Below are 144,179 nucleotides of genomic sequence, written 5' to 3' on the forward strand. Positions count from 1 at the left end.
GAAATTGGCAGAGGTCATTGCGGGACCCCTGGCACAGCTTTATGAGCACTCGAGGTGCTCTGGCGAGGTGCCAGAGGACAGGAAAAGGGCCAATGTGGTCTCTATTTTCAAAAAAGAGAGGAAGGAGGACCCAGGAAACTATAGGCCCGTTAGTCTTACCTCGGTCCTGGGAAAGCTTTTTGAGGAAATTATCCAGGGGCACATCTGCAAGGGGCCAGTAGAGGAGATTATGCTTAGGGGCAATCAACATGGGTTCGTCAGAGGCAGGTCCTGTCAGACCAACCTGGTTGCCTTCTATAACCAGGTCACAAAATCCTTGAACGCAGGTGTAGCGGTGGATGTAGTCTTTCTGGACTTTAGGAAAGCCTTCAACACTGTCTCCCAGGAGGGATGTGGGCAGTGGGGTTCCCCGGAGCTCGGTCCTCAGGCCCGCACTGTTCAACATTTTCATCAGTGACTTGGACGAGGGGGTGAAAAAACACCTTGTTCAAATTCACGGATAAGACTAAGATGTGGGGAGAAGTGGGCATGCTAGAAGAGAGGGACAGGCTACAACTAGAACTGGACAGGTTACAGGGGTGGGCGGATGAGAACAGGATGGGTTTCAATACTGACAAGTGCAAGGTGCTGCACCTGGGGAGGAAGAACCAGCAGCATACCTACAAGCTGGGGAGCTCCCTTCTCGAAAGCACAGAGGCAGAAAAGGATCTTGGAGTCATTATTGATTCCAAAATGAACATGGGCTGCCAATGTGAGGACGCGGTCAGGAAAGCTAACCACACCCTTTTCATGCATCCACAGATGCATCACGAGCAGGTCCAAGGAGGTGATCCTCCCCCTCTATGCAACACTGGTCAGGCCGCAGTTGGAGTACTGCATCCAGTTCTGGGTGCCACACTTCAGGAGGGATGTTGGCAGCATCGAGAGGGTCCAGAGGAGGGCCACTCGCATGATCAGGGGGCAGCAGGGCAGGCCCTACCAGGAGAGGGTACGGGACCGGAACCTGTTCAGCCTCCACGAGAAAAGGCTGAGAGGGGATCTGGTGGCCATCTATAAACTTGTCAAGGGGGACCAGCAGGCAATGGGAGAGTCCTTGTTCCCTCAAGCACTACCAGGAATAACAAGGAACAACGGCCACAAGTTGACCGAGAGTAGATTCAGGCTTGACATCAGGAAGCACTCCTTCACAGTCAGGGTGGCTAGGATCTGGAACCAACTTCCAAGGGGAGTGGTGCTCACTCCTACCCTGGAGGTCTTTGAAAGGAGGCTGGATAATCACCTAGCTGGGGTCATTTGACCCCAGCATTCTTTCCTGCCATGGCAGGGGGTCGGCCTCGATGATTTGCTCAAGTTCCTTCCGACCCTACCATCTATGAAACTATGAAATAGGGAAATTCCTCTGTTGCAAAGGACTCAGAAAGACCATAACAGGCCAAAACATTTTGGACACTACATATTCTTTCATTTTTATAAGTCTCTAGGTTAATCTTGTAAATCATGTGTAGGTGTGCACTCCAGGGAACCCTTAAAAGGATCTTACAGCATGCCAGGATGCGATGGCACCCTCCTTGAGAATCACTGGTTTAACAAAACCAGAACCAATTTAAAAACAGAAATTAGAAATTTTGAAAAGTTATTTAATCATCAAAGAATAGCAATTCACCTCAAAATTACTCTGACTCAGGCATAGCCAGCATTTACTACTTATACAAGTCCTAAAACATATTGTGCAGTTATAATTTTTAAGATACCATAATTGCTTTGGAATTGCATTAAAATTGAAGTTTTATGTAATCTGTACTCAAATGTTAAAAACAGATATAATTTTTAGCTTATAAGGCTATTAAAAAGTTATTAATATAACATACAGGGTTTGCTGCTGTAACTTCCTTCTCCAGGGGGAAACATTTTCTTCTTAATTAATATTAAGTTTAGTTTAGGACAATGGGTTTCTCCAGCCTTAACACTATGATTTACTTACTGATGATTTAATAGAACTTCTAGAAAGCTAAACCTGTACTTCAAATACAAATTATACATTTCAGTCACTTGAAGCATTTTAATTCAGACATGTCTTTTTCTGAGAAGCACCTTAGTTTAACATAAAGTCATCACTTGACTCTCTCTCTCTCTCTCTAATATATATATAACACCAAAAAAATCTCTAGTGGTGTACCCTTACAATATATATTGTAGGGGTGCACTGATAGAGATTTTTTGGGCTGATACCAATGGCTGATTTTTAATGAGCCATATCAGCCTATACCAATCTGATTGAAGATATACAGCTGGGCAGCTTGGAGAGCAGCATCTGGCTGGTAAGTCTGTTGTGGGGGAAAGGGCAAGGGGGGAGAGAAGGGGCATGGTGGGGCAGATTGAGGCCTCTACTGTGAGGGAAGGAGTGGGGCTGGGGCAGGGGCTACACAGCCAGGGCAGAGCCGTGAGTGGCTCATCTGGGAGGTGCAGGGGGTGGTTCCTGCCACTACACATACCCCGGGAGGGCATGAGAGGCATGTGCCCCTGGATCTATGTTTGGGGTGAGGGCAGGCTGCCACTACAGGCTGGGGCTGGGGCAGCACCAGGCTCTTCCTGGCAGGGAGCTGGGCCGGGCTGTGCCTGGGGTGGGTGGCAGCAGTGCTGGGAGGGGGAATGGGGGTGGGGGCTGCAGCCACCCCAAAATTTGCCATAGCCCCCCTCCCAGCACTGCCGCTGCCCGCCTCAAGTGCGGCCCAGCCCAACCCCCCCGCTAGGAAGAGCCCAGCGTCACCCCAGCCCAGTGGTAGCCCACCCTCAATCCCTGTGCAGATCCAGGGGTACATGCTTCCCATGCCCGCCTGGGGTGTATGCAGTGGCGAGAGCTGCCAGCCCCTCCCTGTGCCCCCCAGACAAGCCACTTGTAACTCCAGCATGCGCCCTACCCAGGCTGTGCAGCACCTGCCCCTGCCCCATCCCCACTCCCTCCCTCCCTCCCTCACTGCTGGGGCCTTGATCTGTCCCCCCCCACCTCCAACAGACTTACCAGCCAGACCCAGCTGCTCTCTACACTGTTGGGCTGCACTCCTGGCTGCCTGTGTGCTGCACTGTGGCTGTGTGCATGCACGGGGCTGTGCTATGGATTGTTTCTTGAGCTAAAGAGCTCTTTCAATTGATTCCCTCAAGGTGTTTTCAATTTGTATTTTTACATTAAAGTGGTTAATCTGCCTTCCATTAGCGCTAAAGAGAAACCACTTGGTGGAATTGGAGAAAATCATGGCACATGTATAGAAAAATAATTACTCCTCCTAAAATTATCCAAGTGCTAAATAACTTGGAGTCCTGTTTACACAAAACTAGCAGAACCAGTCATACCAAATAGTTATGACAGTGCTGCAAAGATGTTTATAGGCTTCCAGACTTGAATCATAAAGAAAGCCACTAATAAAAACAGGCAACTCCTTAAAGATACCCAGGAATGCAGAAGACAAGAAACAAAGACACAAATGAAATCCTAGTTTGGGAAGTGCTTCCAAGTACTTTTTCCTTGAACTGTTCCCCAGTACAAGACCAGAACTACAGGTGAAAGGAGGAAAGTGGGAAGAACTGCAGGAGGAAGGAGATAGAGAAAAAGCTTGGCAATCATCCATAAAGACCCTGAAGTTAATTTAAGATATATGGAAGCTTTGGCTATAGCACGGACTTCCATTGATCAGTGAACTTCAGATGCTATTTAAAAAAAAGTCAGGATTCCACAATAAATGGAGACAGACAGTCATCTGCTGACAGAACAGGTTCAAGGGAGATTGTGGATCCCTACAGCTAATATCCAGCTTATCACATCTAGAATCCTCTATACCATTATTCATATTTTAATTCCATTTTATTTCTGTTCTCCCATCACATGACTGTATTGAATCTGGGCAGTATTTTGTGAAGTACTAGCTGACCATCTTTATTACTGCATAGTCTCTCTATGCAAGCAGGCAAACAGAAACAAATGTGAGAACAAATGTGAGAACCATAACTCAGGGACTGGAACAGGGAGTTCAGCTTTACTACTGGTTGAGCAGAACCATGCCAAGGCAGACTTGGCACATTGGGTCAAAGGTTGTATCACAAGCTTCAGAAGCAATACCAATCAACATTAGACCAGCACAAATTTGGGGGCTATGTATGTTAGCCAGAGCACAATGCCTGACGCCTTTCTTCAGTTTAATTAAAGCAAACAGTCTCCCAGTTAATTTGAGAAACTTTCCTCAATGCCAACTGCTTACATATGTTCTTTTAATCAGGAAGGTTATCTATTTTAGCAGTAACCACGATGAACAGAAATGAGAGAGCAGAAAAAAAACAGTGGAGATTTAGACGGAAGGGGTGGGAATTGCTCATCATCAAAGAATACTCAGATCAAGGCCAAAAAGAGAAAGACAACAACATGAGCTATCTCAAAAATGTGCAATCTTCTATACGGGGGCAGTGCCATCTCCTTTTAGACCCAACATGTTACATTCCTTAATATGCCTTGTTTGATTAAAAGGTATTTACTCACAGAGTGCCACTCCAATCCCATTCCCCTGTCCAATCTGCTTCTCTTTCTTTTCCTTGCCCTGTGTTCCCTGCCCAATCTGCTGCTCTGCTTTCTGCTTCCCTACCTTATCTGGTGCTCTGGTACCTATTCTCTCCCCAGTCTGCTGTATGCCACACACAGTGGCTGCTTGTACCACTTGTGGCACATGTCGCAGGTTGACCACCCCAATCTAGGAGAGAGCTGTCTCCACTCCTGGGCTGTGATTTCTCATATATAAAAAATAGCTTATGCTTAGATCTGTGTTACTAGGGTTAGATTGCTACCAGTACCTGAACTAGGTAATTTCAGGTTAACTCAAATGTCTCTACACTTTGCTGCAGTCAATTCTGTGCCTACAGTTTACACTTCCCCTTGCTGCACATCGTGAGGAGGATGGTAGTCTGGCCTATAAAGAGATCTATCAAGCAAAAAAAAAACCATGTGGGTCCAGGACCCCAACAAGAGGATATATCTTGAACAATAAAAAATTAGGGAACCACGTCCCTCTCATTTCCATTAGTGCTTTTTGCTTATCAACAAGAATGCAGGAGTTAGGCTAGGGGGAAGGGGAAAAGAGAGTGTTTTCTATATCAGGGAAGGGGCAGGGGGAGGAGGCGCTGCTAAGAGAGGTAAAGAAAAAAGGGGGTTGCCAAATTTATGCTTATCTGGAGGGAAAGACTGCTGATGTACACAAAGAAAGGGACAGAGATATTAATGTTCTAACAAGTCTCTAAAAACAATGAACGCTGGATGAGCTAGAACATGTTAGCTTAATGTTCGTGGTGCTTTTAATGTGTCTGACAATGCAGGAACAATGCCCATCAATCACTTTTGAGGGAGGTCACTCAGGCTTGTCCCAGTTATCTGCATTCTCCATAAATTTGGCAACCCCCTTTTCTCTTTGCGTCTCCTCCCCCTGCCTCTTCCCATATATAGAAAACACTCTTTGCCCCTTCTCCTGCTATAGAAAACCCTCTCTTTGTCGCTTCCCTGGCTACAGAAAACCCTCTTTCTGCGAGGCCTGTCAGAGTGTCTGACTAAGTCACTTGCTGCCTGCAAAAGCAGAGGGGCATGGTGATGCCACCCTTCCCTTCCCTGACTTGTGCCTTTCTGGGGCTGGTGAAATCTGGGGGACGGCTTCTTTCTGGAGCGAAGGAGTTCTTCCCCTCAAGGAAGCGGTGGATATTCCCCATTAAAGTGCCATCTGCCTTCGGCAGGTGCCAAGGCCCTACTGAGCCTATTCAGAGGCGCAGGGAGAGAGGAGCTGAACTCTGTACCAGTCCCTTAATTCAGAACCGGGTTCTGCATTTCTTTTGCCTGCATAGAAAGCTTCTGCAGTAATAAAGATGGTCAGCTAGTACTTCACAAAATACCACAACTTGGCTTCTTTTGCCAGGGATTTCATTTGAGGTCCCTGTCAAGGGCTTCCCTGGCATCCCAGAGGCCCTGCAGGGCTACCTTTCGATTAGAGGGGTGTCTCGTGCCCCCTCCTTGTGCCACACAGCGGGGTGCCGCCTGGCAGAAGGAGGGAAGGCGGCTGGGCGGGCAGGAAGTCCTCCGCGGCCGCGTTTCCTGCGCCCTGCCCCATCCCGCTGTCAGCCTGCCCGGTGACTCGCTTCCTTCTGGAGACAGGAACTGGGAGGAGTGGGGCTGGGGCAGCAGCCGCCCGCCCTGATTCCCCCGCTCCTGCCCCCTCTCTAGTTTCTTGGGTACGGGGTGGGGGGGAGTCGCTGCAGCCGAGCGCATCTCGCCCAGCCGACATGCCCGCCGTCGACAAGCTCCTGCTGGAAGAGGCTTTGCAAGACAGCCCGCAGGTACCGGCCGCCCCCGGGCCTGTCCCCGTCCCAGTGCAGGGGCAGCGCGGGGCGGCCCGGCCCGGCCGAACGTTCGGCTCCGCGCTCCATTGTGACGTACCTGGCAGCCCTCTGCTACCTACTGTGACGTACCTGTGACGCACAGAGGAGCCCCTTCGCTTGGCAGGCCTGAGCGGGGGGGGGTGGGGTGGGGGGAAACCTGGGGCTTGGTCCTTAGTGCCCGCAGAGAGATTGGCACCAAGCAGGGGTTAGGGCCGGGCGCCTGGGGTACCCTCCCCACCCCCCCGAGCTGCGGCCCTGATGGGGGTGCTTTGCTCCCGTGGGAGGTGTCTTAGAAGCAGGTTGCTGCAACTGCCCATTCCAGGCTCAGGTGTCCAGGTTCTTCTGGGTTAATTTTTATTGAATACACCCCAGACTTTTTTTGTGCATAGGGATGCTGTCTTTGAACCCATATGTGAAAACCAAAGGCAAGGGGTGTATTAGGACATGCCCATGGGCATGGGGGTGAGGAGGGAGTCGGCCCCCCTCAAAAGCCAGATGGGAGGACGCAGGGGGCAGGGTGGTGGCTGCTGGGCACTGAGAGCAAGGTGCCCTCTCTCCTTCCCTGTCAAACAGCCTTCTTGTTGTGCCTGGGCTTGGGTGTGTGCTGGCTGCCACAGGAGGAAGGGCTTATGAGACCTGCCAGGTGGTGTGTGCAGAGCTGGATGGTGCTCGAGCTGCAGGGGCACGCTGCCAGCCCACTATTGATATCTCAAACTCATCTGACCAGCATGGTCAGAGACTGCAGCAGGGTTTGCAAATCTGGGGGAGAATACAGCAGGTTGTAAAACTGACACTGGCGGGGCGCTGGCTTATGCTTCTTTCCCAGATCCAAGGTAGGGCATGTTGTGCTTCACGCCCTGTATTGACTCTCTCCCAGCGGTAGAGTTGATCTGAGAAAAATAAGGTTGCCAAACAGCCCTTGACGCTGATCACCCGTCTAGGCCACCTGCAACTGGTGCTGCGTGCCTACTAGGAAAAGTGAACCATGGGCCCTAGAAAGGCTCCTTAATGGAGGGGAGAGGACAGTGGAGAGGGGGAGATCCAAGAGCTGGAAGAAAAAAGGGACAAAGCCAGAGGGCAGGGCAGGGAGAGCCGGGTGAGAAAGGGGAATGGTCTATGGGTGGGGAGGGAGGAATAGGGAAAGCTTTTGAGAGAACAGAGGAGCATGCAGCTGGAGATGAGAGAGCAGGAACTCCATTGAGGGATGGAGGGGAAAAGAAGGGAAAGTGACATTGTGGGGCAGAAAGAAGGGAGCACAGGGGTGAGTGGGAATTAGGAGTGGAGCAAAGGTCCAAACATGTGGTAAGGAAAAGCCTTACTAGGATGTACCTGCTGAGCTGCATTTACCTTCACCCCACCCAGCAACCCTCCAAATCATCTTGTCCTGGAATGAGGTTACACCTGAATTTTCATCCTGGGAGGAGTGAAATTGGCCTTGGAAGGAATCAGTGCCTTCTTCCTATGGGGAGCATCACGCCCTTTTCTGAACTAGTTTAGCATTATTATTGATAATACTTAGCATTTATGGGGTTAACATCTCCAGAACTCAGTGCAAACATTAATTTTGAAAAACTTTATACTCATAATAAACAAACAAACTATTTTGCCTGCTCAATCAGCATCTTATGGCAATGGTTGGAAATACTGGAAAAGTAAAAAAGTTGTATACACACCGACACACGACCAGATTTTTAAAATCATTTATTGCTCTAATTCTATAGGTTTTTGGAAAACATATTTTGCGTAATCATTCTGTGTTCCAGAGATGTTTAATTCATACATTAAATACGGTTTTCATGTAGTAACTTTTGAGACCTTGATTCTCCACTGGAAGTAATTATCATCATCATCATCATTATTTACAACAGTGATAATGATAATGTGGTGTACTAGGAGGCACTGTGATGTATTGGTATTTAATTATTCTAGGTTCTGTACAGCCTTAAAACAAAAAAGACAGCTCCTGTCTGGAAGAGCCTATGTTATCATTTACCCTAGTGCAAAGTGGGCCCCATTTTCTGTTGCGCTGTACTGTGTCAGTCACTATCACCAGTCCAAAAGGAGAATAAAATGAATGTGAAAGCACTTTCTTTTGGATAGCATAAAAGACAGCGGAGAATTAGGCCTAAATTATTTATCAGACTCAAGAAAGCTCACTCTTTCTCTCTTTCTCTCTCTCATGTTTAATAAAAATACAATATTTAGATCTTGATTTGTTGTCCAGCGCAGTATAAAAAGAGTCCAGAATGAATGTGGTCTGTTTAAAGTTGTTAATGGCAAATAAGGAGGTAAATTCAAATAGCCATGCTGAAAAGCAGTGGAATTCCTTACGTGAAGGCAAGATTTGGCTTGACATTTCCAACAGCAAGGGTGGTAGTAGTATGATTGATGATACCTGAAAAAATGTTAAATTCTTATGTTTGGATTACTGGTTCATTTCTCCAGCATAATCTGCTCTTGAAGAAATTATCATAACAGCAATAACTAAAAATATAAACATACATACATATTTAGCAATATTGGTTTCAAACAGTGTTTTAAAAAGAAACATATAATACAAGTTTTCAACTATAACATCCCATACTGCTTGAACCATTTATGGGGTTTATTATTTGTTAATAAAGTAATACCAAAAACAAGATTTTTTTTTTAAATGGTTGCACAAAGATAAGTATCCAAATCCATTTTTGGCATCTCGCTAAGCAAAACTAGTATTTTCCATAGAGCTTATGGGAAATCCAGTAGGGTTTAGGCATCAAACTGTAATTAGTTCCTCTGAAAAAACTATCCTTATGTGCACAAATATACACTTAGGAACCTACCTTAAAGCACCCATCATTTAAAATCTTGGCCTGTAAATTTTCTTGCTTGTTTCTTTCACATGATTCCCTTGCTTCATTCTGTAATCCTCCATTGTTTATTCCATCCCACAGAACCAGTCTTTTGTCATGGTATAGTGTAAGGTTATTAAAAAGTTAGATGAGGGAAAGATGGATTTTGGGTAATGGAAGTGTTAAAATAACCAAACTATTGCTTCTGATTGTGACTGCCAAAATCCAGACTGTTTGCAAATTAACAAGTTTTTAACTAATTAAAATTCAGAATAGGAGCCGAACTCTAGTAACTCAGAACATGGTATTCCCATTGACTGGGAGTTCTGGGCAGGATCAGGCTAAGTTTAGTACCTGTAATAACAGGTGCTACTACACACATCTTTTATGCAACCCTAATGCACAGTAGACTAATTCTATTGCACATTAGCATGGCTTTCTCAGTAGACGCACCCTTCTCTCCCTTTTTGATTTGTAGGTGGTATTTTAAGAAAAGGAGCTCTTTGTAGTAGTAAAGCTCTTTTTGTCCTAGGATGTGCCGAGTCCTTTCCAAAAATGAAGCATCCCCCACAGTGTCTCTAGGATATTATGCCCTTTTAGTACATCAGTAAACTGGAGTGTTTAGAGGCTGATTTACTTAGAAGGGAGCCAGAGCAGCAATGCAAAAATCTAGAGCAGAACGCAAGTCCAGATTCCCACTCATCTGCTTTAACCACTACACAGCATTCCTTTGCACCTTAGATATAAACTTCTCAGCACAGATGAAAAGAACGTTTTGCCTTACTCTGAAGGCTCTTAGGTGAGTGGTTTAAAGCTCTTAGAATGAATATAAACTCTCTGCTGGGAAATCTGCAAAGAAGGCCAGAACAAAGGTACATCTTCCCAAAAGTGACACTTCTGACTATTTCCCTAAGACTAATTTCCTTAATAAACTACTCTGATTAGTACGCAGAGGGCATGTCTACATATTCATTAATGCACAGTAGTTACTGCACATTTACTTTAGTACTTGCTTAATGAAGTACAAACTAAATGCACAGTAACTACATTTACTGTGCAGTAGCACCGGCAAACTTTTTTTGTGACACTTACTGCGCAGTAGTGTACGAGCATGGTTTTTGTGCAGTGTTATTAGGCTATTGTGCATTAAGCATCTCATGTAGATGCACCCAGATTGGATTTCCCAGACTCAAGACTGTTGAGAATAGCAGCATACATGGTGACTTTGTTCAAGGGACACTATTTTAGTGACAGCCTCACACTTCATTGCCCTTTTCTTTTCCTGTCCTGATCCAGGAAATTCATTTGTCTGACCCAGTCTGGGGACTTGTTTTTCCCCAACCCACAAAACAAGGCAGCAGCATTTCTGTTGTCCCTGGCCTGTTTCCGTGAAATTGCCAAGTGGCTGTATTTGTCCAAAATAATACAAATTATTCTTTCCCTCTCTGCTCATTTGGTCACAAGAATGAAGTAGTAGATCAGAGTGAAGGAAGTGCACTGTCTGTGAGGCTCTGGCTTAGCCAAAGCCTCCTGAAATAGAATAATGGAAGATAATGAATGAAAAACACCTCTTTTAATAAGATTGCTTATGATGGTAGAGAGATACAGCTAGTGATAATGTTTGATCAGGAGTCCTTGGCTTGAGTTTGATTACTGTAATCACCAAGTAGATTTTCAGGATTTTTTAAATTTCTGACTGTGTTGGAAGAAGGATATGCTAGTTAGAGCATAGTAGTCAGGGCTCTGCTCTATTAAGTACTTGTCACTTCACTTCTTTGTGCCCTAGTTTACTCATCACATTAGCATGTTCAAGTGAGATATTTTTTTAGATCATTGGACAGAAAGAGCCTTATATATTTAAAAAATGTTACTGTTTGGTTTGTTTTTCTGCAGTTTCTTTAATTAAATGTTTGATTTTTTTGCGGGGGAAGGGGGTTTGGTACTGTATTTCCATTTGGGAGTAATACTTTTGCTTTTTGTTCTTTTATTAAAGACTCGCTCCTTGCTTAGCGTATTTGAAGAAGATGCCGGAACCCTTACAGAATATACAAACCAGTTGCTTCAAGCAATGCAGCGGGTCTATGGGGCCCAGGTAATCTTTCATTTGTGTTGATTTTGTTTGATGAGGGATGTGGGGGGGGTAGAAGGTAAGCTCTTATCACACTTCTAATAGATAGTTTTATTTCTAAGGTGTCTGACTACCTGTACTTCACTTTGACTTGTGTGAGAGTTAGTACTATGCACTTTGGCGAGGCGGGATTGGGGGCGGGGAGAACGGGAATCAGACTTTTTAATGTTGAGCACTCCTTCTTAATTTGCTGTTTTGCTATCTCTTCAGAAAAAGATTCTTTAAAAATAGCCTTTCAAAAAATAAAATAAGAGCCATGGTATCTTCTTACCCTTATATATAGGGCGATACCAACATTTTCACTCTTGGTAGCTTATATGTACATACATATAGTAACATGTTGAATTAATACCTACATCCTTTTGAAAATGGGCCTTGGGCTGGTAAGTCAGTTCAGTGCTTTTGAAAATACTATGCCAAGTCCCATGGACTTAAGACTTAGTGCCTATGAATCAGACTTTCCAAAGTATGTGGAGACCTAAAAAAGTAGATGGGTGCCTAGTGATATAGTCAAAAGCACCTAGGTAGGTTAGGCACCCAATTCCCAATGCTATAAAATAAGAAAGCTCTTTGATTCTTATAATCCAGTGAGGCAGATCATAGAGCGCATGGAGGCCCTCAGATTGGGTGGCCTTTTGCTGGAAAATGGAATGATTGATTCCTGTCAATGCAAATTATCGTAGGCAGTGGATTTACACAGCTGTAAAGCCCAGTTTGGGGAAATGGAGAATCAAGCCCTTAGTGTGTCTCTTTGAAAGGACTGGTCTTTAAGGAGGCTGATTGATTATCACAGCTTGAATGTAGAAGCTGCCCTTTTAGGATCTAGTTGCCTACAACTGGGAAGACCAGTGTTAATGCTGTTGACTGTGTGTGGTCCTGTACAAAATAGGAGCTTGCAGGGCAACTCAGATATTTAAGAAGTAATACGATAGCCAGCTTAGTGGGCAGCTGAAGCAACGTCATCAATTAAACAAAACGGGGTCAGGCGGCTTTGCAAAAGAACTGGGTTTTAAGAAAGACAAGAGCATAGACGGATGAGAAGAGGGAGTTAGTTCCAAACAGAGGGGAATGCTTGTATAGTGCGAGTCTGATCATATAAAGGGAAGAGCTGTTAGGGGCAGGACGGGAGAAGAAGACAAGGGCATAAACATCTTTCGGTTATTTGAACTGAACAAATGCTATGAAGATGCCAAACACACACACACTGGGTGTTCCTCCCATTTCCTGATGCCCAAATTGTTTTTTTAGGAAGCAGTAGTTCTGGCCTGCAACTTGTAAGAATTGCTGTCACTGGCGAGATGCTTTTCTTTGCTTGGCTTTTTTCTTCCTTCCCCATTTCCTGTCTTTTCCACTTCTCCCCACAGCCTTTGATATTTCCCCTTTCTTCTTCCTGCACTCTCCATTCTCCTTTTTATGGTTTGCCATGCTCCTGAATCTCCAGCTCAATTTCCCCCTTTTTTCTGAGCTACTTCCTCCTCAAACACTTCTTGCATTTGCTGTTTATTGCATTTATTGTTCTGGGCTTAAGTGCTCACTGTTGATACTTGGGCACCTGACCTGAACCAAATCAAAGAAAACTTTCTGTTTACAAAAGGTCAGTATATTATTTTATGGGTGGGGGTGTGGTAAAGGAATAACTAAGTTTATAGATGCAAGATTTATATAGACAGATTTGGATGGGGGGGAAAAAAATCTATATGGAAAAATAACATATTGTAGCTGATAATTGGAAAGCTGCGTAGAGCAACTGACATTGTTGAAAGTAATGGGAATCAGGCTTTGAAAATGTCAGCCTAGGCTTTTAAAGAGACACTCTTAAAAAAAAACAACTCACAATATAGTGCCCTTTCTGTCCGACTTGACCTTTCCCTCTTAAGCTACAGACCTCATGTTGCAAAAATTAGTACTGGTCACTTCTCTAGATGTGGAAGGGAAATGCTAAGTTGCAAGAAAATGTACTTTAATTACAAAGAACATGATGTTAAAGAGCAGTTCATGAATTGCTAGCATGTAGTAGCTTCTGTCAGTAATAACTCTGAAAGAATTCATAATAAAAGATGAATGTATAGTTATAAAAAGTCCAAATAATAAGGTGCGTAATCTTTATTGAAACTGTTTTTCACATTCACATGTTAAGACCCTATGTCTTTTTGCTGTTTCATTAGGATGTGCCTCACCAAAGACCTACCAGGAAATGCTAGCAGTCCTGTTACATTTGAAAAATGAATGTGATCTAGTAGAATGAGCAGAAAAGTAGGGAGGTTTATGGTCCTAAGGTCTGATCCTGCTTTTTCCACTCACTTGTCTTAAGCAAGTCACTTCCACACTCTGTTTTAGTTTTCCTGTCTGTATGCTAAGGGCAGAATCTCCTTATCTACTTTCCAGTAATGTTTGCATAGCTATAAATAGGGATGGAGCTCTCAAACTTGGAAATCAAAAGATTAACCTGTACTGGGTGTCTCCAACCCCAGGGAGTAGGTTCTTCAAAATCATGAGACTGCTCTAGCAATCCCGAGAGCTATTTAAAATAAGACATCTAAGTTTCTTTTTACTAGAATTCTGAAATTTGAGTCTTCTGGGTGTACCTGAGGCATAAGATATGCTCCAGAATTGTATGGGGAAATTACATTAAATTATACTGAAAAAAAAAAAAAAAAGGAAAGCTGAGATGTTCATGTGTTGACTTATTTCTAGGAGTTAGAGCTTTAATAAAGCATGAAATGGTAGAAGACTCGTGATTCAGTCACAAGCATTGGCCATGCTGAATGGGCGCAATGCTGAGCCTCATGTAGAGAGATCCACATAAAGACAGGTCTCTAGTCACATTAGTGCACAAAACACTCATTTAAGTGGCAGCTGCCAGTCACAGTCTATCCATAGTTACCAGAGATAGTCTGAATGGCACGCAAGGAGAAGTATTTCCCTGATGTGGATGTTTTTATTTTAGGTAACAGCTTTGTAAAAAGTGGAACAATTTGTCTTCAGTTATTTTAACTACAGAATTTTAACCGGTGGCAGGGTCCCTGATTATCAGAACTATATAAGGCACCAGAAATGCCTGTTATGTCAACCACAAGTCCAAAAATCATACATTTGGCTACTCAACATCAAATGGATTATGAGGACTAAGAACAACAGTGTTGTCTTTATTTGCTTTTCTCCACACATCCTCTATCACATGGATCACATTTTCAAGCTTTCATCTGCAACCATAAGGGCAAATATTTGTTTTTTAAGTTGCTTTTCTCATAGAACCAGTTGGCTACAGAGGAGATGTTCTGTAAACCAGAACTGGTGTAGCCGATTTTATGAAGCAGCACCTACATTTATATTACCATGTTAATTGCAAGTTTGCATCACTTACAGGAGAGGCGCTCTGCCTGACATTCTCCACCTGTTATTAACATGAGTAAACAGTGGATGATGAGTAGCATATTGACTAAGACATGGGACTCCATTTAAATGCAGCTAGGGAGCTTTAGAAATTGTCACTCTCTAAGCTTATAGTCCGCGTACTCAAATTTCCACATTCTGCTAACTACTTAGAACAGTAAATGTACTAGCCATCTTGCGGAGAGGTTTGCAGGAAATTGGAAAGCTTGATTCTCTGCTAAACAAGAATCCTGCTGTAGCTTCTGCCACTGTCTTACAGGAAAACCTCAACTGTTGCTCTTTCTTGACCTATTAGATGATTCTTCGCTGAGGCATTTATCATTTGTGAGGAACTGAATACATCATTCTGCATTAGCTACACAAGGAAAGCTAGCGAATGGCTTGATCCTCCAAGATGCTGAGCAATCCCAATCTACTGGGATCTGAAGTGGCTCAGCACCTCCCTGCACTATTTTTTTTAATTTCTGCAGCATTCTGGCTGTAAGCTTAAACCCTCAGACTCGTCGTATTTTCCAGATTGCTGATTACTTATTAACCGAACTGTGAAAGACATGCACGTTAACTGAGCATGGTAATGAGATTGGATACCTTCATGTTCCCAGAGGGAGGACAGTCCATAAATCTCTTATGGACAACTTCCCCCAGTGACCTATCCTTCCTCTCTTCATTTGTGAGCAGGTTAGCTATCCAAAACATGTACCAATTAAAACCTTATTTCACACCATTGCATACACAGCAGTTTTTGTCTCCACTGACAGATGAAGCCATGGTGCATCTTTTCATGCTTGCTCATGTACAGTGTTAAAAACATTGGCTTTAGCCAGCACAGAAACGTAGCTGAGAGATTTATCATGTGGATTGGATGCAAAGAGAAGATGTATCTTTGCCTTTCACAATAATTGTACAGCTCAGTTTAATCCTTAAAATGACCTCTTACCTGGAACCTGGCAGACAATAATAAATATCCACTATTGAATAATTAAGGGTACCACACTCATTTAAACTATATCTGACATGGATGTTTTGACACTAGGATTTATTTAGAAGGAACAGGCTTTGATAAAATCATAGAAAAACCAGGGCTAGAAGAAGCTTCAAAGACTAAGTACAGTCAGTCAAAAAGCCAGAGGCTGAATCAATTAAATCTTCGCAGGTGAGTCTAAGCTGGGTAGATTGAACCAGTAAGCAAGTGAACAAATAGTCACTTTTGATTTTAGAAATGCAGCCACGTGCCTGCAGTGGCCCAGGCCCAGGCCAAGGGGGTGGGGGTGGAGCAGACAGTTTGGGCCAAACCTAGCCCACCCACCCTGCGAGGGGTGGTTTTCAGGGAAGGTGCAAAGCATCCTGGGATGCTTGGGGATCGGCAGTTAACTTGAATCTGGAGGGGATCTGAGACAGAAGTTCAATAAGCTGATTTAACCTAAATCAGTCAAGTCTCATACTACTGGTTTATTTTAAACTGGTTTCAGCCATTTTGAAAGTGGTTTATATGTACTGAACTTCTGTTTTGTTACAGATCTGAACCGGTGTTTGATCCCTTACACTGGTTTGTGTGTAATTTCTGTCCCTAGCCAAAAGGTCATTTATTACAACCATTGCTCAAGGCATGTTCAGTGATCAACTACTTCAAAAATAGTCAGCATTGTTGGATTTTCATTATGAACTGAAGACAGTAACATCCTACTCTTGCATGATCAGATTAATAGCCACATGCATGAAAGATAATGATAAAGAGCAAGCCTAAGCCAAAGTATATGATATTGATAGTTTGACACTAGATCCAAAGATTTGAGGATGGGAATTTTGCTACTGTCCTGAACAGAAGCAGGATCTGGGCCAGAGCTGACCAAAATGTTGAAACAGATAATTCCTTGTATAACTCATGACATATGTGTTTGATAGACATAGCTGTTAGAGGCAAGTTATTATCTCCTTTAGTACATCCATGTAACCTGATGCTGGTACATCTCTGGCAAGTTTTTGTTACTACTCTGAGCACTTGTCAGATAAGTTTAAAAAAAATAATTGCAACAAGTCATCCTTGCTCATCATTGGTTAATTAGTACTGATTTCTAACCAAGTCTTTCTTCTTCCTAATAAAGTTTTTTTTTTTTGGGGGGGGGGGGGGGGGGGTTGGTGATTTCTTCCTCCCTCCTCCCCCGCTTCAAAAATATGCTAATAAAACTGCATTTTTCATGGTGGTAGTTCTACTGCCACACTGATCAGTTGTTTTCATCACTTAGATTTACCAAGCTGGTCACATTTTGAATAGGTTTTAGTTAACAGTCTTTCATTACTATCTCTCCCACTACAGAAGAGCTTGATTAACTCAGAAATTTCAGAAGGAGCTGTGGGATACTGTATGAGATTAATTTGAACAGCTGGATACATTTTGAATAGCTTTCATTTTGCTTTGCTCCACTGTTTTCCATTTGATTTTTCTCATGTTGTGTTATTATTTGATGTTAAAAAATACATTTATGTACAGATGCTTATAAATATATACACAACATTGTTCTTCAGCTTAATTGGAACATTATTTTCAGCCTAGTAAGAATAATAGAAATGTGTGTTGCCCTATTCTGTGGGATAATGTGTGGAATTACATTAATAACTGGTAGAATGGATTCCCAGGGTTTAACAGATTTGGAAATTTGGGTAACACAAATAATAGCTTTTAAACCCTCCAGCTGATTAATGGTGGTGGCAACAGAGGGAACAAACTAGAATCAAGAAGGAAAGCTGATAGAGAACAAATTAGAGGAGGATTAAGCCAAAATTTCTCAAATAAAGTTTCCTTAAGTAAGTCTTGTTACCACCACATAAGCAAAACACTTAGCCTACTTTGTGTTCCTTATGTAATATGGTTGTATTTAAATTTGTTGGCTTAATTTGAATTGATTGATAGTGTTTTCCATTTTCTATTCTGGAAATGACATAATGAAAACTTCATTCCAGTAATAGGGCTACAGTCTGGCAGGTGTTGAGGAAGAATGTAGCATTAGTAATCCCACAGGGACTTTACATACATGCTGCAAAAATAATGTACGTTGTATCTTGACAGGGTGACAATGACCCTAGTACAGAGAGCCAGCCCTGGGCCAGCGCACCATTAAACATATCACCTATTGGCTTATATGGGATTTCAGTGGTGTGTAGGACATTTTTTGGCCTGAAGCCCAGGGGTAAATTTCATGCCCAGTTCTCTCTCTACTTGTTCTTTCTAGTCCTACTTAGCACCCAAAAATCTGCTTAGAGTCAATATATGGCTGCTACTGCCTGGTTAGAAATTTGATGCAGATTAACAATAGCATTGAACATTTGGTTATACTTTGTAACACCTCTTTGCACTCACAGCCTAGGGCAGGGGTGTCAAACTCATCTCGCCCCATGGGACGGATAAATGTCCCAAAACCAGTCTGCAGGCCAGACTGGGACCAACCTACTGTGGAGCAGCAATGACACTGGGTCCAGCCCTGTACTGCATGTGCCAACCCCTGTGCACTCTGTGCTGGCCTTTTGTGCTGCATGTGCAGCTGGTCTAATCCTGCTGGCTGCATGTAGCTCACACCAGTCCTGCACATAGCCCATGAGGCTGGCAGGGGGTGTGTGCTGCCCACAGCAGCCTGTCATTGCACATTGCATAGGGAGTTTGGGATGGGATTTTCAACATGCAGGCTGCATGTGGTGCCCTAGTGAACTCACTGTGCTGCTTGCCACGGCTGACAAATGGGGTTGGCTCGGTGACCTGTGGGCCGGATCAAATGGCTCCACAGGCTGTATTTTTGATACTTCTGGCCTAGGAAAGACACTTCCAGGATGCTTTAAGAGGGCTAGAATTAGGACAGTAAGCTTCTACCTTATCCCTGCATTGTAGCAATTCATTGTTCAAAATTTGGCTCTTCATCCTTTTATGGCTGAGCACTTGTGGCCCAACCACAGATTTGACCACAAGAGACTACAGAAGAGATAAGGTTAATTGCAGCATGTGAGAATGGTATGGAGGCCCCTGTGAAGACTTATGTCTAAAATCTCTGGCTTAGGTTCTCTCTCAGGCCAAAAATCTGGTTATATAGGCAGGTAATGCCTCTGGCAAGATAGTCTTGGCTCCCCTGTTCTAAGGGTGCATTTGCCTCTGCCTAGGCCATTCACATGAATTAGGGCAATGGCGAGATTCGTCTTGGCTTATGCAGACTACCTATGGTTTTGTGTTTTTTTCAAAAATGAAAAATATAGTCTGAGTGTGCATATTGTGTGTGCGCGCGCGCACGCACACACACACACACACACACACAGAGCTATGGACTTCAGAATCAAATTAAATAGTTCAGAGGACTATTACTTCTTTATACAGGAAGGAAAGGGATACATACAGCCAGGGTGAATGTCTTGGGCACAGTTTTTCAGTGCGACTCCAATCCGACGCTGTTGTAGCCAGTGGAGAAGATTAAAGCCTCTCTCTTTTTACTACTCTAATAAATTAATGCTGAAAACCTTTGACCATTATTTGACAATGTTTGACTGCTTGAATCCCCAACCCTAGATTAAATCTGCTTCTTTAACAGAGAACAGAAGTTACTGCCTCTCCTACTCCTGTCTTAGCCACTCCCATATAGGTATACAACATGCAAAGGAAAACACAGGGCAATGGGAGAGGCTGGAAGTTCTTTCAGGCAGATCTCTCAGACTTACCTATTTGCACCATCACCATATGGATAGAAACATGGGATTGAATAGACAGTATTCACAGTACCATTTGGTATTGAAATCTTCTATTTATGGACAGCTTACACAGCCACACTATGAGGTCAGAGCATCTTTCAGCCAAAACCTTTCTATTATTATTATTGTTAGCCTGTAAATATTTAGATTCGTACTGTGCTGGGTGCTGTGCATAGGCAGAAGAGACAAAATTCATTACCTGGAGGTTTTTAGGCTAAATCCCTATGACTAAAGAGCAGTAACTTAGAGAAGTCCTGGAGAATGTGGTCCAATTTTAAATGCCATGTCTGGAAGTGTCTGCAACATGAGCCAGTCCAGAAACTGATCATGGTGCCAAACTAATGGTGTTTTTACAATGTTGATTATTGTCATCTACTGGTATCTCAGCCAATACCAATAAACACAGTTGCTGCTTCATATTTGCCTTAGTCTAGTGTATATAAAACTGGCGATTCAACGACTTCACCAGTTGTTTAGCTTATATTGATGGATTCACCTGATTCAGGCCTATTTTCCCAGTCCTCCTCATTAATTTACCTATATATTCCATTAGTTGGTTCCTCCTTTCTTTCCTACTAGTTGCAAACCTTCCCTGGTGATATATTGTGACATGTTTAGAGGCAACTGAATTCTGCACATGGGAAGGGTTTCATTGAGAGTAAGTTGTGGCCATTTCCACATGTTTAGTTTTGTTTTATAACTTATGTATTTTATTGTTGGTCACTCAATCTTCTTTCAACAGGGGAGGAAGGGGGAATATAAATCTAATAAATACTTTCCTCCTAGGTACTCCATGTACCAGCAACACAGCTATTCTTCCATATTCTTAAAATTCACGTAAAAGTCAAGTTTATACATAACAGGCTACCAGATTGGGACTTAACTTCATGAATGTAATAGTTCTACTGGCCAATGTGGGGCTACTTTGAGACCTGGTTTATACACAACTGTATTCAGCTCTATTAGTCTGAAAACACTATAGTTATATTGGTACAACTGTCTCCTTGCTTACGGTTGTACTAGTTTACCTATATAAATTAAAACAAACCTATGTAAATTAAAACAAAAAAACTAAATCCCTACAAAATGTGTGCATAGAAAAGGCCTAATTCACACCAGCTGATTATTGTTCCCATGGACTGATGTAATGCTTTGGAACTACTTGCATACACAGATTGGACACATGCTTGACTTACAGCAGAACTGGGGCCAGAGACTATGAGAGCTTTGAGGCAGGGTATGTCTTTAGGCTATGTTCAGGCCCTAACACAGGACAGTCCTAGTTCTGCCTTTGGCCTCTCACTACTACCATAATGCAAATAGTGAAGTAGCTGTAGCAGTAACCCTGGATCCATTTTTTTCTAATCACCTCTACTAAACTCTTGTTTCCTGTCTGTAGAATGAGATGTGTCTAGCCACGCAACAGCTTTCCAAGCAGCTTCTTGCATATGAAAAGCAGGTATGTTGAATAATGTGTCTGCAAGGGTAAGGAATCTCTGCGTTCTGCTGATTAGATTGCACCTGAGAAACAGGCATGGACCTGTTTAAGGAGTGGGATTTCAGAAGTGCTGAGCATTAGCCTAACTTAGCTCCCATTGGAGCCAACTGCACAGCTACCCAACGGTGTAGTGACGTGGCTGGGCGCAGAGGTAGTGGCGACTTCTGGTTCCCAATATACTGCTGGCAGCAGCTGTTATTTTTCACCCTGCCTCCTGCAAGTCAGTGACCAAGGTGGTTACACTGGTCGCACCGCCCTAGTTAATATTACTACAACTACCTATAGATATCAACTGAAGCATGGTTAGGTCCATGCTAGGGATTGTTGAAAATCCCATCCAGAATGGCATGCCTGATGCAGCACAGCCTGTTTTGTTCTGCATTCTTTTGAAATGTGTCTAACATTTTTTTTTTTTGTCTAAATGAACAAAAAAAGAACATATACTAAAGTATGATGTTATTTTTACATATCCAGTAACTTGCACATAGTCTGTATGACCGTGATTTACATTTTTACTTTCAGAATTTTGCTCTGGGTAAAGGAGATGAAGAAGTGATATCCAGCCTTCATTATTTCTCAAAAGTAGTGGATGAGGTAATCTAAATATAGTCTGTAAAACAGTCCCATGCTCTGTCTGTCCTTTTATCTTTTTTGCCTCTGGCTATTGCTTACTAAGGTCCCTTTGTGTAACCATCTGTAGAGTGATCATAGAGTCCTGGTTCTCCACACCCACTAAAGAAGACTAGAGGGTTGTACTAGGGGAATACCAATAAAGGCTGATTAAAATACATAAGATAATAAAGGGACAGGAGTGTGACTTAAAGTCTTAGATACACAGTTAGCCTGTGTCAGATGATATTGATGTACTAAAGAAATAAGATCTAAGAGGGGGACCAGGACTCTAACACCACACGATGTCAGAGAGAGGGGTGAAGGAGTGATGAACACCATGGCATTTTTGTGGCCTGTATGAGTTGGGGAGAGTTGCAGCCCCTGTACTCGGGCGACTAGCACTGCTCCCAACCTGTTACCATCCAGAGGCATGGAGTCCCCAAAGAAAGTGTGGAGTAGTAGGCAGAGCTCTGCTTTTCTATACAGTACGTTGAGTGCAGGTAAAAGAATGCATCAGTCTGTGTTATTACCAGAGGGCCAGGAGCACTGTGCTCCTTTGAAGTCCTTTCCTTCTATGCATCAGTCTCAGTGCAAGGCTGAGCTGATCATGCAGGAGAGACCTACCAACACGGGGCCTTTATCTGCTAGACTGTGATAGTTTATAACCTCATTTTTCTGATAAAAAGGCATAGGAGTTACTACATTTTAGTATTCCACAGGCCATATCCAGAATTCCCAGGGAGAATTAATAAAGTTTCAAATAGTCATTGCCTTGAAATTGCACAGAACTCAGTGGGGTGTCAGCAGGAGGATCAGTTTAAATCAGGCTACGTGCATAGGGTGTTGTGTTCGAAGTCTAGTGTTTCTTCTTTGGGCACGACAAGTCGCTGCTAAGTAATGGGAGTTTTTCTACTTGTGGCCCCACTAGCAATGAAATATTAATGTTTCCAAGGTGATCTGTACCTTTTCTTCCTTCCCACCTCACTCAGTCCTTTCAGGTTCTGCTGGGATAATGCTTGGTCTGTCAGTAATATGTCATATTCCTGTCCAGTTTACTTTACACTTTTGCAATTAAAAGAAAAAGGCAAAGGTTATATTGGGGTGTGCTCATGACAGAACAGTAAAATTGGATGTAAAAGCTAAAATATTAAGGCCAAACTCATTATTTGGATTAACTCTCTTGATTTAATTGGTATTAGCCCAAGAAATGATTTGCTCCTGCTAGGCTGTTTCCTCCGATCGTAATTGAAAGGAGCAACGTTTATTGTCACAAGACTAGCCCTCCCGGAATAAATACAAAGTACTGCTTCTCTCTCTGGAGTGCAGTGTATAAATAAAACCCCTCCTTTTTGTGGTCTGAACAGTGAATTCACTTTGTTCTCTTGTGAGGCCTGTGGCTTTTCCGTCACAAGTGCTACTGTCTTCCATAACCTTGTTTCATGCATGTTAGCTAGACCCCTATAAAATTATTGAATCCTAATATGTCCACTCTATACCCACCTTTAACTCCTCCAGTCTGCTTCCACACTTCTGCAGACCTGATGGGAAGAACAAGGGTGTGGATGTGGGCCTAATCTGGGCCACCCTGCATAGGAACCTCCCAGGAGCACACTTTGACCCTGCAATACTGTGGGAACACAGTGTGTCAAACTTCTGTTCTTAAGCCTGGAAGTTTTTTGCCAGGCTTCAGCACTCTGAAACGTATCCTGGTGAGCACAGGTTGATCTGCTCTTTTTGCTAGAACTGAGATAGATATTTAAGGACATTCTAAGCAGTTTAATCAGGTTGCAAGCACCCAGCACGCTGCTCTACAGTAAAGTAGCTGACCCCTGGTGTAGAGTACTGACAAAGAGCTTAGTTATATAAAAAAATCCCTTCAGAATAAGCCTTAGAATTAATGGTCAACTGTCTTAATACAGTCCGCATGAACTAAAATGCTCTTTTGAATCATCTAAAAAGACCATGCAAGCATTAGGGCAAAATCCTCAGCCACCAACACGTTGAGTAAACCAACTGTGAGGATTTTGCTGCTTGGTACCCTGTACCACGTGGCTGTCCCATGGCCTACAGCTCTGCAACTTGTAGTGATGTGGAATGCTCCTCCATAATCCATCTCTATATCTTCATCAGTGTACTAAAAATGATGATAACTTACTTGTTTTGTAGTAAGGTCGGGGCTTTAGCTGCAGATCAGGTTCCATAACTTAGAACAATTTGCCTAGTTGTGGGATCTCTTTCAAACTGGAGGTTTTCAGAAAGAGGCTGGGTGTTTATCTGTCTGGGCTGGTTTAGGAACAGTGAACCTTGATCTATGCCAGGTTTGGACTAGATGGTTTTCCAGGTCCCTTCCAACTTTATCGTTCTGTGTCACGAGCTCTCTGCTTGACTTGTAAAGGCCAGAAAGTTTTTTTTCCAGTATAGGTTAAGCACCTAAATCTGCTAGGAAAAAAAAAAAAAAAAAAAAAAAAATTTATATATACATATATATATATATATATATATATATATATATATATATACACACATATATATATATATATATATATATATATATATATACACACACACACACACACACACACACACAAATGCCTTATTGTGCATGGATGAAAGGCTGTTTCTCCTGAGAAAACCAAAGTTATACTGTAGATACTCCTTCCCCCCTCAATTTCCAATGTAGAAAAGCATGTAAGCATGAGAAGAGAGATGACAGACAGGTATGACAGATAGATGGGGAGATAAGGGTAACAGTGAAATGATTATGAACCACATGATTAGCAGTGATCAGAGAATACCAGCTGTCTCACATCTCAAGCAAAATTCCCATTCATTAAATAGACAGTGTTGTATGAGCCAAGAACGTAGGACCCATTCAATTCAGTGCGAGATTCTGGATATTCAGCACTTATGAAAATCAGGCAAGAATTGAAATATGACTGAAGAACCAAACTACGCTTTTTTTTTTTTTTTTAAGTCCAAGTCTTATCTAAAGTCTTCCTTTCCCTTCCTTACCCAAAAACAAGTAGTGAAATATGACATTTTTTTTTTAAATTGAATTAAACCACTACCTATCTGAAAAACAGCTCTTGTTCATAGGCATCAAACTAAATGTGAACAATTAAACTGATCTGGTGTTCAAGAAAGTGTTTTATTTGGACAAGGTGGGTGTAGTTTGCCAAGGCAGCTGAACTGTTTGCATAGCAATAGTGAGGAGGTAAATGGTTTGATACAAAGTCTCTCCTTTAGTAAGTTTAAAACAGCACAGTCCAGGGAAAATACTGGGTATTTATCCCTGTGATATATAGTTTGTTAGTGAAACTTTTCAAGCCGTTTAGTCTGGTCTGGTTCAATTTCTATTTAAGTCAGTAGCAGGCTTCTCATGGATATCAGTGACTGATTGGGCATGTCTACACACTCATTAAATGCACCAAGTACTAAATCAGTGCGCAGCAACTCGTGCTACTGCTCAGTAGCACCAGTGCATGGGTTTTTAGTGATACTTATGGTGCAGTAGCATATAAGCATAGCCTGGCACACTACTGTGCATGGTTATTAGGCTACTGTGTAGTTAGTATCTCACGTAGACATGCCATTGTGAATTATACTCTGGAGAGTGGTATATTCAGCTTCTAAAGGGAAGCTGCATGAAATCAGAAATAGCTGTATCTGAATAAACCCAAAAAACCCAAATACTTCATTGAACTACAGTACATCAGGGAAACATGTTTAAAATGCTAATTGATAATGACATTGGATCTCTGAGGTATTTCCACTATCTGGTATCAGAAATACTATGTAACCATCAGACCTGGCATTATTTGGCCTAATAAAATGGTTGGTTGAGAAATGTTTACATCTCAAACCAAGTTTAAAGCATTTCTATTTTATGTTACATGTGAATACTGGCTGCCACATTAGCTCATAGTACTCAAAACAAGCACTGCTATGTACTGACATGTATGGCTCCTAACTTACAACAGCAAGTCCTCAGTGCTCCTTGAATTTGCACTGTAATTTAAGTCACTTCTTTCTCTCTTCTAGCTTAACATTCTTCATACTGAGCTGGCAAAACAGCTCGCAGACACAATGGTTCTCCCAATAATACAGTTTCGAGAAAAAGATCTTACAGGTAAGTTCAACTGAGGCTTCAAATTCCCTTCCATTCTTAACCACTACATGAGTATTACCAGGCTAACATCACCCTTTGCGCTGGAGCATTCTTTTAAAAAAAAAGAAAAAGGTTTTGCTGGAATTAAAAACAGCTGTAGTACAACAGTAGAAGAAAACTGTGGATATGTGCTGATGGTTATATTCCATACATTACAGTTTGGCAGTTAAGATTATTATGGCATCAGTGGGCCTATTGCAAATGCTACATTATTTATATTTCTGGGGCAGGGAGTGGGGCTGGTGTAGGCATTGCACAGCCAGGGAAAGCACAGTACAGAGCCGCGAGTGGCTTGTCCAGGGGATGCAGAGTCGGGGGGGGTGGCTCCTGCCTGTGCACATACCCCGGGAGGGTGTGGGGGGAGGGGTGCCCCTGGATCTATGCGCAGGGTGCGGGCAGGTTGTGCCTGGCGCCAGGCTCTTCCTGGCAGGGGGCTGAGCCAGGCTGCAACCAGGGTGGGCAGTGGTGGCACTGGGAGGGGGAGTTGGGGGGTGTAAAAGGTCGCCCTCCCCAGCGCCATCTTCCCTGGTAATCCATGCCTTATGTGGGGCAGCCTTGGAGTCTTCTTTGAAGTTCTGATGTCCCACCCTCTACTCATCTGCCACATCTTGGTGGAAATTTTGTTGATGCTCTTATGAGTGGGAGTCTGCTTATTGTATTTTGTATGTTGGGGTCTTTTACCTATATGGGCCTGACCCCTGTCTTTCTCTAGCTAGACCTCCCCATCTAAACCCACCAAAAAGGGTTTGACTCCGAGGCTCTAGCCTTTTACAGTGTCTTGAGGCTTGTTGCCCCCTTTCCTACTCCAATCTGAAGCCTGGCCCCGCTGGCCCAGAGGCACGGCCACCAGCCCCACAGCCAGGGGGTTGCAAATTCAAGGCTAGGGGACAGCCTCACACTTTCCTAGTCCAAAGGAAAAAAAAGAAAACATAACAAAAGCTGCACCAGGCCTTTTAAGATCGCGCCTTCAGGCGCCCGGGTCAGTGCCCCCCAAAGTCCTGTGCCCCCACTGATGCTGGGGTCTGTGCCCCCTAAAAGTCACACCCTCACTGGTGCCAGGGTCACCACTCTGAAGTGGGCCCCAAAAATGAGGCCTTCTCCTTCTCCTAATAGCCTCACCCAAACCACTGGTTGTTATTCAGTGATCAAAAAAGAGAAGAAAAAAATAAAATAAAATTAGTCCCGTCCGTGAGTAATAACTGCCACCAGCAAACGTGATCAAGAAAAGCAGCACGTCAGCTTACATTCGCAAGGTTCATGCTTTGGCTCCCCACTGTCGGCTACAGCCCTTGCTGTGCTGCGGCTACCATCTCTCCGGGGTTTCCATAGTTCCACTCTTCCTGCCTTTGGACCACTCACCAAGCCTCTCTAGAGAGCTGCGAGAAATACTCCTTCCCCTTCAGCTACCACTCCCTGACTGCTCTGCCCAGGGTTTTTATAGTCCTGGCCTGCCCCTTCCAGTCAGCTGACTGGCTGGCCAGGCTCAACATTTAACCCCTTCCTTACCAGCACTCTGTGCCCAGAAAGTTTTGGCCTTAAAGGGGCAGACCTAACTTCTGGTGACAGGGCTAGTGTTCCCTGTTACAGGGGGCTGCAGTTCCCCCCCCCCCCCCAATAGACCTGCTCTCGTAGGCCTCTGTAGCGAGGGAGGGAGTGGGGCTGGGGCTGGGGCTGGAGCAGGGGCAGGCACTGCCCAGCTGGCACAGAGCACAGGATGGAGCTGCGAGCAGCTCGTCCACAGGGTGCGGGGGGCGGCAGCTTCTGCTGCTATATGCATCCCAGGAGGGCGTGGGGGGGCGTGCCCCCAGATCTGTGCGTGGGGTGGGGTAGACCGGGGCCAGGGCTTTGCCCACCCCCCGTGCCCCCAGATGAGGTGCTCATGGCAGTGCCTGCCCTTGCTCCAGCCCCAACCCCTGCTGTCTCCCTCTCCATGGGGTCCTACAGGAGCGGGGCTACATGGGGAGGCTGCAGCCACTCCAGAATTCACCATGAGCCATAGTTCATGTGCTTTCTGTATTAACAGTCAGAGAAGTAGGGCTGGAAGGGACCTCCAGAAGTCATCTAGTCCAGCCCCCCTTGTTGACAACTAAAGGCTGGCCAGACACTGTAGAAAAACAGATCTTTATAGCCTTGGTAGATCGTTTGTGAAATACCATTCTTTACATGACTTTACACCTGGTTTATTATTTTTGAGGTGTGCACAACTGTACATCTTCACTAACAGAACTGAAATAATTAAAACAAACGTCCTTCGATTACATATTCGTTTTGTTGGGGTTCTACTTGATAAGCCATATTTATAGGTCTCACTTTGAAATGTTTGCTTTTTTCCAGAAGTAAGCACATTGAAGGATCTTTTTGGTCTTGCTAGCAATGGTACGTTTAATATCTTTGTTTGTTTCTACTGGCGTGTTGTAAAAAATGTCACAGAAATCTTTGGGTGTATACATATGCCATAATGCTAAACGTGTTTTGTCCGCAGAACATGATGTCTCAATGGCAAAGTATAGCAGGTTACCAAAAAGAAAAGAAAATGAAAAGGTAAAAAAACAATCCTATATTTCTGTCCTTAATGTTAGGAATATTTAAATCAGCAGCTCTACCTGTTTCATTTATAACTAAAACACAGGCAAATTTACAAAATTTTGGGTTTATTGGACCATACTGCACTAGCTCACAACTACGAGCGATTAACTTTCTAGTCAGCTTTTAGACCTTAGTTCAGTAGGCACTGTGTGCTTCAGGTTAGGCCCAAATGTTAAATGCCTTGCTGAAACAAATCCATTTAGCATTGAGGGAAACTCCAAGGGTGACTTCTATAGAAGAAGATCCTAAAATGCCACAAACAGAATGTATAAGCCCCCTACTATTCAGCTCTTCTAGTCACCACTTTTGTTAAGTGAGGATGCTACACTACAGGATTGTATTTGAAGCAATACAGCGAGGTGTTATCTGCTGTTCTTAAAGGACTAAGTTCTCTTCTGATGGGTATTTGGATACTTATTTCTACCTTTGGATATTTCCATTTTGTGGGAGGCTCAGTAGTGCCAAGAATGTAGGGGTAGACCTAGTAAGGTGTTTTGCACTTTGAGAGAAACCAAAAAGCCCCTTTAAGGGATTTGCATTGCAGATCACAATGCAATATTTAGTCCTTGCATTGGATATATGCTTTTGGAGATTCAGTATTGTGAACTGTTCTGTGAATTTTGCTCATAGAAGATTTGGTTTGATCTCAGCTGTAGTGTACCTACTTTAGACTTATACTGATATAATGGAGATAAGAATCTGGACTGTATAGTTAATCTATGTAATTTTAATTGCATGTTGTAACAATTGCATAATTTAAACTTTTAATTGAATAATTTTAACGCCACAAGGACAGATTCAGATGCTGAAGTATCTGAATTATTATTGAAGCAGAGACAATAATTGATGTAATAGTTTGTTTCCCTTCTCGTGGTTCCTTTTAATATGAAGATAGTTCTCTTAGATGAAAAAATATTTAAGTTTGGCCTTAGAACAGTCAATAAATGACATACATGTAGGATTCTATATTGAATCAGTCAGCTTTTTATCTTTTGAATTCAATCTTTTTTAGGTTAAGGCAGAAGTAGCAAAAGAGGTGGCAAATGCAAGGAGGAAGCAGCATCTATCTTCATTACAATATTACTGCGCTCTGAATGCTCTTCAGTACAGGAAGAGAATTGCAATGGTAGAACCTATGTTAGGATACACACAAGGACAGGTATGTACAGAAACAAAGGATACTGGAAATGCCATTTGAAGAGACATGTCTTTAAGATATTCAAAACATTTTGCCTTTTTTTTTTTTTTTTTAATCAAATCTCATATGAAAATAGGAAAAGCATTTACTCAAAATGTCTTGTGTTAAAACATTTCATTTTTGTTGCATGGCTGCATGCATCTACATTGAGATGACCTGCATATTGAGCTAATTCTGTAGCCATTACTTAAGGCTTACTTGATTTATGGCCAGGTAGTTGGCTACTTAGCTATTCATAAATACAGTATTTAAAAAAACAAAAACACCACACAACCCACTTAAATTCAAAATCAGTGCAGCCTAGGATGAATTCTAACCACACTGAACAATCAGTATAACAAAAATTACTTGCACAAGCTCTGCTATGTGACAGTTCTGGTATATTTTATCCAACAGGCTGCTGAGAAATCTGTTGGGAATGAGAACTGGAATTATGTCTGAGAATTAGAGTATGTAATGTAGTAGATTGAGTATAAGGATAGAAAGTCCCACATTCTGATTCAGCCCTTTGAGAAGACTTTGGCCAAGTGACTTGACATCTCTCTCAGTGTCCCAGGCCATAAAATATGACAGAACTACAAGTAACTTGCCTTCCAGTTGTGTTGGGAGGAAAGTTTCTATAACAATTTACAGACTGATGTAAATGGGCTGTAATGTAAACAGGAATCAGGCTATAAAATAAATGTATTCTGCTGCCTGAGCACTGTTATCTTGTATGTGGAGAGAAAACAAAAACATTCAGCTTTCTAAAATTCACCTTGCAAGAAGACTATGTAAGTCAAAGGATTCTCTGAAAATTGTTCAAATTGCTTTGATAAGCAAATCTACCCTGAGAACCATAGGAGGGCAGGACTTTGTACAAGATGTCTGATGCTTATTGACTTGGGACTATATTACAGTGGGTCTCATGCTCTACTGCGTAATCATTTGCCCCAGTGCAATGTGGCTTTACAATGCTTTCAAATAAGAACTCTCCACTCATTCACACTAGTGATGGGAGGTCACACCCTCTATGCACGGATAGAAATTACATCGAGGAGAACCACAGCTTAAAGCCAAGAGGAACTCCTTCTCCCTGTCCTAGTGAGCTCTGTACTCTCTCACTTCCCCTTCCGCCACTATTGCAGTGAGAACATAGTCCACTTCAACCATTGGGATAATCACTGCAGAGTGACAACCCCAAGGCATTTCCAGTTGCTGGCATGCAGAAAAGACAAAGCTAGAATCATGATTTTGGATGCTCCATGTGGTAATGCCCTGGGTTACCCAGGGAATGCCATATGCTAGGCCAGCCCCAAACTACTTTTTTTAAAGATTAAAACATACAGTGCTTCAAGGCTCTAGCGACTCTTTTAGCTTTTGTACTATAGGTTTTCAATATTAATCATTTAGCTAAACAGTGTGTGCTCTATGTCTCATGTTCCCATAGAAAGGGTTCAGCATATTGGGGGTTACTTCATAGGAGAAATTACCATTACATCTGCTCCTTTACAATTAAGCAGTACAAGGAAGAGGAAACATGGTATCTAATGTGAATCGATGGTTAAATGTTTGATTGTTCAGTAGTGTATTAAGAATTGATTTTTTATAGCTTTTCATTTAATTCAAGACCGCTCAACTAGAATAGCTTCTTGGAAAAGCTAATTAGTCAGACTGCACTGGATTTCCCCCTTCCCCACCTCCACTCTCCATCCTTGTCCCCACACCAGCCTGTCCCATAACCATGTCCTTCAGAGTAGTCATCTGATTAAACTGATTAGTAATGCATGCCCTGTGTAGGGTTGTCTCAGGTCAGGTCTGCGCAAGTCACTTTGCTAGTACTGGACACAAGCAGAGTCATACCAGAAAAGTACTCCTAAGTCTGGACACACCTTCTCTCAGCAAAGCCATTCTTTTTCCAGTGACCCTTATTCCAGCTTCTTGAGCAAAACAGTGTCTGCACTAGGAACTTTGTCCAGCTCATGTATGTTAGACAGAGACTATACCTTGTCACATCTGATGGACATAACTACTCTGGTGAAAATTCATAGTGCAGACCAGGCCTAATATAGGTAGTGGAGGCTCAGATCTCAGCCCTTGAGACTGCAACAGAGTAAGGCACAGGAGCTGGTACTGCTGGAGAACCCAGTTCTGGTCAGCACTGACAAATGTAGCAGAGGGAAGAGGGCTGACATGGCTCTTCCTCCCCAGAAAACAGAAGGCTTTTTGGAAATTTGACACTCAACAACCACTGCAGATACAGATAAGCATCTGTATGCATGAGAGAGCATATGGGGTGATTGGTAAAAGAAGGTGGGAAAAGCAGATAGACATTGGATTCAAAACTGTCTTAGATTTGAGTATCAGCCTGAGACATCTTACATAACAGAATCATCCTCAGCACACGCCCTGCCATCCATTATATAATTGTCAAAGCTTTCTTAGATAATTTTCAGAATGCCCTTATTGTATTTTTCAGATTAACTTTTTTAAGAAGGGAGCAGAGATGTTTTCCAAAAGAATGGACAGCTTTTTATCATCAGTTTCAAACATGGTTCAAAGGTAACACAACACCTAGGTTTCAGTTTGGTTTTTATTTATTTATACTTCTGTTTTAAAAATTTCAAGCAGGACTACTAATGTCCTTCTGTGCCTGGCTGAGGGCTTGTCTCATCCTGATGTCTTTAACCATGAAAGTAGTTCCACAAAAGGGCTGTAGAGCCGGGCTTGCATTGCTGAAATGGGTGGAATTGTGGATTTCACTTGCACTTCACTCTGTGGAAAGAGTCAGTGGGAAGGGAGGAGCATTTGTGTATGTATAAAGGGGGAAAATATTATCTTGTGCACTGCAGCGAACATGCACACAGCAGAAAAATGGTAGTTGTGGTTCCTCAGGCTAATACAGTGGTATTTGACCTCCAGCCTGTGGGTAGAACGTGGCCCATAAGACCATGTCATCTTCCTGTGGGTCTCCCCATGGCTCTGGAAATTTGAAGCTGTGGCATTCAGATTGCTACTTTGGAAGCCACAGAAATTAACGCTGCAACCACTCCCCTCCTGCCAAATTTCTGGACCCGTGGGGAGCTCTGCAGACTGGATGACATGGCCCCGCATGGCATGTTGTGGCAGTGTAAGAGATCGCTCCATTGCCAGATCCAGTGTGCAGGGTCAACAGATTGCAGCTGTGGACCAACCTCATGTGTCAACCCCACCCTAGATCCAGCCTACAGACCAGACCCTTGCCACTCATCCAGCCCTCTGGTCTAGAAAGTTGAGTACTGCTGGACTAATGCCCAAATAACGTACCTTAACTAAGAATACAAGCCCAATCTCAATCCTGCATACCTGTATGGATATGCTTAGTTCAGCATTTAGGAGCATAAAGGAGATGTTTTAAACATCTTCATGAGCATACAAAGAAGGATCATGGACCCCTTGAACAGTGTTTCCTTATTTACAGAAAAATATATTTCAGTCTTCCAAAAAAATCTTTTAGCAGTATTATTTTTTTTAATCATTATCGTTCAGTTTTGCCGTGAGTTCAGGAGCCAGTAAACCATTTAGTGTTGCTAAATCATAGTAGGATTGGGGCCTCATTGTGCTGGGGCTGTACAAACATGGGAGAGAGAGAATCCTTTCCTTGCAGAATTCACCGTTTCCATTGGAACCAAATGGATGTCTTTCCACTGAGTGCAGTGTGCTTTGGGTAAGGGCCTTATTGAATAATTTCCCCAATGTTGGCCTTATTCATCTGATAATCTTTTTAGTCCCTGCATTTCTACTGGAGTTTGAAATTGTTTTCTTTACAGTTAATGTTCACTGCCAAATTCTAGTCTAATAAATAAATCCAAACTTACCCACAATCCTCTAAGCCTTATCTTATAATTGTAATAGATTAGAGGGCTGACTAAATTTTTATTTAAGCCATGTGGGACACTAGATTGCACAAAGCAAAGGAAACAGGAACCCTTTCTAATTTAAACATGTCCAGAGATCACTCCTTTTTCTGGGCATGGTGGCACTCTGAGTACCAAATACCTATTATTTTAGAACAGTTAGTTTCAAATAACTAGACTGTATAGCAGGAACTAGAAAAAAGTTGCCAGACAAGGACTGACTAAATGATTTTTATATTCTGGTGTCATGACAATGACACTGACTAAAGCCAACTGATTTGGAGGAAGGAATAACCCTGAACTGTGCTGCAGTTGCACAATTGCTCTATATACTATCTTGAATGGAAATTTTCTTTCTTACCACAACTGGCAGTCAAGTCTCATGCTTCAGGGTACAAGATGATAGTCATTATAATTGTTTTCTCAGTAGTCTAATTTCACCTGCTGCTCTTCTTTATGAAGCATCTAATTATTTTGCAGTTTTACTAAGGCATTCTTTTTAACAAAATCCTGCAACAAGGAGTGCTCTTTGTATTTTGCACACAAAGTAATTTCTTGTCTCAGTTTAAAATTGTCTGCCTTGTAATTTCCAACAAGTGTCCTTCTTGTTCTTGGCCTAATGGAAAGAGCATGTAAGAGCACTTGAATAGCTTTCACTAAACCAGTGCTTATTTTACATATCTTTATCATATTTCTGCTTACTTTTCCCCTTTCCACACTGTATCTCGAACAATCCCTCTCTAATCTTCATATAATTTGTTTTGGCTATAGGACAGGTTTTAAACTCCCTAAGCAGAGTGCCCTCTATTTTTAACATCAGAAATATTTTGCCTATGGACAGCAGACTTGTTTGCACAAAGCACTTTTCATACACTACTTATTAAGACTGTGAAATCACATTATAGAATAAGCCCATTTTTTCCAAAGTATAATTTGTGCTTCTCTGAGTTAGGGGTTTGGGTTCTGAGACAAACAGATAAGTCTTTCAGCTGTTCTCCAGAGTTGCAGCTTTCCTATAAAAATCTCTAGCCGTTCTGATTTTGAAGGAACCTTTGAAAACACAACCCTGCTGTAACCAGTGTAGCAGTGTCTGCCTGACCCTGAAAAAAAGAGGTTGGAGAAGTCTGAACCGCACCTTTCATCTCAGGGGTTATCATCTCAAATGTGTATGAAGATATTTTAAATTTCAATCTGGTCAACCATTTCAGTGCTCAAAGAACACCAGGAAATGGATGAGTCCTTATATTACTCTGAGTAACTTATACTTTTCGTGCTCTAACTGCATAGGTTTGGGAGATGCCAATATTTCCTTTTTTCCCACCCTACAAATAAGAAATGAGGCCTCAGGACCAGGAAGTCCATCTGGTCAGTTAGATACTGTTTAGCACTAGCATAAAATGCAACGTTCTCCATTCAGGTTACTTACCACCACAGTAATGACCATTAAAAGATCAGCAGCAGTTATAGAAATGGCCCCAAATATAGTTAAAACTGTTTGCCCTGTGGATCAGGTAGGCAGTTGTCACCTCTGTGGTAGCTAGCTACAGTTTATATCACTATTTCTCAAACTGGGGTACATGGGCAATGTGACAAACTACTAGAGGGTCTAGGAAGAAATGGGACCCTCTAGTAGTTTGTCACATAGCCCACTTAAGGAAGATTGCAGGTTGCTTTTGAGAGGGGGAGAGAGAGATCTCTTCCTTGCTCGCTCGCTCTCTAAAACAACCTGCAGTCTTCCTTAGATGGTTGGAGGGCTTAAGGCATGGTGGCAATGACAGGATTACTGTTTTAGTATAGGGCAACAGCAGCATAACAAACTTAAAAAGAAATTCGCAACCCAAGGTTTCAGAATCGCTGGTCTGTGCGTTTGCTTTGAGCATTTATAACCCCCCTGAGGCATTAAGGTTGATCCCCCTGCCTCAAACATTCACAGATGAAATATGAGGGACTCTCAGATATTAAAAGTCCACGCAGTTTGATGTCCCTAAAATATATGCGCCGGCAGCCTTCTTGAACAAGACGGTGACAATTCTTGGCCACCTCCTTCATGCAGGGATACTCAGGCCATAGTTCCAAGTGATAAATAACTTTTCAAGTGACCTTGATATCAGAGACTTTTATTGTAGGTATCGGTATCTTTCCTACCCTCATAGGATCATAGAAAGTAAGGGCTGGAAAGGACCTTGAAAGATCATTGATTCCAACCCCCAGGGCTGTCTCTGAGGGGGGGCGAATCGGGGCAACTGACCTGGGTCCCGTGCTTTGGGGGGCCTCACAGAGCCGGGTAGAGCGGCGCAGCGACTCTGCGCTGCCTCCAGCTTCACATCGCGCTCCCCCCACCGAATCTGCTGCTGGCTTCCTTGCATCTGGGTCAGGGCCCTGCACAGGCTGATTTGCCCTGGGTCCTGGACCCTGCTTAGATCATCTCTGCCAACCCCCACTGCTCTGGGCAGGAATACTGCTGAAATCAAATGATCCCAGAAAGGTATCTGTCCAGTCTCCTCTTGAAGACTTCCAAGGTTGGGGACTGCACCACCTCCTTGGGAAGTCTATTCCAGATTCTGGTCACCCTTGCCATAAAGAAGTTTTTCCTTACATCCAGCCTGAAACCATCCTCTAACAGTTTATAGCCATTGCTTCTTGGGATCCCTTGTGAACAGTTTTTCTCCCAGGTCCTGATAGTCCTCCTTACGTACTTATAGACTGCCACCAAGTCTTCTCTTCCCAGGCTGAACAGTCCCAGATCCCTTAGTCTTTCCTCATAAGGTTTGTCCTCCAGGCCCTTAATCATTCTTGTGGCCCTCCTCAGGGCCCTTTCAAGATTCTCCACATCTTTTGTGAAGTGCAGCTCCCAGAACTGGACACAGTACCCCAGCTGAAGTCTCACCAACACCAAGTAGAGAGAAAGTATCACTTTCTTAGCCCTGCTCGTGATGTATTGGCTAATGCTTCCCAGTATGCCATTAGCTCTGTTGACTATAGCATCGCACTTGCAGCACATGTTCATCCTGTGATCAACCATAACGCCAAGGTCCTTTTCAGCCATTGTGCTGGCCAGGACATCTCCTCCTAACCTATATTCATGTTGCTGGTTACTTCTCCCCAAATGAAGCACTCTGCATTTATCCTTATTGAACTGCATCTGGTTACATTCTACCCATCTTTCCAGCTTGTCCAGTTCCACTTAGATCTGCATCCTATCCCCTAGCATAACCATTTTTCCCCATTACTTAGTATCCTCCACAAACTTGCCCAGCGTGCTTTCCACATCCTCATCTAAATTGTCGATAAAGATGTTGAACAGCAGAGGGCCAAGAACTGAACCCTGTGGGATGCCACTGACCACCTCCCTCCAAGATGATACAGACACGTTTACTAACACTCTCTGCATTTGACCCCTCAGCCAGTTCCCAACCCACCTGACCGTGGACTCTGCCAGCCCACAATCCCCAAGTTTTTTTTTAATAAGAGCATCATGAGGGACCATATTGAAGGCCTTTTTAAAATCCAAGTATATGACATCAACCACGTCTCCCACATTTAAGAGGTTCATTACTTGATCACAGAAGGAGACGAGGTTGGTCAGATATGACCTGCCTGCAACAAAACCATGTTGCTATCCTTCAGCATCATGCCTTTTGCCAGTCTCTCACAAATGGACTTCTTGATATTTTTTTCCAGAATTTTACTCAGTATCGAGGTCAAACTAACCAGCCTATAGTTTCTCAGATCCTCCCTCCTCCCTTTCTTAAAGATTGGCACCACATTGGCCCTTTTCCAATCATCCAGGACCTCCCCCAAGCACCACGATTCTTCAGATACCTTCGCCAATGGTCCCACAATGACTCCAGCCAATTCCCTCAGCACTCTCAGGTATAGTCCATCCAGTCCTGCCGACCTGAAGACATTCAGCCGCTCTAAGTGCTCCCTCACCAGTTTGACACTGACCAGTAGCTGGAAATTCCCCCTGCCGCATCTGTCCACTATTCAGCCAGGTGGGCGACCACCAGTTAGTAAACACCAAAGAGTCGTGCCAGTTTTCTTACAGTACTTTTTGAGTTGGACTGTGTCCAGGTTGATAATGGACTGTAGCGTTCGCTTCTGATCTGGAGGGTATTTGTGACAATTCCCAAGGGGCCTTGGCTGTTTCATTAACACTGGACGTGTCTACATGAGATGTTATGTTGCTGTAGCAACGCGCTACAGCGACGTAGCATTGGTGTGCACAAACCGTGACACCACAACTCTGTCACCATAGCAATGCATTCCCTCGCTACAGTGCATTGCTATGGTGACGTAGCAGCTAAAAATAACCATGCGCCACCAGCACAGCGCAGTATAGGCTGTTACTGCACCATCATTTAGTACTTCCTTTCAAAAGGAAGTACTAAATAATAGTGCAGTAACAATGGGACTGTAGGGGCACATGTAGACGTACCCACTGACTGCTCATGTGACTCCTGAGCCACTCAGGGCTGAGTGTTAGTGCTCCCATGCATTTCTGCACTAGCTACTGGATACAGGCAGGAACTCCAGAAATTTAGACGAACAGAGTTATAGTGTTTCTGAAAGTTAGGTGAACACTTCTAGCATATGATCCAAGGAGCAAGCTAAGCATCTATCTATGCTCCAAGGCTGAGTATAATACCTTCAGCATAGGTTGTGGAAACAGTTTCCCACAGACTAAAGGAAGGACTTTGCCTTCATTCCAGCTAACCACCGTCTAGCTCCAAGGGGTGTGAAAGAGACACAAGTACCGCATCGTTCTGTTCTTCTGAGCCTGGAGTTTGTTAGTGCGCAAAAATAGGCAAGGCAAATTTGTACCTCTTACAGGCCATATCTGATTTCTACAAATGTCAGTAGCTGTTACAAACAGCTACTGAAAAATCAGAAAGCCTCAGAGGATAAAAGTCCTGTTATTGCAACCAATTGTTTTACAAGAAGGGGCACACTTCATTTATTTTTCTTCCAGGACAGTTTTAAATCTGATTGCTTTAGACGAGTGGTTTTCAATCTTTCTGGACTCAAGGCACACCTTGGGAAAATGCCAGCTCTTAGTTTAGACCATTTTTTTTTGACAACAGAGAAATAATAGAGCAGTTCTTCTGTTGCAAACAACTTGGAAAGACCACAACAGAGCAGAATGGTTTGAAGATTATGAATTCCTATTTGAATTCTCTGAGTTTATCTTGTGGATCACATATGCACACCTAACAGTGCAGTGCTGACAGTGTGTGGCCCCATTGTGACCCCACGGCATCCTAGAAAGGCTCTCAAGGCACCCTGGATGAGACTCACCGCTTTAAACAGAATTTCATAATTATACCTTTACCTTAATACCAGCTGTTTTCCCCTTTCATATTCTGAAAACTCTGACCCTCTTGCTGAGTACATTAGAACACCTGAACGAATAGATCCTCAGCCCTGGCTGAAGGGCACTCCTCAGCAGGCCCAGGTCTGGCATACCCCTACACCATAAACGGGAGGGAAACAAAGCAAGTATAAAGAATAACTTTCTTCCACCCAGGTGGGCTGCATAGTGCTGTGGCACAACCAGGAATTAGTCTCTTTTTGTTTGAATTGTAACCAGTAACTGCTTTTCAAATGGGAAAGAAAATCATTGACCTCACCCAGTTACTTTTAAAAGAAATGGTTTCAAGAAGTCAGACCTCATGTAGGGAAGCTTTCAAACCAACAATCACTTCCTGATAGAGCCCAGAATGTGTCTTGGGAACAGCCAAATAGGACCTTACTGTTTTAATGAAGCTCCTGATAGGAGACTGTGGAAATCTGTCCAAATGAAACATTGCCTTCCGAGTGGGTTTAGGTGTTAGAAATGAAGAGAAGCTACAGGAATATTCTACTGCTATATAACAGCAGTGACATCATAGTTTTCTTATTAGGACTGCCTGCATTAATTAATGGGAATCTAATTCTTGGCCCAGCCTGGCCCAGCCCAGCCCAACAGGAGAAGGGGATGCAGCCTGGTCCCAGCCTGGACATGTGGGGCTTGGGGTTTGGGAATTTGACAGGGGGAGGGTAGCCATATTAAGGGCCACCGCTCTCTACCATCAAATTTGCTGACCTATGGGAAACCCCACTGGCCAGATGTGATGGCTCCATAGGCCACATTTGGCCCACGAGCTCAAGGTTGAGCGCCCCGGTTCTAGACAAACAGGAGCTCACACCAGATTTGGGTTGTGTCTCACTAATCCTAACTAGGCTTGCTTTCCTAAATTTGTCCCGACTTTTGTTATCTGATGCTCCTTATGGAAATAAACCTGCAAAAATTTGACCTTGACTTATTTGTTCTGCTGAAGCACCTTATTGCATTAGTTCACTGAGTATAGAGGAACATTCTCAGGATGAACATTGAAATAAACCCCCACACCCAGAATATTAAAATGGAAATAATCTTTACACTCAAATATACTTTTCAAGATTGGTGCTGCTAATGCTTTCTGCAATTCTGTAATTTTAGACAATGAAACTAAAATGGTCACGTTCATTTCTTTTTAACAGTCTGTTATCTTTTTCTGGTTCTCATTGACTAGTCAACATTGCTGGGCTTGGGTCAGTAACACAAGGGAAAGTTTGAATGCAGTCTTTTGTCTGTTTACAGTGATATAAAAAACCTCACAAAACTATTCATAAATATTGTGAGCTCCTACTAAGAGGCACCCTAAATTTTGGAATACAAGCATGCGTGCCTTTTTTTTTTTTTTTTTACATAGGAGTTTTTTCAGCTGTTCTCTTCACCGCAAGAACAGAGCAGCATTGGGGGAGGGGGGCATTGGATATCCAGGGGTCAAAAAACCCATGCAAAAAAAAGTGGTGCTGCGCACTCAGGGGCAGTGTGCATTGCTCAAAACCAGAGCCTAGCTAGCCAGAGCCATGCTTTGGCTGCTGGCCAGGCTCCGGGCAGCTGAATTGCCCCTGCTGCAGCCCGAGGAGGCTCCCAGGGGGCCAACCCAGTGCCGGTTCCTACCCCACCCAGGATAACCCACTGCATGCCAGAGACTGTGTGGCATAGATGTTCCCCAGGGACAACTCATGGCAACATAAGTTGTCCTGGTGCTAGTTGTCCCCGGGGAACCAAACATCCACGCTTGTGGCCATATAGTCCAAACCAGTATAAGTGACTAAGGATTTTGCTGCTCTTTGAAACACTTCAGTACCACCAGCCCTTTTTGGAGATGGAAAGCACGTTTCTGAAAAGCTGTACTCAGCTCATCAGTAGTCCAAGGATAGAAACTCCAGTTTATCATGTGGTCTGCAAGAAAGAACAAAACAATTCTAGCACCATTTCTGGAAAGCCCAGGAGGATCATTACCAGAAAGATACTAACCCAATGTACACCTGCCTCTGCTTGGTCTGCTTCAGTCTGAATTCCTGCATGCATTGCCATTTGATTGCCTGGCTGCAGCTTTGTTTGTCTCGCTAAAAAATACAGCTCAAACCTGGCTGTTAATATTTAACCTTTCTTATCTGCAGTCATTCCATACTTCTTGGTCATCTTCATATCTTTTTTTAAAATGTTTTGCAAAAGAAAATAACCATCCTTGATATAAGCAGTATAGGTTTTAAAAATATACATATTTTCTATTTGTTGCAAGTGTGCGTTTTTTTGTTTGTTTGTTTTCTGTGATATCATCTATTGAACTATAGCTGGAAGAGAGCTTTGTGGCCCAAAGAGCCCTTCCTCCAGATTGGCACATTTATAGTAATGTTCTTAAATGTTACCATTTCAGAACCACCAGCACACACAGAATTTTGCAGTCCTTCCTCTTCCAAACTGCAAACAGTCAGACTCAAGTTACACAAGTTTTGAATGTCTCCATGGCAGCCGTCTCTTGTTTCTTTGACCCTAACTTAAATCTACAAGGAGTGCTTGCTTAATTTCTACCTCTTTCTTCCATTCATTCTTGCCTGTACTAATTTATCATGTGCTCAGAGAAATCCTTTGGCATGTAGTCTTGTAACTTTTTTTTTCCTTTTAACAGATTTACGAACACCTGTCTTCACATTACTCCAAACAAGCAGGGAACCATAAGCAAACACCTTGCATATGTTTGGCCCATCTGTGTTATAGCATATTTAACACACACATTTTTCATTCTTGCAGCATTGTTAGATACGTCTCTATGTATATTTACTGACAGCAAGGCGGCTTTGATTTTTTTCAGCATACAGAGAGACTTGGATGCTGAAGCTGAAGCCATGAGGGTGTCCCAGCAGGACTTGCTTTCTGTTAGTGAGTCTGTTTATACTCCAGATTCTGATGTAACTTCACCAGCTATCAACAGAAACCTCATCCAGAAAGCTGGCTACCTTAATCTTAGAAAGTAAGGAGGACAGTGTTTTTTGTTTGTTTTTTTTTGCTTGTTTGACTGCTGGCTAATTTCCACGTTGCTTTTACCTTACCAACTCTTTGGGAATATTTTCAAAAAGCACTTAAGGGATTTAGGAGCCTAATTCTCACTAAGAATCAAAAGGTTTGAGGCTTCTGTATCACTTGGGCAATTCTGTCTTTAGGCTCTTAAATGCCCAAGTCACATTTGAAAATGGGATTTAAGAGTCTAAGCCATTTAGGCCAGCATTTCTCAACTGTGGGTTGCACTCAAAATGGGGTTGCAAGAATACATGAAAGGTCTGTGAACAAGCTTTAAAAATAAATCCACAAACTTTAAAGGGAGAATCCTTTTTTAAAGGAGAAAAACATGGGAAACCGTGGCTTTTCTCTTGCAGGCTGTCAGAGTTCCAGCCTGCGAGGGGCTGCTTGGAGCACCCCCCTAACCCTAACCTTCACCTCCCACCCGCACCCGCCCCATACACCCACCCCCTGCCCCACACACAGAGGGGCTGGGGCCTGACGGCAGTGGGTTGGGAGTGAGGGGCACTAGGTCAAGAATGGCCATTAATGTTTACAAATGGGTTCGGCTACAAAAAAGGTTAACCACTGATTTAGGCTGTTTTTTGAAAATGTTGCCTTGTGTCACTAAGTGAGTTTTCCTCTCCCCGGATTTCCCTAATAGGTGGAATTCATGCATTTGATGGGGATAAAAATAAAATGTAATGTTTAAGCTTTTTAGTTCATTCATGTCTCTTAGGGAACACCCTGACCCCAGCCTATCTTCAGGGACGAGACATCTCCTTACAAAGAGGAACTGGGTTTTGTATTTGATATTGATTTTAGGGCTTTGCCAGTAAGCTTCCCTATTACACTGACAGTTTTATAGACAATCCGAGTACATACCATTGAATATATATATAATATGAAAACTTACTTCACAGACTTCTCATTGACTTCAGCAGTAGCTATGCATACAGAACAGAAGGAAAGTTGCTTGTGATCCAACTATGTTTTGTTTCACCCTACTTAACTGGCAGTTCATTTCTATTTAATTCAAACACTGATATTTTACCTAGCTTTAAAGGTGTATTATGGACTTTTGTTGAGGTGTAACAGCAATGTAAATGGTGGGTTACAGTGTCACAAGAATGACTCCATAGCCATGTAGATATCTTCAATGAACTGCTCCGCTTGTAAAACTATTTTTATAAGAACATATATCCCATTTATGCTGAAAGTTCTGCTGCTGCTGCCCATCCCTGAATTAAAGTACTATAAAATCTTGTGGTGCCCATCTGTGTTATTTGGGCATCAGCACATTCACTTAGGGAATACTGCAGATGATGATACCGTTTAGAGACTTGGGACACTCATCACTTGCTTCTGCTTAAGCCTCCAGGTTGTCAGGGAGTAGTCTTCTGAGGGCAGTGCCTTTGACATCTGTTGAAATTTGGATTAGAAGTTATAGAATCCTTTGCTTAAAGTAGCACTGCTCATCAGAACATACTCAAAATGTCAGGAGAGAAATGGGGGTCAAATCCATGTATTTAATCGGGGCTTGTATCTAAACAGAGTTCATTCAAAGCGCATAGCCTCAGGACTGAAAAAAGGCCATGCATTTACCCCAGATTAGTGGGAACAGTGCTCTTTCAACACACAATGCTGTCAGTGCTGTGGATTCCCAGACTGACTCACCCCTGCCATTTTCAAGGCTTCTAATAGTTTTGAAATGACTGTTAGAAGCTTTGAAAGTGAGGGGAGCTAGTCAGTTTTAGGACCTCTACTAACATAGCATTGACAGTGCTGTCCCTAAGGAACATTGCTTACAGCAGGGTCACTGCTAGTTTCAAAAGCAAGGAGCTCATGCCATTTTCAGGACTTCCCATAGGTTCTAGGCAGCTAGTACAAGACTTGACAAGGAGGGGAGAGAACAGCTGTGAAACTAACTAGCTCCAGACTTTGTTAAGGCTAATAGCAGCCCTTCAACAGCTGCTTCCCTTTCCCATTTCTGGCATAGTTAAACAGAGTAAAATTAGTTACAAAGGAGAGTTACGGTTAGTGGGAAGTTAAACTTAATTTTACACAGTTAAATAGCATAAAGCAGAGATTAAAGATGCTGTGCTTTTATTTAAGCAGTTGATGCACTTGTTGCACTGTACACAGCAGGCAGCAAACTGGGACAGGCATTGTGTTATGCACTTGAGCAAATTCCACACTAATCCTATGGGCATATGAGTGGAGAGTACATTGTATTCACTCCATGCTAACAAGTCTTACTCCCATGTGTTCTCTATAGTAAAACAGGCCTGGTGACTACAACCTGGGACAGACTGTATTTCTTCACCCAAGGTGGTAACCTGATGTGCCAGCCCAGGGGAGCAGTAGCTGGAGGACTGATTCAGGACTTGGATAACTGCTCCGTAATGGCAGTAGACTGCGAGGACAGACGATATTGCTTTCAGATCACTACTCCCACAGGAAAATCGTATGGGTCACAAGTTTTCCACTAGAGAATAAGCCATAGCAACTCAATCAGATAGGGTTCCAGAATGCATGATTGATATGCTAACAGTTTGGTAGGGAGAGCCATGCTAACTGAGCTGGGTTGCCAGCTTCCATCATAATTTTAAGAAAAGGCTTTTACTTTTACATTTAAAGCTGGTGCCCGTGCTGCATATATGATAAATGCTGTCACTTAGGTGCAGTTTATTCATGTGGTTTCTCTCATCTAGCAGATAGAAAGGCACCATTTGGTGGCATGTACCTTGGGTTTAGAGTTAGATGGGCCTGAGTGCTAATGCAAGCTCTAACACAAAACATTTGTATTTTAGGGGTATCACCCTTCAAGCAGAAAGCAAGAAAGAATATGAGGAGGTAAAATATTCCCCTGCTTCACCTTTTTCCTCTTCTACATCAGGCAGTTTGGAGAGCTCAGTTTCTTTTCTCTCTCTTACAGTGGATCTCTGCAATCAACAACATCTCCAGGCAGATCTATCTCTCAGACAATCCAGAGGTGGGTACTTGCTTGTTTTAAACTGCTCTTTCAAATTTGCTGTTCTGGTGGAGCACAGAGCCCACAGCATTTCTGCAAGGGGGAAATTGTATTTTATTTTCTTAGGCTGTTGCAATCAAGTTAAATCAGACAGCGCTGCAGGCAGTGACCCCCATCACCAGCTTTGGGAAAAAACAGGAAATGCAGTGTTCCAGGTAACATTTTTGCTTTTAGTGTTGCACATTGAGTCAGACTCCACTTAGAGGCCAATAGACACAATGGGGAGCAACTACTACCCCAGGTGCTGTAAGGTAGTCCATGAGAGTCTCAGCACAGTCAATGGGACTCAGTAATGTTTCATATTCTGTTTGTCTAGCGCAGCTTGTGAGGTCAAGGCTCTGCTCAGTTCCTGCAAGGGGGGAGGGGGGGGGGTGTCTTTCCCTGGTTATTTGTTCTCAAAGTTACAGTTTTGTAAAGAGAAAGTAAAGTTGAAGGAACTCCATGACACTCATGAGTAAAGCCCTCCCAAATTCACAGTGGAAGTGGGCTGCACTGCAGCTCCTTTAATCTTGCAGATTCCCCTGCACACCTCCACCACCACTGATTGGTGGAGGAGCCCCTCTTGCAGCTCACTCCCAGTCAGCAGGGAAGTGAAAACCATGGTTTTAAACATTGCACCATTTTTGCCTCCCCACTGCCAATTGGCCAAAGGGCCCAGGAGCCCTTCTGCTTGCTGTTGACTGGCAGGGAGGCCAAAACAGTGCTATGTTTAAAATTGCATTTTTTTGCTTCCCTGCCAACCAGGGATGAGCTGCAAGTGGGGCCCCTCCGCCAGTCAGCAGCAGTGGGGCACATGGGGGAACCTGCAAGATTAAAGGATTAAAGCAGTTTACTTCTGCTGTGAATTCGGTAAGGCCCGACTCATGAGGTTCCCTGCCACTCACTCAAGAGAGGGGCAAATGCACCGATCATGGGAGATGTAACTCAACCAGGGGTGTTAGCCTGTTGGAAAAAATAGGGGGCATTCACACACCAAACTACAATTCTCATGAGGCACTGCACCACAGGAGGGCAGCACCATTGGTAAGGTTATTCCTTAAGCCAATGCAAGTATGCAGTAGCCATGCCTCATCATCTTTGTGTGTGTGTTGTTTCCATACCGCACGTTCCTCTGCCATGAAAATCACTAAAAATTTCCATGCAAAATCATAACCTTGTTTATGAAACAGATGCAGTCCTTGATCTGCCAGGTCTCTGGGTCACAGACTGCTTTGTTTATGCATTTATGTCTAGCACAGCAGGATTCTGGTATCTGGTTGAGGGTTCTTTGGTGCTACCCAACACTCATAAAAACATTTTTAGTTTCTATACAGTATCTGAAATCAATGCTAGTCCATGGAGTCTGAAACAAGCAGAAGTTCTCTTGCCAGATAATTATTTGGTATGATTCTGTCTTGGTTGTTAAACCATCACTCTCCTTAGAGGCTGTAAAGCATTGAGTAATATAATGCTCAAACTAAAACAAAACTTTTTTTTTTTTTTTTTTTTTTTTTTACAAACCCCTATTTTCCCTTTCTTTTTTTGCTGCCAGCTTCCTCCCCACCAATTCTTCAGTCTTTGTGACTGGGAACCAGAGACTCTGAGTTTATGCTCTGTTCCTAAAAGGCAGTGGACAAAATAAAACAAGGCAAAATCAAGTAGCTGTCAGTTTTTAATGCATGGAAAAATGCTCTGTGAACTCTGTAAACTTTCATTAGGACATTTGAAAGCCTGGGTTGTTCCAACCTAAACCTTTAAATCTTTCACTTTTTTCTTACTTAATATTCCCCTCCCATTAAACACCAATTCCTTCCAGTTTTCTATCATTCCTGCAAGGCACTGGGACTGTCAATTAAATACAATACCCCTCTCATTTTGTTCTGAATGTGGGAATTTTACTTTGACTACAGTTTACAGGGAAGCAAAAAGGTTACACTAAAAAGGTTGATTTATCTGAAGGAAATTATCTGTATCTAATCTAGTTATAGTGGAAAAAGTGAGTTTTGTTACATTGCATTAGTCAACTCTGCATAAGTTACTACATAGTCTATAAAGAGAAGGCATTATAGAAATGAAAGTTATCAAGCATTCTGCCACCAAAATGAACAGTAAAAGCATCAGACACGAAAGTGGTAGTTGGTTTCTGCTTCTAGTATTTCCTGCAATTGCAGATTCCACTCTCTTACGAATTCTTTGAGTCAAAGAAGAAAAGTTGCTTAATGCACATCATTTGTTCCTGGATAGTGTACTGTAACAAGCCAGCAGCTAAGAGCTTAGTGGTTTTCATTATTACATACCGTTATGTTTTAATGTTTTAGGGTTTTTATCCTGTTTTTTACTGTAAACCACTTTGAGCTTTTTTCTGGGGAGATTGGCCTATAAATCTCACACACACCCACCCACCCCTGGAACTTCAGACAGGCAGCTCCACTTCTTCTGGGTCTCTTATTTGAGCAGATACAGTTCTGACTGTAGCCAGTAGAGGGTAGTAGTCCATGCACAGAGCACCCAATTAATTGCAATAACTTCACCAAGAGCAAACATGACAGCTCATGTAGAATTTTTACTCATAATATAGCAACATTTACTTTTTTCTCTCAGGGATATTGATTATGAGGGATGAGAGAGATTCAGTTATGAGCTTCAGGAACTTGTTAATATTATAGCACACTTACTAGGGATTGTGAATATAGATTAAATTACCATGTCAGATTTGGAGTTATCCTGGTTCCCTTTCGAAGTCAGCTCACATTTTCATTTGAAATTTTGGTCCATTTCAATTTTAGACAAAATGTGAAGAATATCGAAAATGATAAGATCATTCCCAATGAACCAAGTAACATGCAAGATTGCACACAGTTAATTGCTCCTGGAACACCCATCCAATTTGACATCGTCCTTCCTGCAACTGAATTCCTGGACCAAAACAGAGGTGGCAAGTAAGCTCGGACAACTTTCATCACTTTGATAAAATGACTGGAGAAGAAATAGCTACTCCCTTTACAAGCATTAATGTTCAGTCATCAAACCAGTCATTAGAACTGCCATAAAATCTCATGCTGATGTGCTGCTGCTCTAAGCACTTATTTAATTGGCTAATTTTAATTTTTTAACATATGTTACAGGCGCACAAACCCGTTTGGAGAATCTGAAGATGGCAAGAAAGATGAGGAGGAAGGCAAGTACTTCATTGGCACTTTAGTTTTTATCACGGCCATAGGTTTAATTCACCTGACAGCCTTCTTTGCACCCCTCAATAAAAGCCCCTTGCATTCTGGAATGGCAGCAACAGTCCTATAATTAAAGCTAAAACTAGCTTCCTCTAGCAAGCCTGTCCTCTCAACGTCCTCACCCTATATATACACATGTGCTGCTCCTTGACAATGTTCTCTCTCATCTAAGAGTAATTTTATTTCCTTGAAGGTTTTTTGGGGAGGAGGGGATACAGGTGAGCAGAGAGTATTAAAATAATTCCTGTTGACTTCTAAAATAATTGTTTTGGTGCATTTGAATGGGATGGGAGACAGAAACTCCATCGTAAGTGCAGTAGAACAGCCCTTTTTCAATGTGCATTTCAGCTCCCACAAGCTAACCCATGTGTTTTGAAGTGCTGTGCCTTGGGGGGGGGATCTAAGATAGGATTGATGGTGCAAAACAGGTTGTTCAAGCAATAGGGATGGCTCCTTACCAAAAGGGTGACGTGACATCAACAGCTTTATAGTTCTAGACTTGTTTTGAACAAACCTGGGATTCTAACTATGATCTTGTTTCCCCTCAAATTGGTACTGGCCACTGAAGGCTAACTACAGGTGTACACACACCAAAAAGGAAAGTAAAAATCAGATATAATATATGGCTTCAACAAAGCTAAGGGGAAGTCAGCAGTGCATGTACCATTTTGTTGTAAGGCAGAATACTTGCAGGAAATCTGTCATCCAAAAGACCAAATAGCTTGATAAGACATGTCATGGGCCCTGGAACCAGAACAGCAGCTGTGGACTGCAAGTACAAGTCTGCCTTTGGCAGCTTTCTACAAGTCTGTGTTGTGCATGCTAGCTTCTCACACTCAGCAGGGGCTCTTTCTAAAAGTTTTGCTCTGGGACCAACTACTGGTTTAAGAGCTAATATTTCAAAGTACTTTTAAAACCACAGACCGACAGATCTTTAGAAGCATCGTCAAAGAAAACAGCAATACATAAATACATGGAAGATGAAAGACATTGGCAGCACTAAGGGAACATAATCATGCTGCATGCACTTACCAAAGATATAGACTGACAGCTTCTCCTACTGTAGCCCCGTGGTGTGTGCCTGGAGCGCTCCACATCGTTCAGAAGATTGAGTCTATTAATGTCTGCCAGAGATGGGGCAGGTCATCACGGAAAGGCAGAGCTAAGGTTGCTTGTTCGTGCCTTCACTCTGCCTCCTGGCTTTCGAAGGTTTGAGTAGTAGCATACTTTGCAGTCTGGCAGATTATGAGGCACTGCTAGCCAAGCGCAATTTTGCATCACAATTTTGGGACAGAAAATACTAGCATTGTAGGCTGTGAGTTAACCTTGCAATAGCAGTCTTTTAACTTCAGAAGGTTTGCATTGAACAGTAGTAGGCAGGAGGAGTGAGACAGTAACATGTTAAAAATAGGAAGGGAGACCAGAAGCTGCTACTGGCATTAGCAACTGCATCCTGTATTAGGCCCCTTAACTGCACCCACCCAAAAGTACTTCCTTTATACATGCCTCCCTGGAATCCTACCAGGAGCAGGAGACTTTCCAGGTGAGTTGTGGGGACCTTAGTTTGTCAGCTGTGTAGGACACAGACTGTCCCTGCTGTATTTACTTGTACACCAGTTTGCAGAAGGGATCCTAAACCAATTAAGGCTTACAGGGGCTACTGTATAGTATGTCAGAAAGAAGAACAGATAGAGATGGGTACTTCTAAACACTTTTGTATCTTTATAAGTGGAGTGTGTGATAAGGCAGGGGTTTTCAACCTTTTTGGGTCAGCGTAACCCCTGCGGCTGGATACCAAGGGGGGGGGGGAGGGTGGCGCTGAGTGGAGTGGGGGGGTGGCCGGACACCAAGTTGGGGGAGTGGCACACAGCCGAACGCGTGAGACCTTCTCCTGCCCTCTGCGTCCAACTGGGCAGGTGGCACTTGTGCAGGATGGTGCATGGCAGCACTCAGTTCCCACCCACGTGTACCCCCTAGGGCCTTCTCAAGTACCTCTGGGGGTACGCATACCCCTGGCTGACAACCCTGTCTTTCTTTTTTCCTAAGATGCTGAGAGGAGAGAGCGCGAGCCAACAAAGAAAAGACCGTCTTGAAATGAAAACATTGGAAAATGGATTTCACAAAGATTTAGAATCAAGTATTAGCTTGATTCAGTTTCTGAAATGCAATTCTTTTATCACATTTTTTCTTTTCAAGATTAGTCCAATTAATGACCAAACACAGCAGAGTTGGGGCAAAGTGGGACAGAGGAGTGTATTATTACAGAAGGTCAAAACTGGACAAAAAGTTAGGCAAACATTTCTAAGGATTTCAAACAGCTCTAATTATTGTTGGCCTTGCACGCAATCCAAGCATTCTTAGCAAATGAGGTCAGCCTAAAACCTGGGTATCAGGGAGTACATTTGAAGAGAAAGTGATGTGGAAGGCACCCCCCTCCTCCCCCCGTTATGAATGAAATGTTTATTGTAGATTTTCAAAAAAAACCCAACAATTTATGGTTAGAAAGGAAAAAAAAAAAAATCAACAATCAGACATCCAATAATGATGAACATATGCATAAAGCCATGTAGTTAAAACAACCATTCCTTGTCTTGCAGATTCACCGTTGAAACAGATGTTTGTAGTTCGGTTTTTAGGGTCTATGGCTGTTAAATCAGACAGCACAAATGAGGTGATTTATGAAGCTACGAGACAAGTGTTGGCTGCTCGTGCCATTCATAACATCTTCCGTACAACTGAATCCCACCTCATGGTCACAAGCAAGAATCTAAGGTAAAGTAAAATACTTACCATATTTTGAATCTTTAGGGCTACAATGGGAAGGAAAGTGCCTATCTGCTGGTATCAGATAGGGTGTTTTTAGAAAACAGCCTCCATTTCCCAACAAGAGGGCATTTGTAACAGCAGAATTCAGTAGCTGAAAGCCCCACTGTTACAGGCAAGCATCATTTCAGGTTTTCATTAAAAACTAGTTGTGCCATAACAACACAAGAGTTTATGGCAAGTGCACAGTTGCATATTCCCTTTCAAGACAGAGCAATGGGGGCCTGAGCACTTTGCTCCTTCTTCAGTGATTACAGAAGGTTTTGCAATAGAGGAATGATTGAAAATGGCTCCACAGAAGTTTGAGACAAATGATTTCTCCTTACAGAGGCAGGTCCCATCTCCTGGAGCTCACTGTTTTAGAGAGCCCCAGCTCATATTCAAGTGGTTCATTTCTTGCCACACCATAGTTAGAAACTACGCTCCAGGTTGATACATGTCCCACCCAGGCTTTGAGGACACAGCAGCGCTGTGCATTTTTTTAAACATGGTAGCAAAGTGATGTAGAAAGAATGGCTTCCACATAAATCCTCTTACCTCATTTTTATCACACACGCATAGGACATATGCTAAGAGACAGCACCTGTCCTGTTCTTAAAATGCTATGTTGACTCTACTGTGTTAAAGTAGAATGGTCAAATGAGTCACTCCATTAAAGCTTTTAGTCAGGAAAGACAATATGCATGTCAAGTCTCCCACATGTAGAAAGTCTTTATTTTGGGTGCCCCATATCAATTTGATATTGAGTATTTTCAAGAACAAGCTTGTATAAAATACACTTGAGCTGCTTACAAGTTACACCTACCTTTATATACAAGCAGCCCAGGCACAAGGATAGGGCACTGAACCAGGACTTGGTGGAACTGAACTCCATTCCTGGCTTTACCGCTCATCCACTGTGAGACCTTAAGCAGGGCACCTCAATTCTGTACATCCCCATCTGTGAAGTGTACAGCAGCCTGGGGCCTACTGCTAGAAGATACTGGAGAAACACTTCACATTTCTTATTTACATTTTCTTATCATTGCAGGTTAATAGATCCTCAAACTCAGGTGACACGAACCAGCGTAAGTTATTCGTCCTTTGTTTTGATAGAGAAATTGCAGTCATTTATGTTTCTCTTTGATTTTCGCTTCCCTCTGTAACATTAAGTTGAGCATTTTTTAGTTCTGAAAATATTTTAATATGCTTTTTTCCAGTTTGAACTTGCCAGCGTGACACAGTTTGCTGCTCACCAGGAGAACAAGAGACTGATTGGTTTTGTGGTCCGCATTGCAGAAGCCCTGGGGGAAGAATCCATGAGTGCATATATTTTTGAAAGCAACACAGAAGGTGAAAAGGTATCTAGCATTTCATATTGTATTTTATAAAAATAATTAGTCCTCGCAGAAAGCCATCTTCTGGAAGCCTGTCAGGGGTAACTCAATTTCTTGGTGAGTGAGAAAGGATGATGTAACTCTAGGAAACGAGCTTATAGACAGCGTATCAGCAAGTACAGCAGGAAGGAGCATCTGAGCCTGCTGAATCTTTCCTCAAGCGATTTAGGAAAGAATCAGTCAGGCTGCTTGCAGACATTAAAAAAAAAAAAATGTGCTTTACCAGAAACAGCAGCACATTACAGATCCTGCAGAGCTGGGTCAAAGGATAGATCTGGTACTTCAGCAGGGCTTTTTGGCGCTTTTATCTAAAGCCGAGTCAACTGGCTATTAGATAAAAGCGCCAAAAAAGCCCCACTAAAGCGCGCAATCTGTACAGAGGTTGGGCAAGCCAGGTCCAACTAACACGCTGCCTCTTCTGGGCATATGCTGGGCTTGGCGTGGGAACGTGGCGAGTTTAAAGTAAAGCATTGGGGGGTTTTTTGGTTTTGGGGGCTTTTTTTAAGCATCTGCAAGCAGCCTCAGCGCCCAACCCCACCCCTAACAGAAACAAATGTGTCAGCTGGATTGAAACAAGTACTTCTAAAGAGAGGCTGAATTTTTCAATAAGTCAAAGCAGATAATGAAAGGGGAGAGCTGATGAGTTCCCTTATCTCTCAGACCATAAGGCTTCTCAGAGAAACAGAATAAATGCAGACTGTTCCTGTAGCTTGCTACTGAGGGAGTTCACGTGCACCTGTGTGCTGTATGCAAGCACTAAAACAGAAGAGGAAGATAAGGATGAAAAGGAAATACCTGGTGCAGTTTTCTGTGTGTGTAAAAGTTAAGCTGACTTAGGACTTCTTTCATTAGAAACTAAAAATAGTTTTGAGGCTTTACCACAAATGGGCCAGATCTTTTTCAAACCTGCTTGAGTCACTGAAAAAGCATTAAGACACCTCCTTTTGTAACACAGCCTCATCTTAGTCTTATGACTAAGCCCCTAAAGGTACCAAAGATGAAGAGAATTTATCCACATTTTGCACTAACAGTTTTACCAGAATAGGATGGAATAGGAGCTCATAAGCACCTAATAGGTAAAATGAGATCTGGCCCTAAGGGTCTGAACAATCTTAAATGGTGAATTTTTATTGATATGTCATAAAAAGTAAGACAGATTCTACAAAAAAGCCTTTTACAAAAAACTAATTCCACTTATTTCTTCTACAGATCTGTTATGCAATAAGCTTGGGAAAGGAAATCATTGAGGCTCAAAAGGTAGGAGTATACTTTTATTTGATTTCCATTGCAACCTTCATTTTAATGCTCATTCTTGAACTGCAGAGTTTTGGCTGCACTGTTTGGGCACATGATACAAGGTTACACTGCATCTTCCACAGGTGGAGACATTGCTGTTGCACTTAAACTCAGTCACTGGAAATGCATGAAAATTACTGTAACTCTAATAGCCCAGTTTGTGAAAAACCACGAATAATTCACCAGAGATATAAAAATGCAGCTAATTCAGCATAAGAAGATAATTCTTGAAAAGTTAAAAAGCCCCTTCAGTTGATGTTAAAGATGTACCTAAAAATTAGAAAATTTGAGTTTTCCAGACCTGTTCTTTTCTGAAACCATCCACAGCCCTTCATCTCTGGATGAAGGAATAAGCTTGAAGTTCCTGACAGGAACAAGAATATTTCCTAGCGGTGACTGTAGACTAAAAGCACCAAGTTGAAATGATGAGTTTTTAAAAACACCGCTTCAATTTAGAGCCCTTTAAACCCCTGTGTCATGCACACACCCGAACTTGGCTGCCTTTCTGGTGGCAGGGAGGAGAAAGCGAGCTGCCAGCGGGCAGAGGAGTCCCTGGGCTGCAGAGGGGGCTGGTGCTTCCCTTTGCGGCAGCAGTGCCCCCACCAGCACCCACCTGCAGGCACCCAACTCGGGTAGTCCTGGGGGGCACCGCAGCCACGGAGGGAAGCACCGGGCCCTCGCACAGCTCAGGCAGGTAGGCAGGCTCCAGGGGGGGAAAAATAATTTAAAAAGATCAGGCCTGCCACTTTTTTTTTTTCCTTAGGTGGAACCTGCCTTCCCAGGCTGCTGCCAGGCTGCCTGCACAGCCCCTGAACTGGACACAGCCCACTACTTTGCTCTGTGGTTGTAGGGCAGCAAGCTAAAACTCCTCGGAGGAGTTTTAGTTTGCTGCGCCCCAAGTCATTTAAGACAAGTTATGCAGCCGAGTTTACTACAGCAGCTGGCATTATTGCACAATACACTGCCGATGCGTGCAAACACCAACACCATTAAAGCGGTGCAAAAGCATTAACCTGCTTTAAAGTGTCATGTGCACATGCCCCTCATTTTGTCTACGCACAGACTAGAATGTTAACATTTTAAAACTTAAACCATAAAAGAAAAAAAATTCACAACACGCCTGGATTTACTGCACATTTCTGGCATTGCTGGAGTGATAAAACAAGTTGGAAATGAAACTGATTGAGTTTTCCCTGGCAGAAATATTGATTCAGTAGATAAAGTACCATTCTGTCAGAAAAAGAGAGATTAATGTTTCTACAGAAGTCGAGTTTTTCAAATGTTTTACTGCATTTTGAGTTTTATTGTAGTAATTATGGGAAAGAAAAGCAAATAAAAGGACATATTCTCAGGTATTTGTGAAAATGACTCATTTTAGTGCATGATTACTGAGTCCTGACCTTAAAGGGTCCTTCTTCTGACCTGCTTGCAAATTTGAAGTGAAAAATCTCATTAGGCATAAATCATCTTTTTCTTTTTATTACAAAGGCAGGCCCCTCTATGTTGGATAAAGAGTAGCAAGAAAAAAATAATTCTGGAAGAAGCAAATTCATAGAAAATGATATACTAAACTGAAAAATACTGCAGCCTGCTGAACTTTCTTCATTATTTCATTTTAGGATCCAGAAGCATTAGCTCAGTTAATGAGGTCCATGCCACTAACAAATGATGGAAAATTCATGCTATTGAATGACCAAGCAGAAGAAGATGGAACTGTATGTGAAGAGAGGGGGGAGGAGTCAGAAGCATAAACCCTTCACTCCTCATATGCTGGCTAAAAAGTGCAGGGGGCAGCAGAAGGAGTTGGGTTGGGTTTTTTTGCAAGAACCTCTTCTTTTACAATGTTTGTACATGTGTGGCTGTTTCTCCAGCCCAGGAGAGAGTGTATGGTGTTATTTCAGCGGAGAGAGAGAGAGAGAGAGAGAGAGAGAATGTGTCAGTATTAGCTCCCTGATGCTGGAGGTTAGGTGGGAAATCCTGACTATCAGTAGCCAAGGGTTAATGTCACATTACTTCAGATTTTTGGTCAAATGTTGAGGTACTGAGAATCCTGTCTTTACAGATTTTAGTAGCAGTTGTGAACACAGCCTTTGGGGGAGGGGATGGTGAAAAATGTCAGGTTTCTTAGAAGTGTCCTGTCTTGATCATCAGTAATTTCCATAGTTTGCATGATGTGCATCTGAACTGAAGGTTAAAGAAATGCACTATTACTATATTTTCAAATGAAGTTATTTTTTAGTTTCTAGTGTACTTAAGTGTAACAAGAATGATCTTTTCTGCTAGTCTATTTACAAAACAAATTTCATAAACACTAAATTTTTCCTATTAATATAATCTATTTTTGTATTGCACCTAGAGCAAGCTTACAAAAATCTAAGTGCCTATTCACCTTTGTGGGGACCCATCTTATACATACTGTAATTAAGTAATGAATATAATGGTACTCGTGGATTTATTAGTTTAAGTATCATAAATATACAAAACATCATCCAGATAGATATAGTAACAGAATTTACTTGTTTGTTTGTGGTTTTTTTGTGTGTCTGTGTGTCTTTCTAAAGAAGTCACCAAAATTAACGGTCATATAGAGTCATGTAAGTTTGTATGCTTAACTTTATTAGAGCATTTTAAGTCCGACAGATTACAGTCATCTTTAATTAAAAAAAACCCGCAGTAATAAAATGCTAGATTGCAAATTTCTGACATAGTGATTTTTTTTTAAACTGTTTGGTGCTTGAAATCAGACCCTTTTTATTTTGATTAAGTCCAGTATCTTTCTCTGCTTTAATCTGAAACAATTTTGTTGCATAAAACTTGCTGGCATGGTTTGGCCATTTTGTGTTGCAGTCAAGCAGCTAAATGACCTGTTATATTGCTGCAGAAGGTAGATAGGGAAAATATTTTAGTGACAAATCTCCTATATCTGTCCTAGCAAAAAACACTCATTCTTCATTGGTTCATCTGTTCTCTGTATCCAAGACAGTGGTTCTCTGCCTTTTTAGGCTCAAGGCACCCCTTGAAAAATGCCAGCTCTAGGTCTTCACTTATGCTTTTGACTAATGGGAAACGATAGAGAAAATGTTCTGCTGCAAAGAGCTCAGACCACGTACGGTTCCAGAATGTTTTTGGAACTTACAGATTTCTGTTTGAAATCTCTGGGTTTAGTTTGTGAATCATGTAGGTGTTTGCACACCTAACAGTGCTAATACTGAGCAGCACCCCATGACACCCTTAGAAGCTCTCATCACACCGCAGGGTGCCACAGCACCCTAGCTGACAATTTCTGATCTAAAAGCAATTTTAAGAACTTGTCCTCTGTTCCAACAAACTGAATTCAAACTGGACCTCTCCCCAAATACTTACTAGTAAGCTAGTTTTTTTGTTACTAGAACATTTACAGTAGACTAGAATACGAGAAGAAGGCTGATCCCATGTAGTATTTTTGCAAGTGACCAGTTTGCATGCATTCTGTTCCCTTCAAATCTCTGGCTGAATTACTTGTGAGCACTGAAAATTAGAAATATTTGTCCACTTTACTACTGACACACACAAGTACTGCTTCGTCAAGAAAACACAATGATATCATTTATATTAAAAGAAACTGATACGACAAAGGACACCTGTCAAAGACAGAACAAAGAATGAGATTCTCAAAATTACATTTATTAACATTGTTTTATGTACAGAGCATACTCTACTCACAGAACCAAAAAGAGAGACTGAGGTAACAAAATACCCTTTTTGAGTTAGATAACATACATGTTACATTTGGTCCTTCATACCTGAGAATTTGAAAACAGCTGTCATTGATGGATATTAGGTGGAAAGGTCAAATTTACCTCTAAATTACAGAATGCAGTAGGACCGTAGGAATCTGCACTCCAGCAAAGCATCGGCTCACATGTACACAAGAAGTGCATTAGTGGCTTTGCTCTCACTGAAGCATAGACCAGTCAACTACTGTCAGGTCCACTGCAGCTGGGACTCTCACCACAGGCCAATGGAGAGTTACCATGTAACCAGGATCCTTGCATTCATTAAGGTCTTGATACCAGACAAGGCAGCTACTGTGCTCAGCATCTTCCCTAGTGCTGTTGCTATGGGAGGGGGGAAAAGGGCCTGAACATCTGGGTTCTTATGGCTACTGGCCTGAAAGTGCAATCAGTAAGAAGGGGGCCATGGGCTGCAAAAGTGCTACTGCTACCAATTCTGCTTCCTGTCACATTCAGCACAGCCACAGCAGCAAACAAAAGATGGCAGCAGCTGCTGCTTTCTCACAGAGACAGGCCTACCTGTGTGACACGGCCTCCAGTCCATGGCTAGAAGGAAGCTAGGAGCTAACAACCTGGTCTATGGCTCCTCAGCAAATGGAAGCCTGCTTCACCTTTCCTCACTGCCTAGAGTTTGAATCAAGTAACAGCAGTTGTTACTTTTCTAAAACTTCCCTCTCCAGACCAGCAGATGAGATTTTGTTCTCTCACACTCACAGCAAGGCTTCAGGAAGCTAGTGCCAGCAGCACAGCAGGGAGCTTCATCTGGTTCAAGGCCTTATGGAAATGCAAGGATTGAAATAGTACGAGCAGATGAGGGAGTGACACCAGCCATGCTGGTACTGGAGGTAGCCTCATGACTCTGTACGATGGCTCCTCCATTAGTAAATTTCTATAGTATAGTAAAATGTTCCAGATTAACTGCAATCATATATTAGAAAGAAGAGCTATATTATCATTATACATATGTATATATTCACACATACAGTACACATCCATGTACTCTAAACCTAAACAGGGTTCTACAAGTAGCCTCCTTTTCTTTCTGTAGAATTTCTGTCATCAGAACCATGTTAATTGGTTAGTACTGAACAGATCAGGAAGATGGATACATTACCTAAGGTAAGCTGTAAAGTATTAAGGACAACATTCTTCCAAAAATAAAAAAAAAATAAAAAAAAATAATAATACAAAAAAAAATCACAGGTCAAGAGAGCGAATGCAATTGCTGTTTAGAATAGGTTATGACCTAATAGTACATTTCTGTAAAGTCAGATCTATGGGGAAAGTGATTGATGCCCTAGCCAGAGATTAGGGAGGAAGAAATGAAGATAGACCAGGCCAGGAACATACCAACTATATGACTGAAAATGGATTCTGAAAAGGGGCGTATGCCTATGAAAACATACAAGCAGGAAAGTTAGCAGCAATAGGAGCACTGCTAAAAATGATGTTTCCCTCTGGCCTAATTAGCTCAAAAGAATTAAAATTTACAAAGTAAATACTCATATCAGAATAAAAACAAATTAAAAAAAAATTCAAAAACATAAATTAGGTTATGCAGCATTCCTTAGGGCCAACTCTGCAGTTACACCGAATTGCAAATAAAAGGCTTAATGAGTCCAGCTGATTAAACAGTTCATGATGCTTCTAGGTCAGGTTTTCAGATTTCATGAAAGAATTCTGTGCCAGTCTGGTCCCTTCACTTGCGGCAAGGCATTAGTCCTAGACTTCTGTATATGGTGATGACAGTGGCAGAGAAGGGCAAATCAGAGGACTGTCACACATGACATTACTACCTTATATAATTTGTGACCAGGTTTTGGAGCAATTGGAATCGCTTCTAAAAACAGTACCTTGCTCTATAATGAAGAGATGTGGAGGCTCACAAAAATGGTCCAAAAATATTGTGCAAGACAAACAATTTGCAGATTGGTTACACTGACTGCACTGTTTGTTTTAGTGAGCAAGGCATTGTTCTCATGTTCCAAGTGATTAAAACAACCATGCTTTTCCAGTTTTTGTTTGTTTTGAGTTAAATCCAGCTATCTACTTAAGTCAGGAATCTGGATATTTGCTGTCTAACCCTTGCACAATCTAAAAACTTGTAGTAAGTACATGTTTAAGTTATACAGAGCTCTCACAGTGTTCAGCAGCTTTTAAAGCCTGCAGTGCAATTATCATTAATTAGAAAGCATTTAAGATAATGTTTGAACAACATGAAGGGTTTAACATATATATATACATACACACACACACACACACACACACATACACACACACACACACACACACACACATACACACACACACACACACACACACATACATACACACACACACACACACACACACATATATACAGGCAAGAAGATACAGGCTTGAGGCTGAAAACTGTGCTTAGGCACTACAGCATTTGTGAAATGTAAGATCACTTTAATAGTCAGACACCTGTCACACAGTGCCTGGTCATAAAAGGAAGCACTGACTCTGGTTCTCTCTTTAGTCTGAATTTCCTTACTCATGTGGCCATAAGTCAAGCCTTCAGTATAAATCTAAAACCAGTTTTATTATTATAGTTTTACTTTAACTTTCTTTGATATGAAAGAAGAAAAAAGAGGGACAAGTGAGCCACTGAAGGGACCTAATTTCCCTTAGCCAATTGATCAATATATTATTTAAGAGTAAAGATTTAGTGGCACACATTAATATTAATAAGGATTTCTGTATTGTGTATTAGCCTTAATATACATTCACAATGCCCACTGTTGCACAGTATTACAGTGTAGTCTGTAATCGTGTACTGGCTACAATATGGCTGGGCAGGACACCTTCCCAAATTATTTTTCAGACAACACATACTCTTTATACATAATATCTGCCTTTAAATTTTTTTCCTGGTTAAAGAGAAAAAGATGCTTTAATGCAAGCTATGGATCAATGGCCTACAATTTGTTTAAAATATGTTGTAAGTTAGAGATGCAAAAAAGCATCTGAAATTAGTAAACTAAGTTTGATCTGTACTTCTGTTTTAAGAAAACAATTGATCCTAAGTCAAGGTGTTACATGCTAAGTTTCAATTCAGAGCAAAATGTTGTACATAAAATAAACCCCTGAAAATAGGGGTCTTCAAAAGAATATTAATATAAAATTCAGCTCTAGCAGCACTACACACTGCTGTAGCACTGTTCCATTTTCTACAGAATTTAGCACAGCAAGTCAATCAAATCAAGAGATTTTACCCCATAAAAAAAAATTATTGGCAAAAACAAGATAACAAATAATTCTGATACATCAGACAAGTCATCCATACCAGAGATTTCATTTCACAATAGGATCTGCAGGTGTAGAACTAGACAGGTCTCCATCACTTGTTTTACTTGGTTCTTCTACAAAAAAAATCAATATAAACAACGAAACTAATGGCTGCATGCATATTAATTTTTATCTAGACATAGTGTAACAAGCTTGCACTATACTATAAGTGTAAAGATTATGTTCTCAGGTTACAGATCCAGATGGAGCTTGCAGTAAGCATCCCGACCTCGCACAGACAGCTTCACTCATATCATCAATTCAAGTTAAGGGAATTATTTAAACAACCAAAACTATATGTGCTCAAGTATCTTAAAGAGTTGGGGCCTAAGATTTGAGGGAAACAGCAGTGGTATCATTTGACTTGTAACATTTCAGTCCAGCATCAGCTTTCAAGTCTTGATCACTGCAGAACTCCTGTGGCATGCGACTGCCAAGTGTACCATGACCATGCATATTTACCTTGAAATGCCTTTCAAGAGAACAGTCTACATAAACAGAACTGTTTAACTCTGAAGTTCCCATGTTGTTTGCTCTTTCTCTATTCATTAGTTCTGCTGGGTTTTCTCTGCAGTCAAGAGTTGTATCTTTTGGCATCTCTTAACTAGTGATGGTGGATGCCACGAACAGTAATGGACAGGGGTTTGATAGATCACTAGATATAACTGGTTCAGTTCTCTCCATCTAAAGCACTCCTACCACTGAAAGGATATTGGGCTAAAGGAACCACTGGTATGACCCAGTATGACACTCAACAGGTGCTTGTTTTATTTACTTATGATAAAATCTGATTTGAGCAACTCCACATCATAGGCCACGTCCACATGAGCATGAAGGTTTGTTTCCCCAGGGACAAGAAGCAGTGGCATATCCTGTGCCACTGCTACTTGTCCCTGGGGAAGACCTGTGCCACGCGCCCTCTGGCACATGGCAAGTTACCCCGGCAGAGGAGGGGAGGTTGGGGCTAACACTGTGCTGGCCCCAGCAGCCTTACTTGGGATCCCGGGGGCCTCCTAGAGCTGCAGCAGCGGCAATCCTGCCACTTGGAACCTGGCTGGCAGCCAGAGTGTGGCTCCAGCCAGCCAAGCTCTGGTTCTGGGTGGCGCACACTGCACACACGTGCACCTTTTTTTTTTGTGCAGGGTTTTTTTACCCCAGGATCTCCCAGGGTCATCCCTCCAACCCCCCAAGCTGCAAGGTAACAGTGTGGAGAACAGCTGAACACATGGTATGTGGCCACAGATGTGTCTGTGATGCCATATACCACATGGCTGCGCTCATCTGGTTGCAGCCATAAAGTTCAAACATGAGTTTAACCTGAAAAGATTAATTCCTTTTCTTACTAAAAATCTGCCTTAGTAGCCTATTTAGTTTCCTCTGGAAAAAATGGTAATTGATCAATTTGAGTCTGTCCCTGTAAATTTCTAGCCTTCCTTGGATGCTTGAGAAGATTTTACTAGCTATTTTAATTCCACTGTATTCCTCCATGCAAGATTAGCCATAATGATTTTCCTAATCCTTTGAACACAGCTATATGTTTACCTCAGCCTCCTTGTGTGCATTTTCTGTGGTGTCATAAAATTTATCTGCCTCCAGCTGTCCCTGGTGCTCCCCCAAACCTGAACCCACTGATCAGACAGAGGACAGCTGTGTCATGGACCCAGGGGCTGTCCCATGTTGGATCCCTATGCTCAGCTGAGCACTGGGATCCGTCATGGGTCAACCCTGACAAGCCACACATTCAAATAAATGTGACAAAATGAACGAATGACAGAGATGTTACACATCATACAAAGAATAGCCCTATGGCTTGCTTGCTTGCTATATTACAACCCCACAAATTGGATTTAACATGTGACAGGGTTACTCTTTATGGCATGATTGGCACCTTAATTGCATCCTAAATGCAATGTGCGCCAGAGCCCCAAGAGTCACTATACACTGCAAGCATATGAATGTTACTAGTATAACAGATTCACGCATTTTTGCCTACGTGTTGCCAATTTATTTGGAGTTAAAAATAATTCTTCAACCAGACAGAGAACAGCAGTCAATAGCATTAAGGCATTAATTCAGACTGAATACCTATTTGCCATTGCCTTCTATTTGGTAATGGCAAGAATGATACAACCTTTATTCTATTAAGGAACACTGGCTTTTTGCCTAACAAATTAGTCTTGAAATTAACCTACTCCATATGTCACCGTTATTTGTTCCTAAATCACCATTATGGTTCTGACAACATTATCTGGAGTGCTAAATCAGGAGACAATAGGAAAAATGTAGTTAAACAAGGATAGGAAAGATGGCTCCCCATGTTAAGGGCTTTTAGCAATCCTTACACAGCATGACAAGAATGTCAAGATCTTAAGAGACTCAAAATATTCACTAACCTTCTTTCTCTTTCTTTTCCTGGTTTTCTTCTGCTGCAGTTTTGTCTGCTCTGAAAAATATTCTTGCACTGCTTAGTGAGAAATGAAGCAGTTCAAACTCCTGAGTAGAAACATTTAGACAAGAAAGAGATTGTTAGTAAGGGTTACTGTTTCACCAAATTAATATCTATAATATATGTGGGTGAGATTTTCAGAAGCACCTAGGGCAGGGGTGTCAAACTCACTGGGCCTCTATGAGCCGGACCCAGACTGTGGGGCTTGTCATGGGTTAGATCAGGGGTTGGCAACCCCCAGCACATGTGCCAAACATGGCACACAGGGCCATTTTGCTCAGCAGGCCACCACCAGTCTGAGCTTTAGGCAGCTGCTGCCAGCCATAGAGCCAAGGCTGCTCCCAGCAGACAGCTGGGAGGCTGCAAGCCCTGCTGCAAGCCTGGGCTCCCAGATGCCAGCAGCTACCCAGAGCTTGCGCTGGCTGCAGCCGGGAGGCTGCAAACAGCTGCTCCGGGCTCTGGAGCCCCGGCATCAGCTCCATACTGCCGGCAGGTGCACACACGCCTCGGAGTGGATGGTGGGAATAGGGCCTGAGGCTGTGCAGCCCTCCCCCACTGTCCACTCCGAGGTGCGTGTGCGGTCGCCACCACCATGGAGCTGATACCGAGGCTCTGGAGCCCAGCGCAGCTGTTTGCAGCCTGCCCACTGCCTGCTGCAGCTGCCCAGAGCCCGGGCTGGCTACAAACAGCTGGGACGGGCTCTGGACCCCTGTCATCAGCTCTGTGCTGGCAGCAACTGCACATGCGCCTCAGAGTAGACAGCAGGGGAGACGCCATGGTTGTGCTGCCTCAGGCCACTGTCCCGCCGTCCACTCTGAGGTGTGCACACACCAGCCGGTATGAAGCAGATGCCAGGGCTCCAGAGCAAGGGTGGCACCAGCTGCCTCCCAGTGGTGGGGCTGGGCCAGGAGGCTCCACTCCTCCCAGAGCTGCCACTGCCGCCCGCCTGCCCCACACAGCTGAGTCCACCTGACTCCCACAAGCCCAGCCCCAGCACCTCCACCGGGATGAGGCTGACACTGCCCCTGCCAGGAGCACCGCACCTTTGCAGGCTTAGCTTATGCTTAACAAAAAAGGAATACACAACAACAAAGGTAGCATATGAAGTTTGATTTATTGTCACCAGATTTAAATTTTTAGAAAATCTGGTATTTACTGTAAAAAATAAAAAGGCAACTTTTATGATTATTAACTATGTGAATATGCAGCACATCCTGCCATGTACCCCCTACCCTGGTTTTGTTTGTCTGGCATGCTGACACTGGCACCTTACTAGGTAGACGTTGTGGCTTTTTTGGCACTCTGGCCCAAAAACATTGCCTACCCCTGGGTTAGATGATCTGTTGGCAGCAGCGTTAATCCCCATGGCTTTTCAAGTCACTGTTTCAACCCCCTTTCCCCTTTTAATTTCAAGGTGCGGACTAAAAACAGATTTTGGCAGTGGTGAGTAAGGGGGAATTTCAAGGGGAAGTAGCAAGCAGCATTAACTTCCTGGCTTGTTGAGCTGTGCTGAAACAGCAGAGGTGATTCAAGTCACTGCCACAGGGGCTCTGGCAGGCATGTAAACAAGCCCCACTGGCCAAATCTGGCCCACAGAGTCGCCTTCCAATAGAATGAGTGAGGACAAGAAATAGAACTGGTTTAAACATGACCTTGATAACCTTATAAGCAGGACTGTTATGACATGGCTGCTTACAACAGCAGGGGACTGGACTTGATGATCCAGGAGGATTCCCCACAGTCTTAAGTCTCAACAGCCATCTACTAAATACATAATACCATACCTTTGATCTCTAAGATCACAGAGAAAGTCATGTGACTATCTAAGCACACCTATTTATCCATGTAGTAAGGCAGAAAATAGAAACTGATGTGCCTTGAAGTTAAAGCTACTAGTCTAGGTTTTAGAAGGTACTCAGTAAGGGTCCTCTTTTTTCCATTTGATAGCTGAAAGGTTATTCAGGAATTGACAGAAACATTATCCAATGGCAAATGTTGAGCTCCCATGTGTTTTCTAATCAAAAGGCACCATGCTGTTTGTGGCTACCTGTCCTTCATTTCCCTGAAGAGGTGCTCTCCCACAACTTAACCACTTATAAGACAGCCAATTTAGATTAGGCTCTGAAGGCCAAAGACTTTTTCAATACATCCTTAAGTACAATGCATGCTAATAGCATTTATATGAAAAATACCAACTGTGACAAAAATTTCTCCAGCCTGTGGTTCTACTCCCTCACTTAAGTTTTTTTTCCTTCTTTCTTTCTTTGTCTTTTCACATGTCTGTCAACCTGGTTGCCCAGGCAGCCAACTTGCTGCCTACTTGACCTGGCTCAGGTAGGAGGCGATGGATCTAGCTGCTCCACTGCTTTAAATTTTGACCACTCGACCTAAGAGCTGGGCTTAAGCCAATATCACTCCAGTAGGTAATGCTGATGTTTTTCAAATTGATTGGTCAGCATCAAATAACACCTCTCCCTGACTAGGTCCAGGTGATGAGATCAGGAGCACTATTTAAAAGGGTCCCTCCAGGTCACTGAATCAGGCTATATAATACCTCCAGAATCCTTTGGACGTTGCTGTGAGTAACTCATCTGAATTTTAACCAATAACTTAGATCCAAGCGCTCCAGATGTGTACTAAAAGGGCCACTGAGCCCCTTATACTGTTTTGCTCAAAGCTGTTTCCTTTCACTATTCTACTGTATTGTATTCCTTCCTCATGCTCTCCCTCTGTAATCAATAAAGCTATCCACTATAGCAAGCCTTGCTGTACATGCTTGAGAGGGATGAGGCAAGCCTTTTCAGCTCCCTTTTGCTCAACTGGCTAAGGGAGGCTATTTGTGAATGCTTCAGGCTAAGAGAAACACCCTAAAGTACCACAGTGGGTTAAACAACCCCAAGATCTACAGGGTTTGTGTACCCCAGGTGGCACAGAGTCCTAATACAGACCCAGGCAGCGGTGACAATTGCCCCAGGCTTGTGGGTGTGCTCCAGAAAGGCGGTCGGCCACATGTAGACACCCCAGGGGAGACACTCAAAGCGGGGTTATGTTCAGGCACAGAGAGGTGGGTGGCTCAGCGCTGTAGCGCCCCCTACTGTCCCGCCACACCAGCTAGCTCATCTCCCCTACCAAGACCTTTATTTCACTCGAGGCAGCAACAAATTCTCTCTACAGACTATTGAGGGTGCTTCTATAGAAGCACCAAGCCAGGTAAATGTAGAATTCAACAGTAGTCACATTAACTAGAACTATACTGTACCTGTAAATAAACATCTAGTCGCTTGTGAGTAAGGTTCATGGTCTGTAGTAGCTTCTCATCTTGATTCGTCGATTGCACATTCTGTTGCTTAGCTACTGCTCTTATCTCCTTCACATATTTCTCTCTGACTGACTGGAACCAGTGAAGCGAGTCAAACTCCTGGTACTGATTCAACAGCTTTAGAATGTAAGCCACACCTGCAATCATTAATGAGCCATTTACCACCATCAAAGTCCAGATACAGGTACATATGCTACATAAATCTTTAAATAACCATTAAGACATTCTTGGAAATTTTAAAGTTGAAGTAGGCCATACAACAAGGTTAACAGTCAAATTATGATTAAGAACAAGCTTTGCTTTACAAAAACATCACAACCACATGTGCCCTATTATGCACAGGTGGTGTGCAGAGACGCAAATCCCCACCCCCATCCCAAAGCTGGAAGGGTGAAACAGACATCACCTTTGTGCTCCTATAAAATTTATGGTGGCATAAAGGCCAAGCAAAGAAACATCCATACCCCTTGTTCCACCACAAATGCCCCAAATTTGTGGCCGTGACACAGGTGGCATGTATTTGTGCCACTATTGTGGCAAGAATCTGTTAGGTTTATGGCAAGAGAGAATGGTAGGCCTGGCACAGCCCATACTCTCCAGGTTCCCTAGGCAGGCAGCTGTTCAGGAGCTTCAGGGGCATTCCTGGGGCACACAGGATCATGCCTGCTGGGTTACGCATCTGGATTTCCAGGCAGCTGTTGGCAACTCTGATGCAGTCCCAGGACTGAAACAGCCAATCAGCTGATTGATCCCAGCCCCAGGACTGCACTGGAGTATCAAACGCTCTGCAGTGTGGACCCAAGGCTGGGACTCCCAATCAGTTGATTTGTGGTCTCAGCCCTGGGGTGGGCAAAATACAGGTCATGGGCCAGATCCAGCCCACCAGTCCATTCTATCTATTCTATTAGAGAAGTAATATTTATCTGCCTCTGGCTGCCTGTCAAAGATCACAGGAGGCAGGGGCAGTGGGACCCAGGGAGAGGCATCACCAGGATTAAGCAGCCAGAGCAGTAAATCCGGCCCAGCCCCGCCTCTCCCACCTCGAGCCCCAGCCAGAAAGCCTCTGCCTAACAGGGGCTTCTGGTTTGGGGCTGTTCCTGCCTCCCTGTGCCAAGAGAGATGCAGATAAGAAAGGCAGGGGGAAGGGAGGCAGGGGAGAACCATGGGCGATCACCCCAGTCCTCGTGGCCGGGCAGGCGGCTGGTTCCTGCGGTGTGGGTCCCAGTGCACTGGCGCAGGGCCCGCAGTCCCACCTGACTGTCGCTGTGTTCTGCACACTGGCTAGCTGTCCCTTGCCCCTTCCTGCCGCCACCATTTCCCCACTCCCCACTCCACCAACCACTCAGCACCATGTGGTTCCCAGCTGCAGTGCCAGGACTGCAGGAGCAGCTGGGATGTGGTGCAGGTGTGGGGACGGGGAAGCAGCAGTAGAAGGGCAGCAGTGGCAGACAGGGGACAAGTGGTAGCAAGTGGCAGCATGGGTCAGACACCGGTGCCCCAGAGCCAGGAGTGCAGAGCTGGAGTGCTGTGGGGGCTCTGCTTGCCACAGGAGGGAGAGGAGCAGGCTGTGGGCAAACATTCCCCCTCCACAAGCCACAACCCTCCCCCCCACACACTCATAGCTCTCCACAAAACACATACCTATTTACCCCCCCAAAATCTCCCTTCCCACACACACACCCCTATATCCACCCTCCCAGCCACAATATACAAGAGTAAGACATCATTTTAAGCTATTATACTATCACTGCTACATACACTATACAAACACACGTGAATCAGGACAAAAATATTTTTTGAAATTAAATTAATGTTATGGTACATTTGATTTTTAGAATGTAAGTTGGTATTTTTCTGGTTCAGAGATGGCAAAACCCCTTGCTGGGGGCAAGGAAAAGGACTTCTGGTGGGAAAGGTCAGGGGTTAGGGGGTGAGACTTCTGGTTCCAAGATGGTGACCAGGAGGCAGGGCACCTGTCAGAGGCCGGGGCTACCCATGCGGCCCTTGGTGGCTTGCCAAAACTTGGTAAGCAGCCCTCCACCCGAAATACTTGCCCGCCCCGGTCTCAGCCCCAGGACTGCACTGCAGCCAGCTTTCCCCGCTTCCAGAGACATGCTTCAGCGATCCCCAGGGTTAAATTCTGCAAGCAGGAAATGCGGGAAAAACCTGGCTTTTCCCTTTTTTACAGGGATGCGCCCTGGAGAAGCTCTGTAAGCAGAGCAAGTGCAGCACTGTAAGCAGGGACCACGTCACACATCATTCCACAGGACTGGCCCCCTGTCCTAGGCAGGACAACGGGCAATATGTATTTCACCCAATAAAGTAGATTAGCTGTGGCAGGACACATCCTACCTCAGCTGATCTGCCTGATTTGTCAATGTTTGTTTATACCCCAAGAGTTACTGAAACATGCAACAAACAACAATATACTTATGAAGAGTCCATTCTGTTGTGCTTAAGCATTGTATGCACAGTAGCAGGACAGCCAAGAAAGAACTAAGTATACAGTGTTGAAACCAAAAAGCAACAATCTACACAGACGAGATGTGTTAAAACAAGGACAACTCAGATTGCGAAGACTGGGCAAAGTTAAAATAAAATCTCAACTGTGTTAACTGACTGGAAGGTTAGACAGTGTGTTCAGACTCACCCATGGCAAACCCATCATCAGTGAAAGCTGCTCCACTTTTGTTCTTCTTATTCAGTTTCTCCTTGCAGCTGATTGAATGCTCTACAAAATTGAGAGTCTGAAACGAGAGATGAGCACCTGAAACAAACCATCACTGCAGAGTAAGATGGGCTAAATTAAAGGGTGGCTACATGCAATTTTGTCAATTATATTTTACCACTACACCCAAAAAAATATTCCAAGTTTCTACTTTTCATGGAAATTCCATCCCTTTCCTAAGCTTTTAAGGAAGTGGGGTTTGGTCTGTAAAATACAAATTAAAAATGAAAGACACAATTTACATTAAGTCTGCTCATGTCAGGCCCTTTCTATACTTTGTATACCGTTTTAAAGTAATAATATTATATTATATTATATTATATTATATTATATTATATTATATTATATTATAAGCCTGAGTGCTTAATGAAGCTTTAAACAAACAAAAACAAACAAGAGGGACCTTTGTAAAAGTTAGCACTTAAAATAAATAAATAAATAAAATCAAGATGTCAAGAATTTTTTAGGAAGTTCAGTAAAGAAAATATGACTGAGTTATTCGGGTTCACTTGGATGTCCTAAGTCATCTCATGTGCTTTTTTTACTGTGTTTAAGAGAAGTCACTGTTTCATATCACTGCAGTAAAACCACACTGGGGGGGCAGGCAACTGGTGCACTTGCTGCAATATGTGAGACCAAAGGCCAATTCTCTTCAGCCACACAGAGACTGTTCCAATACTAACCCCATACTGCGTGGTGTGTGTTAATCTATTAAAGAAAACATACTTTAAGTGTACAGAAATATTTAATGGAACTTCCTGGAATAAGAAAGAGAAAACAGAAAAAAAGTGCAGAGGATGAAACAAATTCCTTCTACTCATTTGTCTTAATGTCAGTCTTTTCCTAGCCATTTCTGAGGTTCTTCTCATTTCTACCCCCATAATGCTATCTCTGTTTTCACAAATTTCAATTTGTGGTTCAGTCACCTTCAATTAACATTCCATTTTAAAAGCTTATTAAAAATACTGGATGGTTATCAGGAATACTCTGGCCAGATTACAGAGTATGATCTGGCCTCTATCCTGAACTGCATCCAAGTACTTTCACATGGAGCCCTGCTGAAGTCAATGAGGCTGGCTGGTGCAGGAATATAGCAAAGCAACTCCAAATAAAAGATCCAAACAGAGGAGGGTCTTAGTTTTTACATAATCTGAACTAGAATTAGAAGAGGTTGAATATTTCCAAACTGCTGCTGTAAGGGCACTTTCAGAAAAGGGACACTAATAAGTTCTCTTTGATTCTCATCTCTCCATCTCTATCTTGGATGTCTCTTTTCTTTCTTACCTTTTAAGATATCTCCAATTTAAATGAATAAAGAGATATTTAAAGTTATTTTTTCAGTTGACCAAGTCCCCTCTGTGCAGTGTTGGGAACTGGTGCCTAAGTTGATATCAAAAAGCAGAGTCAATTAGAACACTTTTTGACAACCAAACTAGATACAGGGTCCAATTAGTTCTTCAGTTCATAGCTAAGAAAGAAATTAATAGAATCTGGAAACAAATAATCTATTTCACCTACATTACATTTCTAGTACGGAATATTACATCACAATTTAATATAATAACATTTTAAAAAATAGGCATCACTATAGGTGCTGGAACTACTAACCAGTGGGGGAACAATAATATAGAAGTTGCGCAAGTGCATGTTCTTTGGACTGCGGAATTCAGGAGCGAACACATCCACAAGCATTTTGAAGTACTCTGTGCCTTCTGCAAAATTACGTGTGAGATCACCAAGAACGGAATCTAACTGCCTGTAAAGAATGAGAAATGTGTTACCTGATCATTTCCTGTTAGCAACTTTCCTCTTCATTCATTAACAGTGAGAGAAGGCTTTTGACAAGAGACCAATATATTTGCGCACAATGGATTTTCCTTACATTTTTTACCATTTTCCAATTGAAGCACAGCTCATTTCCTTTCATTCCATACACAAACAAGCCAAGATGGCCAAAAATTTACTTCCTCACTAGTATCAGAATGGTGTCAGGGAATAGGATTTACCTGAGATGTCTGCACATGAATGCAGAGAGCCTGGGAAACAAACAAGCAGGAAGAATTGGAAGTCCTTGCACAGGCATGGAATTATGACATGATTGGAATAATATAGACTTGGAGGGAGCTTGCATGACTGGAGCACTGTCATGGATGGGTACAAATTGTTCAAGGACAGGCAGAGGAGAAGAGGAGTTGCGCTTTATGTAAAAGTGCTGCATGATTGCTCAGAGCTCCACTATGAAACTGGATATAGGTCTGTTGAAAGTCTCCAGGTTAGGGTCAGAGGGGAGAGCAACAAGGGTTGATGTCATAGTAAGTATGGGCTATAGACTACCAGACTAGGAGGATGAGACTCTTCAGACAGGGAACACAAGATTCCAGATCACAGACTGTGGTTCTCACGGGGGATTTCAATCACCCGGATATCTGCTGGGAGAGCAATACAGCACTGCACAGGCAATCCAGGAAGTTTTTATGGAGTGTTGGGGATAACTTCCTGATACAATTGTTGGGAAGACCAACTAGGGGCTGTGCTCTTCTTGATTTGCTGCTCACAAATGGGAACAAATTGGTGGGGAATGTATAAGTGGGTAGCAACTTAGGCAGCAGCAATCAATCACAAAATGATTGTGTTCCAGATCCTGAGGAAAGGAAGGAAAGAGAACAGCAGAGTAAATACCCTGGACTTTAGAAAAGCAGACTTTCATTCAAAGAACTGAGGCCAATCTGACGGGAAAAGGAGTCCAGGAGAGCTAGTTGTACTTTAAAGAAACATTACTAAGGGTGCTGGAATGAACCATCCTGATGCACAGTAAAACTAGCAAGTATGGCAGAAGACCAGTCTAGCTTAACAGGGAACTCCTCAGTGAGCTAACACACAAAAAGGAAGCCTATAAGAAGTGGAAAGTGGGGCAAACAACAAGGGAGGACTATAAGAGTACTGCTTGAGCATGCAGGGATGAAATCAGGAAGGCCAAAACAGAACTGGAGTTGCAGCTAGCAAAGGACCTGAAGGGTAACAAGAAGGGTTTCTACAAGTTTGTTAGCAACAAGAGAAAGATCAGAGAAAGTGTGGGTCCCTTACTGAATGGGGGGCAACATAGTGACAGATGATGCAGAAAAGGCTGAAGTACTCAATGCCTTTTTTTACCAGTCTTCACAGGCAAGGTAAACTCCCAGATTACTGTACCTGGCAGCACAATTTGGGGAGGAGGTGAGCAGACAGTGGCAAAGGAACAGGTTAGGGACAAATTAGAAAAGTTGTATATGTACAAGCCCATGGAACAAGCTAAGGAAGTACAGGTTGGATGAACGGACTATAAAATAGAGAGAAAACTGGCTGGATTGTCGGGCTCAAAGGGTAGTAAGGAATGTCTAGATATCTAGTTGGCAGCCAGTATTAAGCAGAGTGCCCCAGAAGTCAGTCCTGGAGCCAGTTTTGTTTAATGTTGCCATCAACAATCTGGAAGATGGGATGGAGTGCATCTTCAGCAAATTTGCAGATTACACCAAACTGGAGGAAGTAGTAGATATGGTGGAGGGTAGGGCTAGGAATCAAAGAGACCTAGACAAATTGGAAGACTGAACCAAAGGAAATCTCATGAAGTTCAGTAAGGACAAGTGCAAAGTCCTGCATTTAGGACAGAATAATCCCATGCACTAGTACAGGCTGGGAACTGACTGGCTAAGTAGCAGCTCTGCAGAAAAGGACCTGAGGGTTACAGTAGACGATAAGCTGAATATGAGCCAACAGTGTGCCCTTGTTGCCAAAAAAAGCTAACAGCATACTGGGCTGCATTAGTAGGGGTGGTGCCAGCGGACAAAGGAAAGTAAACATTACCCTCTATTTGGCACTGGTGAGGCCACATCTGAAGTACTGGGTCCAGTTTTGGGGCCCCCACTACAGAAAGTGATGATGTGGAAGAGTTGGAAAGTCTAGCATAGGGCAACGAACAGGTAGGGGGCTGGGGCACATGATTTCTGAGGAGAAACTGATGGAACTGGGATTATTTAGTTTGGAGAAGATGAGACTGAGGGGAGATTTAATTGCAGCCTTCAAGTATCTGAAGGGTGGTTGCAAAGGAGGATGGAGCTGGACTGTTCTCAGTGGTGGCAGATGACAGAACAAGGACCAATGGTCTCAAGTTGCAGCAAGGGAAGTTTAGGTTAGATATTAGAAAAAAACTCCCCCACAAGGAGGGTATTAAGGCACAGGAACAGGTTACCCAGAGAGGTTGTGGAATCTCCACCCGTGAAGGTTTTTAAGACCCAAGTAAATAAACCCTTGACTGGGATGATATAGTTGGGGATAGTCCTGCTTTGAGAAAGGTGTTCGACTAGTCGCCTTCTTGAGGTCCCTTCCAACCCTAATTTTCCATAATTCTGTGATTTGTGATTATTTTTTAAAGTCTGTCTCTAGCCAGGAAATGGATGCCCAGAATGTAAGATACTCATAAGCAAGGAATTTTCCTGAGGCAAATTTTAATTAGCAAGTGAACTCTATGGCTGCGTCTACATGAGCGCAGATGTTTGCTTCCCCAGAGACAAGAAGCAGTGGCAACTGTGCTGGCCCCAGCAGCCTTACCTGGGGTCCTGGGAAGCTGCAACCACGGCACTCCTGGAGCTAGAAGTCTGCCTCCCATTTTGGGTGGCGTGTGCCGCTGCCTCATGCACCCCCTTTTTTCCCCCCACATAAGTTATTTTGCCCCGATATCTGCTGGGGTCAAAAAACCCTCCCATGCTGCAAGGTAGCAGCAGCAGCACGGAGAACACCTGAATGTGCAGTGTGTGGCTAGGGTTTTTGAAACAATACTATTGTATCTGCTGAAATAATATTTCAGTTTATTTTTGTATTTGTAAAGCATCTAAAAATTTTTTAAAAGCATGAGAAGATTTTTTTCCAAGCCCCACATCACAAAATGCATTAGGTTACCTTGCTGCTTTCTGTGTTTCTTCTGAGAGCCCTTCTTCTTTCACCAGTTCCTCAAAATTCACGATATCTTCAAGATCAGGAACAAACCTACATTGTTATTGTATATTAGGTTTATAATTCAGTTCTGATTACACTCGGTCACTTAATCACCACCATCATTTGTCTTAAAGGTTTTACAGTGCTTTGCTCTTGCTTATACCAAATCTCCAATCATTTTCTTATGCAAGCTGTCATCTCCATAACCAAACTCACTCCCACTTTATCATCCTTTCACAAAACGTTTTGCCTTTTCCCCACCACCCTGCCCCACTCTTCCAGCACCTTCTCCCATACTTCTTAATACACATGCCTCCCTGTTTCATCAGAAAAATGTCTTTTAAACAGTGATACACTATTTCCACACCACTCAAATGCATGGTACAGGAGGAACCTTACTGTCTTCCCTTCCTGCAGGTCTTTTCTGGTTTTTTTGCAGCAGTGACTATTTTTTTTTTTTTTTTTTTTTTTTAATAATGCAGTAAGACTGCCTGAATTTAACATAAGTTCTCCTACTGTGAACAGCCAGAGGAGCTGCCACAATGGCAGAACTAAGCAGCCCAGTGCTTCAAGTATGAAAGCATGAATAACAACATGAAATAATGGTATTAAAATGTGTGTGGGTACCTAATTGCACTACTACAGCAGTGAAGTCCACCAGATCTTATCATTCGCACGTAGCCCATAGCATTGCCTTTCAAAAAAAGAAAGAAAATGAGAGTTAGATATTTACATATGCACATTTCAAAGTTCTTATTAATTCTGAAAGACAGATTCAGATATCCTTTGTAATACAGATATGCTCTAAAGCTGACTGCAAAGAGAAAAATTATGTTGATGTTTCACAGTTTAATGGTGCACAGTGAAACTAGAAAAATAAAACGTAACTTGCTCATCTCATGAGCCTGTGTTCATGCAATGTGTATTTTCACACTTAACTAAAGGCCAACATTCTATAAACATTTACTCCCTAATATAAAAATAATATAAAAATTACATACTCCATATTTGGGAGTAAATGCCTGCAAACTCAGACCTTAAATGCCTATTTCATTAACAGCCAAAGGTGTTTCATCCACATATTTTGAAATATCCGTATTCAAGAGTACTTTTCCCTATACTGGAAAGATACTAAATCTGGACAAAAAATGGGTTATTTTTTGCATAGTTGAAGGAAGAAAGTATCAAGAACATTCACAGGAGGCATAGATGGATTTTGTTATGGCCATCAGGGCCCATTTTTGTATAAGCAGGTGAAAGTCCATTTCCTTAACACAGTGCGCCCATTTGTGCTAGGATTAGACATAGTCCTCAACCTTAGCACTTTAGTTACTGGATTATGAAGACATATTGACCCCATATTTTTAGATAGTGTTGCGTACCTATTTGGCTTATGAGCTGCCTGAATTGGTCGAGGTAACTTTGTCCATCAGGTGTTATTCCAAGTTTTCTGATGCCCCGGTTGAACTTTTCTGCCCTCTCAAAAGGGTACTAGAGAAACAATATCAGCATAAATAAAAAATACATATCTTAGTTTTTAAAGACTATAACCGACTTTTCATGGAAAAGCTATTTCACAGTCTCTTTCCACCCCTGTCATCTACATTGCCTAATCTTTTGCAAACATGACAGTGTTCAGACTACAGCTAAAACTTAATTCCAAGATAGACCATTTATAAAAATGTTATTAACTTTAGTTTTAAACTTTGGGTCTAAATTAAATTAGACAAAAATGGTACTAATCATCAACAGCTTAACAGAAGGAAAAACATATCCAATCCTATGTAAGGTTAAGGAATGATGCATCATGTCTGCTGATGAGTATCATCTTAGTTAGCGTTTAGTAAGCAGTAAAAATAAATGAAATCAGATAGAACAGTATAAACGCAGGAATGTGAATTTTTGCCTGTGCTGCATTTTGACAGGATTGAATGTGTCACCTTCCATTAATACATTTAATTAAAACAAAAGGAAAAAAGCTGTGACTTTTGTAGTGTGGCGCATGCCAGTTTAGTGTCTCAGAGCACAAAGGCAGCATTGTTTTAAATCAAATTCCCTTTTACCTGATGCATTTACCTTATGATCATTTTGATCCTTCACTTCCCTGAAGAACCGTATATCTTTAATTAGTCGGGATTTGATATGCTCATCATACATGAACTGGCTAAAGATGTAAAACTTTTTCCTCAGAAACTGGTATGTGAAATTCACCTAGATTGTAACAAAAAACCACAGACTCAAAATTAGAAACTCCCTTTCCAATAAACATGTACCTCTAGTGACTACTGTTCAGTAACTTCTTGAATCATTTTAATTCTGTATAACAATGTAAATTCTGCTGCTGGAAAGAGGCTCCACCTTTGCAGGTCTCAGACAAGCTCAGCAATACCTCTCTCACTAAAAAAGAAAAAAGTCAACCTTCTCTTCTTGAAGGTTCAGTTCCCTTTAAAGCAGGTAGGTGACAGAGCAAAGGGAACCTGCCATTTAAAAGATCAGTGTGTGCCACGAGAAGTACAGCACCTACAGTTTAGTTTTGGATTATGTAGTTGCTGATTTTATTTATCCTGCTGAAATGATAAACATGTTCCAAATTGAAGAGGAACAGATTTAAGCTCAATTACTGTCTTCCTTTATTGTACTACCAACTACAGAATTTACTAATGTTTACAGTTTCATTATAACCTACCCTGTTCTTTAAAACCTGTTCAAAGCTTTCTAGAACTATTTACCTATGGGACTAAATCCCACCTTTTTCCAGTAGGAAACCTTGGAGGTTTTCAAAACCCAGCTAGACAAAGCCTTCATGGGATAATATAGAGGGAGATGGTTCTGTGTTGAGCAGGGGGTTGGACTAGATGACCTCCTGAGGTCCTTCCAACTCTAACTTTTTATGAATCTAAGTAACAATTTCCTTGTCTATTTAGACAATTCAGCCCAGACTCAGAGGTAAATAAGAAAGGTGCTCACTTAGCCAGGAAGTGATGGGTGCAGGAGAACAACTTCTGTCACAATAACCAACAGCCAAGATGAGCTATACCAATATTAAAAGCCATTTATGCATTTCCCTCCCCACCCCCCATGTCAAATAACAAGAACTCATTTATAATAACTATCATTCCACGTGATACCCTAAGAGAGCACTTTTCTTTCTGTATACATGGCTCCTCAAGTTCCTATATTGCCAATGGCATAGTGGAAAGATGAATGAGATGAAGAAAGGGATACACAGATCCTAAGATACTGAACAGCTGTCTAAGATTGGATTTGGTTGGTTGAACTTTCTAATCAAGCTTTGGCACCATACCAAATGTTCACATTATTTCAATTACTCCAAACATGTGATTTACAACTGATAAAAATGAGAAGATTAGGTTCCTGTTGAAATGAACATCTGCAAAGGCTTTCCAGACTCAGCACCCTTATTTAGGAGTCACTACACGTGCAGTTAATGTGACTGAATAAACTCCAGTGCAATTTGAGCCAGAGTAAACTAATCCCAATGCCACCATCTACCTGTGCATTTAAGCGCAGTAATTTACTCTGCCATCAAATAGTGCCCGTGTCTGACAGGACTATCCTACACCAAAGTAAATTAATCTTCTGAGCCTTAACTGCAACGCACATGTATACGGTAACACTTTACTGCACAGTAAATTAGTCTACTGCACAGTAAAGGCCATGTGTAGACATGCCCACTTATTCTCAGACCACATAGCCCTACAAGGCTACCAACCTTACTTGAAAAATCACTGAACACTCTACACTGCTGAATAGCATCCACATTTAAAACAGGGAAGTAATAAAACTTGGAGGTCATCATTGACCACAAGATGAACATGAGCCTTCAATGTGATGCTGCAGCTAATAAAAGCAAGCAAAATGCTGGCTTGCATGCATCGATGCCTCTCAAGCAAATCCCGGGACATCATTCTCCCTTTGTACTCGGCCTTGGTGAGGCCACAGCTGGAGTACTACGTCCAGGTTTGGGCCCCACAATTCAAAAAGGATGTGGAGAAGCTTGAGAGAGTGCAGAGAAGAGCCTCGTGCATAATCAGAGGTCAGGAAAACAGACCTTACGACGAAAGGCTGAGATCTATGAGGCTCTTTAGCCTGGAAAAGCGCAGGCTCAGGGGTGATCTGATGGCCACCTATAAGTTTATCAGGGGTAACCATAAATATCTGGCGGAACGTTTGTTCACCAGAGCGCCCCAAGGGATGATGAGTTCGAATAGTTATAAACTACTGCAAGACCATTTCAGGCTGGACATAAGGAAGAATTTCTTTACTGTCCAAGCCCCCAAGGTCTGGAATAGCCTGCCATCGGAGATGGTTCAAGCACCTACATTGAACACCTTCAAGAGTAAATCGGATGCTTATCTTGCTGGGATCTTATGACCACAGCTGACTTCCTGCCCTTCGGATGGGGGGCTCAACTCGATCTTCTGAGGTTCCCTTCCAGCCCTAATGTCTATGAAATCTATGAAAACCACTTATCAATCTCAGCCCAGAAAACAGTGAAAATATTAAGTGACTTTGGCCAAATATGTAAAAACCCAGTGACCTTACTTTATTTTAGAATTTGGGAAATGTAAGTGGTAGTTTGACTATTTAAGTTGAACTATGACAAACTGAAACCACATTTTTTTTTTAAGACTAATGTGCTTGAAATGCAATATAAAATGGCATCCTAACAAATGTTAACAAAACAGCAATATATAGCACTCAAACTGATTCAGACTTTTAAAAACTAAACCTTATAAACACTTATTTTCATCACTACTACAATTTGGAATCTTACCAGAATATCGCTACAATAACTTTACGTAAGAAATACTAGCAGTATAACAATTCAAAACCCACTGACTGCTTAGTGTTTGCAGACTGCCTTGTTAAATCAAATGCAAAACTAAAATTGTACTAAATATTCAAAGGTCAAGAAATGCTAGAAGTGCATGTGCTTTTTATGTTTATTAAACAAAAGCAACAGTGCAAGAGATGCTTACTGTTGTGTTCATGATTCCTGTGCCATGTGTTCTAATTGAATTAGCAATGTGCCGGATATTGATAGTGTTCAAGTGCTTATTATTGCTGGTTCTTTCAATGAAGATCTGCAAAGAAAAGGTCATCATTATTCACTCAGTATCAAAACCAGCAAGTGATATACGTAATACAGGTCTAGACTGCATCTCACCTGATTATTGAGATTATAGAGGTAGCGCGATACAAAAACATGAATATTTCTCATGATTTCCAAAACATCCAGACCCTGAAACAACATGATCAATTAACAATTTTCATAGTAACAGCTTCCTTGGGAGTTTCAAATGCATTCACAGTAACAATTATCAGTGCAAGTTATTTGAAAGCATTTTTGGAAGCACAATCCAGTTGCATATCAAAATTGAAACAACTTTTCCTGTTAAATCTATGATGTCACTTCGCAGTTTATTCTGGCCCTCTTCAATATCTAGGAATTAGCATTTTAAGTTTTCATATAATAGTTTTAGATTCCAAGCCAAATGTATACCTATGTCTTTTAATCCATTTGAAAAAAGGGTTCTTTAATCCTATCTAGTGTATGGAAATAAAAATGGAAAAAAGTGGACTGGTATCTATTTATAAATACAAATGCCAAGATTCACAAATACCTATTTAATTTTTTCTTTCTTATTTACTATTTAATTAGTTTCAAGACTCGAAAGGAAGGACTACAAGTCTCAAAAACAGGAATTTTTGTGTTTAATCTCTATCAGGCATTAGCCTTTGGTAAATTTGATTAGACCAAGTTTTGAGAAACTGGCATATAATTCTGTATTCCTGTTTTCAGAGATCTGTTTTTTAAGGGTTTCTGAGGATCCAAAACTCCAATTTCAAGTGAACATTTGTTATGGGTGTGGAATTCCCTTCAAAGAAAGATAGGCCGCTCTACTTCCAAAGACAACTAGAAAACAATGATTAACATTCCCAACTGATTTCCAACATGGGTGCTTCAGTTTCTGATTCATTCGTATCTTGAATAATAATCTAATACAACAAAAATATGCCATATATAAACAGAAAGCACCCTCCAAGAACTGTACCTGTTCTAAAGTCTGACTAGGAAGATGTGCTTCTGTCATGATCAAACCATAACGCTGAGTTGCTAAGTTTCTCATTTCACTGTATGTAGCCCAGTCATGAAGAGCTACAGTTGTTAGGTTGTAAAACGTCTTGTCTAGGTAGTGTGTCACATAAACTGCAAAAAATCAATAATATAATACGGACTGAATCTCCAGCTGCTAAATAGCAAACAAAACAAAATCTGTTAGTTTAAACAGACATGGCATTAAATATGGCATTCTCTTGGAGAAGACTGTAAAACAAAATAGATAATGGCACATGTAGTATAATACACACACACGCTCCAGGTGCAAAAAGCCACATGGTCAGCAGTAGGGCTGTGCGAAACTTTGGGTGCTGATTCAATTTGGAGGAGATACGGCCCCATTCACACCCCTGCTGCCCCCCCACTACCCTAGGACACATGGGGGCTCTGCCATGAGCACCCCCAGCACCCCCTGCTCCTCCGGGCCTCACCATGACTGTTCTGCCTGCCCCAGCTCCATCCCTTTAAGAAAAACAAAAATACTTCTCACTCACCAGCTCCTGCAGTGGCCTTAGGGAGCTTGTGCAGAGGCCCCCACCTGTAATGGGGCAGTGGGGATCACCCCCCTGCTGAACAGGAACCAGCAAGTCTGGGCGAGGGTTTTTGGAGGTTTTTTCTTTTTTATCTTGAAGGGCCGGAGCTGGGGCAGGCAGGGCAGCCATGGGGAGGCAGGGAGAGCATGGAGCAGTGGGGGGCAGGAGGAATTTCCACCCCCCAGTAGCAGAGTTGGAGCAGTCATTGCTGGGGCTGGGAGAGTGGGCAGGGGATGGGCCTGTGTGATTTGGCAGCAGCTGAATCGATTCAGGGCAGTGATTCAAAAAAAAAATCACTGAATTGAATCACTGTCCCCCGAATCAGCCAAATCCAAAGCGAATACTAGCCACTTCGCATAGGTCTAGTTAGCAGCAACTACACTGGTAATTTCCTCTTTGCATCATTAGGCCATGGAGGCATGGAAAGAAATAAAAGGAAATAGGGAAGCATAAAAGAAAAAGAAGGAAAATGTTCAACGGGTTAGCTGGGAAGCAAAACGGTAGAGAAAATTAACAGGCAAAAAAAATCTGTTTATTCCAACCCACCTTTGATATCAATGAAACGATTGAAAAATCGTATTGGGTTCAGACAGAAAAAGTGAGCCAGATCTTTCATCCCAACTCTGAAAGGATTTCTGTCTTCTAGCTGTAGATGTGTGTGCACAGAAAGACGTAGGTCCTTTTCTATTTCTTTACATAATTTGTCCAGTAAATGCTATTGGAAAAGTGAAGAAAAAAAATAATGCTCACTTTCCTTTTACAATGGTGGTTTAATAGAATTAAAAACAAAGCAATGCATGTATGTGGAAGGGCTTTAAACTCCTATATGTAAAACCACACACTCAGGTGCAAAAAGTCTGTAGATTATCGTAGCTCAGAAGATGAAATACAGCAATTTTAGGCCACTTTGCACACAAAGCACAGGCTTCACATGGCTGGGGGGGGGGGGGAAATCGCACCTTTCCTTGATCCAGTTTAACTTCCCCAAGTGCCTTAACGTAGAACCTTAGAAAATCCAGTGTCAAAAATATTTCTAACTTGTTGTGGTCTTTCTTAACTCTATGCAACAGAAAAGGCTACCCTACTATTTTTCTGAAGTACAAAAAACCTGAGAAAGCTAAGAGCTGGCATCTTCTGAAGGGTGGCTTGATTCTAACAAGGTTAAGAACCACAGCAGTAAGGGCATGTTTACATGACAGAACCTCTGCAGTACAGCTGAGTACATGCCAGCAGAGTCCCTTGGTGGAAATATGTATATGCCAATATGAGGGAGGCGGTTTTGCCACCTCCCTGAATGAGATAAACTAAGCCAGTCAGGAATTTTGCAGAAATAGTTATTTGGCTGGGGGAGAAGGGGATTATTTTTCTAGCCCAAATAGCTATGCATGCAGAACTTTCTACCAAGGGTAAATTTCTGTCTCAGCATCTGTAAACCAGAGAACACTTCTCGACCTCAAAAGACTATTGTACATTAATGATAGAGTTCCTTGCATACTATGATAAAGGGAGCTATATACATGCCTGTGATTCTCTAAAATGAACAATGTTTTTGCTTTTAACTATGCCTCAAAGCAGTCTAACAAGATTTCCACTACAGCTTTATGGAAAATCCTAAATTTCAGGCAGTAAAACTGTAATAGACACTCCAATTAAGCCACTGACTTCAGTTCCCATTCACAGTAATTCCAGTACTTGAGCAATTACCTCATTTAGAACGTCCATGATTTCTTTGTCGTAGCACTCCAGAAGTACCTCGTAGGATTCTAAGTGCCTTGCATTCATCATCGCAGGTACACAGTCTCGTAATGCACTAAACATATACTGAAGAAAAAGATTAGAAAGACACTAACTTACAAACTACAGAACACATACAAATCAGCATCTTAAAATAGTGTACAACACCTAACCAGCCTGAGCTAGAGGTCAAAACCTCAAATCTCAAGAATGAAGCTCAACTCCTTTACTTTATTTCAAACAATCCCTCCATCCCCTGCAAAAAAATTAAGGCCAAGTAAAGACATTACACTTTTGCCAGTATAAGTGATTGGAAACCAGTCTGTACCTGTAACAGAACAGATTTCAGCATATAAAAGTGGTCTATACCCATAACAGAAGTTCAGCACACAGACTGATTTAAAATGCCAGAACCCCTGTCGCCCCACCAAAGGACAAATATGTGTTCTGTTCACTACTGATATAAACTATGCTGCTTATAGAAAATTGCACAACTTAGATTCTGCCTTGGGCTTTTTGAATGCAGCGTCCTTAGCCTGACGAAGGGTTTTTGAACCCGAAAGCTTGCTTAATAACTATTCTCCAACCATTTGGGTTGGTCTAATAAAAGATATCAAATTCACCCAAGGAACCTTGTCTGCCTGTACCTAGCCTAAGAGTTCATATTTAGCTTTAAGTTTAAAAAAAAAAAAAAGAGGATCGAAAGCCATCAGCTTCAATTTTTCTAAAAAGCAAGACAGAGATGAGTTAGCTATTTTAAATAGTTTCTCCGCTATTACTCCCCAAACACCACGCCCTCTTCCCACAAGTTGACTTGCTAGCAAAGACCCAGTTTTAAACTTTTGTCATTTAGAACAGTGAATTAATAGTATGTGGCAAACGGACGAGTTTAGCGTCTTGGGCCAAGCAGTTCATTACTGGCAGCAGCTAAACTCTGATGCTTCAGAGTTAGCAAAAAAAAGGTGTATGTATATAATAGGTGTATGTATATAAATAATACACACACACACACACACACACTTTTTTCTTGCAAGCCACATCCCCTAAATAAGACAGGTGCCTTGTTTTTGGAAGGCAGGATGAAGAAAAGAGATTTCCATAGCTGTGGTTGCATGAAGCAGGGACAGAACCTAATCTTCTCTCTCTTTCCACCTCAGGTCAAAATTGGCTAATTCTGCTGTGAAAGGGTTAGAACTGTAGCTTTTCCCTGAGCAGGAAAGGGAGGGTGAGCAAGCTGAAGCTCTGACCCTGCTGCAATTCCACTTTTAAGAGCTTCCTCCTCTCAGTTTTCTTGGCATGCTAAACTGAACCATTAATGTTTCTTTGGGTATTTTTGTTTTTGATTAAACTTACGTGCAATCTAGCTGCATCAACTGCATTTTCATACACATCATCTAAATAAATTGGGAAGACTGCTCGATGCCAGTACAAGAAGCAACAGTCACACTGCACTTTCACTCTAAAATACAAGATACTTATTAATCACATAACACAGCTCAAGAGAGCACATCAACAAGCCTGTACTTTGGCAGTTGTAACCTCCATGAGATTTTTAATATTTACTTCCCTAGTTCTAACTTTTCAGGATAACGCTAAAACTCCAAATATGCAAGAACACAGTATTTACCATCCCTCCACTGGCATTTCAAAGGAACTAAATCCTGGATAAATGGATGTCCTTTTTTTGTCACTGTATCTGTAAGCAACCTGTAATTGCTACTGAAATGCTGTTTCAATCATATACCAAAGGAATTTATTTTCTCTGATCATACCAGCCATAAAATATGGTGCCACTTATGGACTAATGAGGTTATCACCAATACCAACAGCAGGTTTTGCACTTGAAAATTAGAACATAAAAAAGCATTAAGATATGATGCCATAGCTAATTCTGTGCTATAGTCATGCAAATGGCAGGAAGACCATGATGTAAATTCTCCACACACCAGAAGTATCCGCTTGGATATACAAATCAAAGATCCACAGAAAACATTTACAAAGAGTAACATTACACCAAGTTACTGCTGAATATTTCACAACCAATTGCAGTCTGAACAGTCGGGAGGAAGAAGTTTAAATAAAATAGAAAATAAAATGTTGCGGCTAGCTTTACTTTTAACTTGGAGGTGCAAACCAAGAAGGCTCCAGCTCCCAGTAAGTGATGTTTACTGTCAAACTCACTAGAAAACACAGTGGATCATGCAACAGGAACTGAATTTTCCATGAGTTGCATTAACTTATGAAAGAGGAATTCCACAGGCCACATTCTGACCACCCATCATTACAAAGAACCAGCCAACTGCATGCAGCTAGATGGAGAATAAAGAACTTCCTGCAAGATTTTGTATGTTGGATCGTGATATTTTATTTTTAATGCCACTAGTCTCCTAAACCTAATATGCTACTACTTACCGTTCTGAAAGTTCACTGATTAAGTCCAGTTTTTTCAGAACTACCTGAAGAGGAAGCAACTCTTCATCTTTAAATGTTTTCTGAAAAAAGGCACCAGAAAAAAATGGAGAAAGTCACTTATTGTGTTTAAATGCAAAACAAGAACTATTTATAAAATGTTCTGGCAAGATGGCTGATCAATTCAGTAATGAACACTGTTTGTTACCATTGATGGTGTGTACAGTAATCTGCACAATGGTGGTACATACCATCTGTGTGCCCACACTCAGTGCAAGGGAAACAATTAGCCGTCTCTGTTTTGTACTTGGCCCATTGAGGATATTCTCAGCCAGCACCAGGGCAGAAAGCACATCCAGGCGCTGCTCACTGTACTTTTTGTCAGAAATGACCCTTTTCTTGAAAAAGGGGGAGGGAGAGAGAGGAGGAGAAAAAAACACCAAAGTAAGTTCAGTGTTCATGGAAAAGTTACCAAAGCCCCCAAACAGCAATTTCCCCTCTCCTTCTTTTGACAGTTCAACTTTTTTTTCAGTCTTAAGACTAGGCACTGAAACAGAATACACAGTATATACAGGTTTTGCAGAAACTTCATGGTTTCAAACAGATTTTGTGACTCTATGCCACTTTTGAATTGTGTTATTCCCATTTATGAATTAAAAAAAAGTCTACTATACAAAACATGGAGGTGTTTGGTTCTCTAGAGATGTTCTGGGCTCTTAAATGTATTTAGCAAACCTATGCATATGTATTGTTTACGAACATAATTTATTTAATCCTCACAGGATAAGAAAATGCAGAGTCAGACACAATAAAATGGTTCAAAAAGCATCTTGACGCCTATCTTGCTGGGGTCATCTGATCCCAGAAGTCTTTTCTGCCCAAGTGCAGGGGGGCTGGACCTGATGATCTGTAGGGGCTGGAAGGGAGCTTAACATCTATGAAACTATGAAAATAAATAACAGCATGTAACTCCTTTGGAGGTTAGCTGCAAAAGCAAAACATATATGCTAGCACTTCTCATCAGGACGGCTATGTTGAAATCTTGGTTCATAATGCAATTCATAAAACCAAGATTGGATCAGTAAAGGCTGCAAGCAAAGTGAACTGTCATGCTTCTGGAGAAGCATACACTGCACCTGTGCAACTAGCACCTCCACAAAGCAAGATTAATACCATACCTATTCCTTTTACAGAATTTTGTAACAGCATTACACAAAGATAAAAACAGCAATATTATATATACAAAACACCAAAGCTATTATACAGCCTGACTGTGCATATAAATGTGCTTACTTACACACATACACAGTAACAACTCACTTTACTTACCTTGGCTACAGAAATAGAGTTAAGAGCCTGATACTGCAAATACTGAGCAATGTGTGTCACAGAATCAGCCACAACCATACTTCTTCTGTAAAATGTATGTTCTATTGCCTGCATTCAAATTTCAAAAAACAGAGATTAATATTAGTTCTAAGGCAACCATCTCACTGATTTATTTATGCTAACTGCTCTTGTCCACTTGGAAAATGGAGCATTCCTTTTCTGTACCTTTGTAATTTATATTAACTGCAGCTACTGAACATGCAGCTCTTTTGAAAAGACAGAAAGACTCCCCCCACCCCCCAAAAAACCCCAAAACAATATTTTTAGATGTTAAGAGTGTTAATAATATTGTTCAGTGTTCATAAAGCATTAAAAGCCTAAATTAAGCATCCATTTCTTTTTCTTGCTTAAAGGAGAACAGGGTGAGGAGAGAAAAGAAACTGTAAAAGGTGTTTAGAAATTGCATACAACTTTTCTTCTCCGATCTCTTCCTTCCCACTTCAATCTAATCTTTATGTAGAAGTTACACCTGTAACATTTTCATTCTTCAGAATGTGATGCTTCATTCTCATACTGCATAAAAGCTTAAGCTCAATAAGGAATCAGGACTTGTGGCAGAGGTGATATCTTTTATTAGACCAACTAGATATTTGCAATAAATAAATAAATAAATAAAATCTTTATTTGCAAGCTTTTGGGCATACCCACCCTTCCTTAGGCACAGGAGAATGCAAAGATTGTAAACTTTCTCCTAAGTTCAATAAGTAATTTCAGTGCTGAAGCCTACCTTGAGAAGTTCCACAAGTCTGCATAGTGCTTTCACTGAGGTCTTGGTCATCGGCTTTTGCATTGACATGTAAAGATTCATTGTGGTTTTAATGATAGTGCTGAGGCTGTAAGCATAAAGAAAACCCTAAAAACAAATGGGTAAAAAATGAAAAAAGTTCAACACTAGATGTCATACAGGTAAATATACCATGTCTTTTTTATTGTAGTTCAGAGACAGGACTTCATACCCTGTATAAGCCCTGCTAGAGCTATCACAGCTCATCCACATACAATTCAGACTTACTCATTCCTATAGAACTAAAATGTCAAAGCTATTTAGTTTAAGTCGTCTAAAATCGAAAGTCATGGAAGCAACTGATTATAGATCTAGAAATGAACAGATACAATTTAACCATAAGCAAATATATCAAATGTTCACGAACCTAACCGTACTAATATCTCAGAATCAAGGTAACCAACGTAACTGAGACAATCTTAAGAAATTAGATTAAAACTAAGAAAAATGGAACAACCCCCAGGAATTAAGTGATATGCAGAAACAGTAAATCACTGTCAATCACGAAAACATGTAATTTTCAAAATAATAAATGGTGGAAAAATAAAGTGTCACAGACACCAAGATTTGCAAAATGTATCAGATCAATTTAGGCTACATCTAGAAAGACATTTCTCAAGTACTCAAAACACTGTTTTCAAAGGAAAAGCAAGAAAAAAAAACTGAGTAATCATAGCAATTTGTCCATGAAAATGTTGATATACAGAGACCTATGTTGCAAGCAAGTGGGTACATCTACACAAGATGTTTACTGCAGAGCTGACTAATTAGCTCTGCAGTAAAATATCAGCATCTACATGTGCAGTGCTATTAGGACACAGTAAACTAATTAACTCCATTGCAGGATAGTACTGCCAGATATAAGTACCATCCTACAGCAGAGTTATTTACTCTGCTGCAACACTCATGTTAGACTGACAGGCCTGCCCACTAGCCCCACACTGAAGCACTCATGCCCCAGCCAGCTCCTCCACAGCACACTGAGCCAGGTCAGAGTTGCCCCAGGCTGACCCGCTGATCCCTGGGGCCCCCTACCACCAACGGCTTATCCACCCCAGCTCAACATGCTGTGGTCCCGGGCACATGTGCAAACGGCGTGCCTGGGAGCAATAAACTCTGCTGTGAACTGTGCTGGAGTTTATTCATTTCTATTAATAGACACTCCCAAGTAAGAACAGAATCTGCTACTGGGATAGCTCTAGATCTCTTTATACGTTCATTCAGCTGCTTTTCCCTACTTAAGAAACAAGTCTTGTTGTAACAAGATTTTAAATGTCAAAACAAAATAAAAAAGTCCATTTTTTCCATAGCCTGAGGATAGCAGGACAAATTTTATTTTATCTTGAGTTCTTGAGCTAGCAGAATCCATTAACAAAGGCAGGAGTAAGAAGAGCCATGCCAAGACACGACACATTGGCCATGGACAGATGTTAAATTTGTACCAAGAGAAAAGTGTTTTTCCCAGCACAAGTGAATGCACAGGCGTTCAGAGGATTCTTGTGGAAGAAAACTGGCTCTCTGGCAAAAAAGTTTGCTCACTTCTAACCAGGAAGATCTCCTCTTCCCCTGTTCTCCAGTGCTCAGTTGGACATGCAGTATTCTTCCTCCCACCTCTCCTGGAAATACCCATTTCTACAAAAACTTTTAACTAGACAACCTATTTAATAATATCATAGGGAAAAATCCTGCAGTGACATCCAACTATAAAGGACAATGTAGCTTCTAAGGGTAAAAATAGACATCCCAGGTTTATCCCAGGTCTGGTTGTCCCAGTCTGACTTGCATCAAAACAGGCACAGGACAATCATTTACACACTCAGCTTTAATGGTAATTAACTTGAATTAGCCACAACTTTCCCAGGAAAAAGTGTTATCTTGGATACTTTCAAGGTAAAGGCTTTGTCCTGAGAGCGCTCCAATGTCGTTTTTACTCTTAGATTAATTTTTACACATGCTAGTTAACTCCCAGTCAACTATCCCACATTCAGTAAGAATCATATCATAGATTATTCAAATTGTGTCCTATTAAGAAATTAACCACCTGTATAAAGACACTGCATCTACTGGAGAGGTCTTCAGCAAACTTATCCATTCGCTGCTCCCTAGACAATATGGACTCCATTTTTGTCATCCATGAGCTCACAAAGACATAATATGACTGCATCTCTCTGGAGAAAAAAAAAAAACGAAGAGAAGAGATGTATATTAATTTTCCACTTTTTTCTGAGCCTAAAGGGCTAACACTTCTAAAGGAAAAGATGTGAGAATATTCACTTTCCAAATGCAATAGTTTTGTCCCCTTTGCAAGTATCGGGCTTCCTCAGACAAAAGTAAGCCTTTATGATCCAGGGGTTAGTGTTAGTCCCTTGTTTTACTTGTACAAACTCAGTGAATTAAACCAATGTCAGGCTTAGAATGTAGGTCTTTAATTCTTCCACGTCCCCAGTGCTCCTATGCAGAAGGCCATGTTGATATATATCATTTCATCACTAACAAATTCAAAACTACATCTATTACAATGTTTAGGTTAAACAGTAAAAGCTGCCAAAATGAAGATTTAAAACTAGATTTCAGAAAATCTTTAATTGAATTCAAGTTAATAAAAGCTTTATCAGCTTTGATTCTTCCAAAAGGATAGTTTGCTACTATATTACTGCTTGACTCTACACAGTTTATTTTAGATAATGTACTTCCAGAAGATATGAATGATATTTACCCTTTTAACCCTAATCAAAGATGACTTTGAATATAGGACAATCCCCTCCAGTAATTCTATGCATGGAAAATTATGAATTTGTTATAATATTCCATTAATCAAATCTACTTCATGGCAGGTCATCTTAAATTCATCCCCCTCCACTGCTGTGGTTCAAAAAGCAGCAAGGGGCCAGACCCCTGCTCCCTCACCCCTTGTGCTCCTCTGCCCATCTCTGCCAAGCTCCCTGCTGCCTGTCCCTCCCCATGAGCCCCCCCTGCCACCTGCCCCTCCTACACCCTCCATCCCCCCCACCCCCATTCCTCCATGCAGCCTGCCCCCCATGCCATCTGGATTTGATTACAATTATTCTAAGAATACCTAGGAGAACCTAAGCATTTTAGTCCTGCTCACTTTTCGTGGAAGTCACAGAACACAACTAACAAGGTTGTCCAGGAACAACATAGCTATGAATCACCCTAGAAGTAAACCTAGACAAGGTCTGTCATTTACTCAAAGATCCTGTTTTCCTCCTTACTCACTCAGAGCATGGGTATGTGCATGGAGCAGCAGTGTTAATCAGAACGTGAGAGTAATTTAACAGAGACCTATACAAGCAAAAAAGCTAATTTCCCTCTTCATGTCTGCCAAGTTCTACTAACTAGCACACTGGGCAGGGAGGAGGCAGTGGCAAAGGAAAACGAGAGTATCAAACAGAAACATTGGCTCCACAGAGCCTGTTTTCTTCCTATGTTCTAACCACTCACACAAGTAATATAGGGATACGTTATGCCCACTGATTCACCACAGCATAAAATAAATCTTCTCCATAATGTTTATTATGCACAGAGAACCTTGGAAATATTCATGAATATATATTTTCAAAAGAAGTTTTAGAAAAAAAATGTAATACATATATTTTCCTCCCAAAAGAAAGTAAAGTTTTTTGAGTTACAGCAAACTTGAAGCAGCAGACAGAGGAAAGAAAAATATTTTCAAACAGAGGTCAAGCTGCCAATAGTGTTTGAAGAAAACTGTCACACAGACAGGGAAAAAGAAAAAAGGACAAGAAGCAAAAATTTCTAAGGAGAAGTGGCAACACTAAGTTATTCAACCTGCTACAAACATTTTTCCATAGAAACCAATTAAACCAGAGGAGGCTAATGGAAAAAAGCAGCAGCCCAGGGGAAAAAAGTAGATGCTAGTAAAAAGCTGAAATTGAAAGCGTGCTAGAACCAGCTGGAAATTAAAAGGCAAATAGATAGAACTGCCAGTGAGAACTGCAAGCTTAAATGAAGAATCAAAATAAGCTTCACAAAAGAAAGTACTGTATTAAAACGTTTAATTTTAAAGTGATATCTTTTCACAATCACCGTAATACAGCTATTTCTGGAGTAAATGCAGCAACTATTTAACAGCATAGAGTGACACTACGCAGCATTTCAGTTTAGCAAATCATCACCATTATATCCAAACAGAATTTTTTTTGCTAAATACCGTAATGAGCAATGTTTCAAAGAGACAAGATGCTTTATAAAACCTACTTGGTAAGTAACTGAGCCTTCTGCTGTAGAAAACTCTCCCTCTGTGTTTTAATGGCATGAATGCTTTTCTTGTCCAGCAGTTTGGCAGCAGCTGGCATTTTCTGAATCAGAAAGTTATCAGCAAACCAAATAATATTAGCAGTTAATGTGACAGCTGGCACCTAAAGCATCAAAAAAGAAAAATGTGGAAAAAAAGCAACATTAGAGTGGATGTGATAGTCTGCAAAATCAAAATTTTGCTATTTAAAGCTGAAATGCTATAACCCTAGGGCTTAGAAACTTTTTTTTTTTTACTTGTGTATCATATCAAGATGTTCATTCTGATTAACAACAAAAAATTATTCAAGCAATTGTTGATCATCTGTGTGACAGAAGTGCTAAGCTTACGTAAAAATCAGTTCCTGCCCTGAAAAGCTTATAATGTACATCACTATGAAGAGCTATTACTGTTAAGTGTTCCTCAACTATGCTAGACCTAGCATCCAATAATATGATCCTGTATTTTGAATGAACAAGGAACCAAGCCTATAGCAGTTAGGTCCTTTCATTTTCCATTAAAAACATTTTAAAAAAAAAATAAATAAATAAATAAATAAAATCAGATGGCTAATTGATATCAATCCCTTAATCAGTTGGGAGGCAGGAAAAGGATACATATAAAAAAGAATGCACGAGGGGACAGGTGCCATTTTCTGTCCTTGACGTTAACTTGCTTTAATAATGACGAGAGATTTCACTGGCAAACTTAGCCAAGCCCCTTGAAAGCATAACTCAAAAAACCAGACAGTTTAAATGTGTCCAAGTATAGCATCAAGGTAAATACCCTTAACAAACAGAAATAAGGCCAAGATAGAATCCTTTTGTACTTCTGTTGGCAGGCTCTACCCATACCATATTTCAATAAAAACTAAGAATTTACTTCAATATGCTTTGAAGACACTTTTTAAAATTAAGGAAACAGCAAATTTTTCACCTTTTTGCATACATCCAGTAATGATTTGTAAAATTTCTTGTCTACAGTCCGAAAAATCTGAAAGTGCAATACAAAGAGCCCACAAATTCCTATGTATTTATCTCTCTGGTCGATTTCTGAGGGTTCACCTTGTACAAAAGACAAACAAAAGAAATATTTTTGAAGACTACTTCCATACAAACAACAAATGTTTTTTATATAAATAATATAGTCAACATGAAAAAATGCATCTAGCATTACCAAGTTTGGCTTCAACATTCGCAAAAATTGTGTGAATACTATGTGCAAATTCTTCAGCAAAAGTGCTATTCTTTGACACAGACACTCCTCCATTGAGAGAATCAAACTGTTGTTCTATGCAGGCCTGAACAAAGACAAGAAAAGAAGACCCATTCTCAATACTAGTCCCACGAAGTCTGGGCTTCCAGTAAATACTGTTACTGTTAACAGATTTTCTGTAAATTCTAAATTTAAAAAAGCAGAAAGTTAATATAATTTGTTTCTGATTTATGACACAGGTTGAATTTTAGAGCTAGGAAAGGCTTTAATCAATAATTTGTTTTTTTACATTTTTAATTTACCTTTTTGCTTATGTACAGCACAGATGCCTCAGTGATGACAAAATTATATACATTTCTTAAATACACTTTAGTAAACATCTCTTTACTGATTAAGGATGCTACCTTTTTTTTTTTGAGGAAGTGAAATCATCAAACAGGTATTCAGGAACAAGACAGGTATTGTACATCTTCAGATAGGTGAACAATAAAGTTTGTTGATAAATGCTGGAAAATGACAGACTTCTATTTTCTTTACATTTTCTTTGTTTTGAGTAAGGAGGAAAAAAAGGGTGCTTTGGATGCATCTCAGACAAATTCCCATTGAGCCCCCAAAATTAAACATAAAACAAAGTCTTTGTGCAAGCGGGACACTGGAGACATTTGAAATGGAAAATTCATTGTGAATAGCTGGCAATAAAACAAGAAGTACTTCTTATAATGAATAAACTGAAATTACTTGAAAACCTTGCTTAATTACAATTTGTATTTCGGAGGCTATACCAGGTGGGGAATGATCTTACCGATGTCATTTAAAACATACTGCTAAGGTAAGACCTAAGAAAAAACCAACAGACTTGTCCATCTTACTTAAGTGGAACAAGAAAAGGTATACAATTTCAAATTCAGATATTAAAATATTACCACATGCTCTCTCAGCTGGCATAAGTTGCACAGATCCAGAATCAATGGAGCTATGATAATTCCCATGAGTTGAACTTAAACTTTCATGTTCATGAGTTTATGACCGAAAACAACAAGATTTCTGAAGCGCTTTAATTCATGCAATTTAATTCAACAATCTGGAAGATGACATGGAGCACATCCTCAGCAAGTTTGTGGATAACACCAACCTGGATGTGGGGAGTAGATATGCTGGAGGGTAGGACTAGGATTCAGAGAGACCTCATCAAATTGAAGGACTGAACCAAAAGAAATTGCATGAAGTTCAATAAGAAGTGCAAAGTCCTGAACTTAGGACAGAAAAATCCCATGCACTGGTACATACTGGGGATCAACTAGCTATGCAGCAGCTCTGCAGAAAAAGACCTGGGGGTTACAGTGGACAATAAGCTGAATATGAAACAACAGTGCGCCCTTGTTGCCAAAAAAGTTAACAGCATCCTGGGCTGCATTAGTAGTATTGTTGCCAGGAGATCAAAGGAAGTGATTATTCTCCTCTATTTGGCACTGGTGAGGCTACATCAGAATAGTGCATCCACTTTTGGGCCCCCCACTACAGAAAGGCTATGGTCAAATTGGAGGGAGTCCAGCAGAGGGCAACACAAAAGGTTAGGAGTGTGGGGCACATGACTTCTTAGTAGAGGCTGAGGGAACTGGGCTTATTTAGGAGAAGAGAAGACTGAGGCAGTACTTAGTAACAGTTTTCAACTACCTTAAGGGTGCTTCCAAAGATAATGGAGCTAGATTGTTCTCAGTGGTGACAGATGACAGAACAAGTAGCAATGATCTCAAGTTGCAGCAAGGGAAGACTTAAGACTAAGTTAAATATTAGGAAAAGCTCTCTCACTAGGAGGGTAGTAAAGCACTGGAACAGGCTACCCAGAGAGGTTGTGGAATCTCCATCTTTGGAGGTTTTTAAAAACATAAGGAGACAAAGCTTTAGCTGGGACAATATAGTTGGGGATGGCCCTGTTTTGAGCAGGGGGTTGGACTAGATGATGTCCTGAGGTCCCTTCCAACTCTCATTTTCTAAGATTCTACACTGCTCATGACTCAAATTAAAATAGAAAAACATGCAATTCGTAGCTTGAGACTACTCAGACATCTCAAATCTAATCTGTTTCCTACATGATCTGCTACAGTGAGATGGCAGCATTACTGCAGAAGCTGAGAAACTGAATGAGATTGTTGCAAAATAAGATGGCAATTCTTATACCAGCATAACTTTCACCAAATTTATTTTGCAAGCAAAGAGCTTTGTTTAATAATTTGCTGTTCAGTACCAATTAGTTTGATCAACAGTTTATCCTAAATATCTGTTGATATTAATCATCACAACTGCAAATACATGCATGGTGGGGAGTTGCCTTGTAGAGGCTTACAAGCTTGTATTTAAACTGTATTTTGAAAAATAAGTATTACACAAAAACTACTTGTATATAGATATCAAGCTGAAAAGGACAGGGGGCAATTTTCTTTTACCTACATTTTGTCATGTGTACAAAGTTTATGACTTAAGGTGTACAATAAGAGGCTGCTGCCGAAAATACATAAGCAGGGATTTTAATAGTCAAAAATAGTATTTCTGCAAGAAGAAAATAAATAAAGGAAGCCATATTCAGCAAAGCAGCCTTAGCTTGGATCTATATGGCATATGTCTCAGCCCTTTTCTGTTGAAAACAGTGTTTCAGACCTCAAATATGCAGTCTGCTATGCCAATTGTTGCATGGTGTTTTCATTATTTTGCATATCAATATACATTCTTCCTATTAACCAGTGAGACAGATCGTTAATTAAGCCATTCAAAGCCTGGTACAGTTCAGATGCATGAGGATGCCAAAGAAAGAATTCACAAATAGAGTATTTTGTGTGTGTAATTAAATACTCTGTTACAATCAGTCAGATTAGGAGAAAGTCAAATTCATATATGAAAATACCACCACTTAAGGAAAAAAATGAAGCATTTACAAGTACAAAGCATTTTAGAAACTGTGTTCCATTTTAACAGCTTCTCCACTGCACTGTTCATCTTGTACTAATTTAAACCTCACTGCTTTACCTGGAATATCATTCCATCAAGTAACTGGCCTTCCAGTTTTAATAACAACTTCTCAAATGGCTTCAGTTTATCTTCCTGAATCCCAAACTTAGATGGGTTGTGATGAACCGATTTTAATAACCTTCAGAAAGGACAAACATTACAATTAAAAGCATTGCTCATCACATGTTTGGTTTTGATGAACCCTCAATGCAAAGAGAGATTGCAAACAGACCTTATGTAAGAGTCTTTGCCCACCTAATGCCAAGTAAATCAAAGGTCCACATAAGCATAGCAGCCCACTATGCTAGTGAGTTCAAGCATATCTGTTTTTGTAGCCATCACACCAGCCACTTTTGAACTCCCCTCCCATTTACAGTTAAATGAATACAGACAACTTTTGGAGGATTAGATCTCATTCTTCTGGAACAGTATTAAGATGCCTTGACCACTCCACTACCATGCCCCAATATCAACCAATGATACTGCAAGTTAACAATGCACTGTGTTAGCGTAACTAATTTGAAGGACTGAGTTTAAGTGAAAGCACAATTCACCTTTTGACGATTTCAGTGAAACTGAATTGATTTTCCAATATTATTATTTCCTACATTGCACCTGATTCTGTAAACTTGCCTGCAGCAAGTATTCCCATTGAAGTCCATACAACTTCTCCCTCAATTCAAGTATTACAGGACAGGCTTTTAATTCTAGTGGGTGCATCTGCACATGCGCTTTACTGAAAAGTTGACTAAGTAGCTCCACAGTAAAGCATCACTGTCTACACATGTGCTGGCATTAGGGCACAGTAAATTAACTCCATAGTAAGATAGTACTGTTGGAAATAATACTATCTTACGGCAGAGTTATTTACTGTGCAGAAATGCATATGTAAAGGGTGACAGGAGCTGGCTGGGACACAAGGGTGCTAAAGTGTGGGGGCTGCCTGAAACATGGGTCCACACTTTAGCACCCTTGTGCCCCACCCAGCCCTTCTGCCACACAACACTGTCATTGAGCCCAGGGCTGGCCCCCCACTCCCTCGAGCCTGCTGCCAGCCTGGAGCTGCTCCACCATGGCTCAAACTAATGCAGTCCCTCATGCACATGTAGATACTGCACCAAGGAGCAGCTGACGCCAGCTCAAAGTGCTCCACAGTTTACTGAGTCGCATTAATTTCACATGTAGATGCACCCAGCGTATACTTTTCCTTTGAGGTTACGCATTATTTTTAAATATGCCATGTCTCTCAGCAGACAATTCTTCCAATTAATACCTTGAAAGCATTCAAGCTGAGTGGTACTATTCATACAAATTTTGATTTAGCATTGTAAAATATTTACTAGGGACATTAAAAAAGTACAGGGAAGGCCCAACCAGCAGCTCACAATGGTGTCTGTGACAAAACTCAGCAATACGTGATCAAGTTTGGGAAGGCCAGTAAATATCAGGGCTGGCAACTTCAGGTTTTTCAGTCAAAAAAAAAAATCATCCAACAAATATTCTTACAACATAAATATTGCAAGTACATTTTGCTGAGGCTTCAAAGACTCACCTTTTGTACATGGTCCAGTGGTCCTTCAGGGTGGCATGATTGTCAATTATTTCATCCAGCGTGATTAAGACTGTCAGCAGCTCTCCTAAATGCTCGTACAGAGTCTGTTCAAGAAAAGCCAAAAGTTATTTACAGGTTTATTATGATACCAGATATTGTAAAATATCTGCACTAGCTTGCAAGATATGGGATTTTAAACTTCAGGTGCTATTGATTACAACAGGTTCCTTGCTACACAGTTCAGCAGGGCACTGTGTTTTAGGCGCCATGACTTGATATCTGTTTTTCTTCGATGTTATTCTAATAAAGATCTGACAGCCTATTTTTGTGGCTGCACGAGAATGTTATAGTTATAAGATCACTAATCTGATTTGACACTGAAGGTAAGATTTTTCAAAAATGTACACAACATAAAAGTACAAGTTGCAAACACTTTTTGAGACAAGAAATTCAGTATTTGTCAGACTTTGATATACTGGTTTTCATTTAAAGACCACAAAACACAATCAGATAAGTCACTCTTTAAAGCAACATTCAAACACATTGCAAATGATATTTGAATTTGCTTTCCTATTCTCTTTCAAACAGCTCCAAATTAATGCTTAAAATGAAAAGCTTCTAAATCATCCTCACCTGAAAGTGAACTCCAGATGTTTCTATAATTTTAGGTGCATTCCTGCAATAGTTAAGCAAACAAAATAACACCTTATTTTTCCATCATTAAAGCAGACCATACTTTGCAAATCTCAATTCCACTTCAAGAAGTACCTGTCCCTTAAATATTTTTGGAAAATGTGTCTTCAGTAAAGTAGCAATTGTCATCAGTAACAGAAAATATAAAAGGACAAATTATATGTTGATTTTGACAACCAGTACACCACTTGAACAAATCATAATGCATAACTGGTTTGCTAAAAACTTTAGGTCTCATTTATTGTGCACATGTATAGGAATTTTCCAGTTACGCCAATAATAACTAGTATTTATGTAGCCTTTCATCCCCAGGATCCCAAAACACTTTACAAATTTAAATTCTACATGAATGGACACCCAGGTTCATTTCATTCATCACTGAAAAGAACAGCTATGTAAAGCTGCAGTCTAGAACTGAAAAGAAGGAATACCATGACTAGCTAAAACAAATGGTACAACTTAGATAGCAAGAATAATTAACCTATTTGGAATATGGTCAGAACACCTGGAGTCACATTTTTATATCTACAAGGACTTTTGGTAACCTTAACTGTAGTCCACAGTTGTCTAGTTCATACCCTATTTGAAGGATGGCAGCAAGAAAATTGAGAAAATTGAGCAAGTCTGAAAATTGAGAAAATTCAGCAAGTCAGATAACTAAAATTCCTAATATCACAATGAGCAGGATTTATTAGCAACAATAGCATCCCACATGAAAACTATGGTCAGTTGTGAACAGACCATAGTCAGAAAAAAGGAATGAACAATAAAATATCTGAGACCCTTTGGTGAAAACACTGGCCTCTAGCCTATACCAAGATATGAGTACTACCAGCTCGTGTATGAAGCCATAAATTCCTGTTACTGAAGACAACACCTGTAACATAACATGTTTCACTAAGTCCATCCATTTTATTCAAGCAGATTTTAAGTTCACACATTCATATTATAACTATGTATATGATGCTATTTTTTAAGCTTTTGAAGCTGATCAGTTATACTGCCATCTTCATGGCACCTCAGCCAATACAAGACATGCATTTTTCTCAACCAGTAGAAATTCAATAATTCAAGGTAAAGGACATCAAAGCCAGCCCACATTACCATCACTCTTTACTTTAACATGACAAAAAAAAAAAAAAAAGAACATTATTATGTCCCATAACAAAACAGAAGATTTAGAACAGATTAAAATTCTTTTAATATACAAAATGCTCTCTAAAAGTAATGCGAGTGCACAAAAGCCTGCATTAAACCACTTGCCATACTTCCACACCAAAGTGTTCCAGTACTCACTGGGCATGTCTACACATTAATTAATGTGCCGTAATTATAGCACATTAAGTTTAGTACCTGTAACAATAGGTACTAACTTAATTTGCCATAATTAGTGCTACTGCACAGTAACACTAGCGCACGTCTTAGGTTATGCTAATGCACAGTAGACTAATTTGACTTTATACAGTACGGCTTTTGCTGTGATGCACTAATGCATAGGAGCATTAGTCTACTGCACATCTAGTGTCTCATGTAGATGTGCCCGCTATGCCTTCAGCAGATCAATATTCCACATATGACTGTTTTAATAAAAAAGGATATAGCATTTCAGACAATAATTACTTGTTGCTGGTATACAGAACAGCCAACTGATGAACTACATTCATCACCACTTCATAGCATCGTGTAACAAAACAAGACAGCTCCTGAAACAACAAGTTTTAGACATATTTTCATTATTTCCAAGTAACTGAATAGTCATGCAACCAACATCCCACATTCAAAGATAATCCTATTTTCAGTTTGTGAAAGTGTCTAAAGCTGGGCAAGTTGGTTGATATGCATCTCCGTACTGCTGCAGGTGACTCTAAGCTACCGCAGGTGACTCTACATTGCATTACAGTTCATAGGCCGTACAGTCCAGAACAGAAGTCCCAGTACCCAGGGAGCTGTACCCAGAACCTTCCCTCCAACTATGCAGACAATTGGCAGGTCTATGGCTATGGTCTTCTTCAGACCGAACTCTTTGCCTCTTGAGGGGAGAGGGAAGGCAAAAGGTACACTACAAGCAGGTAGCCAGACATCCTTTAAATGGCTATCATAATTTACACCCAACCCCTAAACAGAGAACCCTGGGAAGCAGTACACTTTGAAAGAGGCCTTCAAGAGCTCTTCTCCACAGTGTCTCAGCACTACCCCATACTACTTACTGGGTGCATCTACACATGTGCTTTACTGCAGAGTAGACTAATTAGCTCTGCAGTAAAGCATCATGGCCTACACATGCACCAGTATTAAGGTACAATAAATTAATTAACTCCACTGTAAGATAGCAGTCAGGGACAGTACTCTCTTATGGTGGAATAAGTAACTGTTCTGAAATGCATGTGTAGACAGCGACAGGGGCTGGCTAGGGCATAAGCATGCTAAAGTGTTGGGGCTGCCTGCCAGCTAGCCACACAGCTCCACAGGTTCTGCACCCTCATGCCCCAGCCAGTCCCTCCACTGCCTGATACCTGGGGCTGACCTCCAATGCCTCCTGCCAGCCCAGGGCTACTCCAGCCTGGCTCAAAGTGCTGCTGTACTGGTCACATGTGTAGGCACTGTGCCCAGAAGCAGTTGACTCCAGCTCAAAGTGCTCCACAGTTTATCAAACCACATTAATTGAACATGTAGATGCACCCACTGGTTCAATGCCAAAGGCACAACTTGGCCCTTAATAAGTAATATGAAAATTCTCTTTGAAGCCATGCCAAGACAATTCAGTGCTATACTTCAACAGAAGCTTTTTTCTCTTACCAACATAATGCATTATTAAAAAGGTAGAGAGGGCAATGAATTTGACAAAGAACACAAGAACAACAGGAGAGCATCCTGTCACCCTGAACCAAAATTATAAGATAAAACCACAGGATTGGATAGACTGATAAATTATTCTGGGAAATGTCCAGTGGTAATATATATTGGAACTGATGACTCAGTATCACATGGAACTACACAAATTATAGACTTCAGGGATCTTTGGAAGGCAGGTGAAGAGCAAAATCCAAGTGACCTTTTCAGAGAGCCTTCTGAACCAAAAGCAAAGGGAAGGAGAAGGCAGAAAATGATGGACTGCAGGTTGTGTGACCAGTACAAAGCTCCAGATTTTGTAATCAAACCAAATTCTAGTGGAAGGAAGAGCTTTGAAATGGAATAGCCTGCATCTCACACACAGAGGGTGAATCGCCTCAGCTGGAATTACCAAAGCAGTATTACACAAGGGGAAGATGCAAACTCAAGCTCAGTACATTGGGAAGAAAAACACTAAACACTTGGATAATAAGACAAAGGAATAAAAAATTCTCCCTTGTGAAGAGAAATTTGATAACTGACATTACTAAAACCTGGTGGAACCATTCACATATCTGGAAAGTTAAAGACACGGGTTATAACCTATTCCAGGAAAAAAGGCTGGATAAAGGGTACTAAATATTAGCAATGCCTGATTTGGTAACTTGGAAACATAAGCCCTTGAAAGCATTTAGGTCGCTGCACTAATTTAAACCCACACGTGTGTATTGAACAGAGTACTGGTAAATCAGGGGTTAAAGCACTCTGTAAGCATCTCCCTATTACAAATAAAGAGTTATGCTGGAAGTCTCATCCAACCAGCAGTAAAAATAAGTTTCCAGAAGTCAGAGGTCAATAAAACAAAAAGAATTGTACCCAACACGAGGCAACAATTTTGAACCTTATTAGGATGAATAAGATCAAGCTCACTGAAATGGTATGGTCTGGGATATCCAGAAAGTCTGACTAGATGATTAAATGTCCCCTTTAATTTCTATTAAAATACTTTAAGAAGCTAAATTTAGTTATAATTTACATAGTTTAGTTATATTTCAGCAGCCAGCAGCTTTACCTGCTGGGAACTTCTAAACAGTGCTGACTGAGCTGCTGCCTCTTCAGGTTCTCTGTCCACCCTGGCTTTGATGCTCTTAAAGCAACAGCTGGGTACTGTCACAGTTCCTGACATAGCAAAGCTGCCAGGGCATAAACACCACCCCTCCTAACTCGGCACCCAGGGCAGATGCCTCTCTCAGCCCCCCCTAATTATGCTACTACACACTAGTTAATTTTACTCCATGTTTTTCCATTCATTTTAACACACTGCTCAGGTTCTAATTTCAGTGAATAAGTTTTCAGCTAAATAAGCTTTCAATATTTTATTATAATGCATCTCTTTTTAAACTTAATTTCAGCATTAGAACCAGGTTATATTGCTCATTTAAAGATTCAGGTCAAAACATCCAATATTATGGGACGTGCAATATTCTATAGCATAGTCAATTGCTGACAACTGACAAATTTCCAGAATTTCCTAAATATTTTGGATATTGTATGGAGTTAATCCTGCAAAGGGTAGCAAAATGCTAGCAGGTGCCCCTAAGTTCTCCCGATGATTTGCCTTTTTAATGTCATTAACTATATGTGACAGGTAAATATTTACCAAGCAATCAGGTTGAGGAGGGTTTCTTTGTACAAAAGGGTGTCAGATTCAGATACTCAACAACCAGCAACTGTGTTTCCAGATCTCTCTGCTGGTACTGTACCAGTTAATCATGCTACTGCTAGGGAGAAATTCATATAATTGACAACACCAGTGTTTTTCAATTTGTGGATACTACACTATCAGCCTATTCTCAGTGGGACTTGGTAAAAAGCATAGAACTGATAAAAGGAGACATTGGTAAGGAGAGCTTCTCCCCACAGCCTCTTTTCAAAGCAGAACCCAGCTATTTAAAAAGTATTTAATCTTTCCTCTATGGTGTGAAAGCAAGAGTTCACAAAGAAGTTTAAGATAACACCTGTTCAGTCACAACCCACTTTTAACTCCCACCACACACAACTAAATGATGAAGCCACCCACAGACCTTTCTGAACCAATATGGAGAAACAAGAAACAGGCAGAACTAGTGGCTAGAACAACACTAGAGAAGTGAGAAGACAGAAAGTAGACAAGAAAGGAGCGATACTAGCAACTGGACATGAGCACAGCAAAGGCGCTCGGGAATTAATTTCCTCTAGTATAGAGTCCATTAGGCGATCAAGTGAAGCGGACAGGGTGGTCCTCCAATACGCACGCACGCACGCACAAAAGAAAGTAGAACAGCTTAATGAAGCTTAAATTGAATTTTTCTAGATGGATCAAATTCTAAAAGGCGTTTGCTTATAAAGCATCTCTTTCTATTTAGCTTAATACAAATACCTTTTTCATGTAAACAGGTTCCTATCTGTAATAGGACAATCGCTTGTTAAGGCAATCATGCCAGAAAAAGCGTGACAACTTCTAGCATAGAATGAATACTAAGAATAAAGGAAATCCTCAGAAACACAGATCCTATTTTCTTTCAAGTGCCCTTGATAATGAGCACAATTGTTTCTAAAAGGCATGTTTTCTTCCCAGGACGTTTTGTGGAGCATCAGTAATGTTTTAATGACATCTCAATCTATGAGCTGGAAGAAAATGAATGAACAGACTGTTTAGTCCATGCCAACACTACCACTTTTCATGGTGTTCAACAGAAAACTAAAATTTACCATTAAAAATGCAACAGAATCCTGGAATGTTAACAGGTCTGTTGTGTCTTTTCCTACTGAAAGCTGCTTAGAAGAAATCTGATTTATTTGGGTACTGAATATGAAAATGCTTAGGTCTCACGTGGGATTTCCAGTGCTTAAAATAGCTGCTAGTGCAGAATCACAGCAAGTGAACAAGCCATACATAACAGCTCTCTGTCTGAAAGGATGAGTGAAGCAAGTTGGTTGTGACAGCTGTGCAGCTAAGAAGCAGATATCTTCAGAATATATCAGCAGAAGCAGATACATACAAAAATGACTACCAATACCTTTTAGCAGGACATAAACAGAATATTTTAATTGATTAATCCACTTGATAAGTGCAACCTTAATTTTCTTTTCAACCTCTGCCAAGAACAAAATGTACTCTTTACCTGTAAGAAGGAAACAAATCTTCCCATCTGTATTTGGGACTCTCCTTCCACCATGCTGGATTCTGTGGCTGGAAAGGCAAAGAGAAGTTTTATCATCTTTACAAACGGCAAAGAAACACATTCACATTACATTTGCTCTACAAGACAATTTTTGTTTGCCCCTTAATTTAAAAAAATACCGCTTTCCTTCCCCATTAGATATAAAGAAGAGAAGAGAAGATAAACCAATTCTAATATTCACTGTATGAAATGAAAATGAAGGCAGATTTTTTGGACTGGATTTCTTAAACTATTCTTCTGTTTTCCTATCGCAAGAGCTTAGAAAAATATTCTTGATATCTTCAGGCATGCTTGGATGTTCCATGATATAATTTTAAATCCTCGTAGACTCCTGAACATTTTTAACTACAAAAAAATCTGAGTAGTTTGTAAACTTTTAGGCAAGGACCATCTTTCTTCTGTGTTTGTACAATGCCTATTCACAATGGGGTTTTACCATATGTACTCAAATATAAAACAAGCCTGAATAGAAGACAACCCCCCAATAATTAGATTATATATATGGAAAATGTATAAATCTGTTATAATTTCCCAATTATTTAATTGAATTATTGAAGGTTTGCCTTGACTTTGTCCCCCTCCCACTGCTACAGCATGGAGAAAAAAAATATGGGGAGTCAGCTAGGCCTGGAGTTCTCAAATTTGTCATGCCATGACCCCTGCCGGTGGGGTTGTCCCCAGAAGCCAGTCAATGATCAGGGGGAGAGGGGCCCCCTGGTGGCAGGCCGGCTGGACTTCAAGTGGCACACTGTGGTCGGTGGAAGTGATAGCGGTGCATGGCAGCAGAAGCAGCGAGTGGCAGCAAAAGTGTTGCAACCCCCTTTTAAGTTGCTCGTGGCCCCTTGTGGGGGTCGTGGCCCACAGCTTGAGAACCCCTGAGATAGGCCCTTTACCCTCTGCTCTACACCCTTAACTTTTTCCCCCTGCAGTCCCTTCCCCCACTCCTTACTGTCAGACCTTGCTCTCCCTGAGCACATGGAAGTGAGGGACAAATCTGAAAACACTGACCTTGACTTAAACATACCTGTCATAACTTGTACATAGGACAATTATTACAAGTGCCCATTGACTTAGTTCATCCAGAACTGAGGCAGTTTACCTCTTTTGAAATTGTTGCAAGTTTTAGCACACATACTCCATAAATACACTTTTAAGCAGCACTTTTGTACCTACTTTTGTGTAGTAAAAACAATGCATGATATTACTCCAAAGCCAAAAGGCTTGTGATTTACCATACAGTTCACTGGGAAGAGGCCCAGAAGAGGCAACAGGATTTCAAGTCATGGTTAACCCACAGTTCAGCACTGCTCAGTATGTGTGTGTACTCCAGACACCCCTCCTCAAAGGATCCATGTGCTAATTAGACCTCACCCCACACGTAACCGGAACCAGGTGTTCTTGTCACAAGTCCTGGGATCCTCTAAAAATGTACATGCAGACGAGACATAGGGCAAACAGGTCCAGCTCTACCTCATGGAAGGCGGGGCCACACTAATCATATGTGACAGGCTGAGATGGGGTGACAGAGGGATTCTGGGTAAACTGTTTGGGACACTATTTGGTGATGTTTTCCAGACATTTAAGGCTGGTTGAAAACCAGGCCTCACGGGAAATGGGAAAGAAAAGTGAAGCTCAGCTATAGGAGTAAAGAGAAATAAAAATGTATTCAATGCAGCAGCTCATCATGACTTAAAAGACAGTCAGTGCTGCAGGAAACTAAGCATAATCAGCACTAACATGTTTTTTTCAGATAAGGCTAGGTTAGTGCAGCCTGTGGTAGAACAGATTTCTTAAGGTGGTTTTAAAAAGAAAAGGTGTGATGGAAGTCTATAATAGAGGATAGATATAGATATATTTTAATTTTTAAAAAATTGTGGTAGGTTCCCACCCGTATATTTGCCTCATATAGACAATGTGTTTTATAGTCATGCTCAGCATTGACTATATTTAATCAACTTTCTAGTTGCTTTTGCCAGCAGTTTAATGACAGACAATGTATTTAGTGAAGTTTCTTTGTATGTGAATGCAAGACAAGGGGCTTCCTTGTCTTGTATTAGAGTAAATACAGCAAGTCCATGTTTGCAGCTTCAAGGCACTGCTACAACACAAATACCGGTAATATTAGAAAGTACCAAGTTTGCTGCAGCACCAATTTAACAGTGCTTTTTTCAGGCAATAATTCACCATAATCTTATGTGACAAAAAAATGCCCCTTTCAACATGGGCTTTATTTAATATTAAAAGGCTTCTACACTAGGCTGCTTGCATGGTTTTAAAGAATTAAACTACATAAGAAATTAATCCACAACAGGGATTAAACTTCTCTAGTATTATGGACTTGATTTGAAAGATTAGTATTGAATGCACAATGATTGCTTTCCCAACAACAATCTAAGGAGCGTTAAGCAGAGTGGACTGCTGGCTCCAGTATGAGAAACTCAGGTTTTTTAAATATTTATAGTTCTTAAAAAAAAATAGATTGAAAAATAAATAAATAAATGTCAAGTCTGTCCATCTGAACTAGCTTTGCGAATGAAAGGAATGGGCGACTGTGCTCTGTTTCTTTCTGTAACAAGAGGCTCCAGCATGACTAAAGATCAGGGGTGCTCAATCTATGGCCTGCTGCCCACAAAACCAGAAGGAACAGCTCATCACTGGCAAATCAGAGCAGATTAATGCTCCCTTTTGCTCCTCCACTCCTTTCCCTTGCAGCTGAATTGAGCAACAGGGAAAGGAGGGCAAGAGCAGCAGTTGTGCCCACCACACTGACATGCCAGTCAGATCAGAACTTCTGTGAAGTTCTGAAGCCCAAGGGCTGAGCGCTGTCGCTCACTGCATAGCATGAAAGCTATGGCTCCAGCTGGAGCCTACACTAGCATGTCAGTGAGCTCGGCGTTTTCACAGAGCTCCAGAGCCCAGGGGATGAGCTCTACCACTGCTGTTTGTCCCCTCTTTTCCCTGTCACTGAACTCAGTGGAAAAAAAGGGGAGGGGGAAGCAAACAGTAGTGACATTCAGCTCCTGTACAACAGAGTCCTGTGAAAATTTTGCAGTCTGAAAAGGAAAGGCAATGGAGACCTGCCTTTGGTGAACACATGCACACAAGCACAGGGCTGGCTACAGCTGAAAAAAGTAAGCCCCAGTGCTGTGGGGCAGAAAATGGTCCCACTCTCACCATGCCACTGATAGGACCTTGGGAAGCTCAGGGAGCTGAAGTAAGTTATAGTGCTGCCAGCTAGGCCATCTCCAGCTCTTTTCTCCCCCAGGCGTGATTCCTTCAGCCCCTACCTACAAAAAGAACCTGGAAGCTAGTTCCTTACAGGTTCATGCAACCTGGGGGTTCATCAACCTCAATCCCTGCTACTGAACAGGGCACTGAGCTGAGCACCTCCCCACCTGGCCTCTGTCCAGCCTTTTCCAGACAGTTTCAGTTAGTCTTCTGCCATGTACAGCAAAGCCTTAGCAATTATAAGTATTTTTTTAAATAAAATAATACTACAGAATACTGAACTTTTTATTTTGTATTAATAAGCCCAAAATTACTAAAATTATATGTTTTCCTTTCTAATATCACTTAAAATATGTGATATTACACTATGCCAAAGTATTAAACAAACTTTTCTACGTGGCCCTTGGCCCATTTTTGATTTTAAGATTTGGACCACCTGTAAAAAAGGGGTGAGCACCACTGCTAAAGATCCTATCTTTCTGCTAGGTATTCTCTATGTAAATTGGTACATCAGTCTTGGCAGGTATCCCAAACAACTATCTTGCAGGCCCTGTGCCAAGCCCCCATAGCTTTGGCAGGATATGATTATGTTTTTCAAAAGGATGTTAATCCATGCATTTTGGGAGCTGAGAATCTGTTTTAAAAAAAGGTCTGCTCCTAATGTGGAGTCATTATCTGAACCACAATAGAGCACCCAGGGCATGCTAACCCAAGTCAGTGTGCTTCTACAGCCTTATCTTGCAAGGCTCCAGAAAGACTTTACAAAGCACCAGGGAACTGAGTTTCACAATATTACTGTGAAAGGAACATTAGCTCCCGCATCTTTCTGATGTTGAAAATGCTAGCTAAGTGACTTGCTATATGATCGCACAGGAAGCTAGTAGCACAGCCAAAAAGAGAACTGGGATGTTTTGAGTTTAAATCGTGCTCATTAACCCAGAAAACCATCCTCTTAAGAAAGATGTCTCTAGCAACCCCACTCACAGATAGGCTGCCAACATCATTCTGTTTAAAAAGGGTTTTCACCCAAATTTAGATCCTGTAGTGAACAGGGGGAAATGCAGACCCTTTTTATATAAAAAGTCATTAACTTATGCTTGTGTGTAAACAGAGACAGGAGAAATTGTACCTGCCACTTTAAGCACAAACATCTTATGTTACAAATGTTTCAACCTGACCTAAATTATCCAAAATGCAGAAATTGAGATTAAATATTGGACTTCACCCTTCAGTCTACCAAAGTCTTACATCCAGTACTAGTTGCAGGTTTTGTGCAAGAAAATGACTCAAGTCATTACCAACATTAATATGCCTATGTTTTGCCAGTATAATAGTAAAATCCTGGTCACTTTAATCAAAGAATAGACTTAGTGAAACTACTTTGACCCTTTGAGTGAGGCTTGCAAAATTTTATCAATGGTACATAGCTGGTCACTTTTAAGACGTCTTCGAATAACACCCCACAGCACAGCAAGAAAGGTGCATTAGTTATGTATATCCCTATATGGATGCTCATGCTACACCCAGAAAATTCAGTGAAGCAGTGCATGGGCTTACCAAGTATTTTCTGAAAATACACAATAGTGTACACCTACAGTAAGCTTTAAAAAAAGGAAGTTAAAGATTCTTCTTCTGCTTTGGTTTGAAGAAGTGATTTTTAAAAAGAAAACCTTGGAGGAAAAGCATTAGACATCTAGTCTCTTGTCAGCCCCCATTTTCTCTCTCTCATATAAGCAAAGCAGACACAAACCAGGAAAGACATTAGAATAACAGGAACAGTACTTCACTGAAAATAATGCCTCTTTCTAGTTAAAAATCTTAATGGTACTTGAAGTTAATTCAGGTTAGTTCCAAAACAGTATTATATAATTCTTCTTTATAAACACTATAACCTGAAACCCCGGACCTTGGTTTTCATTAATACTCAAGATCTACTGAAAATGCGTCACTAGTGTCCATGATGTAAGACTACAATTACTCTCAATATCACCATGTTTTAATATCATGTGAAGCAAACTGCTGTAAATAAAGGAAACTGCTTACCTCCTTCCCCATAAAATAGGAGGCCATTATAGAATTTAGTTTCTGCCTAGCAACAAAAGCAAGAAAATAAATAATGAAGCTACAAAAAATATATAAATACATTTTCTTGATTAGAAATAACATATGAAATGTATGCATCAACTTGTAATCTGTAAATATTTTTAGAAACAACAGACTGCTAAAGTTACCTCATATTTTAACTTCTTGATTTCACAGCAAAGAGCAGCATACACCGTTATTACTTTATTTAGAACCTAGATTCATCAAAGAAAAAAAATACACAGAATATTACACAGAGTATTAAAGTGCAAAAACACCTAACATTTTTTGTGTTCAGAGAGTTCTGAAGAAAGACTTACATATATTACAACAATTCTTGTGATTAAAGTATGACAATTTTAAAGAATTTTACCTTGTTTTCTGTTTTTATGAGTTCCAGAAGGGAAGACTGTTCATACGGCAAAAGCTAAAAAATTAATAAAAACAGAAACATCAAAAAATATCCTTTCAAAACTGTCTCTCCAATTAAATGGCTCCAATCTTTCACTCCAAGCCAGTGGCTATCAATCTTTTTAGACTCAAAACACCCCTCAAAGTGCCAACTCATTTCTTGACTCTGGGAAGTAAGGGAGCAATTCTGCTGCTGCAAAAAAAAATCAGAAAGGCCACAATAAGTCAGAACTTTTTTTATACTATTTGAAATCTCTGGATTTATCTTAAGAATTGCACGCAAGTGTTTGCACCATACCCCAATGCACCCTTAAAAGGATCTCATGGCACCCTACTTGAGAATCCTTGCTCTAGCCTAAATGCAGGGTGAGAAGATAAAAAACACTAATTACAGATTACCCTACAACCTACATCCAATTCTCCTATTACATGGAATCACCTTTCTGTATCATTGAAGGGTAACAGATGGCAGAACTACATAATTAAGTTGTGATAAATTTTGGAGAAACGCTGAAGCAAGAGTCATGACTGTTCTTAAATTACGTTTGTAAACTCAGTGTTTAAAAAAAAAGAAGAACTATGATTTTGTACTTCATGAAAGACAGGAAGTGTGTGCCCAAGGAAATAACTGACTGGGAGGAGGGGACAAGGGAGTGTTTTTTATTCTCACTGTAAAATGTAAACAAGGCTAATAAGTCAAAAAAATATATTAAGTTTTATCTACAAGCATATATACACATAATTATCCTCACCCAAATCTGTCCTAATGGTCTATGCTTCTATTAACAGAGAAGTTTACAAGAATCTATTTTTCTGGTACTTACATTTATCTCAAGTTCTCCTAAGCTTCAAAAACAGAGAAAAAGAATGATGTGAAAACATATTCACATGCTATCAACAATGATCTACCAGGTTATGATTGAAAAAGGTTATAAGTTATTAAAAAAAATTAAAAAGGTACCAACCTATACTTTATCCTTGAAAGATAGAGAGGGAAAAAACACATCTGATTTTGGCTCAAGATTATCCTTAAATGTTCTTGTCTTGGTTTTCAAAACAAGAACTTGTTTGTACTGTTAATATGCCCTTACATATTTTATCTGTACCTAGCTTTACTAAAACAAGTTTCTTAAACTAGTAACAAAATTAACTAGCTCATATTTCTTTCTGAGTCAACAAGAGAAGCATCATTTCAAATAATTCTCAATTAAAAAGGGCTTCAGCCCCAATATAGCTAAAAGGCACATCAGGAACTGCTGGTTCACAGAAGCTAAAGTGCACTTTATTTCATTCCAGAGCCAAGGATTACTCCATAGGCCAAGGCTTGAACAGGATACAGGAAAGCAGTGGCAAGCAGTTGAAAGAGGCCAGACTAAGTACCCTGCAGTCACTCTGTACCCAAGTGTCTGTAGCTCACCAGTGTAATAACTGTCCAAAACATGTTGACAAGAGAGGCTGCGTGTAGCAACCAGGGTCCTAATTCTGAAAAAAAACTGGTCACATGGAGAAGAATATTCTGAAGCAAAGTATCCAAACAGAACCTGTCTGACAGCTTCATTCCAGGGGTCAAACAAGAAAAAAAAAGCCACTGGGCCTAGACTACATCCTTAGGGCACACACTATTCAACTCATTCTCACACGATAGGTTTTTTGGCTTCCATCTGATGTACTCTAGATGCACAACTTCAGCCCTACAGTTCACAAGACAGTAAATATTTTATTTCACACTGAGAATTTAATTTATTCAGACACTAGATTATCATTCTACTATCAACTGTCTAAAATGCCAGGGACCATTGGGTTCTTCACTGCAGTTTAGTTTTGTACTTCCTGTTGATTGAAATAATAGAACATACTGCCTAACAAATCTGACCCTTCCAGGGACATTTACTGAATCATCTCTGAACTTCATTGAAAGTACATTTATAACTCTCATTTGCAAAGGAAGATGCACACAACTCCAGTATACAGACCCTTAATGCAATAGGATCAAGATTGAAATCCCAAACATCTCCAACCGAGTCATCCAATGCATCTTCAATTCTTCTCAGCTGGGATGTGTACTCTTCAAGAAATTTCCCATAATTCTTCAACTGTACTTCAGCATGGATTTCTGCGAATAAAGTAATATTTGTTTAGTACCACGTACTCAGTATACTCGGTACCTTCACAATTCTTTATAAAGAGAAAATTTAATTGAATATGGTGCTTGCCATATCAGATTTTCTCAGCAAATCATTTTCAGTTAATAAGGTTGACATCACAAAATAGCAAACATTACCTGAATTATAATAAGGTTTAAAATATTACTTTCGAGTTTGAAAACAAAGTTACTTTCTAGGAGTAGAAAAATAGCTAACACATACTATAATGTGATACATGAACTAAATGATAAATTTCTGGATTTTTCAAAACCAGCTAAATTACCAGGGATTCTCAACTAGAGATAAAGGTACTAAAAGCAGAGGACATACAGAGAACACAAATTCTAACATCTGTCAGTTGATATTGCACATTAGCTCTAAGACAGATCCTCGACCAGGCACTTATGGCTATATTATGGCCTCAAGGCAATGAGTCTCTAATTACTTCTCAGCATTCAGTAGCAACTGCATTAAAAGTAGCTGTACTCCACTGTTTCCTGATAATTTATCAGAAATTTACAGTGTAGGATTGAACTGCCTTAAGTCACCCCCTCAACTCTATGTTTCCATTTTTAAGATGACTGTCCCTTGGATAGATAGGTTGCCACTCAGCATTTAGATAGTCATATTTATTGCAATATGCATCACCACTTTTAGCTGCAAATAGGGTATTATATTATATTAAGTAATGTTTGGCTTGTCAAGGATCAAGAATATTTGCATTAGCTAGCAAATGAAGTGTGCAAGGCAACTTTTTTTTTTCTTTTTATCTATTACAATAACCAAAAGCCATCTTTAGTTACTTGGATACATCAAAATATGCAAGAAATGCACATACAACACATACCACTATTATGAAAGTATTTGTCACGGCTCCAAAGTAAACGCTGACTTAACTTTAATACTTAAAGCCAGGACTAAACCTCTATCTTGTGCAAAGTCTACTGCATACCTACAGCTGAAATAAAGCAAAACCACTTGAAATAATTTTGAAGTATTTTGATATTTCTTGAAACTAGAATTACCTCGTCCTAGTTTCACAGTAAAACCAACAATGGAACCTCACTTTAACACAATATCAAGCACTCTGAAAAGTCCCTCACTGTTTATACACTGTTATAGGTGTTTGCTGCACTTTACAATAGGCAGAATGCCACAAAGAAAAGAATCTCTGTCTTGGAGAGCTTATAACCTAGATAAGCAAGTGGTTATTATATAGAACAAATCGTACAAGTGAGTCAAATCAGTAACAAAGTAGCACTGTACTTGGAATGTACAGATACAGTTACTTTCTAAAAACTTTTTGGAGAAGGGAAGAGAAGGTACTTGATGAATATTAATTAGGACACTTTTACAGGCATAAGGACATGACTGAATGCATGAGTGGTCAAAGACAATGAGTAGAGCACAGAGGTAAGACTCAAGTGAAGGAAAAGATATTAACAGGGAAGAAGGATGTTTCAAAAGTGGACAAGAGAAGCCTAAAATTTATACAGAAGGGCAGAAAGATTGCAGAGAAGAAACTTTACAAATACTTTATTCCAACAACCTCCTCCTACCCTCTAGTGTACAATCCCATTTGGCAAAGAATTAAGTTGTCAAACTATTCTGCTGGACAAGTATATAAACTTTGATCACACACATACACATACACACTTAACATGCAGCACACAGTTTTACTGCTTTCAAAAGTACTATCAGGATGCTTTCAACCATCCACATGACAATGAATGTTGTTCCATGTTCCCAGTCCATTAACAGAACACCTCCAGTACTTTCCCAAGCACCAGCAAGAAACAGATAATACTGATCACTTCTATAGATGCTATTCAGAACGCTGCAGGCAGCAGTAAAATGAATCAGCGCACCAGTATTTCCAAGCAGCAGTGGAATAAAGCACCAAATAGCAAGTAACACTGGATTTGTTTGCATAAGAGAGTACATCACCTACACAAACCAAGCACAGAGAGCCTGGAAGAGCCAATATTCCCCTACTTGTTTGACTTCTTGGGGAGAAGAGAATGGCTCTTCCCCCTTTCAGAGTGGGAATCAAGAGTAGCTGGTGATGTTTTAGACACCTACAAAGCAAAGACTAACAAAAAGGAGGGAACCTCTCAAGCAACAGGGATACAGGAGATACCCCAAACCTCTCCCCACTTCAGCAGCTCAGTGATGGGTTTCAAGCAGAGTGCTGCTGCTAGACCTAACTGATGCCTTTCATGTACCATGAACTCTCTAGAGGGCAGGTAGGAAGCCGACTGTGGTAAGCAGTACACTTATTCCGAGCCAGAAAAATTTGCAAGGACTATAACTCTGCAAAACACCAGTGTCGCCCTTGTGCAAAGTTGTTTGAAATTTTTAGTAAAGACTAGTGGACCACACCTTTCTTTTATCCATCACCTGAAAGGTTAGGCAGAAATGCCAAGAATATAGTCTTAGCTACAAAAGCAACCACTGAGTTGCATTAGTATCTATTGATGGATACGTTAGAGACCTGAAGTTGGCACTTACTGATGGATAAGCAATGAAAAATTTAAAAATACGTACTACAGACATTAACTGATAACGTTAATCGGTCAGGAAAATGCAGTTTAAAGCAATAATGAGCATCTGGCTGTGACAAGCTCTCTTGATCATGCAGAGACGATGCATATTTTTTTTCCAGTTGTACTATTTCATAGCTACGAACAAACATCCAACTTCACAAGACACTGCTATCTATTCAAAAGACTGAGTCAATTTTCTCTCCGTTCTTAAAAACCGCAAACATTCAGGAAAAGTACGGAATTCAAAGATTCTTCAAATTCCTTTATAGCCTTTATTAAAAACTGGTGGTTGTACTGTTTGGCCTGTGGATCAGTCCACAAAGACTCATGAATGATAAGTGCAGAAATATACATGACACCGACGCAACATGCTCTCCCCTCTTCCTTCCTCCCCAACTGAAGCCACTAAAACGGAGAGCAACTAAGGTTAAACAAGCCTCAAAGGCACGTCTTTCATCCAGCTGGCCTGGCTTGGGAAACCATCAGCTTCTCCCTCAGCGTTGCTCACAGACAAGCTACCGGCTTGCACATGCACGCACCAGGGGCAGCCTGACGGCTATCACATCAACCAGAGTTTCTCTCTGCTCCACACAGCAGCAGCCAACATCCGAGGAGCATTTCCGGAGAAAAGATACTTCCAAACGTTTTTGGGTTTTGTGGGGTGGGGGGGGTGTTGTTTGTTTGTTTCTCTTCTTTTGGTGCCTCGGAGGGCTGCAAAACAGGAAACCAACTCCCGAAAGAAAAAAGAACCCTTCCCCCCCTCCCCACCATGGCAGGAAGCTCACTGACACCAGGCCAAGGACAGACATGTGCCAGGGGGACAGCAGGCATCACGCATGTCCCTCAACCCCAGGCCAGGGACAGACGCATTCACCAGGGGGGCAACCACCATCACGCATGCCCTGTGACCACCCCCTCATCCGGGCAGACAGGTGCCAATGCAGGAGGTGGGCGAGGCGCCTGACCCCAAGCGAAGCCACCAGCCGTACTGGCGGGGGGCAGCGGTGGCGAGGGCGCGGCGGGGGGACGCGAGGGTCCCCGGGGGGGGGGGCAGCGTCTCCTTCTTGCAGCAGGTGAAATTGCCCAGCGGCCCCCGCCGCAAACCTCCTCTGCTCCCAGCCCTGCCGGGCACGAGGCAGGCCTCCGTGCCTGTGCCAGCGGGCAGCGGCTCCTGCGCGGGCACCGGCGCTGCCCCAGGGCAGCATCGCCCGCGCGGGCCCCAGCCCGTGCCCGCGGGCCCGCCGGCAGCCCCGGCCCTTGCAACGCGGCCCCGCTCACTCTGGGCGCCGTCGTCGAGGCGGTCGAAGTCCCAGTCCGGCGAGAGGGAGCCGAGCGCCATGGCAGCCCCGGGCGGCGGCGGCGGCGGCGGCGGCCCGACTCACCGCCACGGGACTTCCTGCCCCGGCCGCGGGGCACGCTGGGAAATGCAGTCCGGCTGCTGGGCACGGGCGCCCCGAGCCCGAGGGCGGCGCTGCAGCGCCCCCGCCCGCCCGCCGCGGGAACTGCTCCTCTGCCCGACTCACCCGCACAGCGTGGTGTCTCCCCGGCACCTGGGTGTTGCTAGGTGTACCGCCATCATCACATCTGTTGGATAATGTCAACCCTCGAGTGTCCGGTCAATCACAGTACAAGTGTTAACATGCACAGCAAAGACAAGGTCTCCGATTTGCCCCCAAAACTTTGCCCCTGTCCTTAGACCAACACGGCTACAACCTGTACCCCTAAAATGTATGATGACTTTTGAAACGCAAAATTCTAGAGCTCTTGGTTCAGAGACGATGCCTTTTTATTAGACAGTAAAGACGTTTTTCCTTATATCCAGCCTAAAATGGTCTTTCTGGAGTTTGTGACCATTGGACCCAGTCTTCCCATGGGGTGGTCTCAGACCAACACAGCTACCAAATGTCCCTGATCATTTTTGAGGCAGTTAATTGATGCAGTACATGCAAAACCCAAGTCACTCTCAGAGAGCCTTAATTGGCTTTTGGGTTTGCTGTCAGCACTCTCTTATGATGGTTTGCCTCGAAATAAAGAAATGCTTCAACTTTGATGACCCAGTTCTCTCTCACTCACTCACTGGTGACTTACAGAGAGCAATATCAGTAAAAAGAAGAAGACGTATTTGCATACTTATTGGCATCATTTTTCAGTGTATGCTAGTTTTTCAGAAAATACAATCATTTTGAGCTTCCAATACCATAATTTCATATTTAAGATCTGGCAACACTGGTTTCAGCCTGGTTAGATTTGCTGCCCTCAGTGTAGACTCGCAGCACCCTGGGAAGATGCCAGTGCTGAGCTGTCCCTGATCTATTTTTTGGCAACAGAAAAATAAGCAAATATGGTCTTTGCCTCAGGAAGGCCACCACAGCATGGTCTGAAGGCTGTTGAGTCCTTTTTATCTTGTGAATCCTGTTGGTAGACCGTGCACCGCTAACATTGGTGGCACCCTGTGGTTCCTTTAAAAGGATCTCAAGGCACCCCCTGGCCTCACTAGCCTCATCAGAGCAATGCTCATGCTGCTTCCCCCTACACACCCCCCCAGTGCGGCAACACCATGTGCATCATGTCAGCATCCCCTGGGGCCAGAAGTGGCTTTAAACATGACCAGTTCACAGACACACATGCACATACATGCACACACAGCAGGGTTGCCAAGAATTATTTTTTTAACTGACAACCTACAAGTTTTTTACTCATGGCCAGATTTTTTTACTGACACATGTTAAAAGGATGGGGTTCAAATTCAGAGTTCTAATGTCAACCGTAAGAAAAAGATTAATGAGTTTGGTGATCAGTATAAGGTTCACAAAAACAAAATTCTTGGGTTGGTAACCCTGCTTGACTGCAGTAATGGTCTTAAACCATGCTTCTACCCGTGCTAGCGGCATTTTAGTCACCCCCACATCCTGATGGTCCTGACTGCACCCTGCACTTATCCCCACTGGCTGTGCTTCCCCCATTCTGTCCCAGACCCTCAAAGAAGCTTACCTGTGACAGAATTACAGGCAGCCTGGGATTACAGGCAGCCAGCAGCAGCACATGCCTGAGAGAACGCTCCTTACAGAGGCCTGTGATCCTGTTCATTCCCCAGGTGGCACCGCTATGCTGTGTCAGAGCTTCAGTCAAGCTGTGGCTGCTTAGTGTTTTTACTGATAGCTGAAGTTATTTTTACAGACTTTACTGACAGTCATTTTTAGCCAGATTGTTTTTACTGAGAATCAGGAAATTTACTGTCAGTTGGCAACCCTGACATGTGTGAACACACACACGTGGGTCAAGGGGCACTCAATTAGGCTCAGCTTGTTCTCTAGGAGTTCAAAGCCCACTCTGCAAGGGGCAGCAATGATTTTACTAGCAACAGCTCTGAGTGGCAGCAGCCACAACACTTTAGACAGCAGCAGGTACAGAAATAGCCTCAGGACACTTTGCCCCTATTACATTTTGGGTGAGGAGAATGCCCTTTGGAACTGTTCCGTTTTAGTCATGTCTGGGGAAGAGAGATTTTGCCCTGCATTTCATTCAAAATCTCACTGATCAGCTTTTTCCTCATTCAAAAGGATTTGAACACAGACAGACTGGGGAGAAATAGGTCACAGCTATTTTAATGTCCAATTATAGGAACACTTAGAAGGCTTTAAAAATGGGGAGAAAACTAAAACTAGTTTAGTGTCAGATCATCGCAGAGTAACAGTGTGTCCCCTCTGAACCCTTCTGGCTCCTGGACAAATGCCTGCTTTAGTTCATATCATCTCTTAAAGTTCAAAAAATCTTTAAAGCTTGATTGAGCAATACACTGAATATCTCCTAGCTCCTGATTTCTAGCAGGCACCTGTTTAAAGGAAAGGCAGCTGTGGATGTAGGGTACTTCTCAGGAGATACTGAGCATTATTCAGAATTGAGCCCTAATTTATGCTAGATCAGTGGTTCTCAACCTTTTTAGCCTCAAGTCACCCTTACATAACTTTTCTGAATTTAGTGGCACCCCAGGGTGCAGTTCAGATTTCTTGAGCTATAATCTAAATTCAAAAAAGTCACAAAGGGCTGCCTTGAGGTTAAAAAGGTTGAGAAACACTGATCTAGCTGGTGCCAGGGGAGGATGGTGGGCGCAGGACTTCATTTTACTATGCCCTGCTCTTTCTACCGCCTGCCCCCTTCCCATCCCTAATCCATACCTGAGGGAGTAAGGATGGTCCCTGCATCCAAGGCTACTTCCCTGAGGTCATGCATACCAGGAGTAGAGACATCTGCCTCCACAGCCCCTCCTGCTGGCTTTGGGAGCACAAAAGACATGGAGGTGAGCTAGGCTAAAAGGTATGTCTGTGTCCACAAGTCCACCCACCCATGCTGCTCGGAGTGTGAGGAAGCCCACACAGGCATGCCAAAGGGCAGGGGAGGGTAGCAGCAGCCAGCTATGCTGCTGGTCTGTGAGATGCTGTAGCAGGTGTGGGGAAAAATAGTACTTTACTCCTCACCCACTGCCTGGGTGCCATGGCACTCCTCAAGGGATCAACCCGGATGAGAATCTCTGTGCTAGGTATTAATGGTTGGGTTCTAAGAATAGATGTGTACATGTAAGCTTCCCTTGAACACTCACACATGTATTCAAATGGGCCGAAAATTATTCACGGCAACCTTTGAAACAAAATATAAATCTATTGCATTGTTTCCTTCAACCCTGGAAAGGAGTACATTATCAGAGACAGTTAAAATGCTTTCAAAAGTAATCAGATGTTTAGTTACCCCTCTATTTCTCTCTCTCTGCAATAATAACAACACAGAAAATTCCCTTATCTCTGCAAAACGTGGGTGCAGGTAATGCACTTACAAAAGTGGGTGCTGATGTAGGAATCTATTCACATGAACTGATCAGGTAAGGTATATTATGCACCTGAATGTGCAATTTTTTGGTGAGATCTACAAAAACTGCATGCAAAGTGAGCCACAGCCACTACAAACAATAGCCACATTCTGTTTTGTAATTTCCATGAAATAAAAGGCTTGATGCAAGCAGTAAAGGAAACACAGAAAAGGGAATTTTAATTCTTTTTTATAATGAAAGAATATATTGGAAGAAAAGATTTTAAGTGATTATCCTAACATAAGAATTAACAAGCTTAAAAAAAACAAACCCGTGAAGCTGCTGTATGTTGCCATTTATGATGCAGTTTTTAAAACAAATTATTTATTCCTTTTTAATTTCTTCACTAGGTGGCGCTGTTTGTTCAATTCCATTAGGTTTGCATTTCAATTTTAAATGCTGCTTGATTTTTGTTGTTCTCTAACGCTTGAGATTCAGAATTTTCTGTGAAGGTGACTTTGTTTCCAGTGACAAATAGTCAAAACTAACCTTGAATGATTAGTGCCCTGCATCAGCTAATGCGCTCACCTGAACTTGCTTAGAGATGTGAAGCATTATCTTTGAAAGTTAATTGGAACTATATGTTTTTTTGTTTGTACCACAAAATTTTTATTTGCTGCAAATTTAAGGGGAAGTTGCAGAACTTGCTGAAAGAGTGATTAATAATTTCAGAACAAATTATAATAAAAATAGAAATGCTGAGATTTTCAAAAGATTCTTGGCAATTTGTATATTATTAAAGAAAGTTTCCTTGGGGAAAGTAGATATTTTTCTATCATTTCCATTTTCTTAAGATTTCTAAGAATGTGTGATTTTATGTTGGACTTTTATATGAGCCATGTTAGCATAACTGTGTTCTGCTTTAAATTCCTTGTAATAGTAGTGTCACAGGCCAGCTGGTCACTGTGATTATATCAATTTAGTTGCAGGCTGACTGGGTGATGCAACTGTATCAGCCACTGGGCTGTTTGGTTCCGGATCGAGGAGGCAGAGTTGGGAGTGAAGCAAAGGCAAATTTATTATAGCTTACACACACTACAATTAACAGAAAGATAAATGCAACAAGCAGATAATGCAGTATTACAGAGCTAATAGTAAATAATAACAACATATAATAACAACAGATAAATGGATCAATCTGTTGCAGGCCAACTGGGCACTGTGAAGGTATCAGCTACTGGGCTGTTTAAAACAACAGATAGACCGACATGGGTTGGCAACTTGTCAATAGTCCCTCAATGCCAGGTGCGCACCAAGTGATTTCAGCGAAGTCAGGTGTCCCCAATTGACACTGTTGGAGGGGTTACTGGGGAAAATCCCTTGATCAGGATCAAATCGTCACTCACGCTGGGAGTCCGGAGTCCAGGCTTGGAATAGCAATGACCATTCTGTTCCCTCCTTCCTGCTGGTCACCTGACATGTGCTTTTATACCTAGTCTTATGCTAATCTGTTGGCTTTAGAGCCACTCACAATCTTGCCCTATAGCTGTTACCCTATGCGATTGAAAGGTGTTAAAAATTACCATAAAAGGTTACTACCTAGACTTGGGTTTATCCAATAAGCAAATTATAATGCAGCACCTTTAGGTTTTAAATTGACATTACTCCACCTAAGCCCAACCCCTTTTAGGTTTCTCTGAATATGCTTTATTGGAATGTGCTTTCCTGGAATGTGTTGGGTGTGCCAGGTGGTTGAATCCAGTTTTTATCGTCAAGGCTGAACTCTGAGCAAAAACCGTTAGGTCAGCCAATCTTGCAGCTACAGCTTCACCTTTGGGGCCTAGTCAGTTCCACAAACAGTTAGTTTTATCATTTTGGTTAAACTTATGACAGAAAAGTTACATTTGCTGGTTACGAACTTACAAGCTTGATATTAGCTAATATTGCCTATTAGGCAAAATACTAAATGCCTCCAAGAAGCACATATTTATTGCTTATTAATCCCTCTGGTTCTAGCCGTCACAATCCACCCCTTGCTTCTTTGGAGCATTTGATAAGGCCTACAGATATGATTTCTGCCAGGTGGCATATACATGGTTGGCAGGAGCAACAACATTTACTTTGGCATGGGTACCTGCAGGCAGAATGTAACAGCACAAGGGCCATTGGAAGTAACCACAACAATCCCTTTTTGTTCCACACTCGTTTTTCCCTGCCCTGGCATACGGGAGAAAACTAAGTAACCACCCCGTCCCACAGTAACATTGACAGATTTCTCCCTGCCAGTCCACAATTCACCATCAGTGGCTCCAGGGCCAGCTTCACACTTCTTCAATTGTGGCTGGGTATTCCCAGTATCCCAGCACGTCTGAGGCTTTGGCAGTGGGTGCAATCCGGGGCGCGGGAGCACGTGAATGCCCCACATTAGTCAACCAGTAGCAAATGACTAGCAGTCCCGTCATGATGGCGTTCCACCCCTTCATTGCTGGATGAGGGTGGCGACGTTGCTCTGGAGCAGAATGATGACTCCAGAGCCCCCCAAGGCCACTACGGCTGTGCCTGCGGGTGGACCCAATCTGCAGAAACAAGGAAAAATGGAGTCCGGCTCCCGTTAGACGGATTTGACCTTGACACCCACCATGAGTTATATGTGTCCCGTGCCATTAGCACCCCTTCCCATATGTCCCCCTGCAGATGCCTAACTACTACCTGGTCTCCTGCCTGCAGTTTCCCTCAGCCACCCCTTGGCCATTCCACTGCCAGCTCGCAGGGTCTGCTTTGACCAAAGGCTTGTTGCATGGGGCTTCCTCCAGCACAGAGCCGATTGTTGGTCCAGTTGACTGAGCAATCCAGGTGCAGGACCCAGTCCTTGAGGGCTAAACCAGCGGCCATTCGCAGGTTGCACTTTAAGATACCATTGGCTCATTCTACCAGTCCATTAGATTGCAGGTGATAGGGAATGTGATAGGTCCACAGCACATGATGTTTCGTGGCCCACTCATAGACAAGATGGGTGCGAAAATGTGAACCATTGTCACTTTGCAGCTCTATGGGAGGTGGGTAGATGGCTAACAGGTTTTCCAGTGCTGCACAGGTGTCCTGTACAGTCGCTTTGGCGGAGGCCCAGCTGAATATCATTCCAGTGACTGCTTCCACTGCTACAAACACATACTGTCGCTTTCTGGGAGTGCGGGGAAGTGGGCCTATAAAGTCACATTACTAAATTTGCCATATTACCTTTCCATTGCGCAGCGACAAAGGGGTAGTTGAGGCAGGGGTTAGTCAAGCTTTGACCTCCTGGCAGGTGATGGAGGAGTTGACTAATTCCTGCGCTTCCCTTTTAGTTAGGTGAATGCCTCAGGTGGCTGCTAGGCAGGCAGTACCATTGTGGCCAGGGTGCCCATGCTGCCAATGCAGCCATTCTGCGGCTAGCACTTCAGGGGCCAGGATGGGGCTGTGCACCCAGCCCTGGGGTAGGACTGTGTAGGTGTACTGCTGTCCCAGCCATGTGAAGGCAAACAAAGGCCAGTGATTTTCATGGATGGGGATAGCAAGGAACATGTCCTTAATGTCTATAGATCCCATCCACTGGGGGCCATAGCACCTAATGCTTTTTGTCAGTGCAGGCATGGATGGGACCATGGCTGTCAGATGGTCGGTGTTGGCATTCAAAGCCCTAAAATCAACAGTCAATCGCCAATTCCCATTTGGTTTACATACTGGCCACACCGGGTTTTGTACAGGGAATGAGTTCGAATGATGATTCCATCCTCCAGCTGCCAGTTGATAATGTCTTGAATGGGTTGTGTTGCTTCAGGAGGTGTGCCGTATTAAGGTCGGTGTACCTCTGTCATGGCTGGCAGGGTGAGCAGGGTCATAGAAAATCGGGCTACTGCCGTCATCACATTTCCCTGCTTGCTCTCCTGAGCCATGGCGCAGACAAACTGCCAGGTTTCCTGCTTAAGGACAAACCACTGCCCCTGCAACACGTTCAGACCCAGTAAATTCAGCCCTCCCCAGAGCATTACAGCAGCTGCTGTTACTATGGAACCATTAGGCAAGGTGAACATGGGTCAGACCAGATGTCCTGGTCATTTGGCGCCTCCCACTCCTACTACCTGGTAGGGGGTTCCCCATGCCCCTTTCTATTCTGCATAGTTTAAAACACATAGCTGGGCACCAGTGTCTAGTAGCATGTTAATTGACTTTTTCCTTCCATTTAAACACATTTTTATAGGCACTTGGATTAAGGGGTCAATATTATTCTGTGTTACCGGTTCCCGATCCTCTACTGCTCCCACGATGGCCCCTTGCTTGAGGGCCTGGGTCAGTTAGGTCTCCTACTGCTGGAGGTCAGGGGGTGCCAAGGGCTTTATCTTCTTCCCTTTCCTGTCCTCGCAGTGTTTGGCCCATAACCCTTGCAGGACCAGGGTAGGCAGCCCGTCAATCTGCTCTTTATTGAACCCTGCTGCCAGTAACTCTCTCCACATTTGTACCCTGAGGGTTTTAGATCTTTCATTTCCCACTTTCCCGGACTTGGGGGGCCCTGCTGGGTTGTTTCTCGGGGGCCACTGCCATGGCCTTGGCAGTTTTTAATAGTTTGGGAAGCCCCGGCTTCTGCAAGATGGGCAGAAGCTGTACCAACCGCTGGATCACATTTCTTACCAGTTGAGTTACTAACTCTTGTTGTAAGGCCAGCAGGGCTGAGGTGCATTCCATCGGTGCTCGCTGGCAGAACTTCCTCCACATGGCTTCTGTCACTAGTTCTTCATCTAGAGTGTGCCTCCAGTTTCCTGCTTGAATGATTTCAGTTAAGGAGAGCTGATACAGACAGCAGATAGCTTCCTCTAAGTTAGCCCATGCCTATGGGGAAAGGTTAAGCTCTTCTTTCATGTTACCGTAACTCGCGGCAGCCACCTGTATTGCAGCAGAAAAAAGAGTAATGTTGTGGTCCTGCCCAACCCACTGACCCAACTGGATTTCGGGGCAGAGAACTAATTGTGCTGCCTCTGTGAGACTCACAGATACTGCCGAGGCTCCTTCACCATACATTCAAACTAACCAGTCTATTATTGGCTCCCCCGGTTTGGCCTTAAGTTGTTCTTGTAATTCTCTGATTTCTGTGTGAGTAAAGGAACGTGTCTCCATCCAGAGATTTCCCCTTGTGGCCCTGCATGGGTCATCATTACTGGGACGGTTTGGGCTAACTCTCCTCCTAAATTCTCTTGGGCCGGTGGGGCGTAAGAAGGTGGGATCTTGCAGGCTTCTTCTGCAAGCCTCACATACTCATCATCTCCTGGCTTAGTTTCTGCAATTTCACCATACAGACCCTTGCTCTCTGGGTCATCCCACAGCTCACAGGCCAGCTGGGCACTGTGAGTATATAAATTTAGTTGCAGGCTGACTGGGTGCTGCAACTGTATCAGCCACTGGGCTGTTTGGTTCGGGATTGAGGATGCAGAGTTGTAAGTGCCTCCAAGAAGCACATATTTATTGCTTGTTAATCCCTCTGGTTCTGGCCATCACATAGTAGAATGGTAGAAAGTGAGTTGGCATGAATGAGATGAGAAGAGCAAGTCCCATATGCAGTATATTTAGCATGACACTATTGTCATCAATTTTCTTAATGGGATTTTTAAGTCACTAGAAGCCTTTGAAGTTATTAGGGTTGAAAACACCAAATATCCTGCAGCATTGTGCCCTAAATTTGTTCAGTACTTGTAAGCAGTAGCTGTGACGTTTGAAAAAGTATAGGCAAAACTGGCATGTAACAGTGTGTGCCTGAAGCCATTTTTATAAAGGGCAAGTGAAGAGCTTTCTGGGTAAAATTTCCTCAGTGAAGCAGTACCCATTTACATCAGTAAAAAATATGGTCCAGTATATCTGCATCAAAACAGGTTATGCAATACCTTCCCTGCAGAACATTTACTGCTTGCCACTTTTGACATTTTGAATAAAATACAGTAGAAGGCCTGTCTGATGTTTCTGTGGATTCAGAAAGAGGACTCAAGGAGACTGCTTTTGGTTATTCTGTGAAAATGAGTGCATCTTTTTTAACCAAAAAGCCTTGCCAGCATTGTACTGCAAAGAAAAGGTATTTAGCCTGAAATGAAATTCGACCAAGGTTAGATAAAAGAAAGAATAAAATAAAATAAAATGAGACCCTTTCCAGAACAAGCACTGCAGAGATAAAACAAGTGATACAAGATTCTGGTGAAAACTTGCTTCATAAGCAGAAAAACATGTAAAGCTGCTAGAGTACAACATGTCTGAGGTAAAGGTTGCCAAGCAATTAATACAGATCAAGAAGAAAGAGAACAAAGACTTATCTCTAATTAAAAAACAAAACAAAACAGGTATCTGTCAGTCTTTAAAACCAGAGAAGGGTTTGGTGAACTAGTAATATGCAGAGAGATCTGAGTCTGACATACGACCCCAATTTTCTTCGTAAGTATTTATGAAAAGTCTTATCGAGCTTGGCTTCCAGCCACGAGAAGTCTTCACAGAGTTGATTTAGTTTATCAATAAATCCAGGACAAAATTTTAAAAAGGGACTGTCGCAGGGCACCTCAGTGCCCCTGCTCCTACAGAGGAGAAACTGCCAGGGAGCGAGTGAGCGCACCCTGGCCTGACATAACGAGCCCAGCTGAGGCTTGCTTAGGTAATGAGCGCAGCTGCGGGTTGCCGGAGCAACCAAGCAGAGCCAGCTGCCTGTAGGGGGCAGGGTCTGGCCCTTATAAAGCTCAGGGCTGAGGCCAGGCTGGCAGTTCCCTGCCAGCAGTTGAAGAGGCAGGAGCTCCCTCGGCCGAGATAGGAGAAGGAGCCTAAGTTGCAAGTACAGCTCAGGATAGCCCTGGAGGCTTGAGCTATGATGAGGAGTTATGGCCAGGCGGCTTGCATTTGTGTTACAGCCTAGGGGCTTGTGGTTTTGCTTTGTGTTTGTGTTATTACACCCGGAGGCTTGGGCGAGGCTGTAGGGGTTGGAGGAGGCCTCAATTACTCGCACGCCAGTGCGTGAGCAACTGGCGGCGAGGAGCACGGCCAGTAGGTCGCGGGCGCAACCCGTAGGTTGCAGACGGGGACCTAGACCCCGGATTGTGTGTGGGGGAACATAGACCCCGAAGGCACAGCTCGCACGCCACTGCGCGAGCAGCTGGCAGCGAGGAGCGTGGCCAGTGGGTCGCGAGCGCAACCCGTAGGTTGCGGACGGGGACCGAGACCCCAGATTGCGTGTGGGGGGAACATAGCCCCCGGCCCCAGGAAAGGGGCGGTATTACTGAGTAGCCCAGTGTGGGCACGGCGAGCCCCAGAGAAGGGGGGAGCGCCATACTGAGCAGCCCTAGAGAGCGGGGCCATACTGAGTAGCCCAGTGTGGGCGCGGCGAGCCCCACCAGAGAGGGGGAACGCCCTTGTACGTTATTGAGTAGCCCAGTGTGGGCGCGGCGAGCCCCCAGAGAGGGGGAACGCCCTTGTACGTTATTGAGTAGCCCAGTGTGGGCGCGGCGAGCCCCAGAAAGGGGGAACGCCATTGTGCTTTGTTGAGTAGCCCAGTGTGGGTGCACGGGCATAGCGAGCCCGGCCGCAGGCTAGTGCGGTAATACCCCTCAGACCAAGGCAGGGCGCTGCGGTTGCCCCTGAGAAGACAGGGAGTAGCAGCGCAGGGAGCCAGAGTCAGGGAGGGTGTCCGTGCGGTTGGCCCATAGGACCGGAGGCCCGCTGGAGAGTCCCGGAGCAGAACCACACCGGGAGGGGAGGCCCAGAGTGGGCTAGACGGGAGTCCCAGCAAGAGGCTGGGCACGAGAGAGGGAGCCCAGAGTGGGCCACATGAGAGAGGAGGCCCGGGAAGCGGGCGTATAGACCAAACAACGTCCATTACATCTGCGAGGCTTGGGGCGTGGTATCAGGGGAGGTAGGAGCCACGCATAGCCCATAAGGCTAGGGCGCTTGGGTAGCGCCCGTTATACGGGGAGACCCACGAGGGGTCCAGGAGCTGACAGGCCCGAGGAAACACAAGGCAGCCTCCCTATTACATATATTCCATCAAGACGTGGCGGGCGAGAATGGAGGGTGCCCTCGGGCCGGAGTAGCGCGGTGAGAGGGCCTCAGGGAGATCACGGCCCTCCGCGAGGACCCCGGCGTGACAGGGACCAAATCCTGAAACATGCTGATGCCTGGAAAGTTACACTGACCTTCAGAGTGATGTGATCCCATTTCTCAGGATATGGCCTTCCTGCATGACCTTCCATAGTGCTGCACACCTAGTGAAAGTTACTAAACATCTACTTCCCCTCAAGTCAAGGGGAATAGATTATATTAATCAAGATTTGACCCTCTGATAGTGCTGTGATTTTTGTATATGTGAACATACTTGTTACTTTTGTGAATGTGGTGGAGCATGCATGGGCCAACTCAGCTTACTGTTTGTATGCTTGTCTATATATGATGAAATATATTACTATATTATATTATATATTATATAGGTGAAATCCTGCCCCACTGAACACAATAGCAAAACACTTGTTGACCCAAAAAGGCCAGGATTTCTCCCTAAATTGCTGAGCTTCAAGGCTATCTTTTTAATATATTCAGAAGATAGTGAGGAAAACAAAAGGCTGAGTCCTCATTCCATCAGCACAGAGCACAAAAGAGAGCCCTGGATTGCAATCATAGGAGCTGCTGCTGTTGCACGTTCCTGTATTGCCAGAATAGACTTTTGGGCCATTTCAGATGGATCACTTAATCATTTTCTCAATGGCAGAAACATTATCATGTGAACTGACTGTGAACTTTTGTAACAGTTCTTGCAATTCTGAATAAATAAGTGCTGCATTGGTTTCTAAAAGGACATTTCTATGAATACATTATTCAGGAACACCTCAGAAAAAGTCATAAGAGTGCAGATGCCATCCTTTCATTCCTAATCCCCTCGCTTAACCACTGCATCCTGAAATACTCCTCTCCTTGTAGCTCTTTATCACTATTGAAACTAAAGTAAAACCTCCATGATTGTCTTTATATCAATAGATAATACACGCCTGCTTCTTGCTGAAGAAAGCCATTCATTAATTCCAATTATGTCTTTTCCCCTCTATTACATTGCTCTCTAATAGTCTATGAAACAAGTGGAAATGCTTCTTTGCCTCAGCATGTATTGAGATGTGTTCTGGATTCCGAAATAAGTAATTAAAGTTGTAGTTGTCACAACCCAAGGGTGTGATTTTGTGTGTGCGTGCTTTGGCACTGCTAAATTATTTCCCGCCACGAGGAGCTTTCTTTGCAGGGTGCATTTCTCAGTTGCAAAGAGAAAACCCCGGTGCAAAGAAGTTCCCGCCACCCTCATGCAAATTTGTGTCCCACTATTGGCCAGTTCTAAATTATTCCCACATGGCGGCTAGCAATTGGCTTGCTAGCCGTATAAGAGGCTTGAGCAGTTTCCGCCCAAGTTGGAGGACTCCACAACCATCTGGAGGAGGAGGACTTCACATTTCGTGAAGAACTCTAAGCACTGCGGAGCCTAACGGACCCAGCGTGTACCTTAAGAAGGCTACAGGGGTCTGATCAACCTCTAGCCTCTCCCCGTCGCCAAGCGCGATCCCTCGATGAACCCCTTCCCTGCGCGCAAGTTCCACGGAGCCTAGCAAACTTCGTGTGAGTGTATCCAGAGCTCTTCTCCGAGTTGTTTTCTTTGGTTGACACGATGGGCTCGCGGTTTTAGAGCCTTCAGCCGGATTGGGCTAGAGTTCGCGTGGAAGGAACTCTTGTCCGCTCTTCTTTCCTATCTGTAACTGCAACTCAAGCAAGTTTTCCTGCCCGCACCGCAACCATCTACGGTGTAAGTAAAATAATCTTTAATCAACCGCTACGTGTCCGTGCCTAATTCTAGTCTGCCAGCCTGCATTCCCTGACCCACGTGCCAGGGCTGCTGGCCACAGCCCGCCACGCGCCCCCGAGGGCCTTGGACTGCTCCCGGCCCGCACAGTAGTTATCTACATGTGCACTTGATTATTGTCAGTGGTGGAGGTCTGTATGCAATTCAGCCAGAAATGTTACATATTGCTCACCTGGAAACGCCAGACACTGCATTGAAGCCTGAATTTCAGTTCTTAAATTTAAGTTACCAAAAATGTGATGTGATTTGGTAGCTAGAGATAGTTGTGAACCAAAGAGCTAGGATCTAAAAATGTTGAAATTTTTGGGAAGTTTGAATCCAGACCCAAATTTTGCAGCTCACATTTATTTCTAATGCCAGCCTATATAGAAGTAATTTCCACTCTACTGGTTGGAATTTGTATGTACATGTATTGATAAGAAAAAAACACATACTAATTCCTACTACTGGCTGACTGTGAAATTGTTCCTTTAATTCATGGAGTTGATGCCTGAATTTTTAAGTTGAAGGTGTTATATTTAATGCTGACTCAATGCTTTTGGCTGGCTATTGGAAGAACAATTATGTACATTTTAAACAGTTTTAGAGGCCCAGATTGTATCAATAAGATATGTCAAATGGCGCAACTGTAAGATAGCTTCTTAAAAAACGCTAATCCTGAAAAACATAAAAAAGCCCCACAAAGATTAATGGCAAGCATTTTGGTACAGCTGCACCTATCTTAAGTCAAAATATATTTTTGTACAATTATGTTATGATATTTCAAGATTTTTATTATGCAATCTAAGGAAATGTGTGATAAGAAGACTTTGGCATCTAAATTCTCTAAACATCTTTTCAGCTCATTAAAAGAAATTTGAGAAGTTACGCACAAAAAGTTAACCAATAGAGTCAGCACAATAGTCTGTATGTTTGAAAATCACACATTAAGAAAATCTCTGAATTTTTTAATAAATATTCATAATCACTCTACCCTATTCTTTATAAATTTACACTATCACAGAAATGACAGACCTATTCAAACATGTTCTTTATATCCCTGCCATGACAGGCTTTTCATCAATTAGACATACTATTGGACATATTTACTACTTTGCCCAGTCTATTTTTAATATCCCAAATAATGGGAATTCATTATTCTTGAATATTATTCCATGACCCAATATATCTTGGATAGAATTTTCAAAAGTACCTGAGCAAGTTCCTGAGTATGAGAGTATCATGGAGCATAAGATGTTTAACAAGATTTAGGTTCTTTAGGCTATGGTCCCACTCGGAGCACTTTGCAAGAATAGGTACATTTTAAGATGACAAGATACTTGGAGTATGCACAAGCTTATACCAGCAAAAGTGACTATATTGTTATAATTTACTCCAGACCCAAATCTATCCCCAAATAAAATATACTGGCAAAAGTGTAGGCTTGCTGATATAAATGTCCCTTTGTTTAGGGCTTTTGCTAGCAGCTATTGGTCAGGAATGATGTCTTTTCATAACCCTGACTGACATAGCTGAAAGATGTAGTAGAGACCTGGCCTTAAGGCATGAGCACGTAAACATTACCATGAAGTAAGTGTAGGGATTTACACTTATGTCTGCTAATCTATAGTAATTGTCACACACAGGTTCTTATTTTGTGTTAAATGAAAGTTAATTGTCACATCTGCAGATTGGCTTTCATGTACTTCTGTGTAAGAGTACACACACTGGTAGTTACCAGGCGCACCTACACGTGCGCCCGACTGCATAGTTGTTACTGTGTGGTCCTGGTGGGGCACCGGTCTTTTCCAACCCTACTTCACAGTAGTGTCAGCATCACGGTTCATGTCTGTTGAAGCTACATCATCACAGGAATGAACTACATCACTCTAGCTCACGGCTACAGTGATGCAGTGTCTCGTGTAGACACACCCAGTACGAGGCTACAGCCCTGCAGCAAATTCTTGTCTGCATTTAACTCAAGGTAATTTGTTTGTGTCCATGACTGTAAGTTGTTAAGCCATTTAAGAAGTTTTGAAAATTGTTACCACTTGTCATGAGAAAGATTTTTTTCTTGACACTGGTCCTTTATTTTCCCTTTCTTAATTCCACTCATATTCCCTAGCAGCACCCTAAATAATTGCTCCACCTCCTGCCTCCCCTGGCATATGGAGATGCTCCCTCACCTTCTTCTGGCTGCTGTGGTCTCTTCAGTAGCTGGTGGCTTCCCAGGATTCACTCGTCTGTGGCATCTTAGCCTCTGCGTGGAACTGCTTGGAGCTGCCAGAACTGCATAGGAGTACATACACTCTTGTCAGTTTTTTGTGCTTCCCTTATAAACCAGTTCCTTCTACTTCAGAGTTATTTTGGGTGCTTTCCCTTGCATTCCCTCCAAGTTGTTCTGTTTTTATTTTAATCAGGATTGAAGTGAATAACTCTACATGTAGACAAGGTTCCTTGGGTGAATTTGATATCTTTTATTAGACCAACCCAAATGGTTGGAGAATAGTTATTAAGCTTAATAACTATTCTCCAACCATTTGGGTTGGTCTAATAAAAGATATCAAATTCACCCAAGGAACCTTGTCTGCCTATATCCTTAGACCAACACGGCTACAACCTAAACCCCTGTAACTCTACATGTGGCTACTCAAAAACCTTAACAAAATAACTTATGCGTGTGCTGAGAGTTTGCTGTTGGAGACTGAGGTTACATAAAACACCGTGTGCAAATTCACTTATTTCTGTACATCTGGAATGCAAAATTGCTGCTTACCCAAGAATATCTTTCATTGGAAGACTGCCCACTGCTCATTCAAACCATAGGGATCCTAGTTATGTGGTTGTTACAATTTTCTTTTTCTGAGATTACTAGATTAAAAACTACTAATTTGTTTCTCCTAGTGGTAGAAAGCACAACCTCATATTGTCTGTTGTCTTCTGTCCCATATCCCCTTAATGCTACTGCAGTTCGCAATTCTGAAACAAGGCAAATGGCAAAAAAAGAATGTTATATGTGAGTGCTGATCCACAGTTTTTGACTGAATGCAGCTCTTTTTTCTAAATGTCCTTTTTTGGGGCCAGGCCCATAGTATTGTGGGTCAAGCTACAAGGTTTGTCTTGATCATTTCTTCAAACTCCCCCTTCCTCGTGTTCACTGAATCCTGCCTCCTTCTCCCAACTTGCCATTTAATCTCTCCAGTTTTTCTCTTAATCTACCCTTTTATTTCTTCTTACCCTACATTCTCCTTGTCTCCTTCCTCTTTCCTTTCTGGCATGTTCCTCGGTCTTTCTTCATTCATTTTCCCCACACTGCCCTCAAACCGAAGACATCTTTCAAGACATAAGGAATGAAGGAAAACACACCCCAGTCTTTGAATTGTATGGAGAGGAAAATAACACCTTGTAGAAATTAGGGGGGCAGCCTTTTCTGGAGTGATTCCAAAGAATTTTTTAAATTAAAAAATAATTAGAAAACATACCTGGAGCATGTTTTTATTTAGACCCCATTCACTGACATCTAGATTGTGGAGTTATCATGAGCTCTGAATAGCAGGGCCATGCATAGCTGTGCTAGTCAGAAACAAACCAAGGAAAGTACTCTCTGAAATTAATTCAGAGAGTTACAATTTATTCTTTGCACTTCTTGCATTCCCTGAGGGACATAAGTTGGGAGTGGGTAATAGCATTCAAGCAGTGGCAAGTCTCTTCTCTACGCAAAGACTCGGGGTGCATTTTCCTCCATTCCATACAATTTATTACATTACAGACAGCTTGACTAAGGGGTTCACAATTACACTTGAAAGACTTTTTTCCATAAACTCTAAATAAGAAAAGATGATCAAATCCACTTTCAGTAAAAAATGGGCATTATATTATATTATATATTATATTATATCATATCACTGATTTTTCCTCCTGTGCTTCACTCTCCAATGAGTTCTCTGCTGATTACACACTCAGCTCACTTCTTCTGGCTTTCTTGAAACAGTTCGCAAGCGCCTGTAACAATAGCATGACCAACTTCTCCATGTTCTTCATTTCTCTCATTTGTTTGACAGGTGCAGGATGTGTCTCTGCCTGCCCCACCACAGGCCTGAGCACACTACAATTCTTAACAGCGATCAAACTGTTTGTATGTTCCCTATTCTCACTGTACCACTCAGATACTTTCCCCTCAGATCTTCAAAGCAGTGATCTGTCACAAGTCTCTTTTCCACCTCCTCCTGCCTTACTAGAAGAGTAATCTTTGAAGACTCAGAAAACCTTTATACAGGTTTCCCATCTGCATTGCACCTACCAGGCCAAAATAAAAACAGCCAGGTTCATCTTTAAAATCTAGGGGGTTAATAATAGACCTGGAAAGAAAAATTTGTGAAATGCCATGTCTGTTTTGGAGCGAAGTTTCATTGCTGCCAAAAGGTTCCAACTTCTGCTGATTATTAACACTATTTCCATTGCTATTCTACTGGATGGTCAAAAATAAAGCCCCTTCCCCCAGGCCTGTCAACTACAGCATTCAGAAAGCATGGGGCCGGTTTAATAGCCGGGACGTTTTTTGTAAAAAAGAAAAGGATGGATTTGGGGCTGGTGCAGACTACAGCAGAGCCTGGCTTGGGCACCAAAGGGGACCGTGACCGCGTCCCACTTAGCCAGGGACTGCCCCGGCTCCTCACACGCGAGCCCCCGAGTCCAGGCATCCTGGTCCTCCTCGGCCAGACTCCCCAGGGAGGCTGAAGCGCTGCCGCCCCCGGGGCGCAGGCCCCTCCAAGGCGCAGCTCTGCCCAGCCGGGGCGGCCCAGGCCGCAGTCCCCGCTCCCGGGGCAGGCGGTGCCGCGCGTGCGCCGGCGCCGGGCCAGGGACCTCATCTGTCCTCCCTCCCTGCAGCCCGGTTGCATCAGACGAGCCAGAGGCAGCCGGGCCGGGGCTCGCCAGCGCCGCCCGCTGCAGCAGCGCCGCCGCCTCGCCCCCTGCGCTGCCCAAAATGCTGCGGAGAGGCGCTCAGGCGCTGCGGAGCCTGTCCACCACGGCCGCGGTGAGTGCGCGCGGGCCGGGGCTGCGCCGCCCCCGGGACCCGGGCGGGGCCACCTGCCGGCCAGGGATGCTCTGCTTCTTCCCGGGACTCCCGCACACGGGCCGCGCGCGGGGCTGCCCCGGGCATCCCCTGGGGTAGTGGGGCTCGGGGTTGCCACGTGTACCCTACCGCTGGTGTCTGGTCGGTAATGCCAGCCCTTTACAAAGGTACCATCGATAGCAGCAGCAGAAGTGCTCACAATGCACCCTAGGCAGACGCGGGTCTTTGTGTAAATGGGCTATCTTTTATTAGGCCAATGAAATGGTTTGGAAAATGATAGCTCTTTGCAAGCTGTTGGGTGCGAACACCCTGCTTCAGGCGTATGGAGAGGCTGCCGCTGCTTTTTTGAGGCAGCTGATTGATACAGCACATGTAAAACCCAGGTCATTCTCAGGGAGACTTAATTGACTTTTGGCTTTGCTAGCAGCACTTTCTTATGACTGCTTGCCTGAATGTACATACAGTAAATAGATATATAGATATATCGATTGATCTATATAATACATCTCATGTTTCAGGACCAATCAGCCAAATCAGTTCCAAATCATATCAATTGAGCAAAACTCTATCTATCTATCTATCTATCTATCTATCTATCTATCTATCTATCTATCTATCTATCTATCCAGATAGATAGATAGATATAGAGAGAGAGAGAGAGATAAAAAATACAATACATCTCATGTTCCAGGTTAAATGAGCCAAATCATATCAATTGAGCAGAACTCAATATAGATATAGATATATAGCTATATATAATACATCTCATGTTCCAGGTCCAATCAGCCAAATCAGTTCCAAATCATATCAATTGAGCAAAATTCAATATAGATATACTTATATTATATCTCATGTTCCAAGTTAAATGAGACAAATCAGTTCCAAATCATATCAATTGAGCAGAACTCAATCATTCCAAAAACGATATTGATTGGGCAGGCAGAATTCAATCATTCTGAACACCTTGTATGGTGTTACACCTGTGAGCATCCTCCATCCCAGGCTCCCATCCTGAGACTTCAGATACTCCCAAGTCCAGTGGCAGGCATCCTAGGTGCAGGCCCAAGCCTGGCAGTCTGGAGACTCAGATGCCCCCACTTGATTTTAGCAAATGCTTCAACTTTGACGACCCAGTTCTCGTTTACTCATTGGCGACTTCTAGTGAGCAATATAAAGTAAATAAGAAGAAGACGATTTCATACTTGTTTGCATAATATTTCAGTGTACAATAGTTTTTCAGCAAATACAATAATTCCAAGCTTCCAATATAATTTGCTATTTAAGACCTGGCAACACTGGTGGTGCTCTAAGAGTCTCTTTCGCTGCTTGTCAATGAGAAAGAAGTGCCTCTGTTTCCAGGGCTGAAAAAAGAGCTCCAAAGTTGGTGCAGAAAGGACATTTGCCTGCCTGGTGTCAGATTAAGCTCCATAGCTGCCCTGTAAAGTTTTAGCAATAAGACAGGCTGCTCAAACTAAGCTCTTCTTTCTGGCCTGATAGCCATGTAACCCTGGAAATCATGCGAAGTGGCAAGACGCTTCAGACATTGGGTAATCCAGCCAGGAACATTCCCAGAGGCTGCTGTATTCGGTTTGGATCTGATTTTTCCCCCCACTCCTAAACAGTGCTCTGTTTCATGTGTGACAGCATGATCAACTGGGAAGACGGCTGTCTGCCTGAGGAATCCACCTTGAGGGGCTTATAGTAAAGAGACTTGCATTCAGCAGTGCCAAAAATGGAACTGAATGACAGATGACAACACATTGTGTATAGAAATAGGGATAGGGAGAAGCGATAGGTTGGCAGTTGGAGCAACAAGGGGTTAGTGCATACATGAAGTACTTCAATAGATATAATTACTAGGTTGCTCCTCAAAGGAGATACTATTTTCATTATTTATAATGAAATTAGTTGCCACATGCAGCAACATTTTCATTAAATTCTTCTAGAGAATAAATATAATATTGTAACCTATATTATAGTAATCATGACTAGAATGGCAGCTATTGAAATTAATCTCCAGAAGTGGCAGCTATTGAAAATTGATCTCCAGAAGTCTGGACTGAAATCAATGCCAGTAAAAATCTCTCTGTCTCTCTCTCCTGCTGCTCCACTCTTTCCCTTACCTCCCTCCCTCTGCCTCATCACACACATACAACAATTTCAGGGAACAATTATAATGTATAACATGGAATTAAATTTTCATATTTTATATATTTATATATATAATTATGTGTGTGTGTGTGTGTGTGTGTGTGTGTGTGTATAGTCTTCCCTGTGTATATTGCATTTTATGAACATGTTTTTCCCTCTTTAGTATTCGCTTTGGACATGACACTTACTTGCGCTTGTAGGACTGTTAATATATGCAGGCCTTTTTATATTTATTTTCTTCTTGGTGAAATGAGTGGATAAGAACAAGAATGCAACAAACATTGAAATATTATGTATCATATTTCTCTGATGCCCCATATCATTTTACTGCAAGCATCTGTAGACTTGTGTCAAGTGAGCTTGAAGAAGTTCTTTCAAAATAACATCGATTTAAGATCCTGCACTAGGTCACTCACTTTGTTTTATTTTGGGTTTTTTTTAATAAAACAAGAGGAAGCAAACAGAAATGAAGACTGGATTTGTGACCTGATCCAACAAACGCCTCTGTGTGTGGAATTTCTTTGAACTCAAGAGAAGTCGTGTGCATGGTGTGGGTTTTGCTCGTGCTTTCTTTTGGGAACAACTTATGTGATAATGCAGTATTAATAAATTATCATATATATCCCAGATGTTAATGGAAAGTATATTTGTGTCATATACATTGGAGAAATTGTCCAAGGATAACAGACTGTGGAGAAATTGTCAAATCCATAATGCTGCAGAAATCATTCCACTTGCATCACTTTCCACATGTGTTGGAGGTTATAGTTGATACATTGCCAAACTATTATTTTTGGTGTGCAGTAATTTAGCAGTATAACTTGGTGTGTGACTTAAACATTTTTGCTTTTATTTTGTTATTCTACTACCTTGTACTTCAACCTTTTTCAAGATTTCATCCTTTTTAATCCCTAACCATTTGCTAGCTTCGTACTGTGTTATGCACAGAGAAATGTGGGGTCAATAATGACTCTGGGGTATGTAACAGGGAACCCTTACCCTGTTACTGGGAGAAGGCTGGGGGACGAGCAGGGCCCTTTAAAAGCCTTTGTAGCCAGAAGGGATAGGCATTCAGACAAAAACTATACATGAGAGACAGACAATAAGGTTACCAGGGAAATACTCCTGGAGGCAAGTAGCCTAAGAGGAAGAGGAGACAGGGGTATCAGGAGTCACTGACAGCCCTGCTACAGGTGTACTGAAACCAAGCAGGGCTGAATGGACCAGTGAGAGAATGGGGAGCATGAGAACATCTCCAACAGGCTTCTGGGGAGCCTCGAGTAGAAGTAAGGGGAGCTCTAGCAGGTGTGGGAGCTGAGGGCGGTCTAAGGCTATGGCCAGTAGCCCGGACTGTCAGGTGGGTATTTTCCACGACGGAATAGAGTTAGGCACAGTAGCGTATTGGTTGTATAAAGAAAGCTTTACTTACACTGCCGATGGTCACAGTGCAGGAAGAAAACTTGCTTGAATTACAGTTGCACACAAATACACAGAGGTGAGATCTCTCTTCGAACCGAACCGAGATGAGTCGTCGGTGTACGACTCCACGAGCGCTCAACACGGGGGTACGTCAATATTTCCACGATGACGGGGAGTGGTTAGAGTCTGATCAGGTCCCTAAGTTCGCCTCCAAGACACACGCGGAGTTTGCTAGGCTCCACAGCGCGCTTAGAGTTCCCCACGAGATGGTTGAGGGGTCCTCCAACTTGGGCAGAAACTGCTCTAACCTTTTATACAGCTAGCAAACCAATCGCTAGCCGCCAGGTAGGAATAATTTAGAATTGACCAATAGTGGGACACAAATTTGCATACGTGTGGCGGGAACTCTTTTGCACCGGGGTTTTCGCTCTGCAGCTGAGAAATCCACCGTGCAAAGAAAGCTCCGTGTGGCGGGAAAATTCCAATGTGCCGAGGCACTAAAAATCATTGGGTTATGACTTGCCCCCTTGCCGATGGCACAGCTGGAATTTAAACCACATGCGCGTCGTTTGGATCGTTACGAGCTCTCTGAGCTGGTTCATAAGCTAAACGGTTAAACACAAATTCAGACAACAAAATAAGTTCGTCCTCTAAGGATCGAATCAAATAATAGCCGGCACCAACACACAGACACATGATTATATTCATAACAAGAAATTCAACTATCAGGGTTTCAGTAGGTGTCATGGCGAAGTCACAAGTCAAGCCCTCGCTTCTCCAATGATGTTCTCTTTCTCTCTCTTGGGACTTCCCTCCACCACGCACTTTGAGTCCTGAACCTGTGAAAAGAAAAATCCTCAAAACGATAAATTAACCTATATTACAATATTTACATGGAACCGCGCACGATAGGGCAGTCAGCTAGATTTGTCGCCGCTTCCCGCTTTGTCACAGCACACAAAACAGGTGCTCGGGCACGGCTCCGCTTTGGACGATTTTTCTCTCGCATGCTCGTGGATACAACCGATGCGGAAGTAGATGGCAAACACCGCGGGGTTTTATCCACGTTCAGCAAGATGAAAACGTCAATGACAACGTCGAGGAGTTGTCGTCTGGCTTTTCTGAATACTGAAAACCTAGTTCATAGGCCAGTTGCCATTGGCCTGCGTCTCCCAGGATTCGGAGTTGTCGTTTAGCGAGCCCAGAATGGTTTAGGAGGAATCCAAACATGATTCGCTTTTCGGGCGTTCTCTGCGGCAACGGTTGATGATCAGATTCACTATGGCTTGCGCCCTGAGCTTCGATCGGGTATGCAGTAGATCGATGCTCCCAGTCGCTGGGTGTTTTCGACTTCATAAGGATGCGCAGTCGCGAAAGCTGACGCAAAAGGTTGCTTGCAGGTTGACCAACCATTGGGTTGAGGAAAATCCGGAGGACGACGGTGTTCTTTCCTCCATAGACCTCAAGACAGGCTTTTACGCTGTTCAGATTTATTGGAACAGTTCCAGGATTTCTCAGATGGCGGTGAGGCCATGGCCCTTTCTGCTGGGGTGATGTCAGTCCCAGTACACATGCTCTGGGGTTCCAGGAGCAGTATGAGATCCCGAGTATGGCCAGCAAAAGTTGCTCCGCGCTGGCTTTCTCCAGCCGGCCGTCATGCCATGTGTGAGATTCCTGACCAACTTGTTCTGCAGCAAGCGCCGGAAGCAGAATGGGCCAATGAGCGTTGAACGTCACTGTATTGATTTTGGTGGCATGCCCTCCGCTCCACGAGTCCCGCCGGATCAGGAAACTTGCTTCTTCCAAGTCCAGCAAGTCGGACCCAAACTCCACAACTAGGCATCCCATCCACACGGCTAGGGTCTCTTCAGGCTTGATCTTTGACTCCTCGTACAGTTCCTGCAACTCAATCCAAGTATGAGCACGATAGGTGGTGGCACAAGCTGCACTCGGTGGATCAGTTGCCTGGCAGGTCATTGTCACAGGGCGAACTGCTGCTAGAGCCATTACTGCTTCTGGTAGGAGGGGCGGATGCTCTCCTCTGCTCGATGCTCCCTCCCCATGGCAAGAAGGCGGGGCCGCCAGAAGCGACGTCACTTCAGTGGGCGGGACCGCTGGACGGATTCTCGCTTGTTCTTTTGAAGCTCCGCCCGTCTTTTCCGGCTCCTCCACGTGGCTCCCTTCTTGCTCGGCACCATCTTGAAATGGCTTCTCAGGATCCTCTCTCACAGCCGCATCTTTAGCCGCCTGAACGGCTGCGAGCAGCTGGGCTTTTAAACTTGCATTTTCCCGCATTAGAGTTGTCATAGTACGGAACATTACACTTAACATTTTCCCCCTGTCGTACTTTGGGGCTGCCCTTTCAGCTGTGGTGCGTCCCTCTGTCTCCAAACTCTCACGGAGATCAGATGGGAGCTCACAGCTCCTCAATCTAGACAACACTGCTTGGGAACTGAACTGGTCTTCCGTCTCCTGCACATATCGCAGGCAGCGGGTATACTCTGGGTCGAGGGTCGGGTCTACTGCGCCTTCCGGTTTCACTCGGACTGAGGATACGGTGCCCCTTTCCTCTCGGGATCTAATTAGGACCCACTCTCCACCCATCACACACCCGAAAGCTCCGGGGTGAAGATGTGCTTCCCTCTCTTCTCCCTTCAGCGAAAAGTAGCCGCTGATGAGCCTTTCACCCGTTCCGCCCGCCTGATGATAAGCAATATGTGCCTCTAGTTCTTCGGCATCTGTTATGTGCCGTTTCCCACTTTGCCAAGGGCAGTTTCTAACTAACTCTAACTCCATCGTGTCTTCCCCGCATCCTGTTCGAGACACCATGTGGGAGCCGAGGGCGGTCTAAGGCTATGGCCAGTAGCCCGGACCGTCAGGTGGCTATTTTCCACGATGGAATAGAGTTAGGCACGGAAGCGTATTGGTTGTATAAAGAAAGCTTTACTTACGCTGCTGATGGTCACAGTGCAGGAAGAAAACTTGCTTGAATTACAGTTGCACACAAACACACAGGGGTGAGATCTCTCTTCAAACCGAACTGAGATGAGTCGTCGGTGTACGACTCCACGAGCACTCAACACGGGGTGTACCCTCCTCTGCTCTAGCAGGTGCTCCCGCGCCACCCTCGCCCGGTCCCTAGATTTTACGGACTTCGGGCCTACTGATGGGCCCCAGAGGCTACCTCTGTTGAAGTCGGGAGGACCCCCAAACCCGCCTGCCACGACTTTGAATGTAATTTCAGTGGGGGGGGGGTCCTCTCTTGGGGTGGCCCCCAGAGTTGGTGCGGTCCCTAGCGGGTGGTCTTGGGGCTCCGTCCTCCCCTACACCCCAGCCACTTGCCACCTGTGGTTCGGTCTTCTTTTGGCTTCACCGCTGCCCCTAGCCTGCCGCTGTCTCACCTCCGACCTGCCTGCTGTACATACAGGTCCCCGGCTCACTTTGGTGCCTGCCGGGGGTCGCCGACTCAGACCTTCTCCTTCGGCTCCTCCCTGAATCTGGCGGCTCCTCCCAGCCCTGGTCCTCTTACTTCCGAAGTGGTCGGTTACTTCACCGGCCTTGCCGCCCAGGATGCCTCTGGTTCCTTCCCCGACTCTACTGCCCCGGGTGCAGTCAGCTCCCTTCCCAGTACTACCGCTCCAGCTGCCGCCGGTTCCTTCACCGGCGCTGCCACTTGCGACGCGGCCAGTTCCTTCACTGGCTCCGCCACTCCAGAAGCCGCCAGCTCCTTTACTAGCTCGGCAGCATTCCTTGCCGTCAATTTCCTCTGGGGCTTTGGTGCCCCAGATGCCGCCGGTTCCTTCACCGGCTCTATGGTGTGCACCTTCGTCAATTTCACTGCCGGCGTTGTAGCCGGCTCCGCAATCAAGCCCACTGCCGGTTGTGTTGCCGGCTTTCTCAGAGCCTGCCCTGGCTCCACCCCTCACTCTCGGAGCGGCCAAGAGCGGCGGTTGCTCTCTTCCATGCTGGGGTTCCCTCTCATGGTCTCCCCTCAGCAACCGCCCCGCAGTCTCGGTGGGGCTGCTTCTTATTCCCTCCGGGAGGTGTCCTCCACCCTCGCTGCTCAGCCGCAGCCGGATAAAGACCCGGCTGATTGCTCGCACTGGCATCTTTGGCGTGCACTCCTCCTCCGGCTCTTCCGGACCTGCGGGAGGTAAGTAGGCCTCCTTGCTGCCCCGGGGTTTCTTTGGCGTCCCAGCTCCCGTGGGACATGGGGGTACGTCAATATTTCCACGATGACGGGGAGTGGTTAGAGTCTGATCAGGTCTCTAAATTCTCCTCCAAGACACACGCGGAGTTTGCTAGGCTCCACAGCGCGCTTAGAGTTCCCCACGAGGTGGTTGAGGGGTCCTCCAACTTGGGCGGAAACTGCTCTAACCTTTTATACGGCTAGCAAACCAATCGCTAGCTGCCAGGTAGGAATAATTTAGAATTGACCAATAGTGGGACACAAATTTGCATACGTGTGGCGGGAACTCTTTTGCACCGGGGTTTTTTCTCTGCAGCTGAGAAATCCACCGTGCAAAGAAAGCTCCATGTGGCGGGAAAATTCCAATGTGCCGAGGCACTAAAAATCATTGGGTTATGACACCAGGCAGGCAAAGAAACCTCCCTTTTTTCTGTGAAGTTCATTCAGAGTGGGGATGATTTTAGTTCATTTAGTTCCTTTGTTTTTTGAGTACCTGGACAGGTTGTGCCTTTTTTGTTGGCCTTAAGTTTAATAACCAGAGGACTGGATGTTGGCTGTAGGGGTGGTAAGGACTAAGGCGACCATGCAGAGGTGCCTGAGAGGCATGCTTGGTTTTGAACCCTGCCAGGAGCAGGGGTGCTAGAGAGAGAGAGAAAGAGAGGAGAAGAGGGAGATCAGGACAGGCTGCAATTGTCGGGGCCAGAGTCTAAGCCCTGATAAAGAGAGAGCCTGGGACCAAGAAGCCTGGACAGCACAAGTGAGCCCAGGCTAAAGGCCTACAGCCAGAGTTACCTACGGGCTGAAGCGAGGTGAGGTGAGCCTGTACAGGAGAGTGAAGGACAACTGAGTGACATCTGCGAAGCATGGGAGTGGCTATGGGGGAGGCTGGAGGCCACAATTGGAGCCCTTTAGGTTTGATTAGGGCCACTAGAGTCATGAGCTATGACCACCAAGTTTGAGTTGTGCCAGCAGGTTATGAATAGTTCCAATGGGGCACATGAACCGCACGCAGAAAACAGGCTAGGTTATGTTAGTTGATGAGCGTCCCAGAAACTTGAGACTGACTGAGTCTGCTAGGCACCAAGGAGATCACTCCAGGACTCGGATAGCCTCCTAATCAACACAGAAGGAATATCAAGGCATGGCAGGAGAGATATAATGAGGGTTATATGGAGGATCAAGAGTAGGGGCAAGACAAGGGTGGCCCAAAGAGGGTGTCATGGCAGCCCTTGGGACTCATCCTGCAACAGGGTCATTAATGACTCATGTTCAGCATGAATTGACTTAGTGTTGCTTTACTGGAGCTATACTGATTTATAGAAACTCATGATCTGTAAACTTAACTGGTGTGCAGCCCCATGTAATAATATGAGAATTGGATTTATACATATGTAAATTATTAACAAATAGAGATCCAAGTCTGGGCGTATGGGATACATATGTTGTCAAAATTTTGCATGCTCATGGAAAAACTGTTCTTTTTGAATCAATATATTGAACTGTTTTTTTTCCTAAAAATAGTTTCAAAGACCTATTTACTTAGTTCTGATAACACTTGCTCACTTCAAACACAGCCTCCAACATTTCTCAGAAAGTTTTTCTTTCCTAAGTTTTCAAGCCAAAACAGAAAATTGAACTTCCATTGAATTTCCAAGTACAAATGACAGTTGTACAGGCAAGTTAGCTAGTGTCAGAATACTAAATGCAGAAACTTAAAATATGACGATAGAAAACTCCATACAGTTTTTGCCTCCATGGAGTTCCCTTTAAAAGTTTGGCCATTTAAGGCTGCCTGTTAGATTACAAAACATCTTACTATTTTTCAATAAATATCTTTTTTTCCAGTCACATCTTACTTCTTTTCCCAAAGTAAAATGAGTTTTGACTCTTCTGATGGTTCTTAATTGATCTTCATTTGTGGATGATCATATAGTTGGACATTTTGTGTTTCCTTTAGTAACTGTTAGTTTGTGTTTAATAATGAGTAAACCGAAAAAGGAAGATTATACATCTCAAAAGATCTTTTCTGTGAGTGTACTTGTGGTATGATCCTAGGATATATTAATCAAAGTGTTTCCAGAAGAGTTAGGAAGTATTCATTCCATTGTACAAGGCAGTGGTGAGAGCCCATTTAAAATGATGTATACATTTCTGGTCACCCACCTGTAAGACAGATGATTTCAAATTGGAACTAGTATGATCAGGGGAGTGAAGAGATGATCATAGGATGGAAACTGAAAAGGCTTGGCTTATTTAGCATAGCAAAATGAAGTCTGAAGCTGCCAAAAAAATTGTCTTTGTGCTGCCATAAAAGTTTTATGGCAGCATCAATCCCAAGCAAGCAGATGTCCACGCACTTAAAAATGGTGACAGGGCCACTTTAACTAAAGCTCATTCAATGCAACCCACTTCATA

The 144,179-nt window shown here is 42.5% G+C and overlaps 2 protein-coding genes and 1 long non-coding RNA gene across 7 annotated transcripts; 1 reads left to right on the plus strand and 2 right to left on the minus strand.

The window, feature by feature from the left end:
• The first annotated feature begins 6,165 nt into the window (after positions 1 to 6,165).
• On the plus strand, positions 6,166 to 56,215 carry APPL2 (adaptor protein, phosphotyrosine interacting with PH domain and leucine zipper 2). Of its 3 annotated transcripts, none has more exons than XM_019489301.2 (21): positions 6,166 to 6,357; positions 11,224 to 11,322; positions 20,873 to 20,932; positions 21,494 to 21,565; positions 25,625 to 25,712; positions 28,086 to 28,127; positions 28,234 to 28,292; positions 29,350 to 29,496; positions 31,994 to 32,076; positions 41,597 to 41,755; positions 44,060 to 44,248; positions 44,595 to 44,637; positions 44,720 to 44,776; positions 44,882 to 44,970; positions 47,581 to 47,733; positions 47,920 to 47,972; positions 50,622 to 50,796; positions 51,878 to 51,914; positions 52,047 to 52,187; positions 53,433 to 53,480; positions 54,283 to 55,113. In XM_019489301.2, exons 1-21 carry the CDS (start codon positions 6,304 to 6,306, stop codon positions 54,367 to 54,369), a joined length of 1,935 nt encoding a protein of 644 aa, XP_019344846.1. In that variant the 5' UTR covers positions 6,166 to 6,303; the 3' UTR covers positions 54,370 to 55,113. The 3 variants fall into 3 exon arrangements, with proteins under 3 accessions (XP_019344846.1, XP_006271712.1, XP_019344845.1); XM_006271650.4 differs by lacking the exon at positions 54,283 to 55,113 and adding an exon at positions 55,139 to 56,215 and having other exon boundaries at positions 6,167 to 6,357; XM_019489300.2 differs by lacking the exon at positions 54,283 to 55,113 and adding an exon at positions 55,139 to 56,215 and having other exon boundaries at positions 6,167 to 6,357; positions 28,089 to 28,127.
• LOC132250142 (uncharacterized) lies at positions 8,087 to 27,191 on the minus strand. Of its 2 annotated transcripts, none has more exons than XR_009461740.1 (3): positions 26,996 to 27,191; positions 23,739 to 24,019; positions 8,087 to 8,794 (listed from the first exon to the last, which is right to left on the minus strand). It is a non-coding gene; the product is annotated as an uncharacterized LOC132250142 (long non-coding RNA). The 2 variants fall into 2 exon arrangements; XR_009461739.1 differs by having other exon boundaries at positions 23,739 to 24,022.
• A 946-nt stretch (positions 56,216 to 57,161) lies between the features above and the next one.
• WASHC4 (WASH complex subunit 4) lies at positions 57,162 to 115,648 on the minus strand. 2 transcript variants are annotated; one of them, XM_006271649.4, is made up of 34 exons: positions 115,541 to 115,648; positions 111,546 to 111,685; positions 109,535 to 109,588; positions 109,311 to 109,376; positions 109,123 to 109,168; positions 103,792 to 103,859; positions 99,419 to 99,501; positions 97,739 to 97,781; positions 97,106 to 97,209; positions 95,572 to 95,692; positions 92,512 to 92,635; positions 92,272 to 92,399; positions 91,299 to 91,459; positions 89,101 to 89,227; positions 87,003 to 87,128; positions 86,216 to 86,323; positions 85,138 to 85,284; positions 84,890 to 84,969; positions 83,831 to 83,936; positions 82,448 to 82,564; positions 81,290 to 81,458; positions 80,146 to 80,300; positions 79,257 to 79,331; positions 79,069 to 79,173; positions 76,142 to 76,276; positions 75,448 to 75,556; positions 74,693 to 74,759; positions 74,030 to 74,116; positions 70,706 to 70,853; positions 69,020 to 69,116; positions 66,310 to 66,506; positions 62,998 to 63,097; positions 60,603 to 60,678; positions 57,162 to 59,022 (listed from the first exon to the last, which is right to left on the minus strand). In XM_006271649.4, the coding sequence occupies exons 1-33, from the start codon at positions 115,599 to 115,601 to the stop codon at positions 60,611 to 60,613; spliced, it is 3,522 nt and encodes a 1,173-aa protein (XP_006271711.1). In that variant the 5' UTR covers positions 115,602 to 115,648; the 3' UTR covers positions 57,162 to 59,022; positions 60,603 to 60,610. The 2 variants fall into 2 exon arrangements, with proteins under 2 accessions (XP_006271711.1, XP_019344844.1); XM_019489299.2 differs by having other exon boundaries at positions 57,162 to 60,678.
• Positions 115,649 to 144,179: the final 28,531 nt, after the last annotated feature.

Source organism: Alligator mississippiensis, chromosome 4 (assembly GCF_030867095.1).
Source record: "Alligator mississippiensis isolate rAllMis1 chromosome 4, rAllMis1, whole genome shotgun sequence".
In the NCBI taxonomy this organism is placed as follows: Eukaryota; Metazoa; Chordata; order Crocodylia; family Alligatoridae; genus Alligator; species Alligator mississippiensis.

Coding starts and splice junctions, on each gene's coding strand:
- APPL2 (XM_006271650.4), top strand. CDS start 6,304: ATGCCCGCCGTCGACAAGCTCCTGCTGGAAGAGGCTTTGCAAGACAGC. Junction 44,249..44,594: donor ACTACTCCCACAGGAAAATC/GTATGGGTCACA, acceptor TTTGTATTTTAG/GGGTATCACCCTTCAAGCAG. Junction 44,971..47,580: donor CAGGAAATGCAGTGTTCCAG/GTAACATTTTTG, acceptor TTTCAATTTTAG/ACAAAATGTGAAGAATATCG.
- WASHC4 (XM_006271649.4), bottom strand. CDS start 115,601: ATGGCGCTCGGCTCCCTCTCGCCGGACTGGGACTTCGACCGCCTCGAC. Junction 109,589..111,545: donor TTGATCCTATTGCATTAAGG/GTCTGTATACTG, acceptor TTAATTTTTTAG/CTTTTGCCGTATGAACAGTC. Junction 85,285..86,215: donor ACTCTATTTCTGTAGCCAAG/GTAAGTAAAGTG, acceptor CCCTTTTTCAAG/AAAAGGGTCATTTCTGACAA.